The 121,896-nt window shown below is 60.0% G+C and overlaps 1 protein-coding gene, 1 long non-coding RNA gene and 1 other non-coding gene across 3 annotated transcripts; all 3 read right to left on the bottom strand.

Annotated features, from left to right (window-relative positions):
- ABLIM2 (actin binding LIM protein family member 2) lies at positions 4,847-110,873 on the bottom strand. Its single transcript, XM_021100956.1, is given in 23 exon segments — positions 4,847-6,558; positions 16,444-16,524; positions 16,725-16,732; positions 18,023-18,077; positions 23,239-23,300; positions 31,386-31,527; positions 31,969-32,021; positions 38,441-38,494; positions 38,961-39,062; positions 43,488-43,586; positions 45,257-45,377; positions 46,921-46,953; positions 47,306-47,452; positions 54,653-54,730; positions 61,175-61,233; positions 63,779-63,866; positions 72,862-72,955; positions 75,679-75,805; positions 82,418-82,533; positions 89,767-89,950; positions 98,742-98,801; positions 98,804-98,884; positions 110,606-110,873. Coding segments are annotated over 23 exon segments (2,211 nt in total). The 5' UTR covers positions 110,859-110,873; the 3' UTR covers positions 4,847-6,444.
- LOC110262049 lies at positions 19,400-23,232 on the bottom strand. The gene is made up of 2 exons (XR_002346549.1): positions 21,945-23,232; positions 19,400-21,880 (listed from the first exon to the last, which is right to left on the bottom strand). It is a non-coding gene; the product is annotated as an uncharacterized LOC110262049 (long non-coding RNA).
- On the bottom strand, positions 28,807-28,887 carry MIR95 (microRNA 95). The gene has a single exon (NR_038493.1). It is a non-coding gene; the product is annotated as a microRNA 95 (primary transcript).

The following is a 121,896-nucleotide window of genomic DNA, read 5'->3' as shown; positions in this document are numbered from 1 at the left end:
AAAGTAAAGAGCCCTTGCAAAGGGGGCCATGTTTGGGAAGGAGGTGGTAAGATGCTGCTCAAGAAACAAGGGTGCTGGATGGGAGAAGAAAGAAGAGTCTGGAGAGGGTTCAGGGGCCAGATGATGTGTGTAGGGAGTGGGAGGACAGGCCACGGGGGTCCCCACGGTTTGGTTGGCAGGCTGAGGACGGTACGGTCAAGCCTCCACTGCATACCATTCGCTGCAGCTGCTGCACACAGGAAGGAACAACGTGGCACGTGGGTGTCAGGTCAGAGAGACCCTCACGGCGTTGGAGGCAGGACGGCCATTAGGAGCAGGAATGGCTGCACAGGACGCTCAGAAAGCACCTGCCACTGAGGTGTGTTCACAGCCCTCAGATGCAGACAGGAGAGAAGGAAGCCTCTGTTACTCTTGAACCCTAGCCTGGCAGCCTCTGGCGGTCCCCAGGGAGGCTCTGATCTCCCTTGTCGTTTAACTTGTCAGAAGTGCTCTTAGCTTAGGGAGGTGGTTCTCAGCCCGCAGCCCGGGCGGGGCCTGGGTGGGGCCTGGGTGGGGCCTGTGCCACCTCCAGATGGAGCCGTCCAATGGAGTGGCTTATCCACGCCTGGGTTTCCTCCACTCGGGAAGGTGGCCGGTGGGGAGGGGAGACAACCAGCCCGTGTGAACTGACTTCTGGAATGATCCAGGCTTCATCCGTGGGATAGACTCTTGTCCCCTCTGGAGAGGCAGCCTGGGACGGAGAAAGGCAGCAGCCAGGAGGCGGTGCTGTGGGGGAAGGGACTTGAAAGGGCAGAAGGAAAGGTGGGGGCACTGCCTTGAGGGGTTCTCCCCAGAAGGCGCCCCCTCCACCTGGGGAGGCTAAGCAGTGAGGCCCAGTGCCCTTGGGGCCAGCGGGCCCTCCTGGGCTCCCGTGAACTGAGGGTGACGGGAAGGGGCCTCAGTGCCTCATGGCCAGGCCTCCTGGCATGAGATATCACCTCCCCCATTCACGACACCCCCTCATGGGCACAGGGGTGAGTGTGCCCGACTGTCCACATAGACAGAGGCTTGTCTGAATGGTGAGGTAGGGCAGCCGCCAGCGGGCTCCAAGGGCAGGCTTTGCTGGGGCAGGGCCCTGGGGGCAATGCCGCTTATCCAAATCCTTTGATCTGCTGTTCCCTGCTGGTCACCTTCCCTGTTCCTGTGCCTGTTCCCTCGTCTGTACTCATGGCCGCCCTCGTGCTCAGACCGGGTGGGCAGAGGATGAGAGCTGCGACCGGATGCCGCCACCACCCGCTTCTCCGCCCTCTGCTCTCCTGGGAGGCAGGCTCACAGGGTGGCTTCCGCCTGCCACACTGGCCAGGGATGGTGTTTCCCCGCCTCACCGCGTCCCCCGCTTTCACCTGCTGGGACCTCAGGTCTGGATGCGGGTCAGGTAGAAGGTGGACCATCCATGTAGACTTTCTGATCTAACACACACTAAGCAACGCCTTCCTACTCAGTTCTTCCAGAAGCTCTGCATTCCTGTTTTGGGATCTGACACTGTCCCGGTTTCTTCTCCGCCCCCTGCTGCTTCTGGACTGGCTCAGAACCTAGAGCGGGAGCAGGGGGGCTTAAGGACAGCACCAAGCCATTCACAGGGCCACCCAGCATGTCCCTCCTGCTTGTGACCCCCCCCCCAGCCCCCTCTCCGTCCTGCTTCCTCCCGCTGCTCCCCTGCATGATCCCGCTCTGCCACGGGGCCCCTGCTGGCTCACGCTCCTGGCTGGGTGGCCCCTGGTTTAGTCCACCTCCCGGCTGACTCACGCTCTCCCCGACTGAATTCCGGTTGGATGGACCATCTCTACCCAGAGGGAAGCCTCTAGGGCTGGGGTGGAGGGAGGGATGTCGCATGGGGTCCCCAGGAGCCCACTCTGCAGGGGGCTCAGGGGCCATCCTTGGCCTGATCACCTGCGCTGGGGGCAGTGGGCCCTGGGCAGGACACAGTGGCTTGTGGGTAAAGTGCCTTCAGGAGGGACGCTGAACAGGGCAAAGCCTCGGAGGGACTGGGTCCATGTGGTGCCAGTGGGCAGATGGGCGCTGATGAGTGAGAATGTCTCGCCCGCAGAGGATGGTAAACGGGGCAGCTGGGGGCCTCCGGACGGCTTATCTGGAAGGCATGGGATTGGGGGTGGGGGGACAAGAGGGCTGGGGGAGCCTGGGCTGGGCAGCTGGGAGTCCCATTAGCAGGGGTCCTCGCCCCTCTCCACACACAGGTGCCGGGCTTCCCAGACCCCTTGGAAGGTGGCGGGATCATGTGACGAACTCTGACCAATGGGCTCAACTAGAGGTGACACACGTCGCTTCTGAACCAAACCCTTGGATGTGCTGTGTGATTTGCCAAGCTCTCTTCCTCCTCTCTCTCAAAGCCTAGATTATGAAGCTCTGGGATGAAGGCACAGCTACCCCGAGGAGGGTCCAGAAAGGAGGCCTGATGGCCGATACCTTCCTGCCCCATCGGTTCCAGGGCTCCTGACACAGGCCCAGACTGGGGCTGATTTGGGAAGGCTGGTGGCACTGTCAGATACTAAGGCTGGCGTGGGGATTGGGCTCGGTCTTGGCTGGGATCTTGGGGTGGGCAACTCCTTAGCACCCGGGACATATGAGGTTGAGGTGGCAGACGTGAGCTCTGGGGGACAGGGGCTACCCCAGCAAGCCTCCGGCCCCCAGGACAGTGCCAGGCACAGATGGGGACCCAGCAGATGCTCTAAATGACCCTACACACTGGCCATCAAATGGACACGCCGCCAGACAGAATGACTGGTCCCGAGCCTCCTGTGGGAGCCAGTCTGTCCAGTGGGGCAGCAGAGGTTTCTCATCTCCTAGGTCCACACTGTCTAATCAGCAGCTGCCAGTCACATGTGGCTACTCAACTTCAATTAAAACTTAAAACCTAATTCCCTAGTTATACCTGTCTCATTTCAAATGCTAGCGGCTGTCATATTGGACAGTGTGGGCAGAGAACGCTTTGCGGAAAGTTCTATCGGTCGGTCCTCCAGAAGCACCAATGCCTTGAGAAACGTTGGGCTCCTGTCCCACCACCAAATATTCCAAGGACGTTCTGGGTCACAGAGAGTTGTCATAACACCGTCAGCCCTCCTGGAGGGGGGAGAGTCTATAAAGGGATAGAGAAGGATGCGCAGACGCGTGGGCAGGTGTGATGAGCTCGGGGCGTTGATGGGGAATTTGCAAGCGTCAGCAGAGCAGCTGGTTGGACGCGGGAACCTCTGGGCTGAACCAAGAGGGGAGAGAGGGGCCCCCCTTGGGAAGAAGCAATGTGCCCCCCCACACCTGGAAGGGAGGGGAACCCATGTGAAAGCTCGGGGCTGGTGCCTGGCTGTGGGGCAGAGGCCAACCCCATGTAGAGCAGGGAGGGGAGAGTGGGGGCTGCGGCAGGTGCTGTTGGGAGGTGGCATGACCAGGGTGACAGGGGCAAAGCATCACTCTGGCTGTTGAGTGGGAGATGACCTGTCTGCAGGTGAGGGGGCACAAAGGCTGACAGGGAAGCTGCTGTGAGGGCCCAGGTGAGAGGTGAGGTAGATGGAGCATGGTTGGGGCGCCCACGTGTCCAGCGGGCCAGGGCCAGGCCAGGTGCGCCCTGTGCCCCAGGGTCATTGATAACGGTGCCACCTCCCACTCTGAGAACATTTTCTGAACGGGGCATTTCCATGACAGTGTCTGCTCAGACGGGGAGATGAAGAGAGATGCTTCCGGGTGGAAGGTCCTTGCGGCTCAAGGGAGACGTGCTGGCTTCTGCTCCCATAACGGGGCACGCAGTTGTGCCATTTATTAAGATGGGGCAGACTGTGTACATGCGGACAGGTTTTGGGGGGGCGGAATCCAAGATTCAAGAGTCGTTAATGTCACTGGAATAAGATTAGACATAAGTCCGTAAGTGCTGTGGACAGAATTCCGTGTCCCCCACATTCAGAGGTTGCAGCCCTAATCCCCAGTGCGATGGCAGGAAGGGAGGGGCCCTCGGGGGGACTAGGTCATGAGGGTGGGGCCCTCCCAACACCCAATGGATTAGTGTCCTCGTCACAGGCTGAGCTGGAGGAGGGAGGACTTCCCTGGGCTGTGTGAGGACACAGCGAGCACACCTGTAAGGCAGGAAGCAGGTTCTCGCCAGCGCCTGATGGGGCCAGCACCTTGATCTTGGACTTCAGACTCAGAACTAAGAGAAATACATGTCTGGTGTTCAAGCCCCGGTCTACGGTATTTTGTGATCTCAGCCTGAATGGACGAAGAAAGATTATGAAACATTTCATCCTTGGAAGGCAACTGCTGACCGTGAGCAGACCTGTCCTCCCGGGAGGGAGCCTTCCTCCTCTTCCCTTCCTGAGCCAGGGGCCCCGGCCATAACCCAGAAGCTGTCTCCAGCTGTGTGCCTGGTTCTGCTGTTCCCTCAGCCAAAACACCCTTCCCTTCACTGGCCTCCAGGAATAGGTCCTCATCTGTCAACACGGGGCTGGGCAACGGCTTCTCAGAAAGCCTTCCGGGGCTGCTGGGGGCATGTGGGGCTCCTGCAGAGGGTTGGGCTTCCTATCTCTGTCTGCCGGTTCGCCTCCCCAGCCAGAAGGGGACAGGCAGCAGCATCTCATCAGCACCTGGTGCCTGGCCAAGGGCTCCGGAGCAAGCCGAGGGCCACACGCTTCGGGGCTGCCTTTGAGACGGCTGTCCTGGTGCCACCACGGGTCCCCCCACAGCCTGCCCCCACTCTGTGCATGCTTCCGGGGCCACCACTTTCGGCAGACACCCTCCCCAGCATGGCCCACAGACGGGGGCTGTGGCTACAAATGACGCGTGTTTGTAAGAAGTGGCTTTTCACTTTCATGAGTTATCATACAGCATCCTTTATTCTTCCAGGCTCCCCTGGTCCAACACAATGCTCACTAGTGAGAAAACGGGGGTTTCTGGAGGCGCAGGCTCCGGTGGCCGGGTGGAGGCCACGTGCCAGGTGCCCCAGAACCCTCCATGGCCAAGCTGGGCGCACAGCGGGACCGGGAGGGGGATGGGGCCAGAAGAAGCTGAGTGACGCTGACTCACAGATGGAACATCCAGGGCACACGGGAAGATGAGGTGTCACAAAGACGGGGGACAGACTCTGGGGGCACCTTCACCACGTTTCACAGGCCTCTCGGCACACTGCCCACTCTGCGCCAGGCACGGGCTAACCCGCACCTGGTCACACACAGGGCCCTCGGCTTCCTCGGCAGGTCTGGGTAGCATCCCTCACCCCCCGTCTCCGGGTGTGAGTCTCAGGACAAAACACCCCTCCCTAGAAGTGCATTTTACAGGGGTGGGGGACACCATTGGCCACGTCACAGGACACACTAAAAGCTGCGTCGCGTGTTAGGCTGGGCGTGTGGAAATCCTTTGTCCCAGGGCTTTGGCCGTCTGGGGACGAGGTTTTCTCTCCGAGGCTTGGAAAAGCACGGCGAGAACAACAGTGGTGGCTTTACTGCACCCGTCATCACGAATTTACAAACAGCATTGTGTGTGTGCTTGCGGGGGGTCCTTGCCTTTCGGGGTACCCGGGCGACAGGTCAGAGAGCCAAAAAGCACAAAGAATACCGACCAGGGGGCCTGTGCATCAGGAACACACCCCAAAGGGAATCCGCGCAGACACGAACTGGGCGGGGGCGGGGCCGAGTAAGGCTGGAGGCGGTTCCCTTCAGCGGGACCATAAAATTAAACTCTTTATATATGGCATCTCCATGTTTAAGTAGGCTATACTTTTTAATAAAATAAAAACTTTTGTGTGACTTTAAAGATATCATTTAGGCATCTAAGGGGTGATTTGGAAGAAAAACGCAGTGCACAGAGGGCCCTGCCAGAAGGTGCCCTGTTAGACTGAAGTTCCTCCCTAAACACAGGCTGCAGAAATCTAGCGCCCACACTTCTTGCAGCCCTGCATGCCCGCCGCGCTCCCCCTGCCCCGGGGACCTGTGTGCCAGGCGGTGCCTCCCTGGGCTGAGCGGGAGAGGGGGGCCGTGAATGCCGGAAGCCCACCCCACCCCGTGACCCTGTCGTGGACAAGCCCCTTCAAATCTCCAGTGGTGTCACCTCTGTGCCCCCAGCATGGGGTGGGTGCCGCACGGAGGCAGGACGGCGGGCTGTGGCTATCTCAGCGTGCCTTCGTCTCTGGGACAGCACTTAGCAGCATCCCCCTGACGCCAAGCAGCAGCGGGGAAGGGGCAGTGCAAAGCCAGACGTCTGGGCCCTAAACTACAGGCAGGGGCAGGGCTGGCAGAAACGGGGCTGCACCTGCTGTGGGACTCCTCCCGCCCCAGCCCCCCGCCGGGCCCTTCTCAGGCGCCCCTGCCCGCCCTCTGCCCGTCGCAGACACAGAGAAGCCAGAGGCAGGTGCAGCAGGAGGGGTCTGGTGCTTCCCGCAGGGGAGCCCGCGGCCAGGCGCCAGCGGCGTCAAAACAGCAGGGCTTTCTTCTTGAGGTCGTTCCTCTTCCAGAGCGCCAGGCGGTCAAACTCTTCCATGCTCATCCCAAACACTTCCTGGAACTCCTCCGGCGACAAGTGTCTCTTCAGATGACAAGGAAAACCAGAGGGGGGCAGTCAGCAACGTTGCAAAGCGCCCCCAGAGGTGGGGTCTGCAGGGAGGAAGGCGTGCCCCCCGCCCCAGCCGGTGCTCCTGGGCCCTCGGGGTCCCCATCCCTCCCCTTTGCAGCTGACAGAACCGAGCCCAGAGCAGAGGTTTGGTTGGGGCCCCACGGTGACCAGCAGCACAGCTGGGGCCAGAGCCCCGAGTCCCAACCCCCACAGATGCACCCCCCCCCCTCATTGCCGATGGAGCTGAAAACCACGCCCGGGAAATAGAAACGGCCTGGGGATTCGGGAGCTGTGCGTAGAGGGTCACGTGCACAATTTCGTTGTGTTTCCATGGCTAAGAGCAAGGAGAGCAGGGTTTATCAGGCCCCCACTTCACAGATGAGGAAGCCGGCGTGTGGAAGGTGAGCAAAGACCCCGACAGGCCCAGGCCCGAGTTCAAGTCCTGCCTCTGCGGTGTGACCGGAGTGATTTGTCCCTCCTGGCCCAGCCCTGGGGGCACACGCAGAGGCCGAACACACCTACGCCAGCCAGCCTCCCGGAGCCGGCCGAGTCTACTCTCCTGTGAGTGCGGTCACCCTGGCACCCCTGCCGTCGAGGGGGTGAATGGGTCAGTGAAGTCAGCTCTCAGGTCCGAGCCTGGCCACGGGCAGGGCACATTTATTCATTTTTTTCTTTTTCGGCCGCCCCGCAGCACATGGAGTCCCTGGGCCAGGAATCGGATCCAAGCTGCGGCTGTGACCACATAAGCTGCGGCCACACCGGCTCCTTCACCCACTGTGCTGGGCTGGAGGCTCCAGCTCTGATTCGACGCCTAGCCTGGGAACCTCCATATGCTGTGAGTGCGGCCCTAAAAGACAAAAAGACAAAGAAAAGAGACGTGCGTTGGAGTTCCCTGGTGGCTCAGCAGGTGAAGGACGTGGGGTCACTGCTGTGGCTCGGGTGGCTGCCGTGGCTCGGGCGTGAATCTTGGCCCGGGAACTTCCGCAGGCTGTGGCTGCGGCCAAAAAAAAATAATAATAGCCGTGGCTTCCGTGCAGCTGTGTGGAAGTCAGTCCGGCCGCTCAGACGCTTCCCTCCAAAAGCTCAGCAGAGGCACCGCCACGTGGGCCAACCGCTCCTCTCCAGGGGGTCCCAAGGGCTCACGAACAGGAACTCAGGTGCCCGGACCCCGTGCTCACAAGAGCAGCAGCTGCAACGGCCAAGGGCGGCCTCAGCCCACCTGCCCATCGGGGGACAAGTGGACAAACGAGGTCAACTCACACGCGGACTCTGGGCTGAGCGGCTCTGACCGCCACTGCCACAGACACGACGGGGACACGTCAGGCTCTGCAAAAGGCCACCTCGCTGGTGAGCCCACTTACACGAAACCTCCAGGCCGGGCTGAGCCACAGGGACCAAAACGAGATTAGCAGTGGGGGCGGGGAGAGGCCCCGGGAACCGCTGTTTAAGGGGCGTGGGGTTTCCTTCTGGGGGTACAAGGTTCTGGAATCAGAGACACACACACTCACACACAGAGACACACACACTCACACAGACACACAGACACTTCAGATACACACTCACACCCACTCACAGACACTCACACAGACACCCACTCACACACTCAGATACACACACTCAGACACAGACACACTCAGATACACAGACATCCAGAGACACTTGTGTACTCACAGATGTACACAGACACACAGAGACACACAGACATACTAGACACACAGACACACACACGCTCACACACACAGAGACGCACGCACCCCACCAAGCTAGTCTTTGCCGGGCAGAGGCCGTCAGCTGCCTGCTGCCACCTCGGACCCGCACAGAGGAAGCGGAACCCGGCACCTGCCCGAAACGAATCCTTGGCAGGGTGTTCACCCCGGGTTCCTGGCCAGCTGAGGAATCCACAGCCCAGTCCGCGGGGGGGTTGGAACTGTCCTTCCAGACAGCAGCACCCCACTTCCCGCGGCCCAGTCACCACTTCCCAGTTACTGGGACCACCAAGATGCGAAAAAGGAGGCAAACAGGAAAATGGTCTCTATTGTTCTTTGACAAATGCCGACTGCACGCCCGGGACCCGAGGCCCTGGGCGGGGCTGGGCGCCGCCTTCTCAGTGCCCTCCTAGCCTCAGGGCCGGGCCTGAGGAGTCGGGGCCAGGGGAAGGGGCACAGGTGGCCATGGACCGCAGGGAGGGTCCCAGAAGACGAGGAGCCGACAGGCGGGGCGGCACCCATCACCCCTGCCACCTGCAGTCTCCACTTTAGGCCCCTGGTGTCTCTGGGGTTGCGTGTCCCCGGCTGTGACACCGGGAGGGTGAGGTCACTGCGCTTTAGGCTGAGACGAGGAGCCAGGTGTGGTGACCGTGTGCTCCCCGCCTCCCACCAGGGCCAGGTGGACGCGGGCAGGTGTCCTGCCTCCAGGCTCCCCTTTGTGACAGGAAGGGCCTGCGGGGGGCAGTGGGGACCACCTGGCCCAAATCCTGCCGCACACAGGAGCCCATCCCTCTACCCCATCGCTGGGAAGGCCAGCGGGACGTGGCTGAGCACGGCTGACCCCAAAGGCCAGAGCCAGTTTTCCGACTGGCTCTGACCCCGCTGGCTCCTAAAGGCTCCCGGGGGGAGGGCGGCCTTCTGGCAGGTAGCGGCCAAGGCCAGGGCGGCCGAGCTCCCCCCTGAGCTGGCAGGAAGGAAGCCCGGGGCGTGGTGCCTTGGCAGAGGGACATTCCGGGAAGGCCTGGCTCCTCGAGCGCCCCTGGGGAGGAGGCCATTTCTGCAGCATGGCAGGGGTCCCACCTGCTTCGCTGGGGGGTCTGCCTATGTGTCACCCTCCAGGACAGTGTCGTGAAAAGACCTCGGGCTCAGAAGCCAGACACACAGGAATCCCATGTGGCTCCAGCCCTGTCCACCGTGCTGACACGACCTCAGTTGTTATGTCTGTAAAATGGGAATAAGCCTGTCCTCCAGGAAGCCTGTCCTGACTGCCCGGGTCACCCCAGCTCCCAGACCCTCAAGCCTCCTCTCTGTGGTGCAAACGCTCACACCGCAGCCAGTTGCAAGCTTCCAACAGAGGCAGTGCTGCAAAGAGGCCCAGGGGCTCAGGTTACGGCATTCCTCGCACAGAGACGTGGTGCACGGGCGCCGCCTCGACGGCGCAGGGAACTAAAGTGTAAGAGAGGATCGGGGCGGGGGGGGGGGTGTCCAGGATTCATTACCTTTGCTCGAAAGATAACATGAAATCATACGTTTACGTAATTTGTTTTCCAGGAATGACCGGGTTTAACAAGCAGCATGTAAAATTTAAAAAAAATGCAACGGCATGGAGTCCCCGTCGTGGCGCAGCAGAAACGAATCTCACTAGGAACCACGAGGTTGCGGGTTCGATCCCTGACCTCACTTGGCAGGTCAGGGATCTGGTGCTGCCTTGAGCTGTGGTGTAGGTCACAGATGTGGCTTGGATCTGGCGTTGCTGTGGCTGTGGCGTAGGCCAGTGGCTACAGCTCCAATTAGACCCCTAGCCTGGGAACCTCCATATGCTGCAGGTGCAGCCCTAAAAAGAAAAAAAAGACAAAAATCAAAACAAAACCACAAAAAAATGCAATAGCAGAAGCAGCTCCTGCAGCCACTGAGCTCCCAGCATCTGGTGCTGGGACTCAGAAATGAACCAGACCCGGCTGTCCTCACCCCCCCCAGAGAGTATACACTTGTCACGGAGGCGAGTCCAAAAGCTGTCGAGTCTGCTTGAGGGTCGTGGGCCCTGGAGGCCTTGGTGGCTGGTAAAGCATGAACAATGTTCCCACCAGCCACTGGGCAGTTTTCTGGGGGAGCCGATCTGTCCTAACTCTGTAACCTGGTTCCGCCAGCAAGGACTCAGGACTGACTAACCTCCGCTCACAGCAAAGCTCATCAAGGAACCGGGACACAGGGCCCTGTGCTGCCCCCCCGCCCCTGCCGCCCCACTCTCACCCCAGGAGGGTGGCGGAGAGCGTGCCAGGCGCTTGTGCCCAGAGGGCACAGACAGGGCCACACACAGGGACATCCCTGTGTCACACAGCCTGCCAGCGGCACATTCGAACCCCGACTTCTTGCTGGGGGTCCAGGGCTCTTCCTGAGACGCTGTCACCTGCCCCTTGACCACTGTGCCTCAGGTAGGGCTCCCCTCCCCTTGGCAGAATGGCCCGTCGAGGCCCGTCCACCCTCAAGCCGGGCCATTCGTGCTGTCCCTTTGGGGAAGAAATCCCCAGCGCCCTCCGGGTCACGGACCCCTGAAAACGCCGAGGAGGTGACCCATCTTGGCAGAAACAGGCGCACGCAGGCGCACTAGTGTCCAGGGTCCTGAGGTGCCGTGGACGCCCGAGGCTTCCCGGGGGGCCCTGCTTTGGAATCTGAACCCCACAATTCTCCTGCATGGATGGGGCCCCATGGCCAGGCCGGGAAGGGACTTGATGGCGTTGCTGCTCTCGTTGCCCGCCCTGAGGTTCTCGCACTCTGTCTTGGGGCCTCGGGACACCCAGGCTCAGCGAGGGCCTGTGCCCGCCCACCAGCATGCCGCCTCGTCGCCAGGCCGGGGGGCTCCAGAGCCCTCACTTCCCACCTCCCACCTTGGGGCAGCCTGTGTTGCATCTGCTCCAGCCGGGGGCAGGCACCCTGGCCCAGGCCCCACCCTGCTGGGACTGGCTGGCTTCCACACCCCTGCAGGGCACTCCCAGTGCCCCCACCTCATCAAGTTCAGATGCCGCACCCGGCACAGGCGAGGCGAGGGGCCCAGGCTCTGATGTGTGGAGTGACCTGCTGCCAGGGGGCCTGGAGGCCCTGTGTCCCCATGTCCTTGCCCACCACTTCCACCCCCGCTCTGCTTCATGGTGGGCATCTATGGGGTCTGGGACATGCCAGGCTCTTGGCCCCCCAGAGCCTGCAAAGCTCTTCTCCCACTTCACACAGCAGCTCTGCCTTGTTCGACGGGTTCCAGCTCAAATGCCCCTTCCTCCAGGGGGCCCTCCTGGATGGCACTAGCCAAACAGGCCCCGGGCCACGTGTGTCCCTCGGTTCTGGCTCTCAGCTCCACTAAGGCAGGATGGGTGTGTCTGCCATCGTCACCCAGGGGCATCCGTGCTATCTGCATCCTTGAATTTAAGCCCTCACCCTCCCGGTCATACTGCTTCGAAGCTCTCTCCCTCCTCCGCCCCTGAATGGCACAGGCCTGCCCTACTCCCCCCTGGGCCTGGCCTCCTTGCCTCCTGTGTGGCCTCTGCTGGGAGGCCCTAGAGTCCGCAGGCACATCCCTGGGCCATGCCCAGGGGGCTGGGAGCCACAGATCTCCATCAATCAGATTCTCATCAGACCGGGTCGGAGGAGTCTAAACAAAGGAGGTATTCTTTAAGGGCCGCTGAGCCCTTATTTTTCAGCCACATTCCGGAAAGTGGGCTTTTCCTTCTTGACCAAACTCAGGTGTGCATTTAGCCTCAGGGTCTGGCTGAGAAGCCTCTGGAAACCCCCGACTCCACTGCCAGGAGCCCTCCCCTCCTGCGGGCGGCCCTTTGGCCCGCCTAACCCTAACCCCGGGGGGCTTGCCTGGACGGGGCCTCCAGGCCTTGGGTAAAGGGTCCTTTCACGCCTGCCGGCCCCCGCCTCTCCCTCTCTGCACGTGCTGGCCTGGCCAGGCCCTGGTGCCGGGCCGCTGGTCCCTGGGACGGTATTCTGCCCATGCCACGGCTACAGTCAGCCCTTTCGGGAAAAGGACCGACCATACCGCGGGCGGGGGCTCACCCACTCCGACGGAGCAGACACAGAGAAGTCTCAGAGAATGAGACATTCCGCCTCAAGGTGTCGGCTCCTGCCTGTGCATCCAGCCCACTGGCCTGGCCTGTGGGTTTCACACTCGCCAGCCCCACAGGCACAGGAGCCAATTCCTTAAACTTTCTTTTTTCTTTCTTTTCTTTTTTTTGGTCTTTTCTAGGGCCGCACCCGCAGCATATGGAGTTCCCCAGGCTCGGAGTCTAATCTCAGCTGTAGCCGCGGGCCTACACCAGAGCCACAGCAATGCAGGATCCGAGCCGCATCTACGACCTACACCACAGCTCATGGCAACAGTGGATCCTTAACCCATTGAGCAAGGCCAGGGATCGAACCCACAACCTCATGGTTCCTAGTCGGGTTCGTTAGCTGCTGAGCCATGACAGGAACTCCGGCTTCCTTAAACTTCTAAATCCCTGTCTCTGTTTGTCCGTCTGCTGCTTTGTCTCCCACTGGGTCTGTTCGTGCCGAGGCCCCAGGCCCAGGTGCTTCCCTGTCTGAGCAGCAGAGTGTGCGCTGGGAGGTTGGGGCGTGGCAGGGGGCTCGGAAATCCATTTTCAGTCCTGTAACTCATCCAAGAAGCACAGTGCAGTGGCTCTGAGTGACATCTGAGCCAGGACCCCCCAGCGCCCCCCACAAGCCAGGGAATGTCTGGGAATGCCCACCACCCCCACGCCGAGGCCTCCTCTGGAGCTACTGCCCCGAGTTGGGAAACCCAGCAGGCTGATGTCAGCAAGTGCTTGGGAAATAAGCCGATTCTGATGAATTCTCAAATGTCAAACTGAGTTCCAGTATCCAGCAGCAGGGAGGGACCTTCCGCTGGTGGCCAAGCCTGCGGCTCACCCTGCCTCTGTTCACACACGGCCACCTCGCTTTTCCATCAAGCTCTTAGCCATCATTGTTTGGCCACCCCATGGCACCCTGCCCCCGTGGGAACCTCTTCCTAACCCATGCGTGCCTACGCGGTTCTCTCTCAGGATGGTAAAGTGGGGACATTGGGGACAAAATAATTGAAACCATGTGCACATCACAGCTGCCTGAGGCTGGCTCACGGCAGGTGCCATGACTACTTTTGAACAACCGAATAAGCTCACAATCCGCCCAGGGGGAGGGGCCCCACGTAAACTGGCCCCAGATAGGTCTCCAGCAGGGCCTGACCTTTGCTCTGCCCACTGGCATCCCGCGAGTCCCCTGACGGCCCTCCTTCCGGGAGACAGGGCCTCCAGAGTGGTGCCGGACCGTCACACCCCTTCCCAACTCCGCAAGTCACCCACCTTTCCTGAGCACCTACTATGTGCTAGCAGCTGCCTACGTGGTGCCTCTTATTTGCCCGGCTGCACATCCTCTACCCCCTGTCCACGCCTCGTCGGCCAGAGTGTCCATCATCAGTGAAATCTGGGCTTGTCCTGCTGCAACGAGGGACCACCTCTTAGCCACTACCCCGTCCTGATGCCCCAGAGTCACGCCACGCCTGTCCCCGCCCCTCCCTGCGAAGCGCTTCCCATCACCCGCCGGCTGTGACGCGGGGGATCCATGTGACGTGGCGAGGAAAACGCTCACAGGACACGCAGCATAAAAACGCAGCTGTCAAACGCATGAGCGGGGCGAGCCTCTTAACCGAAAGCGGATTCCGCTCTCTCAGGGCATCTGAGCACAGAGAGGTTTCGGGCAGCCTGTCCGCCGCGGAGCTCACAGGAGCTGGGACTCGGTGGGGGAATTCCATGCGATGTTTACGTGCTTCTTGGTATTTTTCTGGACTTTTCCAAGAGTTAGGAATTGTTTTGATATTAAAAATAAAGCTGAAATAAAAACATCGGTGCCCCTTCCTGTGCTCCTGGGACACAGACGGTCCTGCGCCCGTGCTGGCTCACATCCCAGCCCCCCGCCCCGGAGGGTGTGGGACACGCCAATCTGCAGTAACGCGTCCCAGCCGCCTCCTGGCCCGGCGGAGGTCGGGAAGGGACTGACCACACGGGGACGCACCCTCCGTGTGTTCCTGGAGCTCTGAGGGATTCAACCCATTGCCCCGGCGTCTGAGGGTTCTTTAAAAAGCAAACATGTACTGTATTAACCACTTGATATCTTGCACCTTCGCTGGGTAACGTAGCAGAATAAAGGGGGGGAGTCGATTGACGTCACCCCAGTTCCAAGAGGGAAGCAGTAAGTCCCACTGGGCTGGTGTCCCCGAGGTGGGCTGGTGTCCCCGAGGTGGGCTGGTGTCCCCGGGGCCGCCCGGAGCTCAGCCCTGGAGGAGGGGTCTGGAGCCCTCAGAGCGCCCACGCTGAAGAAACAAACTTGCACAACAAGTGGGACCCTCCAGGCAGGGGCTGACGGCCCCCCAGCGGAAAGCGGAAAGAGCCCTGTGTTCGGGGAGGGGACATGACTGCGACTGCAAGTTAACAGCGGCTCCCCTTCAGCAGAAGCCAGAGGGCATCCTCTGCAGAGAGGGCAGGATGGTCTGAGGTCCAGAGACAGGCTGCCCAGGACCTGTCTTCCCGCCCCTGTGGCGGGCACCCCCTAAGCTCAATGCGGGGCCTGCTCTCTTAGTTTCTCCACGTGCGGCCCCCGCGACTTCCAGCCCAGCTTCAGCGGCCCTCACTGCCGACCCCCCCAGCCCCCGGGACCGCAAGCTGTTGTCCTCACGTGTCAGAACATTTTAGTCGCCCTTTCTCTTCTACAGGGTGAGGTCCAAATGTCCCACTAAGCGGCAGCCTCCTGAGCAAAGGCCCTGGGGTCACTCGGTGCTGTGGTCCTTGCCAGCAGGATGCCTCACAACCCCTGCGCATTCCAAGCCTTGGCCGGGTGACGGCGCTGCCTGATCCTGGCACCTGCTGGCTTACTGAGCTCTGCCCTCCCCCCTCCTTGGCGCCCCCTTTCACATTGGCCCCTTGCTGCCAGAGTCGGCACAGCACCCCTCCCTTGTCACTAGGTCCCAGGCCCCAGAGCCCCTCTAGGGGCCCCCCTGGGTCTCCTCGCTCCAAACTTTGATCCTGCAGAGGGAGGTGAAAGTCTGCCCATCACACAGAGGGAGCGGTTGAGGGAGCAGTAAAGACTCTGGATGTGGAGATGTGACGAAGCCCCCTGACCCCCCAAAGGGACCCATCCAGCAACTCCCTTCTGCTTAAACGCCTCAGGGTCAGGCTCCCATCCCTGCAACAGAAAGGCTCGAAACGGACACGCCTCCCCCGGAGCTGGGGCCACACCAGTGTCCTGTGCCCAGGGCAAGGGCTTCTCGGGGGCACGGCCGCCCACCCAGAGACACCAATATCCTCACCTCAGAGGGCGGAGGTCAGGAGAGCATCCGTCTGGCCCCTCCGTGTGATAACTCCTTACAGGTCTGCCTAGTCCCGACTCAGATCCCGCTTCTGCCCGGCAGCCCTCCTGCGCCCTCGGACACGGCTGCTGCCTCTGGGCCACACCCTCGCCCCACCGCTCCCTCCTGGCAGCCACCTGGGCCTCCGCCACACAGGCAGTCTGGCAGGTGGAGCACTGGCTGCACGCACACTCTGCCCCCAGACGCCGCCCCCCCCCAGTGAAGCCTCAGGAGGTGACCCAGCATTGGCTGCTGATGACTGCGTGACAGGGCTTGAGGGCGAAGGGAAATGAGCGTGCCAGGCAGTTGGCACTGACTGAGGCTCACGGCAGCACCCCGTCAGCAGCCGTCGCTCCCACGCCTGCTGGGCCCTCAGCCTGCGGGTGTCTGGAACTACGCTTCCTCCCAGAGCTCAGTCTCAAGGTCCGGGAGATGCAGTCACAAGAGGATGCACGAGCTGTGCCCACGTTCTCAGCATCAGCGCCCAGGAAGTGGGCGAACATGACCCAGCTGAGCACCGGTATGAAGCCTCCCCGCCCCAAGGCGCAAGTGGCTGTGCCCCTCTTTGCAGAGCCGCCTCTGAGGGGCGCCCTTCAAACACCACGTTCTCCAGACTTTGCCACAACTCGGGCCCTTGACTCCCCGCCCGACCTGAGCCCTGCACCATCCCCACGGGGGCATCAGGGGCGACAAGTGTCGACCGTGTGCCTGAGGCATCCCAGAGACCCCGGCAGAAGCGACCCCACCTGGGGGCCCTCTCACCTCCAGTCTGGTCCGGTCCACGTCCTTGGGCAGCTTCACGCGGATCCGGTTTGTCACGATGAGGGCGTCATAAGGATAGATCTGCGGGGAGAAGGCGCGGTTCACCCCGGGAGGCGAGCCTGTGCTGGGACCACAGAGCCCGAGGCCCACGGAGAGGGACCTACTTGCGTCTGCATCGGACACACACATTTCACAGGCAAAGCACAACAAAAGGAACTTTTAACCTGGGCAGGTGCGGCGTGGCGGCGAGAGGTCCGCAGGGGAGCGGGCGATCCTCTTACCTTGTACTCTGTGAGAGACAGTGGAGACCAAGGGGCCTGGTTAGAAGGCGCAGGAACGCGTCCCCACGCCGGACCCCCGCCCCCGCCCCCGCGGTCGGCCGGGCCACACGGCCTCCTGTCCCCGCAGCGACACGCATCCTCGGAGCTGCAGGCGAGCGGGCTCTGAGGGTCTCCTGGCGGGAAGCCAGGAGCGGGAGGCCAGACTGGGAGCCGGGCGTGGCGCGGTGTTCTCGGCGGGGGGGCTGTCCCCCTGCTGGTCCAGGGCGCCCGAGAAAGCGGCCTGCCTCAGGTTCCCCCCGTGAAGAATGACAGCCTCGCTGGGGCCCAGCCCCCGGCCTCCTAGAGTGTTGCCTTCTTAACCCTCAGCTCCTCCTTCGAAACACAGAGATCCGTACGCTAGCTTTTTAAAAGCTTTTCCTCTCCTCGACCGAAAGTAGCTTGTTAAAAAGTAAAATGGTACCCAGCCAGGAGGCCCCTGTGAGCTCGCAGAAGCCACAGCGCGGCATCTCTGGATCCCGGCCGCAAGCCTGCTTTGGGGAGGAGACCCTGGGCTTGGGCCGTGGGGGGGGGGCATGCAGAGCCCTGGCCGCACCAGCTCTGAGCCTGGGGACCTGGAGCCCCCCTGGAGGGAGCAGACTGCGACCTCCCACGTCCCGCGTGAACCCGCCTGGGCTTCTATCACCCTCCAGTGACAACCGAGAGCACTGCAGGACCCCGGTGGCTCAGGGTTGGCAGGACCCTTGATGGGGCGGCTGCCACGTGCCCCAGGTCACTCCAGTAACACCAGCCGCCCTGTGGGCTCTCCTGCCAGTGTGAAGCCCAGGAGGCCATGGGGCCCGCAGGGCTGGGGCAGGATCTGACCAGCTTCAGACCCGGGGGGTGGGGGTGGGGGCTTTCCACAGTGTTTCTGCCTCCCTCGCTGCCATATAACCTAACAGTGGGCGCTGGGCGGGCCTCGGCCCTGGCACAGGCTGGTTGTTCAAACGTGGATCTCTCCCAGGAATCCCGAGGGAGGAGTTAAGCCAGGATGGGTTGGCTGTGCTCAAGGATGGGGGGCACCCAGGGTAGGAAGAGGGGGGCACCTGAGGGAGGGGAGGGGGCCTCCCAAGAGAGGTAGGATGGAGGGGACCGATGCTGCACTGGAAGAGGCGGGGACAGGGGCACCCCAGGACCCCCACACCATGGTGCTTGGCGCCTTCGGCCAGCAGCCCTGGTGGGGGGAGGTCCTTTCAGAAGGCGACTTGTGGAGACGTGCCCTGACCCCAGCCAGAGACCCACGGGGTCCCCGCCTCCTGTACCTCGCGTCCCCCAGCTGGCATCCGAGTCTGCTCCACAAGGGGCCAGATTGGCATTCTGGAAGAGAAAGAGAGAGGGCGGCAGGGGCAGGTTGCAGGGGGCAGGCATTCGCCACGCCACCGGGGTCCTGGCAGCCTGGGGTGGGGGGTGGGAGCCCACAGTGCCTGCGAAGGCCGGGCTCGGGAAGGGGCGTGGGGTCGCCCACACCCGCAGGGCTGAGCCTCTCCTGACTCCTCCGGGCCTTCGCTGCCCCTGCCTGTCCCGGCAGCTCCTGCTGCTGGAAGACAGCCCCCAGGCACCTGCAGGTGGCCTGGGCCTGGCAGGCAGCTCACTAGGTCCGGGCTCTGGCAGAGCGCTGAGGCTGTGCCGAGGGGCCTCTGCTCCCTCCAGGTGCGCTGTCCCCACTGCTCAGGGGGCCGGTGTCCGAAAATTCCACGCAGGCCCCGCGGGCGTGTCACGAGCACTGCGGGCAGCCTGGCTGTGACGGATGATGACACGCGGGGTGCCACCTGTCTGAGAGCCTCCCTCATCTGTCCCTGGCAGCAGCAGCCAGCGTTGCCATTTTAGTGCATCTCGACCGTTCACGTCGGGAATTCTCTCCGCTTCTGCCCACCCGGAAAAGTCATTCTGCCAACCTCGACGGAGGCTCCGGGCCCCGGGAGGCAGGTGCCGAGGGCCAGCAGGCTCCTCTCCTGTCCAGTGTCCAGCTCTGCCCCTGGCGTTTGCACCTCTTCGTTCTCGCCATCACCAGGCCCTTTGGTCAGGGCATCCCGGGTCTCACCCCCATCCCAGCGCTGGGACCCTCAACCCGGAAACTTCCCTCAGTGATTCCCTTTGGGGGTTTTCAAGAGCAGTTTCGGAGACGTTTCCCCAGGCCACTGACAAGCGCCCTCCCACCCCACCCCATGCACCTATCTGATCAGGAAACCTGAATAAAGCAAGCGAGACAAACCTGCCATCCAGCCCCTTCCCGGCTCCCTGCTGGCTGGTCCACGACACGAAAGGGAAATGCCGCCCCCTAGTGCCCACTGCCCTGCATCACAGGGTGTCAAAACTCCAGCTGGAAATCCGCTTCCTAGCAGCAGAACCAGCTCCCTGCGGTGGGCCAGGGTCTGAGAGGAGATGGAGGTGTCCTCACCCCCTCACCCCGGGAGAGAGGGTGGGCGGGGCATCTCCTCGGTGGGGGAGGGGCGCATCAGTCTAGCACAGGGAAAGAGCAGTCTACTCCCGGTCTTCTAAGTCCCAAGTGGGGGGGATCTCCAAGACCTCTTTGGGGCACAGGACCCTCAGGTCACTGCCTCAGTGCCTGGGCTGGCAGGAGAGCCCAGTGGCCAGGGGAACCCCACAAAGGCAGCACCAGCAGGTACATCCCTGGCTGATCCCCCCACAGCTCTCAGCAGAGACCAGAGAATTAAAAAACCCGCGTTATTCATCGGTCCCGTTTGCTTGGTGTTATGTGTCACTGCTCTGCAGGCACATTCACTAATCTTCGCCGCAACCTCAGGAGATGGGCTAACGTTATTATCACAATTTTATGGCTGAGGCTCAGAGAGGTGAAGCAACGTGCCCAAGATCACACAGCTAACATATGGAACCGTAAAACTTTTAACCCACATGTTTTATGTTTCAAAAAAAAAATCACCACTGGCTATTGATCTTTTCTCCCTAAAGCTCCCGCTGCAGTGTGCCGTTTCTCTCAGTAGCTACGGATGTGGGAGTAAGAACAGGCAGAGGCTTGTTTTTATAACTGTTCATTTGGGAAGAACACTGCAGAGCTCACGAGATCTCACAACCATCACAGTGTTGGTCAGGATAACTGCTTTTAAAGACGAGCAAATAGAAACCCAGGGAACTCAGGAAAGCTTGCCCAAGCAAACAACACACACTCAGTAAGTGGCAGGGCTGGGATTTGAACTCAGGGCTGGAATGTCAGATCTTTAAAATTTGTTAAGGTTTTCTCCGCAGTGACAGACATGAACGTTTTCATTAGTGTTTTAAGGACATGTGAAAACCTGATTTAAAAGACACAAATTTTTTCATACACCTATGAGATTCAGCTGGCTGCCTGCGCTATTAAATTGCTCTCTATACTTTTTTTTTTGGGTCTTTTTTAGAGCCGTACCTGTGGCATATGGAAGTTCCTAGGAACTCCCAGTTAGGGGTCTAATCAGAGCTACAGCTGCTGGCCTGCACCACAGCCACAGTCACATTTGATCCAAGCAGCATCTGCGACCTACTCCACAGTTCACGGCAACGCCAGATCCTTACCCACGGAGCACAGCCAAGGACTGAACCGGAAACCTCATGGTTCCCAGTCGGATTCGTTTCTGCTGTGCCACAACGGGAACTCCTATATTTTTTTTTCCTCCACTAGAGCCGTGTGTGATTTCAAGAGTCACATGCAAATATACCACATTGGCATTTTATCAAAGTCGCTGGCGTTGCCACGCTGCTTGGTACATTTAAACTTACGAATGCTGTAAGTGCTTTGTAGCTTGTGTCATCATGAACCAGGGTGATTCTACTAATGCACTTTAGCTTCTACTCTATCTGCTACTAATGTTGCCACTTGCACTTTTCTTCTGCTGGTGACTTTGGTGTCTTTCCTATCCTTCGACTTCTACTAATCTTTGAGTATATCTTACGATGATAAACACAGTGTCCTTTTTAAAAATAATCTGACAGCCTTTGCCATCTAGTAGGACAGCTCAGCCTGTTTTTAAATAGCACCCGGGTTTTTCAAAAGGGGGCTCCTTTCAGGGGCTACCCCATGGGTCTGTCAGTGACCAGCTCAGATGGCAGGTGTCAGGATCAGCGCTGTCTCACCCGCAGGAAAGCTTTTAGCAGGTGGCTCTCTCCATATTTACTCTACAGAGAGGTGTGAATACCTACCAAGTGTCAGGCTCTGGGGCAGCCTCGTTACAAGGACACCTTAACAAGCTTTGGCACATATGGTGCCGGCCCTTGTGACAGATCCTTCCCAAAACAGGAACCAGGCTCATCTCCGCCTCCCCTGATCTGCTAATACCTTTCCATTTGACAGTGAGACCCTCGCAACCGGTCACACTGCCTCTGCGTCCTGGCCACCAGGAGGCTTACAGCTTCCAGGTCTTTCCATGCAGTGTTCTCTGCTGTTTTCTGATATAAGCTCCTCCTTCTTTCTCCGCCTCTCCTTCTCTGGGATTTGGGATACGTGGGCTTTGGGTTACACAGCATCTGGGCTTTCACCTCTTTTACTCTAGGTCACCTAGCATCCTTCTGGAAAGTGAGAACAAGCCACGAAAGAATGCCCTCTGATAGGGCTGAGCTCTAAAAGACGGGTCAGCAATTATCTGGCCTGCCGGCTGAAAAGCAGGCATGTAATTACACGAGAGTCTTTGAAAGAGTGAAGTAAAAATAGGAGCGCACACTAGTGGGGGGACAAGAGTCCCAAAGAAAAGGCAACAATAATTTTCACCAATCTCCCAGAGAGTCTGATGCGGAAAGAGAACAAGAGACCCTTGTGTGATGATGTTTCACAGTTTTCAACACCCCAAGATATGCAGAGGCCTCCTGACCCCCGCTGCCCACCCTGAGGGCTAACAGGAGAAAGCCCCAGAGGGTCTAGCTCCCTACTCCGTAAAGAGAGGGTTCTGCTCCCCGCTCCAGGAGACGATGGAGACGGGGTCCCCGCCTGTGCGTCTGGCCCAGCCGCTCCCAGTGCCTCTGGGGAGGCGGGTCTGGAGGCCATGCCTTTCCTGCAGGTGCTGGGAGCCATCGACCCTCCTCCTTCCCGCGCAGGCACGGAGAAGGGGTCCCCCTGGGGGACGCACAGCCCAGCCGCCCGCAATGTGAGCCGTGGACACGGTCCAGCCTGTGACCTCGGCCGCGGGGACACGGTCCAGCCTGTGACCTCGGCCGCGGGGACACGGTCCAGCCTGTGACCTCGGCGCTCGCGGCCCCCGAGGCAGAGAAGAGCTGTGCCGGCGAGCAGAGCACATTCTGCCGGGTCCCCTCTGCCCCCAGGACCCTCACGCTGAGCCCGAGGATCACGTCCCCGGAGCCCGGTGTGGTGGCGGCTGTGGTCGTGGGTCCAGCTTTCTCCCGGCCCTGCTTTCCGAGGAGAAAGCCTTCGAAGGACGGAGAGGCGCAACTGCGGGCCCGTACCGCCCGGCCCATTCCGAGCCCATGGGGTGGAGGGGTGAGTGGTTAGTGGGGGGCCCCAGGGGTTCAGTGCAAACCGCGCAGGGGTGCCTGGGCCCGGGACAGACAGCAGCAGGTCCCACAGAGCCCGAGGGTGGCCGAGAAAGGCCCGGGGATGCCCTCGGCTTCCAGGATGGTGTCCCTGTTCTCAGATGAGCCCTGGGCCGGGTGGGGGACCCCTGGATTTGAGGTCTGCCTGAGGGGTCACTGACGCCCCCCTTGCCCGCTCATTGCCAAGACCACCTCAAGGCAGCACCCGGGGGCTGACGTTTGTGGGGCTTCTCTTGGGGGAGAGTTTTGCCTCCATCTGGGAACCAACTTCCTCTGCCCACGGTGAGGCTGCCTCAGTGGTGACAAGTCCCCTGGGGCTGAGTGTGTGCCTGGGTGTGTGCATGTGAGTGTGTGTGTGCTGGGGGAGGCAGGTGCCCTCACGCCTGCCACACCCGCAAGGCCCTCCTGGTACCTGGTGAAGCTGTAGGAAGAGGGACAGGCACGGGGGCCCAGCTGCGGGGACAGGTCCCCGGGTTCAGAGAGCTGGTGAGGCCAAAGCAGCCTGGGGCTGGGGGCGGGCCAGGAACGCAGCCCCCGTGTGTGGCTCCGGGCAGGGTCACAGGACAGCAGCAGCGGTGATGCCGGGGTGGGGGGCGTAGTACCCGCGAGGCGAGGAGCGAGGGTGCCCCAGGGACCAAGTGGGTCCTGGGCCCACACTGCTCATGAAACCCTCCAGCCTTCACGGTCCTTGTCAGGCTCTAGGCCACAGGAGAAGCACAGTCGGGGGGGCCTTAAACGGGGTCTGATCCCTCTGGGTGGCACTACCGCCCCTGCTCCCCACACTCAGGTCTCCCTGGGGCTGAGGGCAGGGGTCAGGGAGGAGGGCTGTTGCAGGGTGGTGTTCTGGCCCTGGGGGAGCAGCAGGCAGAGGCGGGTGGGAGGGCGAGCGAGCGAGCGGGGTCCCCTCCTCCCGGCTGCGTGGTCGCTCTCGGTGACAGCAGAGTGCTGGGGCGGGGAGGGCGTGCGGGGCGGGGCAGGTACCTACCCGGTGGTCCAAGCCATTCTTGCCAGGTCCTGGGACAGGGTCAGACCTGGAATAGGGGAGGCCTGAAACAGACACAGCACAGCTCTGTCACGCACGCAGCCCTGCTCGGCCAGGCTGGGCAGGGGACACACGAGAGGGCCCTGGAGGTCACCCCGGCCTCATTGGAGACCGCTGTCCCCAGGGCGCTGCCTGAGGACAAAGCCAGGAAGGGAGTGACGTCCCAGAGCCCGCCCATGACACCAGGAGCCCAGCCCGGTCCGGAAAGCACCTGTATTCTCTGGCAGCCTCGGGCCTCAGCATCGCCTGTCACCAGGCCGAGCTCCTCGCCTGGCCAACCAGGAGGGCTGGGGGCTGGGCCACCCTGTGCCAGAGGCGCCAATGGAGGCCCAGTGCCACCAGAGGTGGTCTGGAGACTCTTTTTTCAAAATGATTGCACTGCCTGCCGTTGGGAGATTTCAAACTAAAATCCTAATTTCTAGCTTCTTCCAAGATAAAAAGGGCCCTGGATTCCCGTGGGAACGCCCCACCCGGTCTCCCTCCAGGGCGCACATGCTTGGCCGCCCTGGGGCACCGGAAGCTCCCGGCTCAGAGGTGGGGGGTGTGTACCCCGGGGGGAAGACAAGTGGCAGAGCCTGGCCCCCTGGAGGGGCAGGGACCCTCCTCGCGGGGAAGCACCGTGCGGAGTCCTGTCCTGGCTGGTGAACTGTCTGTGCTTCCATGGCCTGTGGGTCTGTAAAGAGCAAGCCCCCATCTGCTGCACCTGGAGGCCCCTGTCCCCAGCACCTCAGAGGGGACAGCAGGTCACAGCCCTCTGTGTTCACGGGGCCACGTGTGTCTACCCGACACAGGACTGAGGACTGAGCTTCCAAAGGGGAGGTGGGCGCCGCGCACGGAGACGGCTGCCCCTTCCAGGACGGCTCCCACTCAGCAAAGGACGCTCGCCGGTCCAGGGCCCTTCGTCTTGGGCCGGGGGTCAGAGAGGACCTCTGCAGAGGTCACATTTGGCCTCAGCTGGGGCCCTGCCTCGGGCCTTTTCGCCCCGGGTGTCCCGTGGCAAGTTCCAGACACATGGGTCAGGAAAGGCCTTGACAACGCCGAGTCAGGGACCTCACGCTGGGTGTCGCAGAGGAAATCTGCATGGACTCTGACGCACAGACGCGGCGGAGCTGGAGGGAGAGGCGTGGGAGCGGTGCTTGGGGCCAGGCCTGCAGGGCGTCCGTGACGCCGCCTGGGGCCCTGGGCTCCTCCAGATAAGCGACCAGCCAGCTCTTCCCACTTCACGGAAGGAGAGCTAAGGCCCAGGGACACGGAGGGACCTGCCCAAGGCCCCCTGGCCCTGAGATGCAAGAGGAGGCCTCGTGACTTTTAGTCCTGGGAGCCTCCAGGACACGTCTGCTTCCCGATTTACAGCCAGAGCTGGGCACACATGGGCATGTGAGGTGGCTGAGACCCAGGAGCCCCTGGCTGGCCAAAGATGCTAGAGCTGTGGTTCTCAAAGAGGGGTCTCCGACCAGCGGCCCCAGCCTCACCTGGAGCCTGTTAGGCAAATTCTCAGGCTACCCCAGACCCACTGACTTGGAATTCTGGGGCTAGGGTCCAGAAGTCTGTGTCCTGCCAGCCCCCAGGGGCACAGGGACACACACCAAGGCCTGGAACCACTGCCTCGGGGCCCCAAGAACAGCTGCCTCCCTCCCCCTCTCTAGCCTTACCTGCTCTGAACCAGCGGATCTGCCCTGGGGAGCTTTTCAAGCAGCCTGTGGTCTGGCTGCCGGCCACTGCCGGCCACACTTGCTGGCGGACCGTGCTCCCACTCAGGTCACTTCATCTTCCTGACTCAAGCACTACGGCTGTCTCAGCCCCTTCTTCCACCTGCCCCGAGCTCCCAGATCGGGTGGTGGAAGGTTTTTGGCTTCTATCATCCACTTTAAGAAATTCACGAAAAGAAGGGGCGTCTGTTATCCTGGGCCCTCTTTGGAGCGACTTCGATGTTCTTGCTGATTTCCAAGCCCTGTTCTCCCTGGCTTTCTGTCTGGAGAACTTCCTTTAGCCAAGTGCGTCTGCTGGCAAAGCGCCCTCTTGGATTCCCTTCGTCTGAGAGCATCCCCACTTTCCGTCCGTTCCTGAAGGATGTTCCACCATCACGAGCAAGGGTCTTTCTGCACACGGAAAACACGCCCCCTTCCTCTGGTTTCCGGGGAGAAACGGCCGTCATTTGCATTGGTGACCACCCCCATTCCACGGAATATAGTTTGGGCTGCTTTCGGGACTAATTTTTCTGTCTTTCCTTTTTTTTTTTTTTTTTTTTTTTTTTTTGGTCTCTTTAGGGCCACACCTGCAGCTTATGGAGGTTTCCAGGCTAGGGGTCGAATCAGAGCTGTAGCCGCCAGCCTACACCACAGCCACAGCAATGCAGGATCCGAGCCGTGTCTACGACCCACACCACAGCAACACCGGACTGTTTAACCCACTGAGTGAGGCCAGGAATTGAACCTGTGTCCTCATGGATGCTAGTGGGGTTCATTACCACTGAGCCACGACAGGAACTCCCTGTATTAATTTTTAATCCGTCAGATTATGGTGGTTTTGGTGTGGATTACTTTGGGTTTACCCTACTTGGGGTTCACTCAGTTTCTTGAGCCCAATTTGTCTTTTGCCAAATTTAGCAAGTTTCCAGTCGTTATTCCTTTGAATATTCTGCAGACCCATCCTCCTCCTTCTGGGACGCCAATGATTCACGTGTGGGCCCATGGGGGCTCTGAGGCTCGGCTCATTTCTTTTCCTGGTTTCTCTCTGCTGTCCAGTCTGGATAATTTCTGCTGTTCTGTCTTCAGGCGCACTCTCTCCTCAGACATAGTCTGCTCTCCTGTTACTGATCTCATCCAGTGAATCCGAACGTCGTCCTGGTTGTATGATTTTCCAGTTCCAAGATTTCCGACTGATTCTTTTTTTTTTAAAATAACTTGCATTTCTTTTGTGTGATTTTCTCTTTTTCAATAGCTTCAAGAGTATTTGTAACTGTTGAAGCAATTTTGTGAAGCCGCCCTTAAAAGGTCTTCTCAGATCTTTCCAACATCTGGCTCTTTTCCGGGTGAGGAGGTGTTCTTTTCTCATTCAAATGGTGATTCTCATGGTTCTTGGTGTGAGGAGTGATTTTCTACTGTATCCTGGACAACTGGGTATCGTGCTGGGAGGCGCGGGTCCCGGCTGAGTCTTCCACGTCCGCAGGCTGTCACCCCGGTCCGGCGGCCTCCAGCCTGCCCTCTGCCAAGCTGCCTGCCCATGTCTAAATGTGCAAAACGGCCGCCTCACGTCCTGCTCACAGCCCTGCGGTGCCGACCTGGTCACTGGCGGGCGTCGAAGGAACTCCTAGCATCGCACACAGACCAGCTGGTTTCAGGCCACCCTGTCCTCCCCCCATGGCTTCCTGTCCCCAAACTGCCACCTTGTTCGTGTTTTGAGCCTTTGTCCACACTGTGTGCCACTTAGACCCCCCCCAGACTCCCCCCGACTGGTAATGGCAACTGCCCTCCTGCTGCCCTTCCTGTCCCCAAGAGCGCTGCTGAAACCTCGGTCGGATGATGCCAGGGCTCTGCTGGGAACCCTTAGGGTCCATCCTCCAGGGGAGGCCAGGCCCAGGCCTCCCTAGGCCAACAAAGACCTGGGGGAGCCAACACGTCCCAGTCACCCCCTCCCCCGCCGGCCCAGCTGCCCTGCTTCCACTTGGCAAGGTGGGCCCTCCCCAAACACCTGTCCCGACAAGCCTGCAGCCCTTCACCCTCGCCAGACGGCGTCTTCTTCTCAGAGCCCATGGCGGTGCCGCCTCCCTCGCTGCGCACGCCACATGCCTTCCTTTGGAAGCTGTCCTTCTCCGTGTCCCCACCCCCGGCTGTCGGCTCTGGGGCGGGTGCTGTCTGTCCCGCCCCTGCTCCAGGGCCGAGGTGTGGGGTCACTCCCCGAGCACGGGTTGCGGCTGGGCAGCCAAGCCCATCTCTGGGCTTTCTCTTGTCCTACTGAAAATGAGGGCAGGTTGACGTCCTATCGGTGTGATGCTCGTGGCTTCTAGCCCAGGGTCCTCAGGTCACGACACCCAACCGAGCCCACTCCCCAAATTCTCCTGGAATTGGCAGACACCACATCAAGCCTCTCTCTCAGCCCTGGACTAAGAAATGGAGAAGGGTTTTGCCTCACCTGGAAACCCTGGAGGACCAACAGGACACAACGAGAGAGCCACTATTTTTTTTTTTTTTTTTTTTTTAGGGACACACCTGTGGCATATGGAGGTTCCCAGGCTAGGGGACAAATCAGGGCTGCAGCTGCCAGCCTACACCACAGCCACAGTGACGCGGGATCTGAGCCACATCTGCGACCTACACCACAGCTCACAGCAACGCCGGATCCTTAACCCACTGGTCGAGGCCAGGGATTGAACCCATGTCCTCATGGATACTTAACCTGCTAAGCCACAGTGGGAACTCCAAGAGCCACTTCTGCCCACGCCTCAAACCCACTTTCTGCTGCTGGCAGGGAAAGGAGAATGGAACAGAGGTGCCGTCTCCCCACCTTCCCACGGACGGGCACCAGGGGAAGATGGGGACAGAGCTCCATGGGGACGGACACATAGAAGGTGACACAAAAGGCGAATCCACAGGCAGGGTGGGGGGTGGCCCACACTGGCCTGGCCATCTGTGCTGCCTTGGTTCCTAGTGCAGAGCTTGTCTAACCCCGACCTCTACGCCTTCCTGCTGCTTGTGTGCTGATGTCTGCGGAAAGGCCTCATTCCCCTGGGAAGTGGCGGGTCCTGCCTTGGGGTCACTGAGTCCTCAGGGAAGGGTCTCCGGCCGGCCTGGAGTGTTTCTTATAGCAGCACATCTCTGAGCACCTGCAGAGGGCGGTGGGGAGCCTCAAAGGGGAGGGCAGGACCTGAAGGGTCAGGGAGGTGGGCCCGTCCGCCAGGTCCGGGCCAGGGCGGGGGTGGGGTGGCCGGCATCCCCTCGTGGGGCAGTGAATCCCACCCTAAAAGGCTCAGGACCTTCTTCTCGTAACAGAAAACCAGCGTCATCCCCTACATGTGCAGAAACCAGGCTCATCAATAATACAACCGAGCACACGCGAAGCCCAGGAGATGCCTTTGGCGCAGCGTAGGGGACATAAGAGCAGTGGATTCCAACACACGTGTTTCAGTGAGCCCTCCTTGGAGGAGCTGGCAGTGCTGCCATGAGCCGAGGGACGCCACACTGGGCCCCACTCGCCACCTTCTCTCTGCTGCCCAGCACCGTGTCCAGCACATAGTAGGTGCTCAGTTAATGTCTGGTGAAGGGATGGATGAATGACTGAATGATGAATTCAGCCTCGAGTGAGACGAGCTCAGGGTGTCATGAGTGGGATGAGGTTGTGTGTGGCCCCTGCAGACCCATGCGGGGCCCCAGGTGGGTGACGGCAGCGGGGTGCACATCCCTAGCTCCTGGCATTGCGTCTGCCTGTCCCAGCCCCCTGCACGCTGCTCCGGGGCAGGGGCTGGGCTGCACGTGTCTTCTCCGTCTCCCCCTCGGCGCCCCACTCAGCGTCTGGCACAGAGTGGGTGCTCAATAAATACCCGTTGAATTTAACGCATCTCAATTCAACAAACATTTATTGAGCGCCCACTGTGTTAAGCATCACAGTCCTGCCTTCCTGGGGCGCTGCAGATGGATGCCCAGGGGCTGTAGGCGGGCATTCCTTGCCATGTGCAAACGCGCAGTGCAATCATGCCTGTTTGCAAAGGAAACTGGTGTCCATGGACTCCCCACTGGGGGCTAAGGTGAGAAGGCGTCTGGGAGAAGAGGGGGGATCCCCCTCCCTGCCGCCCGCCCCGCCCACATTTCTCAGGAGGCTGGCAGAGAGCAAGGCACACTGATGGAGGTACGGCCAGCAGCCTGGGTCCTCGCTGCCATTCCCATGCACATTGGGAAGCGAGGTGAGGTCCCCAGGACAGAAGGAAAGGCACTGCTGCAGCGGTTAGACACAGCGGGCTCCTATTCAGAGGAACTGACACCAGAACGTCCAGAGAGAGTGAAGGGACAAGAGAACGTCGCCACAGTCACTGTGAGCCTGCGTCCCCGGAGGACACACACCCAGGTGGCCTGTCCTGGGGAACGGTGGCCCCAGGCCGAGCACAAAGTCCAGCACGGGCACGATAAGCCCTGCAGGCAGGTGCGCCCGGATGGAAGGAGGCCTGTTCCCAGCTGTGGTTGCACCTGTAGCTCGTGATGGGGACACAACAGCAAGGAGTGGACCTGACAAACAGACCCTGCAGGTGTGTGATTGGCCGAAACAGATGCCCATTTCTCCAGGCCCCCGCTGGGTCTGCCTGGGCGTGTGCAAGTGGGGGGCAATGCACGAGGTGGGGGCAACATGCACGGGTCACATGGCAGGTCAGTGCAGCACAGGCAGGCCCCACGGGGCAGCCCATCCCCTGCCCGGGCTTCTCCCCACATGGTGCCCCCCGCCTGAGCTCCAAGCCACAGGCAGGCTGCGGAGTTAAGTGGGCAGCGCCCAGGGAGGAGAGTCTGGGGAGCTGGTGGCCACCAGCCTTGCAGACACGGGCCTGCCCGCCACCCAGGAAGGGAGGGACCGAAGCAGGAAAAGACCCCCGGGACCCCCAGACGGTCCTTCCCTGAGCGCTCTCGGACCCCAGGGCTGATGCCTTGGTGCCTTCCACGCGTGGGGGGCTGCTGGGGGGGTGGCACAGCAGGAGCTCTCACCATCCTAAGATATCTGCCATTAGGAGAAATGAGCAGACAGGCCCAAGGTCAAGGCCAGTGGCCGGACCACATGCCAATCCTGCCCCGCGAGGGCAGAGTGGGGCTAGCGCTGTCTGGTTGGAGTCTGCCCATCGGTCCTCTGGTGACCGGCCCTGCAGCCCTCACCCCTCACCCAGCTGCTGTTGGGATGGGCCTCCTGCCTCAGCCCCGCCGGACCTGCCCCAGGAGGAGCACATGCCGACTGGACAAGTCCCTCTGGGGGACTTGCTGGTGGTGACGTCAGCCCTGGGCTCTGGCTCTGCAACCCCGTTTCCAGGGCGGCAGTCCTGGCGGGCGAGGCACGGGGTGCAGACATCGCTGACAACGATGGCACAAGACAACACAGCCTTTGTCTGTGGGCTCTTCTTCAGGAAGCAGCCGTCGCCACGCTTCCTCCCTCTTTGCCGCATCAGAACGCACGCGCTGTGTTTGTGAGCAGTTTGCAGGTAGAGATGAGGATGAAGGTGACGGCGGGAAAAAGGCCCATCTGCTGAGCGTCTACGATGGGCCAGGGAGAGCGCTGGCTGCACACGGGGCGCCTGCGGCCCCGCCAGGCCCACGGGCGGAATGAGGCCTGGCAACAAGTGTAACCCGCCCACAGCCAGTGGCGAGTCGGGATTTGAACTCGGGTCTGCTCGTGGCAAAGCCTGTGTCTCTGCTCTGCATGCTCTCGCCCACATCCCCCCCTCCTGGCCTTGCTTCTGCGCTAAGCCTCAAGTTTGTCTCAAGCTGAGACCCAAAGACTATTTCTGGGCATCAGAGTGCTGCTTGCCGTTATTTTCATCTCGGATTTAGTCTGGACGTGAAACATGATCAGGCTTTCACTCGACATCTGAAGATACCTGCTTCAGCCCCATGGCACCCCCCCCCCCCAGTCAGGCAGGTGTCAGCTTTGTCTCCTGCACGCCCTGAGGTATGAAGTCCCAAGTCCCAAGTCCCGGGTCTCTCGTCCCTGCCAAGAATGAGGACAAGGCCTGTACCGGCTCCGAGTCTGGACTCGCCCGCCTGGACCATGCTCCCGTCTGTGCTGCAGGGAAACGGGCCCTCAGCATCCAGCCTGGCGGCCCGGAAGCCCTTTGCCCAAAAGAGCCAATTTGGCCTTCCGCCCTCTTGCCAGCTCCGGAGAGTTCTGGGGACACGGGGGCGTGGCCCGCGGGCAGTGCACTGGTGAGGGCCGTCAGCGGGGGAACCGGCAGGCGGCTCCAGGGATGTTTTCCACCTGCGCGCCCTGGACGGCCAGTCAGCTCCCAGGGTTTTGAATGAACAAGCATAGCCTGCGGGGCTCGGCTTGGGACTGTGGGTCCCCGTGTCTGCACGGCCCTTCACGCACACTTGCAGCTCCCGCTGTAAAGCAGAAGAAGCACTCACGTGAGTACAGGTCGTCCGCATGCATCGTTTGGAGGGGGCCTCTGTCGGTCCCGCTGCTGTGGGACAACGCCTGGCTGTCCAGGTCTGGAGAGTTAGTCCTCGTGTCTGCGTCCCCCTTGGAAATCAGCCAGCTAGTCTTCTGCTGGGAAAAAAAAAAAAAAATCATGGGGACATCAAGGTCACCTGCAGTGACATGGCTCCATTTTACAGATGCAGAGACTGAGGCTGGGGGCGGCCAGGGGCCCACGTGGCTCCACCCAGGGAGAGCCGGGGGAGCCAGCCCTGGGCTCTTTCCTTAATGACAGGCCTGGGCTCTTGAGCCAAGGTGAGCAAGGTCAGCCTGGAGGCCAAATCCTACAGTATGCGCCTCAATTTTCCTTTCTTTGCAGACAGCCCCTCAGCTGTACCCCGACCAAGTCCCAGGCATAGATGGAGGACTTGGCAGTACACGTGTAGGTCCTAGGACTAAGGAGGCAGGTGGGAGCCCGCCCCCACATTTGGGCCCTGGTCCAAGTGGCCTCGCCGGACCCCGCAGCTGCAGGACAGAGAAGCCCCCACCCAACCAGCCTTGTTCCGGCATTACCTTCCTGTTGTCCAGCTCCAGGCTCGCATCCTCCCCGTCCAGTCGCCTCGCGGCTGCAAGAGAAAAGGCCATCGCTCACATCATCAGCCGCCGCGTCTGGGTTTCCGCGCCCCACCTCCCAGTCATGCTCAAAAATGGAAGACAATCCGAGACAAGGGCCGGGGGTGGGGGCGGGGGTCCTGGGTCAGGCCGGGCTGGGTCAAGGGCAGGGGGTGAGGTGAAGCCTCGGTAACACCCGGGCGCAGCCCCGCCCCTTCCCGGGGCGATGGCGTCGGGGTCCTGGACGAGGCCACTCCAAGTGCAACGCAACGGGAGGGCACAGCTGGCCGGCCCTGCTGGCTCAGACTCAGCTGGGCGCTTGGTGGACACTACTGCTCGTCCCACAACCCATTTTATGGATCAGGGCCCGGAGGCTCCGAGAGGCAACCTGCCTTTCTCAAGACCCCGGCCGGGTGGGCGGCAGAGGCTGACGGCTGAACCCGGGCCGGCGGACTCCCAAGGGCTCCCTCTGCCGGCCCCACCCCACTCCCCGCAACACACACAACAGGGAGTGAGCGGTGCCCGGAAGGGCTCCGGGAAGAGCCGCGAAGAGGGTGCAACACGCTAGCAGGTGCGCTGGCTGGAACAGAGCCGGCGGACGCCCACTGTTCAGCAGACCGTCTGGACTGAGGAACGGAGCGAGGAGGCGTCTGTGGTCCCCATCCAGCCACTTTTGGGGGGCTGTCGCCCAGCTGGTCCGACATCACCTCCAACCGAACCCCATCAAGGAAATCAGGCCGACCGGTCTCAGCATCCGAGTCAGCACGCAAGGACCCGGCCTGCGCTTCCCGAGATAAAGCCCTGACCCCATGCACGGGACAACGAAAGCAAGCCCCCCGTGTCCTTCGCCACCTGCCACGGAGACCAAGGCTGGCGTAAGGACACGCCAAGGGTGGGCTCCTTACCTGCAGCCTGCGGGGGGCTTGGACCTTCTAGCCTGTTGGAGCACCCAGCCTCGTGCACCACCAAGGACAAGACTGATATCAGGCCCGAGAGCTTGGAAACTGGGGATTGGGCTACGGGACCTTGACAAGATAAGGCCACAGGTGAAGACCGTTCTGGATACACCGACGCTGCGTCACTCCCGACGGCTGCCTGCTCCTCCTTCTCCCAGGAGAGACAGCGGTTTTCAACATGAAGGTAAAAACCCCGTTCTCTCCGCTCACAGAGGCAAACTGGCGACGAGCCGGCGTGAGGGGCCCAGTGATGGAGAGGAGGAGGGCGGGAGCTCGGCGCATGCCCGTCAGCCTGGGCTCTCCCGTTGCCCAGACAACGGCCATCACTGGGCAGCGGAGCCCTGAAAGTCTGGCCGTACGTCAGCCGGGACTCGGCAGCCGCGCGGCAGCCCCAGGGACAATCGGGCCAGTGGCTCCTTGGAGCTTTAAGAGCACTGCCATCGTCTAACACAGAGAAGGCCTCCAGGGCTGGGGGGTGAGGGGGTGCCTCCCCGAGGAGCCCTCAGAGGCCCCCGGCTGGACCGTCACACTTGCGGTCATCTGCGACGGCCACGGTGACTAAGTGGCTCCGCCAGAGAGCTGTGGGATATGAAATCCAGGGGTTCAGAGTGGGGACCAGAGGCCACCCCAGGTCCGAGGACCTCACCCAGCCACGGCGGGGTGCAGGGCTGGGATTGGGCCAGACGAGCTCTGGCTGGAGAGTTACCTTGGGGTTCAAGAAATGGCCCACCTCCCACCAGAGGGCTAGTCCACCAAGATCCAGCAAGTTTTCTCTGCAGATGCCACCAGCTCTACCAGGCATGGAAGGATTCACTAGACCCAAACCAAGGGGCCCATCTGCCAGCTGGCAAAACACAAGGGATTCTTTCGAGGACTAAGAGCACGGCTCGGAAAGAGAGGCACCAGGCACTCTGCGTCGTCCGCGGGCCGCTTCCTTAAAGCTCTGAGCCTCAGTTTCCTGATCTGTAACATGGGCAAAGGATGGCCACGCCTCCATAATGTGAGGGTGGCCTGAGACGACATGTGGCCGCTGTACCGTGATGGAGTTTGAAATACTAGGAACCAACAAGAGGCGAACCTTGCAGCTACTGTGTGACGTGCCGTTGAGGGGTGTCAGGAAAAGACAGATCGGGACAGCCAGAGAAATGGGGCGCTCTCTCTCTCTCTCTCCTTTAACACAAGGCAGCTCCTCCTGAGCCCTGGAGGGCATGTGCCACGAGGCGCCTTTGGGCAGAGGCCCATGTCCTGCCCTGCGTCCTGGGGACCTCTGCGGGGAGCTTGCCTGTGAGAGCGGAGGGCTCTAGATTGCTTCCGGAGATGCAGCCAGGCTGCTTCCCCTTCCGTCCGTCCCAAAGCTGGGGTGAGACTCCACCCCATGACAAAGGAATGCCAGAGACAAGGAAGATGTGATTAATTCCTGTTTTAGACCAGGTACCAGAGCCAACGCGCCAGGTCACGCAGGTCACCTGTCCTGTCCTCTCCGGGCTGGGGGGCTCTGGGCGTCAGGAGGTGGGTGAGCCCCCGGGGTCTGCAAAGGCAGCCGCAGGTCTGGGAGGTGACGAGACGCCGCCCTGGCCTCCCGGGCCACTGCCTCCACGCACACTGCCACCTGAGGGCGCGCACGTGCTGAAAGGTCCCTGCAGCTGGGCAGTCACCTTCCTGGGAAGATTGGGGGAGGGCTTCTCTTTTTTCTCTGGAATTCCCTGTCCACTGTCTAAAAGCTGGGCCAGCTTCACTCCACTGGGAGGAAAGTCCCTGCTCTGGGCCGAGTGTCACATGGCCACCCGTAGAGCCCTGGGAAGCCCGAACCCTGCTCCCCAGAGCGGGGACTGGCCTGCGAGGGCCACAGGCCAGCAGGGAGTGGCTGTGGCCGGCATCCCGCTGCCTGGCAGAGTCCCGGGTTCAACCTTGCGAGTGACTCTGGACCCTTCAAAAGACACTGAAATGTCCCCACTGCAGCTGGGTGTTTAGCTGGGGGCACGGGGGGCAGCAGCACCCGCCCCCCCAGCCAGTCCCATGTCCTCCGCTGGTCCTGCCCTGTCTGCTCCCAACATAGCGGGAAGTGAGTCTCCTTCCCTCACTTTCCCCTTTCTTCTTATTTTCTATTCAGTGACTTCTGCTGCCTTTCTTCTTCTTCTTTTTTTTTTTAAAGCCATTTAATTGTAACCAGATAGGGAGTTCCCGTTGTGGCTCAGAGGTAATGAGCCCAACTAGCATCCATGAGGTTGCGGGTTCGATCCCTGGCCTCGCTCAGTGGGTTAAGGATCAGGCGTTTCCGTGAGCTGTGGTGTAGGTCGCAGACGTGGCTCGGATCCTGCATGGCTGTGGCTGTGGCCAGCAGCAACTGCTCCAATTCGACCCCTAGCCTGGAAACCTCCATGTGCCATGGGTGCAGCCCTAAAAAGACAAAAAGACAAAAAAAAAGTTGTAACCAAGGAGGGCTGGAACTAAGGTAGCCCAAGAAAATCCCTAAATGATGCAAAATGAGAGCAGTGGGTTCAGGGGTCAAGGTTCAGGGGTCAGGCGGACCTGGGTCTGCCTTGGCCAGGGACTGGTCACTTGGCAGCCCTGGCCTTGATTCCCTCGTCTATAATAATCCCAGGCTCGGGGCTGCATCCGCATCAAGAAGCAGCAGCAGCCCACGTGGTGGATCCAGTGGTAGCTGCATGAGTGCTAATCGCCTGGTCCCCAACCCCGGGGCCCCCCCATCCGCAGGCCTGGGCACCCTCATGCTGGAGGCTCATCTCCCAAAACAGGAACGGGCCAGAAAACAGTGTAAATTAAAACGATTTGTTTTTGATGAGCTGGAAATTAAAAGTTGAAAAGTAAACACATTAATGAAAAAGCTTACATTGAAAAAACTCACTGACTCTGTCGTCTTAAACTAATTAAACAGTCCGGTACCTCAACTTACCACCCAGAGTTTGGAGCGTCTGGCGATTAAAATGATGGTGCGCTCCTCTCTCCCTCCTGGATGGTCAGTTTGCCGAGACGGGGGGTGGGCAGGGGCTGCCCATGGGCTTTAAACACGCACACGCACACGCACACGCACACGCACACATGCTCACATGGATGCCTGCACTCAAAACACACTTCTGCTAGGATATGGTCCAGCTAGATGAGGACAAGCTTGTAAAATCAGAGCATCTCAAAGGCACTGGAAACCACACCCATCCCAACACATCCCTTACGCCCTGAGGGTGGTCTAGGGAGGCTGGGTGACAGGCCCACGCGGCACCTCTGGGGGCCTGCTCCCCTCACGGCCTCTTTGAGTTCTGGTAGGCTCAGGTCTGTTCCTGTCTGTCCTCGCTGGGTGGCCGCACGCTTGGCAGAGAGCAGGCACTCCATAGAGTTTACTTCCTAAAATCATCAATAAGCCCACATTCGAGGACGATAAAAGGGTTTTGGTCATTGCTTGGGCTTCAGCCAAACAGGACTTCACTTGTCTTTGAATCTAAGAGGTGTTTATATCCAGATTTATTATTTTTTTTGGCCGAGCCTGCAGCATGAGGAAGTTTCCACACCAGGGATGGAACCTAAGCCACAGCAGTGACCTGAGCCACAACAGCGACGATGCTAGACCCTTAACCACCAGGCCGCCAGGGAACTCCTACCTCCAGATTTAAAAAAACACACACACAAAGATGACCACTGGTCAGAGTAAACTGACCCTCTGCTGCCTGATTTTGTTACAGGACTTACTGTCAAAAGCTCTTTGTCTTAGAGCAGGCTCCGTCAGATGCTCAGGAGCAATTTCTTTCTTTCTTTTTTTTGTCTTTTCGGGCCTGCACCCCTGGCATATGGAGGTTTGCAGGCTAGGGGCCCAATTGGAGCTACAGCTGCCGGCCTATGCCACAGCCACAGCCCCATGGGATCTGAACCCCGTCTGTGACCTACACCACAGCTCACAGCAACGTCGGATCCTTAACCCACAGAGCAACGCCAGGGATCGAACCTGCAACATCATGGGTACCAGTCAGATTTGTTTCTGCTGCGCCATGACGGAACACCTCGTGAGCAATTTCATAATCTGATTTACTGCCTATCTCTCCCCCGGGGGCTGGCCCCCTGCCCTGTGCGTGGAAGTGACGTGCTAGAGGCTAATACAAAGCCAGGTTGGTCAGTCCCTCCCGTGGACGGGGACAGAACGCACAGCCTCCAGCTGGAGCCCGGGTGCTGTGATGGAAAGACGCCACCGAGCACCCGTTCCTTCCCTCACTGGGCCTCAGTTTCCCCACCCGGAACCCCGGCAGCGGGACCTGACGACCTCCGAGGGCCTGGAGTCTGAGGACCACCCCTCCCCAGGTCCCTGGGGAGATTGGGGCTCTTGGCTCCTCCCATCCAGAGGCAGAGCTTAGAGGCCTGGGCTCCCAGGACTTTCTGTGCATCTTTTTCTTTCTCGGCAAGAAGAAGAAATGCACAAAGCACGGGGCCTGTCGCCATCAAGGGGAACGCTTTAAAAAAACAAAGAAGCCCTGTTGTTGGCACAGCTAGACCTCGATTTGTCAGTGACAGAGCACACACTTTGATGAGATCCCCTCCAACGGCGTCCACCTGACAGCGTGGCCAGCAGGGGACGTGGCTGTCTCGGGAGTTGGGGGGGGCTCCGGACAAGAACCTTAAAGGGTGGGAGTGCTTCTTCCTAGCGCTCAAGCGACTTAATAACAACTGCCATCATGTGCATAGCACTTTACAGTGTGGAAGCTGTGCCCGCGTTCATCAGCCCACCCGGTCGTCGCAGCCAGCCTGTGAGCAGGGCAGGGCGGAGGGGCGTCCTATTTTGCAGACGAGGAAACAGAGGCACAGGGTGGTGAAGCAGCATGCCCCAAACCACCAGAAGTTCCCTGACAACCGGGGAAGGCCTTAGCTCGGACACCTGCCCCTGCCCACCTGTCCCTGCAGGCTCAGGTCACCCGTGAGAGGGACACTCTCAGGGGCTGAGAGGCGCCCTCGCCACCAACACCTCGGCCCTGTTTGCCGGGGCAAGAAAACTTTTCAACCAAAGGCTGGGCCATTCTCTCGATCATCAGAAGTTCTCAAGACCCAGGACTTAAATTCTCGCAGAAGACTCAGTGATGGATGCTGGTTTGTTCTCTTTGCCAAAGACCAGGCTGGGTCAGGCTAGGGTCCAAGCGCCTCCATCCCTCACCGTCCAGGCTGAAGTCAGCCTGGCTGCTTCCCTCAGAGCAGCATCACCGAAGCCAAGCACCGAGACCAGCTCTCGGTCACAAATCCCCACCCCCAGCCCGGCCCTTGCACCTCAGCGCCGGGGTCTACACAGAGGCGTCTTGGCGCAGGCATGCCCTCCGCGATCACTAGCGAGGGGCCTCTCGGGAGCCTGCCGGCCAATGTGCACCTAAGATTCAGACCATGAACTTGCACCTAATCATTAGACCGCGGCCCCTCCCACGCGTGAATCGGGGACGACAGGAGCACGCAGCGGAAGGGACAGGCATGCAGAGGAAGCCCGACTGTACCGTGCTGCTTGTAGATGGGGGGCTTCCGATAGATGTTGTCTTTTACGCCAGTGTCTGGGAAAGAAAGAAAAAAAAGGGGGAGAACAGCAGAGTGAGCAAGCAGAGGGCGGTAGCTTTCATTCCACTGCTTTTCTTGTCAGCGGCAAACTGCCACCCAGCTTTAGAATCACCAGGAAGGATCGGGCACCCTGCCAGCGACGGGCGACCAGGCCCACACCGCGGATCAGCCCCACTCAGCCCAGATGCCACCCACCGTGGCAAGGGGGGCAGAGGGAGCGGGCAGCCGGGGACACAGTGGCCCGCTCAGCGCTTCCTCCAGCCTGGTCCCAGGAGGGCAGCATCGTCTCCCTGGGGTTTGTGGGGCTTTGGCCAATTTGGGGATGGGCACACCCCTCAGCTGAGTTTTAAAGAATCTCAGAATTTGGGGTGGGGGAGGGGAGAGGCTCATGCAACCCCCGCCGAGGCAGGCAGGGCAGCCCCCCCGACTGCCAGTCTGCCTGGCAAGCGGCCGGGTGCCTACCTGGGACGTGGAAGTGGCGAGGAGCCTGCTGGTAGGTGGAGGGGGGAGGCTTGCTGTCTGGGGGCACCGAGAGGCTTGGGGTGCTCCGGCCGCTTTCACTGCCTCCAGACCGACGAGCAAGGGCAGCAGGCAGAGGGCGGGGAGGGAGAAGCAGAGGAGAGCATTTCAAGCCTGAAAGCTTGCGAGCCCCCTTCTCTGGCCTGGGGGGCCGCACAGACTCCCTGCCCAGGGGAGGGAGTCTGGGCCCCACCGGCGCCTCCAGATGGGGCCCCATGACTTGCTAATCCAACCTCGAGGAACAGGGGTGCCCAGGGCAGAGCCTTGCTGGTCCCCAGGTCTCAGGAAGGCAGATCTCCTCTCCTTGGGGGGGGGCACAGCCAGGCGGCTGCTCGGCCACAGCTGCCATTTGGTGAATCGCCAATTCACCACAACTAAGCCCTCCCCCTCCCTAAGTATCCTTGTAGAAAAAGATGCCGCTTTCTTGGAGAACTTGCAAATGAGTCTTTCAGGATAGGAATAAAGAGCTAGAATTCACCAACATCCATCCTTAAAAGTCCTTCAAAGCCCCTGAGTGAAAGTGTATCAGTTACAGGAGACTAAGAGACAGCTGCTGCCATGCTTCCCAATAAAGCTATTTTTCTGCCAAATCAAATGGGAAAGTCCTCTGATCCTGGCTTGGACTTTCACCCCATCTGGATTTGTCACTTCAGTTTGCGAACAAGGTTGGATTATCAAGTCACAGATTCAGACGGCTGTGGTGGCCCGGTGACCGTCCCCCCCCGACACCTATTTAAGGGATCACGGATGCGACGGGCGAGGAACACTGCGTGGTGGGCGCACAGCTCATTTCAGCGAGACACGCATTTCAAGGGCCACTCCTCAAAGTCCACCTCATTTCCTGCCCTTCAGCCTCAGGAATCCCTCATCACCTTATGGGGACAGCTTGGCAGAGGCAAAGGGACACTTCCGACTTGAAAATACCCTGTTGGAAGCCGCGGGGCCCCGAGGTCCTGGTGATGACAGAGCACTGGGCCGACCTGGAGGCGGGCTCACGGGGACGGCGCAGGAGACGGATTGGGGCGCCCTCTTGCTGGGGGGGGGGTGCGCTGGGGGCCCAGGGGTGGCCGCAGGGCAGAGCGGGGAGGGCTCAGGTCCAGCAGACCAAAGCCAGCGGCCTGAACCGGGCTAAGGCCGCAAAGGAGGTGCTGACCACGGCTCCGAGGGTCTTCTTGGGGGTGGCACCCTTTCACCTGTCAGCACCGGTGGCATTTCAGGCAGATGACTGTCGCCTGCCTCCTGGAGGGAGCCCCTGCCTTTGCTGCTGCCCTCCAGTGCAGCAAAGAGCCTTCTGGAGCCTCAGGCCCGTGCAGACTCTGCGACACTGGAGGACCACACCCCCAGGCACGGCAGGAAGACAGTGGCTGTGCCCCCTCCATCCCCAAGGGCAGCAGAACATGGTGGAAGTGGGGGCTTTGTCATCTGCTAAGACCCCAGAACAGCCGAGGACCACTCGCTTAGGGTGGTACCACTGTGCCAGGCATGCCTGGGCATAGCCTCAAAAGGCTCGTTTCTCTCTGCTCCCGCCAGGTGGCTGCAGACGCTGACACATCGTGGACTCTGCCCCCTCCAGTCAGACGGTGCAGTATCTGACGTCACGAGCAAGACTGAGTGTGTGTTCGCATGTGTGTCTCAGGAGGACTGCGGCTTTCATCAGATGCTCAGGGGACCTGAGACGCAGGGGCAGTTGGGGGACACAGAAGCAGTGGCCCCACGGGCCTGTCACGCCCACCTCACACCTGCCATCCGGGGGCCCCTATTCTGGTCACCAAACTCTAAGACCATGGACCTGGCCCAGGACGCCTGTGCTTGCCTCCCTCCTCCCCCGACCCCGCCTGGACCCCCTTTCTAGTGTTCCCCACTTGTCTAGGCCCTCCTGGGTCGAGGTTCAGCTGCAGACCTTCCCGCCCCCAAAAATTCCCTGCTCTGGACACACACCCGCCTGCTCATTCGCTGTGTCGCTCAGTCAGCGCAAATGCACCCCAACACGGACCCCACGTGGGGCCACTTGCAGCGCTTTGCCCCCGACAGCCCTGCAGGTGCACCTCTGCAGGCCTTGGCAGCAAAAACCCCAGCCACTGATGTCACCATGGATGTGACAAAGCCAGAAGTAAGTCCAGCTGAGCGGCAGCTCTGAAAAGGTACGAGATCCTGTGCGCCGAGGTGCCCGGCTTCTCCTGGAGCAGGGGCAGGACCGAGGCGACTTCCAACCTCCCGGCCTCTGCTGGGGAGGGGTCTTCGGCATCCTCAGGGAAGCAAGGATGCCTGGAGGGTGCCTGTCAGCACCTGGGACGCTCCGGCCACCGAGCGGCCGCCTCCTGTTGGTCTGAGTCCGCGCTGTGCCGCGGAGCAGCTCCGGGGAGTGTGGGGCCTTCCCGCGGACCCCACACCGTTCCCGCTGTTCCTGCCTTACGTGTCGATGGCGCATCCTGACAGGGGTGTGGTCTAAACCCTTTACTTTTTGAGGGTTTCACCCATTTTCCCCTCACGTTCCTTCTGTCCCAGGACCCTGTCCAGGACACCAGGCGGCCCTGGGCGTCACGTCTCCTCACGCTCCTCGGACCCCTTGAACTTCACGACCTTGGCAGTTTGGAGAAGGGCTGGTCAGGCGCTTCGTAGACCAAGTAGACCGGCCTTCGGCTGGGGTTCGTCAGATGTGTTCTCACGACTGGACGGGGCTGCGGGATCAGGAGGGAGAGCAGGGAGGGGAGGTGTGTCCGTCTCATCACATCAGGGGACACTGCCGGCCACGTGACCTCCCATGGTGACTGATTTGACCTCCGGCCGTGGTCGTGTGGGCCAGGATCCTCCACATCCAGGCCCCCCCCAACCCTGTGCCCTCTGGGAGGAAGCCCTGCACAGCCACACCTGACGTGGGGAGGCAGGTGCCCTCCTGCCCGGCGGAGGAACCGCCTGAATTACTGCGGATTCTTCTGCCTGGAGGTTAGGCTCTTCTCCCCCTGTATCTATTTGTCCAGTCACCTCTTCACATTTGTGTGGACGCTGTCTGGCCTGGTCTCTGGGCCACACCTCTGCCAGGGAGCCCAGGTATGGCAGCCCCATCCGAAGCAGGGCCCCGCCAGGTGGGAGGAAGCTTGGTCTCTGAGCTTTGGGCGAAGGGAGGTGACGCAGCTCAGCAGGTGACCCGCGGGACTCGTCTAAGTCAGTTGCTCCGCTGGGAGGTGAGTCTTCTCTCCGCCTCCGGGGGAGGGCACACCCCGGCCACATGACGCCCCAGTGCCACGCAGATGTGGTGCAGCCCTGCTGCTGCGAGGATGTGCCAGCTCAGGCTTTGCTGCTTTTCAGAAGAGTCAGTGGGTCCAGGAGAGGCCGTGAGCCACGAGGACAGGTCCCCGGAGAAGAGAGGTTGGCGCCCGATGATCGGAGCTCTCTCCTCAGTACACACACGGGGTCGCGCAGCCAAGGGCCGATGACACATCTGAGAACCGTCCAGGTTCCACGGAGTGACGCTGGGCCACCCCTAAATGAGGGCAGCCGGCTGCGCTTGCTTCTCCCCAGAGCCCAGGCCCCTCTGGGGAAGAGGTTCTGAAACAGCCGTAAGGAACGGGGACCTTAACACGCCTCTCGGGGAATCAGCAAGACGTCGCTGCTTCCCCTCCGGTCCTGAGAGCCTCTGCACGGCGTATTGATCAGCGAGGGCTGCGTGACAGGGTACCACGGGCCGGGTGGCTTGTGCGACGGACGTTCGTGTCCCACAGTTGCGGAGACTGGCCATCGAGGATCAAGGTCTGGCAGGGCTGGGTTCCAGGTGGGGGCTCCCTCCTCGGCAGGAGACAGCTGCTCTGTCCTCGTGGGGTCTTTCCACCAAGCGTATGCAGTGTCTGTCCCTTTTCCTAAAAGGCCGGCCCCTCACCCGCTCAGGGCCCCAGCTTCATGACCTCAGGGGGCCCTGACTGTGTCCTAGAGACCCCTCTCCAGCCAGGCATGCTGGGGGTTGGGACTCCTGCTTGAACCCGGGGGGACACAATTTAGTCCACAACGTACAGACTGGAAAGGAACTGGCCCTGTTCCTGGTGTGATGCCCACATGTATGTCTGGCGGGGAGGTGGGCGGTGGGTGGGTCTGCACCCTGGCAGGAGCTGCAGCCACGCAGGACGTGCCTTAGGCCACCATACGCCGAAGCCACGGACAAGTCTTAGCTCTGCCCCCCAGCACCTCGGTGAGCCGTCCCTACACCCGCTGAGCTGCCGTGGGAAGTGAGTGGCGTTGATGCAGGTGAAGGCCCTGGGAACGAGGCCAGGGAGGGCGCTGGGTGGATCCTAGGGTCTTCCCCCTGCCTGGCCGCTCCCCCGCTGACATGACGAGTTACCCCCTGGGAACACTTATACAGCGACAGAGCGGGACGCACAACACACAGCAGGGAGCGGGCGTGAGACACGAGGCTCGGGGAAGCCATGCGACGGACACAGGACAGCGAGGCGCGGCCGCGGCCGGGCCTGCGCACCTTACCTCGGAAGTAGGGGACGTAATGACGTCTGAACACGGATGGAGGGCTTGGGTGTTGGGGCAGGGACAGGCAGCTACTGGTACCAACACTCGCAGTACCAGCTGCGGGCAACAGAGAGCAAGTCAGAGTCTGCCCACGCTCGCTCGCCGGCCACCGCGTCCAAAACGGTCCGGGCCCGGCTCCGCTAGGGACAGCCTTGCTTCCTCTCGGAAGCCGCCACGCACACTCTGGGCCAGGGCCCTGGGTCCGCCGTGAGGAAGCCCTGCCCTCTGGGGTCAGGGCGGCCGCGCCAGGCCTGCTCGGCGGGGGCTGCTGGCCCCTGAGCCCTGCCCACTGCCCCACATGGGGGCTCCTTGGGAGCCAGGACCCAGTGGAGGGCAGCCGGCCGCACCAGGGAGTGGTCTGTCACCTGACAGTCACCCTGGCCTCGCCCAGCAGGGATTCAGGTCTTGACTTGGGGGGAAGCCACCTGGCCAGGCACAGCTGACAAACCCAGGTGACCTGAATGTGGCGGTCCGGGGTCAGGAGAGGGGCCCTCAGAGAGGCCAGTGGCCTTTCTCCCAGACTCTCCTGGCTCACCTGGTCCCTCCCTCACTCACTCATTCCCCACTGATTCACTCATTCCCTCTCTCACTCATTCATTCCCTCATGCGCTCATTCAATCCTCACTCATTCTCATTCCCTCGCTCACTCATTCACTCCCTTATTCATTCACTTACTCATACACACTCATCCCCTCCCTCCCTCACTCATTCACTCTCTCACTCATTCCCTCTCTCACTCATTCATTCCGCACTGATTCACTGATTCCCTCTCTCACTCATTCATTCACTCAATCACTCATTCCCTCGCTCACTCATTCACTCCCTTATTCATTCACTAACTCATACACACTCATTCCCTCCCTCCCTCACTCATTCACTCTCTCATTCATTCATGCCCTCACTCATTCATTCATTCACTGACTCACACACTCACTCACACACCCACTTTCTAAACCTCTGTTGAGCAAGGTGTACCAGGCACATTGCATCAAGTCAATGAAAATAATTTTGCAAATGAATGAGTTTTGATTTTTCCACAAAGGATGCAAAAATCAGAGCTGAGTCCATGGAGGTGAGAATGGAGCCATGCAGCAGCTGGCCAAGGAGGAAGCCACTTGGAAAAATCCCTCGAAAAGCAGTGTGTGAGCGGAGCCCCTGCGGAGTCTCCAGAGGTGAGGAAAGCAGTACACAGCCGGGCGCCAGGCAGGGAACGAGGTGGGATGGGCAGAGAGGGCTCTCCTCGGGCTTCTCCCCACCTGGTCAATTTGGTAAATTTCCCCACGGGGACGGCTGTCTCTGGGGCCAGGCAGATGCCAGTGGGTGTGCGGACTCTAGTTTTCATCCACTGACTTCACCTTCACAGAGGAAACCTCCCCAGAACCATGTGAGCTCGGAGCTCAGTGACTTCCGGTCTCCTGCCCTGGGTGCAGTTTCACCTCCGACACCTCCTGCTACGGACACATCCCATTCCACGTGCTCAGCACTGCCCTGCGTGTGTCACGGGACGGCTCCCCTAACCAACAGGGGCACCAGCTGCCTCTGTCCCCGCCCAGACGCCAGAGGGCCTTTGCTGTGCATCACTCAAGAGAGCAGCTCTCCACCACCCCGGCAACCCCACACCCTGTCCGTCGTTTTCCCAGCTGCGTAAAGTAAGACACAGACTCGCAGAGGAAAAGCAGCCAGAAGCGCAGCTTCACAGGGATAAAAGGAACCCCGGGGACAAGTACCTGGGCGGCTGTAGTGCTGGGGCGACCGTGAGGTCGGGGTGTAACGCCCGAGGCTGACCGAGCCGGTGGAGCTGGGGCTGGAGGTGCGGCACTGCTTGTAGGAGCGGTCATCCCGGTCCCCCTGCGAGGGAGACAGCCTGCTGAGCACGGGCCAAGCGCACCACCGCCCTCCTCCCGGCGTCTGCTCTCCTGACCCAAGAGGCAGACCCAACGCGGCCCCAGGACCAGGTCCCTTACACCTGCCGCGGCCCATCTGCAGAGCCGGCTGGAGAGCTGGCCTTGGTGCTGACCTTCCCCGAGCCGGACAGGGCTGGTGGTCAGGGTCCCGCCCACCCTCCCTCTGCCCCTCCCGGGCGCTGGGGCTCCCCGCAGAGGGGGCAGAGGCACTGGCTCCACCACCGACATCTTCCACTTCCTCTCTGCCCTCACCCCTCCCGGCACCCAAGGCTCCTTGGCACACGGCTGGAGAACCAATAAGATTCTGTGTTCTCCCTGCCTCCGCGAGGGCTCGGGGGAGGACTGCAGGCAGAAGCCCCTCCCAGGGCCACAGCCCTGTTGAGTCAGACCCACAGGCACTGGCAAAGCAGACTCCATGCAGGCAGGATGGGCAACTCTGAGAATGATCACGGTGGCTGGCAGGGGGCATGAGATGGCATGGCACCATGCCGCAGGGGCAGAGCAGGCCTGCCACAGCTTGGCATGCTGGCCTGAGTCAGGACACAGGCCGGCATCCTGCCACGGGGGGGACGGTGCTGCTTTGCCCCCACCCCAGGCCGGCGTGGGGATGAGCAGGACGAGGACCTGGGTCTGGGGCTCTCGGCTCCCACGTCTTTTCAAGCTCACCTCCAGCTCCAACGGCTCGTGTTCTGGCCGAACTCTCAGAGCCACTGTCCCTATAGCTTTGCGCGTCTCACTCAGGAGGCCCTCGTGCTGGGAGCACATCTGCCAGTCCCCCCGGGGCTTCGTCCCGAGCCCTCTGGCCTGGCCACCCCTTCCCCTGGGGTGGCTAAAGCCCTGCCATCCAGTCTCCAGCCCCGGGGGTCCTCTGCATAGCCCCGCCGGCCAGTGTACACCCTACAGGTCAGTCTCCTTGCCTCCCCATCTGTGGGGTTCGTGGCCACACGTGGGCATGGATGCTTAGTGTTAGCTGCCCACAGTGCAGGGTTTGGTTATCACGTTTCTGGAGCCGAGGTCTGAGGCTCATGCCGACTAGAGTCTGATTAGTTGCTACTGACGTCATGAATCAATTTTGAGAAACCAGAAAAGAGTGAGCTGCTGATAATAAATGCTATTTGATGGAGAAATGCTTTCGGCACGTTTATCCTTGAGGACTCAAGGGTCTGCCCCACGAGTCCCACTTGGAGGCGCAAGAGGAGGGCCCGGCCAACCCACCTTGTAGACTCTTTCTCTAAAGGAAGCCACGACCCGGCCCTCAGGACACCTGCGCCCCAGGGAACCACACTGCAGGCCCGCAGACACACTGGGGGAGCATGCAGTGAGACGCGATCATAAAAATCCCCAAGGCCGGGGCGGGCGCCCAGCCTCCGAGGGTCCTGGCCCGAGGCCACGGGCAGAGGCCACGCGCTGCGGGCAGCCCCGGCGGTTATCTTTATCACCCGACGCAGCACCACGAGCAGACGGGGCGGGCTGGGGCAGGCAGTTACCTCAGGCGGCGTCGGCGAGAGCAACTGAGGGGACTGTGGACACAAGACAGAGCAGCCCGTTAGGCCACCAGGCGGTCACTCGGGGCAGAGACGATGGCTCAGGCCCAGGCGCGTCCCCACCACCAGCCCCTCCTCTGATGGGAAGAGCCCAGCACATGGTCTGAGACCTTCTATCGGGTCACAGCAGCCCGAGCGCGGGCCCCGGGACAGGGCTTTATGCCGCAAACCTGGACCACGTCTCGTCCTGCCCTCACCGCCCATTTCCAAAACGAGGACCCTGGTTCAGGGCGTTGGGTGGCAGCACCCTGGGAGCCCATCACCCTCGTTTTGCGCCCAAGGAGAGAAAAGGGGCCCAGAGAAGAAGAGGCCGACTGGGAGGCGGTACCTCGCTGCAGCTCTGCCTGTCGCCCACCGAGTGGCTGACGTAGGGCGCGTAGGAGATCATGTCTGGCCGGTCGATGTCGTAGATGGCCTTGCTCTTGGGCAGGGCGGCCAGGTCTCTGTAGTCAAGGATCTCGTCGCCCAGCTTCGCCTGCCCGAGCAAGGAGAGAGCCGGGGCCGTGAGACCCCCTCCCTGGCGCCCGCGGGGCTCAGTGCCAGGAGCCGAGCCTGAGCGGGACGGGACCGCGGGGCTGAGGGTGGGAGGCACGGGGACCAGGACGCCTCGTGGTCCCGTGGGCCCGTGTCCCGGCAGACAGTGAGAACTAAACACTCGCACGCACACCTGTGCATACAGGAATGCCCACGTGCGGGCACAGAAAACACACATATACGCGTATATGCACAGAAACACGCACTTGGAGGCATGCATACAAACACACAGGTAAGCACACACACAAACACATGCCTGCAGGCACCGAACACACACGTGTAAACAGGCACACAAATGCCCACGTGGATGCACATCAACACATAATACATCTGTATGCATGCAAACATATATACACGTGTGCACAGATAAAACACACATACATAAAAGGCATGCACACACACATTTAGACACACGCACAATGTGTGCAAACACTCAACATGCACATCAGGCCTGCACACACAAATATTTGCACACACACAGTGAATGTGCCTACCTACAATTGTGGAGAGGGACACACCCACTCGCACCTCCACTGACCCATTCACACCCACTGGCACACAATCTCCCGCACCTGCAGAAACACCCACTCGTACTCCTGCACACACCCACATGCTCCCTCTTTTTCACTCACTGCACACTAGCACATGTGCTCACACTCACAACTGCACTGCCACACCCACCCACAGGTGTGCACACTCACGCCCACACACTCTCTTACACATACACCCTCACGCATTGACACAATCCTCACACCCACACGCATGTGCTAGCACACCCCATCCCCACACCCAACCTTTATACACACACTCCCCTGCACACACGCACACAACCACACCCACCCACACTCATACGCAGCACACACATCCATGCCTTCCCCCTCACACACCTACTTAGGGCTTTGGAGCACTCGTAAGAGGTGGCCTGACGTCTGACTGCCAGCTGAGGTGTGACCTTGGGGTGTGGTGCACCCAGAGGCCCTGCCTCTGCTCAGGTACCGTCCACCCGGTGGCTCGGTCCCCCGCGATGGCCTGGCTTCCCTTGTATCGGCTGCCACCAGCAGGCTCTCTTGCCCGCTGGCCCCTCCCGGAGGCTCGGGGGCTGCCTGGGGGCACGTGGTGGACTCAGGTGGGCCCTGGAGCTGGGCAGCCGCCACAGAAGCACACATGCGCTTGGCTGTCACTGCAGGGCAGAGGTTCACCCCCAAATACCAGTCTCAGCCCCGTGTCTCTGCCGCACCGTCCATGCTGACGGTTTACAGTCTGGTCCCACCTCATCACACTCCGAGCACCACCCAGTTCCCAGCGCTGCAGACGCCCACGCTCCCGCCCTCCCGGACCCAACGCACGTGATGGCCCCTTCCCCCGTGTGCCCCTGAGGGTTAATCTCAGCCTGGCCTTGCCAGCCACACGCAAAGCTGGCCCATCGGGCTGCCCCGCTAGGTCGGCGCGACCCCACAGACCCTCATCTCAACCCAGCCTCCTCTCTGCACGGAACCTGCTGTCCCTTCCTGGGGGCTCTGCCCTAGGTCCTCGCTGCCTAGGTGGAGATCAGCCACTGCCTCCGGGGGCCGACCTGCCAGCCACTCGTCTAACAAACACCACCAACAGCAGCCTGGCACGATGTGCTCCACCCCGGGCAGCCCTGGGCACTCGCGGGAGCTCCACTTCATGCAGGAGGAAGCCAGAGCCCAGAGAGGTCAGGAACGCTCGCAGAGTCACACAGCCAGGGAGGAGACGCAGGCTGTCTGACTGCAGAGCCATGTGCCCCCACTGCCCACCTCTCTGCCAGGGCCACATCTCCCAAGTGCCAGCTGCATCCCATTGTCCTCCAGCCCACACCTTTCCGCGGTCCCCTTCAGGGCGGAACCTCACGGCAGTCCCAAAACCGCCCTGATATCACCAGCCTGTTCATCCTCATGCCCCTCCGTGTGCCAAGCTCGGCCCCAGTGCTCCAGCATTCCTGCACCCTCTGAAGTCCCGCAGCTCGAGCCCACCTCCTCCAGGAAGCCTTCCCTGACCACCCAACTCCAAGGCCAGCATGAGACGCTGGGCGTGAGGGGGGTGAACTCTGCCATTTGTGATGTAGGCTGAGAGTGAACACCTGACATGTCAAACTCCTGGCAATTTCCTTTGGGGCCCGGGGGAGTGTTCAGATGATCTGAGTTCAAATCCCAAGGCTGTCACTTGTGCTTCTGATGTCTCCGATGAGCATTTTTGAGACGCTCCTCTTTGCCTTCAGGGAAACTCTGAACCCAGGCCCTGGGGGTCTGGCCCTTGTGTATCTGCTCATCCTGGCCTCTCCCTCCCCGACCCCGTGCCTCCTGCCACACTCATCTTACAGTTTCCCAGAGCCTGAGGATGCTGGCACAGGTGCCTGGCACATGCTGTTTCCTCCCTCCCACATGCCCTTCCCAGGCCTCCGTGCCTGGTTCATCCTCTGGCCCTCCGCCTCCAAGAGGCCAGCCCTGTTTCCCCTCTGCCATCTGGGCTGGATGTTTTCCTCCTTTGTGGGCGCGCCTGTCTCCCCTCTGTCCCCAGGCTGGTGGCTCCAGGACTCTGATCCACCAGGAGTCCCTCTCCCTAACTCCATGCTCGACGTGGCAAGGGTCTTCGGGGCGAGCGTGCAAACCGAACGAAAGCCGATCTGGCATTTGCCAAAGCCAGGCGGGTTCTGCAGGCCTTCGTCTCCTCCTGAAGCGGGAGCGCCACCTGTGCCTGCTCCACCTGCCGCACCTCCTGCATGTCGATACGGTTCTGCGTAAACGGAGATGAGGCAGTGGGGGCTGGGAGAGGCTGGCATCTACAGGTGACAGTGGAGGCTCAGGCCCTGCACCGTCCATCTCTGTCCTGCTACGATCACCACACGCAGCTGCCCACCAGCTCGCTCAGCCTCAGGGACACGGTTAGCAAGGCCCGCCTTGCCCGGGGTCAGCCCTGACCGCAGGAATCAGCAAGGCAGCTTAAGGATGTCAACGGCTGCCAACATGACCCTGCCCAGAAAGAGGCCTGCCCACCTCCCAGCTGGGCAGCTAAGTGGCCCTACGCTTCACTCCTCTGCATCTGTCCTGCCCAGCAGGGCTCCCAGATCCAGTTCCTTGCATCCAAGTCCCGGGGCGGTTGCCATGACAACAGGCTGCGCTCTGTAACTGGCCACCAGCACGTGTAGGTACACGTGTTTCCCTTAGCTTTCTTCTCTCCAGCGCTCTATCCGGCATAGTAAATCATAACAGGAACATGGCCATATTTGATGTGAGAGCTATAATATGATCCTGTCAATAAGAACATTACAATCAAACAACACTGCTTTTACGTGCTGACTCACTGCTGTATTGCCACGGTGAAGGGAGCTTACAAAACCGTATATTCTGTGTGTCCTTATTTTGTTAGAAAAAAAATGCACACAGAGAAAAGGGCGCCCTCCAAAAGGTAGCAGCGGCTACTCCGGCTGCGAGGGTTATAAAAGGCATTCATTTTCACCTCGGCACCAATCACTATTTTCTCCTAATAAGTAGGGGTTACTTTTGTAATAAATCAAAAGGCAGTGAAAAGATTACTTTAAAAAGCCCACAATTTATCAGGCACCTACTGTGTGCCTGTTTTATCCTGGAGACCAAGGTGAAGGAGGGATGCCCCTGCCCACCAGGAGCTCATGGCCCGTGGGGGAGACAGCAGCCACGCTACTGGATGAATTCCCTTCCATTCCTGCACACAGGGACGTCCCGGGCAAACTCTTCCTGACAGAGGCGAGGTGGGGGGAAGCTGCCTTTGGTGACAACCATCCCACAGCAGGCTGGTGCCAGGAGGCTGGCATCCTTTAAAGCATGTGGGGCTGGCGCATGGATCTACTGTCCCGAGGGCCTGGGAATCCCCAGTGCTCAGAGCAGAGACCAGGGGACAGTAGGGTGACAGCAGATACCAAGAGGGAGCTGGAAGGAAAGCAGGGCCAGAGCCTGAAATAAGAAGGGCGTGTGTGACCAGACGCTCATCTCCTTGGTGAAGGAAGTCCATGGACGGGCACTGCCAGCCCTGATCCGGGAGGGACAGTGGGGGCTCCCTGGCCTGTAGCCTGTCATTCCAGGTGGGATGGGGCCAGGCTGGGCGCTGGCCATGGTGCTGAAAGTCCACATGTTGGTCCCTGTATGGTGGCTCCAGGCTCTGAGGCTGTGACACACACTAGCTTCTGCACCTCTCTGAGCTGCATCTAATCAGTGGGATGCTGAGAGGCTGCAGGAGGCAGCAGGCTGTGCTCCTCGGTACCCAGTGCTCAAGGCAGCTCTCTGATTTGCATCCAATCGTGGGATGCTGAGAGACTGCAGGAAGCAGCAGGATGTGCTCCTTGGTACCGAGTGCTCAAGGCAGCTCTCTGATTTGCATCCAATCGGTGGGATGCTGAGAGACTGCAGGAAGCAGCAGGATGTGCTCCTTGGTACCCAGTGCTCAAGGCAGCTCTCTGAGCAGCAACCGATCAGTGGGATGCTGAGAGGCTGCAGGAGGCAGCAGGATGTGCTCCTTGGTACCCAGTACTCAAGGCAGCTCTCTGATTTGCATCCAATCAGTGGGATGCTGAGAGGCTGCAGGAGGCAGCAGGCTGCACTCCTGGGTACCTGGTCCTCAAGGCACCGCTGTCATGTCAAACTAAAGACTGGGTGGTTCATACTGAGGAGACTGGACTAAATGAATTTGCTCGAAGCCTTCTGTTTAAAACTGGAATCCAGCACATGCACATTTGCTAATATTTCCCTCCCCTCGGACACTGTCACCACCTGGAATCTCCCTCGGCGGAAGGCATGCCCAGGGGGTGGGAGACTGCTCCCTGGCAGGCTCGTGTTCCCCAAGGGCAGGGCCACCATCTGACTCAACCACGGGGCAAGGACTTGGCTGTGCTTAGAACTGCCCAGTGCAGAAGGAGGTCCCGGCAGGGCTGATTTTCAGCACTGAGCAGCAGGGTGGCCAGGGAAGAACACAAGCTTTGGGGTGGCAGAGACCTGGCTTCAAAGCCAGCTCCACGGCTCACCGCTGCATGATCTTCAAATTAACAGTGACCACAGAGAACAGTGTCCTTGCCCACTGCATGGTTACCAGGTCACTATGGTGCCGAAGCCCCTTACAAACACCAATTTGTTTTAAAAAAAAAAAAAAAAACAGCTCATGTTTAATGAGCACTACTGTGTGCCATGCAGCTACCTCACCAGCTGCAGCACCTGCTATCGGTAGATGTGACCTTGCCGGCCCTACCTGAGTGCTTCACGGACACTATCTCATTTAAATGGCAAGAGTCATGGGAGCTCCCGCCGTGGCTCAGAGGGAACGAACCCGACTAGTATCCACGAGGATGAGGGTTCGATCCCTGGCCTCGCTCAGTGGGTTGAGGATCCAGCATTGCCGTGAGCTGTGGTGTAGGTCACAGACGAGGCTCAGATCCGAGTTGCTGTGGCTGTGGTGTAGCCAGCAGCTGCAGCTCAGATTCGACCCCTATCCTGGGAACCTCCATATGCCACAGGTGCAGCCCTAAAAAGACAAAAAAAAAAAGAAAAAGAGTCATTGTTTGTACTTGTGATGGTGGCATTGTGGGCTGAACCCTGTCCCCACCCCAAGTCTGTGTGCTGAAGCCTGAGCCCCCAGAACCTCAGATTGGGACTGCATCTGGGGATGGGGGCCTTAAGGAGGTGATTAAGGTACAATGGGGTCACTGGGGTGGCCCTGACCCAGGATACCTGGCTCCACATGGGAAGAGGGGAGCAGGACACAGACACGGACAGAGGGACGGCCATGCAAGGACACGGGGGGAGGCGGCCATCTGCACACCCAGGAGAGAGGCCTCAGAAGGAACCCGGCCCTTGACTCAGACCTCCAGCCCCCCGGACTGGGAGAAGACACGTTTCTGTGGCCTGTGGTACTTGTTACGGTGACCCCGGCGAATAAGCACGGATGTCGCCACAGTGACCCCGGCCGGTGCTCCCCAAGTCCTCCCTCTGCTCAGGCCGTGCCCGGAGCCTCCCCCTTTGTGGCCCTGGGCAGCAAGTGCTGTGAGTCTCCAGGTCCAGGTGAGCCCCCTGAGGCTCAGAGAGACTAACAGCTCGCCCAAGGGCACACAGCTGGCCCTGTGACCTCATGCTGCCTTTCTGAGCCTCCAAGTTTGCATCCGCAAAGGGCCATCCTGCCATCCACCCCCTGCACGAGAGCTTGTCACGCTCACCCACCACACTCAGGCTCGGGAACGGCCCTGCGTCCAACTAGAATGAGAGTTTCAGGGCTGAAAAGGAGTGTTGAGAAGAGCGAAGCTGACCTCCATCATGTGAAAGAAAAATCGGAAGGCGGGGCGGGGAGGTGACCTGTCTCAAGTCAGCAGCCGTCCTTCAGGGTGGAGCCGGGCAAGGCGCCCAGTCCAGGGCTTGTCACCTCCCCCCCCGCCCCACACGCCATGGGCTCATTCCCAGACAGCGAAGTTTGCTCCTCAGATAAGGAAACAGCAGATGATTATAATAATCACCTTCCGTTTCACGTGCCCTCGACATATGCAAGTTCTCGAGCCAGGGATCAAACCCACACCGCCGCCGCCGCCGCTGCCGCAGCAGCAGCAGCAGTGACCCAAGTCAGGCTGCTGCAGTGACAATGCCAGGTCCTTCACCCGCTGCCCCACGAGAACTTCCAAACGTCTGTGTCTAATCCCGTCCCCCAGAGGCAATTCGTTAAAAGGTTCCCCTTTTTGCACTTTGTGTGTGAGCACACAGACATGCATGAAATACCCACGTGCACCCACACACATGCACACACACATACCTGTGCACAGATACACACATACACACTACGACAATGGGCTCACGTAACACATCTTATCCTTCACATCTTTCTTCTAGAAACTTCTAGAAACATGTGAGGAACTTTCCACGGCAACAGGTACAGACATGTGCCATCACTCGCGACATGTGCCCGAGAGTTATTTGTCTAGGTGATCCCGGATGTGGGACACAGATGCATCCCTGACACCCTTGTAAGCCACAGCCGTGAGCACACCTATTTGTGCACCTGTTGCCACATCAGAGGGTGTGAGGGGTGCTGGCCCCACACCCCGTGGGCACGCTCAGCAGCCAGCCCGGGCCCCCGGCCCCTCCCGACTCCCCACAGGAAGAATCCAACTTACATAAATCACGCGGCTCGGAGACCCCGAGGCGCTGGAGGCTGGTACGGAGATGATGCTCTCGGAAGAGGTTCTGGTTTCCTGGGAAAGGACGAGACAGGAGGAGATGGGAGCAGACCCGTCAACGAGAAGAAGCTTCCAGAGGCAATCATCAGGCGTCTTGTTCCAACAGCAACGCTGGCTCCCGCGATACTTTTATTTGCAGAATGAACACATTCTTAAAATAAACACGCAGGCTTGAATGAACGATGGGAAGCCTATCATCAGACGACACAGCAGGTGATACCAGCTGTGAGCCAAGCAGCCAGGCTCCCAGCGCGGCCGGAAACGCTCCTGTGAACACGCGGCTTCCGTGTCACTGAGGGTATCTGGTTTTCTGGGCACGAAAGCAAGCAGTGTGTTTTCAAGGGTTCGCCGTGCTCCGGCGGCAAAGGCCCCTGCTCCCTTTTACCCAGAATTTTGCTGCTCAGAGACATGACTCTCCACCTGGATGACGGCAGCCGTGTCGCAGCTCAGCCCACCTCTGCTGAGCCTCTGCTGTCGCACCCGACGGCTGTCACATCTATGGTGCCCATGCCCGCCCTCCTCCCTCGGCTCCAGCCACGACACCTGCATCCCTGAGGTGGCGCTTCCTCGACGTCCAACTCTTCTGCTCCCCCGCGTCAGGCCCTCGTCTCTGCGAGCATCTGCCTTCCTTCAGCTCCCGAGTTCGCCCCCACCTGCAGGGCTTAGCCTGGCAGCACCGGGACCCTCTCCAGGTCCACCCCTGCCCCGGCCGGGACCACTCACCCGCCTAACTTTCCACGCCTCCCCCTGGCCCATCTAGACAGAACCCGTCTCCGCAAAGGCCTCCCTCTCCCCACCGGCTCGTGGCTCCTTTCTGTTTTCTAAGAACCCCCCCCCCGACCCCCTGGAACTCCCTCGTGCTCCAGACCCTACAGCTGCCGCTGTGGGGCCAGCAGCCTGGGAGGAGCTGGCTTGGAAACTGAATTTGTTCCTCCAACACTCAGATGCTGACTCTTCAGCCCCCAGCAGCCCGGAAGGTGGCCGTATTCAGAGACAGCAAATTTCCACATGGAGTCAAGTGTAAAGGGCATCTTAGGACAGGCCTGGATCCAGTCTGACCGTCTCCCTTGCGAGAAGAGGACAGGACACAGACAGGCACGGAGCGTGGCACACGAGGACACAGCATGATGACGGCCACCAACCCGCCGGGGAGCGAGGCCTCGGGAGTCCCCCCGGCCCCCGTCCTGACCCTGGGCATCCAGTCTCTGGGACTGGGAGGGCATCCGCTTTTGCTGTTGAAGCCCCCCAGCCTGTGGCATTTTGTACGGCAGCCCCAGGCACTAACAGCGACCCTGGAGCCCCCTCCCTTCGGTGGGTGACCCCAGCACAGCCAGCGAGGGTGGGGCGACACCAGGACCAGACATGAGGCCAGCGGTGGCAGGAGGGACACACCTGGGAGGCACAGGGGCTGGTGCCCGGGTACACCTGCTGGGAAAACTGGTTCTGCATCTAGAAGGGAAAGAGAAGGAGACAGGCCATGATGCTGCTTGGCCAGCTCTGCTGGAGCCCCTGTCAGCTGGTCCAGCCCCTCTCCTTGCCCCCAGTTAGGCCCGCTGTCTCCCAGACACACCTGCCCTGCTTCCGCCGGCCGCTCGGCCCAGCTATGCACGCAGGATGGGCATCTACTCAGGGCTGTTCCCATAGCCCACAGGGTTCAAAGGCCGGCAGGGGCTGGGGTCCCTCCAGGAGCGCAGCCTGACCCCATGTGCAGGCCTGAGACTCAGCCACCCCCCAGTAAGACAAAAGGTCACGAGCTGTTGCAAAGAAGCCTGCGCCCACGAAGGCAGGGAGCCTGAGGTCTTTTTTCTTGCTCTCCATACTGCTTATCTTAACTGGCCCCAAACGATGTATGTACACATTGAATACATTTGAAAGAAACCTTTTTTTTGGGGGGGGCACACTGGCAGCACATGGAAGCTCCCAGGCCAGGGATCAAATCGGAGCTACAGCTGCTGCTACACCACAGCCCCAGCAACGCCAGATATGAACCGCGTCTGCAACCTACACCACAGCTCACAGCAACACTGGATCCTTAACCCACTGAGCGAGGCCAGGGATCGAACCTGCGTCCTCATGGATACGAGTCGGGTTCTTAACCAATGAGCCACAACAGGAACTCTCTGAAGGAACCCTTTGAGTCTCAGCTTCCTTCCATACGAGGTGGCAGAGCCTGCCTGAGGGGCAGTCTCGGTTCCCGAGGACGCAGGCGCGCGTGCTGGGTGCTTGACGCTGAACAACCACCCCCTTGTTCCAGTGCGGGTGGTGCCAGCTCGCAGAGGGGAGCCCCTTCGTCACCAAGCAGACTAATGCTGGAGGTTTTCAGAGAAAGGACCCCTAAGCTGAGAGCAGCTGCAGCGGCATAAGAACTGTCCCCAGGCCCCAGGGACATTTCCTGGCACAGGCGGTGTGGCACCTGGTGCCATCCCCATGACCCTGATGGAAGGGTCACGCAGCAGCGGGGCCTGGGTTTGCTCTGGCCGGTTCTGGGTCCCACGTGGGGGCTGAGTGGCTGCTCGGTGCTCCCCTCCCTGTGCCCTGTCTCAGCCCGGGATGGGGACCGGGGAGGAGCAGGCCCGTCCTCGTCCTCCCAGGTCAGGGGGCCCAGACGGGGGGAGCGGAGTCCAGGGGACTCCGGCTGTTTCTCGCTTTCCCCCTCCTCTGCCCCCAGTTCGCCCAAAGAAGAATCAAAGCCAATACCCAGCTGTGTTCTCCAGGGCCTGTTCAACCGCTTGGCCTGGCCCCTGGGAGCACGGTCCTAGGGCAGTGACGCGACCTTCACATTAAGGTCATACACAAGTCGAGTGGACACCAAGTGAGGGGTCGGCCCCCACTCATCTCCGCATTAAAGCTGAGATGCTGAGGCTCAGAGAGGGCTAGTGATTTGCCCAAGGTCACACAGCTGGGCAGAGGCAGAGCTCGCTCTCCCACCCTGGCTGCTGCTGTGAATTCTGCTGGAACATTCTCAGGCTCAGCACAATGTCCTTGGTGCTGGGGCTCCTGGGGGAGCAAGCCTGTTTCCTCCCTGCTCAGCTGCCCCATATAACTGCAGGTGTTCTGGCCTCCCCTGCCCCCTGCGGTAAGCAGCCCGGACCTCTGTGCACCCCAGGGGTGGGCGGAGGGCACCTGGCTGTCCCCGGCCACCTTCTCCATGCACGAGCTCCCATGCTCTGAAACCTGCATCCCAACCCCAGCAGGTCACGGCTCCTCACACTTGTGTCCCCGGAACCAGAACAGGGCTGGGCTCTGTGACCCCCTCTGGCACTCCTGCCAGGTCTCAGCTCCGGGGAGCTGGCATCTTCCTGCCCACCAGGCCCATCCAGCTGGCCCCATCCTTCCCCCGTCCCAGGCAGCCTGTAACCTAGAACCTGCCCATCCCAGTGTCTGTCTCTTCCGCAGGTGACAGGAGGTCCTGTAGGACAGGGACCCCCTGGTCTTATCTCTGTCATCCTGACACCTGGATGGCACATAGCAGGTGCTCGGTCACTGTGCCGAATGACAGCATGACCCAGTGCCCATGGAGGTGCTGAGGTTGGGCAGTGAGGACCGCAGCCTCCTGATAGGTTTTCCCCAGGCACCCTGGGCAGACACATGTCCTTGTCCTGGGGAGCATCTGCGTCCCGGGGGGCACGCAGTCAGGAGGCCTTCCAGGGAGCGAGGAAGGAAAGCGTGGCCTCTCTCTCCTGGCTCAGCCTCGCACGGACCCCACCGCTGGCCTCCGTTGCTAGAGGCAGGGATGGGGCGGGGTCCTGGGAGCCCAGAGCCCCCAGGGCCTGGCACAAGGGGCACTCGTTCGATGGGGGCCGAGCAGTCCCCCAAGACGGGAATGTTAGTGCTTGGCTGGGTTACAGGCAGCAGTGGAGCCACCTCTGCCTGGAGGCTGGACTCAGAGTTAGTGACACCACCTCTGCTGCTCTTCTCGGGGGCTGGTGGCCCATGGAGCCCACCTCGCCCGGCTGACCCAGAGCTGACCGGCCTGGCAGGTTCATGCTCACGAACTGGTGCACGTGTGTGTGGGGAACAATACAGAGAAATTTAAGTCTCTCCCTGCTGCCCGGGCCGGGAGCGGTCGGCTGCCCAGGAGAGCTATCCCCGAGGGGACCCGAGTGCCCAGGGAAAACCATCCATGCCTGCCCCGTCCACCCGCTGCCCCGTCCACCCGCGGACCTGTCCACTCATTGACCCGTCCATCCGCTGCCCCGTCCACCCACTGCTCCATCCACTCACTGACCCGTCTACCCGCTGCCCCATCCACCCACCGCCCTGTCCACCCGCTGCCTCATCCACACTCTGTCCGGCCCCGCCCAGGCCCAGGGTTTACTCTCATCTCAGGCGAGACAGAAGAGGCTCTGAGGGGCTGCGGCAGGACCGGGGGGGTGGGGGGTGGGCAGTGAAACAAGGGATAATCGGGGCATGACCTGGGCCTGGATCCCGTCCCAGGACACGGAGGGGCAGCCGTTGTCCGGCCGCTGGCCTCTGCCCCAAATGTTCCCAAAACATCTGTGGAAACAAGCCTGAAAAGCCAACCCCAGCTGCCCAGCTCCTGGGACAAGGACCCTCCCTCCTCCCTGTCCTGCCAGCATCCGGCACTGCGGAGCCCCCTTCTGCTGGGCCAGCGGCCCGAGGGCATCACGGGCTGGCCTCTGGCTGAGGTGAGGTGGCTGCTGCCGCCAGGCCTGGCCAGCACTGGGCTCCCTGCAGGCCCCGAGGCCAGCTCAACTGCGGGTCCAGAGTCCAGGAGCCGGCACTGGACACTCCGACCTGGTCGGGGAGGCTCTGGGGGCAGAGGGGACCCTGGGCAAGTGCCCTCCTCTATGGAGCCCCCCTGCCCGGCCCAGGGATGCCATTCCCCCGGGGCCGTGCCATGTAGGTGTAGTGGGATGGTCCCCGCGGTCCTCACACTTGTGACTCTGTCACGTCGGCGCCCCAGGCCAAGGCGCCCCCAGACCCTCGGAAGGTCTGCGAGCGAATGATGCAGGGATGAGTGACCGGTGCATGAACATAAGCGACCGTGGGGGACACAAGGGCTTCCGAACCCCCTGACATCACTGCTACGGAAGGTGGGAGGACGTCCCTGCTTTTGGTTCTTCCAGAACGGGCTCGGCAGGAGCCTGCTGAACTGAATTCGGCCCCCTCCATTCAGTGCCCCCTGTCCGTGCCCCCATCACGTCCTCCAGGCGAAAGTTCGCACATCAGCCTCACCAGGAATCCCCCACACCCTGGAGCCCCGAGGCGCCTGCTGCTCTGGCTCCACCCACCGCACACAGCGGCGACACTGCCGCCCTGACTGCCGGCTCCCACAGGGCCCCCAACGGCATCAGCGATAAAGAACAAAGCCCCCTTCCTCCCGGAGCAGGATTTTTCTGGGCACCAGGCCCTCCTGCAAACCCGGGGCAGCCAGCCTCCCACGCTCTTCCTGGGGGTCCTGCCTGATCCTCCAGCCTCCGCCCCTCTCAGCAGCCCCCCATCCGGGGGACTCAGTTCACCTTGACCAGGTCAAGTCTGTCCCTCCCAGTCCCCGCGCTGTGCTGCCAGTCACTGTCGCATTATTTGCTGGTTGGGGCATTGATTTCTGTCTGTTACCCCACCCAGGGGGGCAGGTAACACCTGCCTCCTTCCTTGCACTGCACCCCTTGCCTGGCACCCAGCAGGGCCCCTGAGCGGTGAAGAATTTGGTCTGGCTGCTGCCCGTGTTTCTGAAAGGTGATCCTGTCACAGCCCATAGGATGTCTTTGTTTGGGGAGGGGGCCAACCCCACCCCAGCGTCTTAGCATGGGGCTGCCACGCCAGGAAGACCAACCCTGTGATTCGAGTGGTCTTGGGTCAAGGCCACCTGCCGAGTGAAAACGAACAACCGACCAACCAACCAACCACTGGAGCCCCCGTGAGTCTCTCCCCTGATGGGCCACGCCCGTGCAGGCTGTCACCCGTGGGCGCTGGAGGTGCCGAGTCCTGACCCCACGGGTAGAGGACAAGGACGGCAGCCTGTGTCTGGACACCTCCTGGGCCCTGGGGCTCCCTCTGTATCCTCCTGTCATAAACCATAAGCATGGCTCTACGTTTGCAGTGAGTTCTATGAGTCCTTCTAACTCATCAGTGACCCCGAGGGCAGTTGTGGGGACCCTAGAACTAGCAGTTGGGCGTCAGAATGTGGAGAGCCTTGGGGACGGCTGGGAGACACGCTAACCTGGCAGTGGTCCCCAAGCTTTCCCAGCCTTCAGCGTCCACGGAATGACGGCGCCTCCGCAGGGCCAGTGTAGGGAGGCCCTAGGGGGCCCCGGCCCCGGCCAGCAGCACCCCCCCCCGAGCTACCCATTTACACCTCAACACTCTCAGGCCTCAGGTCCCCTGACCCCGGCCAGGGGCGCTGGCTGGCAGCCTGTGGGCGCTGTCAGCATCCTCTTCGTCTGCCTCTGTGAAGGTGGCACAGAGGCCAGGAAAGGAGCAGACTGTTCCACCAACCTTGTTTTTGTCCTCAGTTCTGGCTGCTTGTCGACACGCCGGGTGCCAGATGGAGGAGCCTGCGGACAGATTCCCAAGGGGGAGGTAAGTGTTACTTCCTGAGATGCAGCCTGGCGCGGGGGTCAGGAGGGCGGGAGGGGGCCGGGGTCCACTCGGCCTCCTCTGTGCCGCACTCCTGGGTGGGGTCGAAGCTGCGCCTGGGGTGCACGGCCCCCTTGGGCAAGAAATAAACGGGCGTGTGTCCCTCTGAACCCGGGCCCCAGGGAGCCAGGCTTCTCAGAGGAGGGCTGTGTGGCGGCTTCTTGTTCAAAGCCAGGGGAGGGGCCCGACCTGCTCCTCTCTGTGGGGTGGGCAGTGGCCAGGCCCAGCCAGGGCACAGAGGGGCGGGCTGGGTGGGAACCTTGGGTGGGGCGGGTGAGGGCTTTGGGGAGTGGCGCTGGGTGTGGCTCTCTGCTGGGAGGCGCAGGGGGGCCCTTAGGTGGGACCTTAGTGTGAAGAGCAGGGGCTTTCGCTGGGGGCCAGACGGTCCCTAACTCACTGGGTGTCCCAGCTGTCTCACCCATGCCAGCCCCACCTGGCTTCCCACAGGCCCCCAAGGGAACAGGTCCCCTGGGTAAGAGGCCACCCCCCCCGGTCCCCACAACATGGGGACCTGTCTTTCCTTCCAACATCTGTCAACCCAGTGGGGAAAATAGTGCTTACTTCATATTTTAATCGGGTCTCCCTGGTAACTAGAGAGAGGTGACCTCCCCCCCTTATGTTTGGGCAGGAAGGGACGTCCAGGGCCTGGTGGTGACACTGGTATGGTGGGGGGTTGGGGGCTGCCTCATCTCCCTCGGGCCGGAGGGCTCGCTGGGAGCCCTGCCCTTCAGAGCTGTTATCGCACAGGATCCCCCGTCCAAAAGCGCCCCGCGGAGCCCCGGTGGACCAGGCAGAGGGCCTCAGGGCATCCACGTGGGGCGGGGCCGGACCCCAAAGAGGCCCCTCGCCCTGGCACTCCCGTGCTCCGCGGAGCAGAGCTGGAAGAGCACCGACTGGGGCTGGACCCTCTCGGTCCAGGCTGGGAAACGTGCCGCCAGGAGAGGACAGCACCTACCTCAATAGCCCACAGAAAGCGGGGCAGCCCTGCTTTAAAACGGGGTGCCAGCCCCCCTCAAAGTCAGGCAGAGCACCTCTGTTCCTGACACTGGGTCCCCCTTGGTGAGCCGCTGTCCCCGAGCTGCCGTCCCAGCGCCGCTGTGCCTGGCGTCAGTGCGTCCTAAAAGCACCATTGATGGTGCGGGTGGGCGGCTGGGGCAGGGGGACCCCTCCCACGCAGACACCCCAGCAAGGCTGGGAGGGGCGCAAAGGACCCTTTCACCAGCTCTCAAGACTCAAGAACAGAGGGGACACTGGGGACCAGGCCGTCCTGGCTGACGTCACCCCATGAGCTTCAGGCTCAGAAAGGAGGCCTGTGTGAGGTCACCAAGCTGCCTGACTATGGGACAGTGTCCGGCCCTGCCCAGCTTGCCTCCAGGGACCCTGGAGACAGAGACGTCATTGAAAAGATGCTGCGGCTACAGCGAGGGGGTCTCAGCATCTCAGCTCGGGCCCCTCGACCGAAGCTCATCAACCTGCAGAGCCCGGTCACAGCAAGAATCCTGCAGAGCTGGCTTCGGCGGGAATCCCACGACCCTTGACACTGACCAAGCTCCTGGCTCCCCACCCTTGACATCGCTGTCAAGGCCCTTGTCTGCCTCGGGGATCCTGGGAGGCCAGCTCGCCTCCGTGACTCCCCCCACCCCACTCCTTGGCCATGGATCCCCACCTGCTCCCGTCAAAGTCGGAGCCGGCTGCATCCCCTGTCCCTCCAGCCGCGTGCTGAGTAACGTCTTCCTACCATTTTGACAAGTGTCAGAATAATTGTTCTGTATCAAAGCTTGGGAACGAATAGGCCACGGCGGGGGGGAGGGGGGGCCTCAAAGTGAAACTAGTGTAGCTCAGAGGAGGACGCCAACCCCCCAACACCCCAATTCATACACCTGTTGTAAAGACAGATGGGAGCTGCGTGCTCCGGTCTGCGTGCTGGTGTCACTGAGACACGGCGGAGAGCAAAAGGGTCACTGCAGAGGAGGGAGGGGCCGCTGGCCATCACCTGCTGTTCCTCCAGGTCTGGTGGCCACAGGACACCCGGCCTTTATTCTATTGTTATTGCTACTATTATTTTTAACCGGGAATGGGTTGGCATTTCCCATTAAATGCTACAAAATGGGTTAGAAGCTCGACTTTTTCTCCCAAACTCTCTTTCCAGGAAGAAACCTCAGGAGCAGCCAGCGGTCTCCACGCCCTTGCATCCACCTGCAGGGCGGGGGAGGAAGCTCTGAGACTTGGCCCCAGCTGAGGGGCTTTTGGGATCGGCTTGAAGCGACCACAGATACCCCAGGCTACACACTCATTACGTTTTGCTCCTGGGACCAGAGCCGTCACTCTGCCAAGGCTGGCAGGTGCTTGTGGGGAAAGTGGGTCCCCCGTCCCGCTGTGAGGCGGGGCTCCCTAGTTCAAGGGGCACACCAGCGCATGCACAGCGCAGGGCGGGGCCCCAGGGGCCAGAGCAGCGCTTCTTACCTTGCAGATACATCTCCTCGCCTTCCGAAAACATCCGGCCGCACCTGACGCATAATGCACACAGAGGGTGGTAGTGCTTCTCGCCCGCCTGGAAAAGGCACAAAGCACAGGTGTTTCCACTCGGGTAAAGGGGGGTCGGGGGAGAGGTCCCTGAGCTGGCAGCGCTCAGCTCAGGGCACAGTGCGCCCACACGCAGGTGCTCAGGGGAGGCTGGGAGGGGGCTGTGCGGCAGAGAGAGCCCACCCCCGCGGGAACAGGATGGGACCTTGGTGACCCAGGCTGTCCGGAATGCCGTGTGGTGCGGCCCCTGCCCGTGGGGGCACAGCAGCTGTATCACCTGCTCCTCCTGGTGGCTGCCTGCCACGGGGTGGGGGGGCGGGGGGGCGGTACGGTGGGCAGGGCAGGTCTCATTCCTCTGTGAATCTTGGGGGGAGGCAAGGACAAAGCTAACGGTATTTCCCAAGTGGAGGGATGGGAGAGGTGGGGTGAAAATGATTAATCATTTTCATTTTGTGTCTCTGGATCGCTCCATTTTCTCAGTTAGCACTGACTGTTTTTATAATGCTTAAAATCCATTAAATTAGATAAAAATATTAATACTGAAACAGCCAAAACAAATTCCCCTGGCGAGTTTGGCTTTCACACGTGCTGCAAGAGAGCTCACCCCGAATACTGCATTGGGCCTGACTGTGCAATAACTATTCCCTGCCCGAGGGTGGGCGGGGCTGCAGCCTGCAGCTAAATGCGGATCCAACCCCCTCCTCTGGATGGGAAGGTTAATCACCCCTCTCTGAACTTGACTTAGTAAGACTCACTCTCCTGAGTCAGTAAGTAACGGGGTGAAAATTCCCGACAAGCATCTCATTTTCCTTTCCTGTACCCACGGGTGTCTTCAGCACAAACCGGGCCCAAGGTGACCCCTGTGTGTTGGAGGAAGAATCCAGAACAGGCTCCTCTTCCGCGTGAGGCCGGATGTGGCTTCAGTGTGGCCCGCCCCCGTCCCCAGGCACAGGGATGCTTCTGGGAAGCGGGAGGACCCTGGGTCCCTAGGCCAGCCCTGCAGCCTCCGGGCCTTTGCACCTGCTGTCCTTGGCCCCTGGAATGCTCCGCCCTCTCCCACCTTCGGCCACCTGGAGCCTTCCTGATCTCATCTCCAGCGCCACCTCCTCTTAGAAGCTTCCCTGGGTTAGGGTTCGGGTTAGGGTTAGCTGCAAGCAGCCCTTTCCCGCACTAACTCCCAGGGCCCCGCTTTCACAGGGTTCGACAAGTCTTTCGGGTGATTCTTCTGCACGTGACGGGGAGCCTCCAGGGCAGGGCCTGGCACGGGGCCATTTTAGGAACCCCTAGGTTCGGGGATCCATCTGGGTACCAGCCCGGCCGGCAGCGTGGGCCGCCCCCGCACATAAGGGTAGAGCGGTCACTTCAGTGACGCCCAGCCTGAAAACACCGAGTGGTCGGGGCAGCTCCCTCCTGAGGGCAAGTGGGGTTGGAACAGCTCAGCAGCTTTAAGCAGAAAGCCCCTGTTTTCAAGGTCCTAGCTGTCAACGATGACTCGCGCTTTCCGAACTGTGGCCTCTGACCTGACCTCAGGCCTCTCTCAAGCAGGCGGCCCCCTTCACTCTCAGCCAGAGGCGGGGACAGCCCACCCTCAGGACGTCAAGTGGCAGAAGTTCTGCGACAGACACTGGGGGGGGGCAACTGATCCTGGTGTCTACACAGCACATCTACACAGTGTGCCTACGGGTGCGTCGGGGGAGAGAGAAAACCGTGGGGACGGTTTTTAAGATGACAGGCTCCAAACCCCGACCTGGCCCATGAGAACTAAGGCTGAGCAGAGACATAGCCCCGCGGCCGCCCTGTATCCACCTGCTTCCCTCCACCTGCAAAGCACGTCCCACCTCCGGCACCCGGCCAATGCCCTCAGGCTCCAAAAATAACAGCAGCAGGGATGGGGCTTGTTCCTTCAGGGAGCAGCAAGAAGCCCTTTCCTGCACTAACTTGTCCTCATCCTTGTGACAGCACTGGGAGGGCCTTACTATCCTCACTCCTAGAGCGATAAGGGCGCAGAGAGGAGGAGGAAGCTGAGCAGGGTCACACAGCGGTGAGGGCGTGGAGCCAGGCTGGGGACCCAGGGATCTGGCCCTCGTGGCCCCGGCCCCCCACCAGGCGGTGTGCACCTGAGCCTCACTCCCCCACCCCTACCTGTGCCCCGAACAACCGACGTGGAGCCCTCTGACAACCCGAGTCTGAGAGAAGGGAATCGGACTTCCCAGAGCAGACCCCAGTTTGACCAAGTTCAAAAGGAGACGAATGGCTCCGTATCATCAGAGTCAGGGCAGAGGCTGCCTGGGGCCGGGGGCATCTGGGCTGGGCCTGTTCCTTCTTGGCCCGGGCATGGATCGTTGGGTGTGCCCCGGGTGTGAGAGCTCATCAGGCTGCACATGAAGGATTCACGGACTCGTCTGTGTGTCACAGGCCAATAAAAGAGTTCTCCCAGAAAAACACAAAAGCACAGAAGAAAACACAAGGTGCCCATCCGATGACCCCGAATTTGGCAATGGATTCTTGCATAGAGGCATGCACGGCAACAACACAACTGATGGGCTGGACTTTGTGAAATTAGACGTTTGTGCATTAGAGAATGTTATCGAGAAAGTGGAAAGACAAGCTACAGAAGGGGAGGAAACATTTGCAAACCGCAGGCCTGAGAAGGGTTCCGTATCTGGAAATACACAAAGGTCTCTTACAGCTCAACCACAAAGGACAATCAGTCCAAGTAAAGATGAGCACACGGGAGCTCCCGCTGTGGTCCAGTGGGTTAAGGACCCAACCCTGTCTCCATGAGGATGTGGGTTCCATCCCCGGCCTTTCTCAGTGGGTGAAGAATTCGGTGTTGCCATGGCTGTGGCAGAGGCCGCAGCGGCAGCTCCGATTCCACTCCTGGCCTGGGAACTTCCCTGTGCCGCAGGTGCGGCTGTAAAAAGAAGAAAAACAAATGAGCAAACGACTTGAGCAGAACTTTTTTCCCAAAGAAGGGACAGGCATGGCCGCGAGGCCCATAAAAGATGCTCAGTGTCAAGGCTGTTACAGAAATGCAGGTCCAAGCGCAGCGAGAGTCCCCGTCGCACCACCAGGGTGACGATATTTAAAGGACGATGAGGGGAGGAGGACCGACGCTGGTGAGGACGGGGAGGAGCTGGAACCTGTGCCCTGGGGGCCGCTGCTGTGGAAAAGCTTTCAATGTCCCCAAAAGGGAAACACAGAATGACCATATGACCCAGCAACACCACGCCTCGGTGTACACGCGAAACATGAAGAGAACAAGAGACATAAAAACATAGGTCCACACAGGAGTTCCCGTCGTGGCTCAGGGGTTACGCACCCAATGAGCATCCATGAGGACGCAGGTTCGATTCCCGGCCTCGCTCAGTGGGTTAAGGATCCCATGTGGCAGTGAGCTGTGGCATAGAACTTTCATATGACATGGGTGTGGCCCTAAAAAGCAAAAAAAAAAACCTCCCAAAAACAAAAATATAGGTCCACACACAAAATGTGCACATGAATGTGTGTGGCAGCATCAGTCCCAATCGCCAGAGCGCGGAAACAACCCAGACGTCCATCCGCGGGTGAGGGCTTTGCACACAGTGGAAGGTTTGCAGCCTTAAGGAGGAATGCAGTCTGGACACGTGGCCCCTCTTGATGCCTCATGGATGTCTTATGAGGACACTAAGTGTCCTTCTCAGTGTCCTTATCATATGAGACACCAGAGCTGTCTCTCTGCCATGTGAGGACACAGAGAGAAGGCGACCGGCTCCGGCCAGGATCCCGATGGGCTGGCTCCTGACCCTGGACGTCCAGCCTCCAGAACCGCCTGTTGTTCAAGCCTAGATGTCCACGGCACAGCATTCTAGGCCGACGAAAGCGCACGGAGTCACGGATCTACGTGTCCCCGCCCTCGCGTCAATCCCCGCTGTCACGCCTGTCCTCTCTTGCAGGGGTCACGGTGGCCGGGGTGTTCCGCGTCATCGGAACACAGCTGCACCCCTGCTCCTTCAGGAACCTCTCCTCCCAAACACCGTCCAAGAAGGGCCTCAGAATCAGCCCCCCGGAGGTCATCTGTGCCCACCCTCCTGTGCCCAGCCCGGCAGGCAGCCCAGCCCCTTACCCAAGTGGGACTCAAGATGGCTCAGGTTTTGGAGTTCCTGTCGTGGCTCAGCGGTTAATGAACCCGACTAGCATCCACAAAGACGCGGGTTCGATCCCTGTCCTTGCTCAGTGGGTTAAGGATCCTGCGTTGCCTTGAGCTGTGGTGTAGATCACAGACTTGGCTCGGATCTGGTGTTGCGGTGGCTGTGGTGTAGGCTGGCAGCTGCAGCTCTGATTCGACCCCTAGCCCGGGAACCTCCATGTGCTGCGGGTGTTGGCCTTAAAAAGACAAAAAAAAAGATGGCTCAGTTTTAAAAGTGTATTAAAAGCCCATGAGATTGTTCAGTGCGTGGTATAAAAAGGTGCCATGTGCCTCTGACAAGTGGCTGTCATCTTTCATCAGACTGAACAGGCTCGTTAGGAAAGCAGTCTCCAGGGGCACGGAGCGAGCGCTGCTCCGTAGCAGTAGCCAAGCAGAGTGGACACGCGGGGCTGGGCTGGCACCGCGGTGATGTGGCAACATCTCTGGGCTCCAGAAACTGCCCACTCCCTGCAGAGAGGAACAGCAATCCCGACCCCTCCTCAGCCAGGCTGCAGGAAGCACAGAGGGACGGGTCTGGACAGCGAAGTGCCTCCCACACCCCACACGAGACAGGCGCCCCCTTTTCCTCTCTAAACCCATCACCGCCTCCTCTGTCCCCTGGAGAGCCACGGCCTCCGCCTGCTTCCCGAGCTCTCCCCTGGGCCCCCGCTGCAGAGCCCAGCCTGCAGGTCACACGGCCCCCGGCCAGGCTGGCCAGCTCCCAGCGGCTGCTCCTGGCACCCTGATTCGTCTCCTTTTTGAATGACCAGAACCAAATTCAGGCTTTAAGAGACCTAATCACCAAAAGCATAAAATGAAAACGACACAATGAAATTTTAAGGAGAAGCTAATCAGAACCCTCAGCAGAAGGGGTGCGGCCCGCACAGAGGGGTGTGCACCCCAGACCCTCCCGGGGCGGCCTTACCCTGAAAAGAAGGGCCTGGCTCTGCACCCCGTTAGCAAAGACCCTCCCAGAGCCCCCGACTCAGCACCGCCCCCTCCCCATGGTGGACGCCCCCAGCCTGGGAAGGTTCACGGGGGCCCGGGGTCTCGGCGGGAACACGTCCAGGCTGGTGGGGTTCACTGGCTCCCATCCTCTCTCACCCTCAGCTCCATCTGGGGCGACCATTCTAGGACTGAGCCTTGTCCCTCCTCTGCTGTCCCCAGGCCCTCGGGCTGAGCTACATGCAGGCGGGGGTGGGGTGGGCATGGTGGCGGGGACAGGGGGTTCCCGACCAGTGAGTGTGGGGCAGAGAGAACGTACTCCGCCTCCGGGCACTCCCTTGCCTGTCAGCTGTCAAGGCTCTGAGAAGTCCTGCAGTAAGGACACTGGCCTGGGGCCCCTGCCTGGCGTCCTCCACCCCAGATGCCTGGAACGCGGTGACAGTTCGATGGTTAAAGACAAGGCGGATCCTTGCTGGGTGCCGAGCGGGGATGGGACGTCAGGCAGAAGGCAAGGCAGCAGACGCCTGTGTGTTTGCGTCTAGGTGCGTGTATCTGTGTGTCTTGCGTGTCTGTGTGCGCCTCTCTGTGTCTCTGTGTATGTCTAGGTGTGTGCATAATGTGTCTCTGTGTGTCGGTGTGTCTCGGTGGGGCTCTATGTGTATGTCTGTACAGACACGTCCTTGTGTGTCTCTGTGTGTGTGTGCTGTGTGTCTGTGTGTGTGCACACACTCTAAAAGGATGACATCTAAATGCTAACAGCAGTTTTTCTGGGTGATGACATTCATTCTTCTGGAGGATTTTTTGGTTTATTTTATGATAAATAGGTATTCCTTCTGAGTGTGCTTTTAAAATAAACACAGTCATTAATTTGTTAAAAAGGCAGAGAGGCTGGGGCCTTGGGAAGCTGACTTCACCTCCGACCTCAGGAAACATGTTTATTTGTCTGGAACACAGGCTATATTCTCCCCCCGTGATGAAAGTCCTGCCCACTAATGAGGGTGAAGAGGAAAGTGCCAAGGAGACGAGAGGAGGAAACAGACACACCAGCATCTGGAGCCGCAGGAGACGGTCTATTTGAAATGTTCAGCTGGCCTCCCCGCTCTGGGGCTCCTCCAGGGCAGGCAGGGGGACCCCGCTGCCACCACCGTCGTCAGCGGAAGGCCAGCCCCCAGGCCCAGGTCGGGTGGGAAGTGTCCGGAAGGTGAGTGGTGGATTGAGGAAGGACGAGCGGAAGGAGGGAAGAAGGAAGGCTGGCGGATGGAGGGAGGGAGGAAGGGATTAATCAGTGGTCCCAGAGGGACGCTGGGCCTCTCGTTGCCATGGCGATAGCCGGGCTGCGGGAGGCAGGTGGGGCTCAGACAGCAGCACCGCCAGGGTTAAGGAGGGTGGGGCTGAGCGAGAAGCCTCCATCCCCCGCCCCCGCCCCCGCCCACTCCCACCTGTGCAGAAGCATCCTGCTAATTCCGGTGAGAACAAGCAGAGAACAGGGTGAGGGTGGGACTGAGCCAGGGATGCCCTCACTCAACACCCCCCCTGCCCTTACCAGACTCTGAGCTGGCCTGCTTAGACCACTGTCCTCTGGCAATTCCCCAGCCACCTGCCCACGCTCGCTGTGGAGCGACTCCATCCCCAGAAGCTGGCACTGCAGCAGGGCTGCTCTCAGCCTCCCACCTCTGCTCCTCACCCCAGCCCTCCCCACAGCCCCAGGCGGCCACCTTGGCGATGGGGGTGTGTGGCGATGTCAGCGCCCCCCCCGACCAGGACGCAGGAGGCTCCTCCGCCCACACGCAGCATGGAGCAGGCTCATAAGGACACACAGCCCAGATACACAGGGTGCAGGTGCGGGAAGCCACGCAATAGCGGATGCTGACTATTTAGGAGTGACCAAGGGAGCGGATGGGGGCGCCACACCGCCACCACCACTAAATGCACATTTCACAGGCCGGTGGGCAGGCGCTGCTGGCACCCAGTGTGGGATGGCGCTGGGCCCGGTATGCAGATGCGACACACAGTGGGGGCTCCTGCAGGGGGTGGGGAAGGGGCCCCAGGGCCGCTCTCCTACTCAGCCCCAGAGAGGAAAGCACTTGGGGACAGACCGGGCTGGGTGACAGGGGCCTCGGGGTCTAGCACCTGGCTGACCTGCTCCGCTCCCGCGAGCCCCGACCCCCCACGTCTCCGTCAGCCTCCCCACCAGCCCAGGGAGCTGCCTACCTGCCTGCTCGAGGTCCTGGCACCAGGGCCCAGTCCCAGCAGTCGCCCCTGTGGCCCCTGTCCAGTGCCCCGTCCTGGGCACGGAACTGGCTGTTGACCGTGAGGGCAGACACCCCCACCCTGCAGCCAGCAGTCTGGATCCTTCTCTTCCTCTTTCGGGGCCTGTCCCCGGCCACCGGTCGCCCCCCACGAGCCCACTGCCCGCCCAGCTGGGTGCCAGCACGCTCTGGGCCGAGCTCAGGTGGTGCCAAGGCAGCGGCTGCTCCCGTCTGTGAGCCGGCTCGTCTCCGCCCGCCCGCGGCTGCCGCCGCGCTGGGGAGGGTGCTGGCCGCCGACACCACACACCGCGAGCTCCAGCAGAGGCGAAAACAAAAGCATTAATCTCCCCCGGAGGCTGCTTCTCCTCCACGCAAACCTGTTTTCCGCCCGCTCCGCGCAGCGGACGCGGTAGACCAGCGTGCACGGCCCCAAGCCCCCAAGTCTGCATCCGGGCCAGCACGCAACATCAGGGATGCTTACACGGTGACGGTGACGGGTCAGCCCTGGCCCCAGTCCCACCCACCCAGGGCAGGTCCGCTCTTTGCCCGATGACAATAAGGCATCCCCCACCCCCTCCACTACCCCGGCTGAGTGAGGGGACACTTCACGAACATGTCCCAGAGGAGGTCATTAGTGCGTTCTGTGGGCTCCTCGGCAGGTGCAATTCGGGCTCAGGGCTGGGAGAGGGAGGCCGGGCAGCGGGTTGGGGGCAGGGGTGTGCTGCCCACCCTCAAGGTGCCAGGTTCTTGCTGTGGGGCAGGCAGAGTCCTTAGAGCCGCAGGTGTGTCCAGCCCTTCCTGGCTGCCCTCCCAGCCTCTGGCCTCCAGTCCAGCCTCAGGGGCAGCCTGAGAAACTGCTTCAAAATGCACATCTGACCCAGGCTTTCCCAGTTCAGAAGACCTGCTGGGGGACAGCCAGGGCCCTGTGGCCTCGCCCTTCATCCGGCCTGTCTTCCCACCCCCGGAGCTGAATCTCTGCCCTCCTTGGAAAAGGCCCTCTCCCAACCCAGGCCCTCTGGCCCCTGTGCCCCCACAGACACGGGCTGCAGAGCCGGGTGCAGAGGTGGGCAGGGTCTGAGCATCTGCGGGTGGGGTTTGGTCCTACAGTCATGACACCAGATTGATCCTACTGAACAAACGAAGAAAAGTGCGTAACACACGCCATTTTCACAAAGGCACGCGCCCGTGTAACTACCACCCAGATCAAGAAACACTTGAGTCGGGACCCCATTCTGTAACTGCTGTTTGACCTGGCCTGCCCACCCGGACTCCGTCCCGCCTCCCAGGCTCACACTTGAAGCCTCCAAGCCTCAGATTTCCGTCTAGACACCAAGGGCTGAACCAGGATCTCAAGTCCTTCCCACCTGCCTGTCACCTTGTAGAAGGCACAGGCCAGAGAGCATCACAGCAAGGCTTCCTGGAGGAGGCGGCCCTCACTGGGCAGGCCTTGGAGGGCCGCGGCAGGCGAACTCTCGCAGGGCTGGGGGAAGGGGGGCGGGAGCTCAGGGGTGTGGATTCCTGCACAAACACCCAGTCAGACACCCCGAGAACCCCCTCCTTATTCTCAGGGCTAACTCCCGGGGGGGGGGCAGGCCCCCACAGACAGACCAGAGGGGGCGAGAGCCATGTGCCCACAGCCGAGGGACCAGCCAGCCACTTACCTCCAGCACGTGTCCAGTGATGTACTTCTCGCAGCCATCGCAGCGGATCCCGAACTTGGCGTGATAGTCGGCCTCACAGTAGGGCAGCCCGTCCCTGCAACACAGTGGGGCGTCAGGACGGGCGGGGCACCGAAGGACCGCCCCCGAGCCCCTGCCCATGAGAGGGGCCACGTCCAAGGGGCAAGCACCACGCCCTCCTACTCCAGAGATCCTCCCTGGCCCTCAGGGGGCACAGCCGCCCCGTCATCACAGCAGCCCTATGAGAAACACCCCTGAGATCGTCCCATTTCACAGGTGCAGAAACTGAGGTGCAGGAGGTGAGTGAGGGGCCGGCAGAGGGCTCTAGAGGCTGAGCCCAAGGAATAAAAGCCGTTTCCACAGATGCGGCTCCTCCTTCCAGCTCATTCTGGCCAGTGCTCCACATCTGGGGTGGGAAATGGCCTATTTACTCTTAGGGCGGCTCCTGCTCCTTCTGAAAGGAGCCTGGGGCGCCCGAGAAAAACGGGAGCCCATGGGGGAGTGTGACTATAATTGCCCAGGTGGAAGGCCTGTGCTGACAGTGACAGGAGGTCAGGTGGCAGATGTGCCTTGGGACAGCCCCCCCCCCCTGGGAGGGGCAGGAGCTCCCCGCCCCCAGAAGACGAGGGGTGGGGGTGTCAGGCTGCACGCAGGAAGGAGCAGGAGGGCTACGTGGTGACAGGTCCACCCTCCCCACACACGTCGACAGCGAGCCTGCTACGCGCCAGGCGCGGTTGGTGGCGCTGGGGAATCAGGCAAGTTTGGGGCACGGCTCCTGAGTATCTGAACCCCCCAACGGAAGTGTCAGATGACAGCTAGTCTGTAGGTGGCTGAAGGAGGCCAATGCAGGCACGAGGCTGTGCGGTATCTAGGATATCCTAGGAGCTCCCCACAAGCCCACTGTAATTGTCACTACGGGCTCAACGCAACGGGACCAGCGGTCATGAGGATGGGGTGGGAGGGCTCAGAGGCGGTGCCAGTGCTGTGGTGAGGGTGGGGCTGGTGGGCTAGGGACGTGAACAGGCTTGCACTCAAACACCCCGTGCCAGCTGTCACTCGAGCTGTCTGGGCCTCCACTTCCCATCTGTAAAATGGGAGAGATAAGAGTATGGTCTAAAAAGACGAGTGCCAGCATCTGGCATTCGGCAGCCACCCGCCAACCAGTGGCTGAGGCCATTGTCATTATCGCTGCATTGCCAACCAGGGCTGTCCCCTAGGCCCCTGGCCCCCACAGGGGTTGGGTGTGGAGGTGACTGGCCTGTCAGGCAGGGCTGCGGGGGGGAAGGGGCACTGGGGGGGGGCACCCATTACTCCCATATCTCCCCTCCCAGCGCTGCTGAGGTCGCCATGGTCATCCCAGTTTGGTTTTGGTTTTTGCTCAGCTGCCAACAGAAGGTCAGTTTTCTCAAGCTGTCGGGAGGCCAGAGCGAAAAGCGCCCTCTTTTCCTCAAAGCTCTGGACCTTGCCTGGGTCACACAGATGCCCGCAGGAGGGGGGGGGTCTGGGGTGGGGTCCCCGCCTGTCTGACTGCAGCCTCAGAAAGGAAGCAGCCCCCTCTTCTACAGAAGGAACATGTAAACTGGGCCCTTAGGAGCCACTTTCAAAAACCCTGATCTCAGGGTCCTACAGATGGTTGTACCTGCAGAAAGCCCAGGAGGTTAAAGACAACGTCTCCATGGCAACAGCAACGGGCCCTCCCCAGGAACTCTGGGGCGGTTCTGGAGGATGCTAGGTACCACACAGGCAGTCTGGGCAAGCGGGGCTATGGCATTATTCGATTTTATTTTAAGGGCTCTGCCCCCAAGGCTGCCTTCTTCTCTCACTCACCCCTCCCCCTGCCTGTGACACAGGCAGGTCCAAGCCGATGTGGCCAGAACCTCACCCAGCCTGGAGAGAGGCTCGTCTTGCTTTGGGGCTTTCACTGGCGATGCTTGATTTTAAGGTAACTGTGCACCCAGATGCAGATGTAAAAACGATGCAGAGAGGCCCAGGCCAGCCTTCCTCGGGTGTCCCCAGGGGTCACACCGCGGAGAATTAAAGCACAAGATCCACCAGGAAACTGACACGCATGCACGCAGCCAGATTCGCATTTCCCCAGTGTGCACGCACCCTCAGGCACACATCTGTGCACATCGGTGTGTGCCCGCATACGGACGTGTGTGTTTCCGGCAGGTATTTTCCGTGCAGTTTTATTGCAGGTATTTTTTAACCAGTCAATTCCTGTGATGGCTCTGTTCCCTCAAAGTATCAAGAACTAGCATGTCTTTGATCGAATTTGCCAGAAAAACCTCCTAACTCGCAGGAGGCAGAGCAGCTGCTCCTGCTCAGGCCCCGATATGCATAAGCTCCCTCCTGACCACACACCAGGGCCCTGTGTCCGCCAACAGGAGCTGCCTGATGGCCCGGCTGCAGAAGACAGGGCTCTGCTGTTGCACTCGTGACACCTTAGCTAGCTCAGCCCTTTCCTCCCTCCGCTGCTGGCATCCGCTGAGGTCCACTTTGCGTTCTGCAGGGGATCAGGCAGCAAGGGGTGGGGGGTGATTCTGCAGGGGGGGGACCCCTGGGGGGTGTCTGTCTCCATGAACAGAATCACATGGGAGTCACTGCGAAACCCACCAAGGGAGCAGGGCTTGTGGGAGAGGGCACAGCTGTGGGACAAGCATGCCAGGTCCGGCCGGTTCCCCGCCTGGCACAGATGGAGCAGCAGGAGGGCAGGAGAAGGGCAGAAGGTGCGGGGCAGACGTGGAGGAGCCCCGCCCCCCGCCCCCAGGTGAGGGTCGCCCGGCCCCGCCCACTCACTTGCTGATGTACTCGGCGTTCAGTTGTTTCCCGCAAGTCTTGCACTTGAAACAGCCCAGATGCCAGTGCTTGTCCAAGGCCACCAGAGACTGGCCGTTTTTGATCTCTGCGCCGCAGCCCCCGCAACCTGGAAGAGGGAACAGAGCACAGACGTCATCCTCGGGGGCGGGACCCCTGGGACTTGAGACCCCACCGGGCAGTTAGAACCGGCTGGGGATCCGACGGAAGGGACCGTCCCGCCGAGGGTGTTGCAGGACCCTGTTCTACGAGGGCCAGCGTGAGCATTCAGAAAACAGCTCGGGACGTCCACTCCTGCACGCACTGAGCGCGGGCCGCATGCAGCCTGGCCCATGAGCAGGTGGCGAGGGCGCGCAGGGGGCGGGGATACAGGAGGAACCAGACAGAGGCCCCGTCCAGCGGATGTGGGCGGGAAGGGGCAGCGGATGTGGGCGGGAAGAGGTGGACCCTGGGGCGGGGCTGCCCCAGGGGGCGGGGCCCCGGCAGCAGGGGGCCTTTACGGCTGCAGGCCTGTGCTCCTCTGCTGGCAGGTGGACTCTGAACCTAACCGTACCCCCCAAGAAAGGTGCTGAGTTAGAGAGGTTGGAGCCAGGCCCCAGGCAGCACCTTTGTCCCCAAGTGGCCTGTGCCTCCCTCCTGTGGCCTCCAGCCTGGTCCCTGCCCCTGACCAGCCTCCCCTGGCCCTGCCCAGCCACTCCGGACCCTCACTCATGCCGCCCCCCAGGAGCTCAGTACAGGCCTCTGGGCTCTGGCACAGGCCTGCTGCCTCGGGGTCCCTCCAGCCCCCCCTGGGGGCTCCCACAGCCAATGCCTTGCATGCGGAAGGACTGGCGGGGGGAGCAGGCCAGGCAACGTCAAGGGCAGAGACCGGCAGCACGACCTGCCCAGGGTGGATGTGTGTGTGTGTGAACATGTCTGCATGTGAGTGTGTCTATGTGTGTCTTGTGTGCACGTGTTGTCCGATTACCTGCCCTTGTATTGGTGACTATAGTATCTGTGTGCAGACAAGCATGTCTGTATGTGGCTGTGGGCATGGATGTGTGTGCATGAGTGTATCTGCGTGTGTGTGTGTCTAGGATGTATCCTGTGTGAGTGTGTGTCCCGGCAGGACTGTATTTGTGTGTGGGTATGTAAATCCATGTGTGAATGTGTGTATATGTGCATTGCGTCTGTCCATCTTCATGTATGTTTGTCTGTGCATGGTTGTGTGTACTTCTATGTGTCTTGAATGTCTGCATGTGTGTGTGTGTGGTATGTCCCTGTGTATCCGTGTGTGTCGGGGCCACCACAAGGGTGGGGCCTTGGGGCCCCCTGCAGGGCCCTTGTGAACAGAGATGAAGAAGGGGTGTCTGGTAAGTGCCCCCCCCCAAGGCCCTGAGGGACTCAACAGCCCCTGGCTCAGCCCGGGGCTCACAGGCCGGGCAGGACCCCCGCTACCCAAGATGAAAGAATGAGGCCCAGGTCCAGCCGGCCTGGCTCCGAGTCCCACCCGACTCCTCCGGGTCCCACTGGGCAAGCTGCTCCCCTCTCCGCGTGGAGCCCTATTTCCTGCTGGCGGGGCGGGGGGGTCATATTTGGTGATAGATCTTGCATAAAGTCAGCAAAGCCCGCATGTCTAGGTGCTGGCGCTGCCAGGACCCATCCGGGGCCCAGCATGCTCCCCAGAGGCTCTTCTGACCGGGTCTGCTGTCCTTCTGGGCAGAGGCCCAGGGGCGCGATGTTTTTAAGAATAAAAAATATTTAGTGTCCACAAAACTGTTGGTCAAACGCTCCGTGTCTTCACTTATCACACAGTTAAACCCCCATACGACTTCAGAAAAGACTCAAAGCCCAAGGTCCAGGCTGAGGGAGGAGGTGACCTCCCCGCATCTCAGGGCCCCGGGCCCAGCCAGGTGGGGGGCAGCAGGAGAGGCCCGGCGAGTGAATGGCCGTGAGCAGGAAAGAACGCAGGGAGCCCAGAGAAAGCCCGCATCTCAAGTCCGGGGGGCATCTGGACCCGCTCCCCCCGCCCCCTCTGTCGGTTCCCAGCAGAGCAGAGCCCACAGCGCTGGATCCATGTGGCTGCAACTCCATGCTGTCACCTAGCAGGTGACCGTGGGCGCATGTGGTAAGCTCTGCGCCAGCGCCTCCCGCCCAGGGCCATTTTGCCCCCAGGGGAGATCTGGCAACTTCTGGAGACACTTCTGATGGTCCCAACTGGGGGCAGGGCATGCTCCAGGCTGCCCACCAACCCCCAGGGCACGGGCCGGCCTCCACAGCAAACAGCTGTCCAGCCCCAAGTGTCCACAGTGCCGAAATCAAGAAAGCCCACTCAGGACCTCCGTTCAAGTCCCTGTAAACGGGCAAAGCAAAGACCCAGGCCACACTGGACTGTGCCAGGCCTGGGGAGGCAGGGCGCAGCAGTGGCTGGAAGCACAGACTTGGAGTCAGGCTGCCCTCACTGCTGTGTGACAGTGATCAAGTTCCTTCCCCTCTCCTCGCCACTAAAACAGGGACACGCTTTATGAGGATAAGGACAGTACCAGCCTACCCGGCCAGGGAGAGCCCGCAGATAAGGCCCGTGGCGTGAAGGAGGAGATGGATCGATGAGTAAGTCACGTGAAGCCCAACACTGATTGTTACTGATGTTGTGGAGAGAAGACCTCCGGAGAGATGGCCGAGTCTGCCGCCTCCTCTCTCAGCAGTGCCTCCCGGGGGGTCCGAGGCTCCCGGCACCTGCAGCTGCGGGGGGCCCCGGCACCCCCATTCATGCCCATCAACTCCGGCAGCGTCTCTAACAGAGAGCAGTGATGCCGAGGCCAGAGCGAGGTGCAGGGACCGTTGTCACGGAAACGGCAATCCTCATTTTCTAAGCACATCTGGAGCTCAGCACAGCCTCCTGCGGCTTTGCAAATGGCAGTGGAATCGTCTGTGACGAATCCGGCCCAAATCGTTGTCAGTGAGTGGGACGCCCTTGAGGGAGTGTCCCACTGCCTGGGCAGAGGTCACCAGGAAGGGCCAAAGCCTGTCGTCCACATGCCCTCGCACCCTGAGCCTGGCTCTGCCCCAGCATGAGCCTTCCAGAATCTTCCCAGGGGTGTCCTTGGGCGGCCACCTCTAGCAGATGTGGTCACAGGTTCAAGGCCCAGCTCTGCCACTAACTTTTGTGGAATCCAGGATGTGCCAGGCAGTCTCTGTGAGCCCCAGCTATGAACTCAGACCCCTCTCACCCCGACCCCAGATTTAACCAGACTGGGGAGCCGAGGGGGGCTCCAGGCTTGATCTGAGGTTACCTCGGACAGGGAGGAACCGACCGGCTCCGACTCTTGAAAGTGCCTGAGACATTCCGGGCCTGGCTTGCGATCCCTCTAAGGAGCCTGGACTGAGCAGGAGGAGCTGCGAGCAGCCACTGGGAAAGACAGAACGTGCTCCGCGCTGGCAGCTCAACCCCTGACTGCAGTCAGTGGGGCGGGGTGTGCTAGGGCCCCCACGAGGCAGCCCCTGCACCCCACTAAACAGCCCGCATGTCTGCTCCTCCCACAGGGCCCGGCCCCCACCCATTCTTCCACCTCACCCTCTCCTTTAACCTCGCAGCCTGGCTGCAGGAGACGCTCACCCCATTTCCAGAAGGGGGGCTGGGGCTCTGGTCCCGTCACCCACCCCCGGGCACCTGAACAGTGCAGCCTCACGCGGGCAGAAGACACAGAGGTCACCAGGCCACCGCCCAGGTGTGAGGACCCATCTCAGAAGGCATTAGGGACTCCGCCCCGGCCCCCACCCCAGCATCAGGACTCCCCAGCCTCAGGACCCACCCCCCAGGCCTCAGGACTCCCCCAGAATCAGGACCCCACCCTGGCCTCAGGACCCCCACCCCACACCCAGGCGCCCTAGAATCCCACCATGGCCCCAGGACCCTGCCTGGAACTCAGGACCCTGCCCAGGCCTCGGCACCCTGCCCCGGCCTTAGGACAGCCCCTCAAGGGCACACACAGGTCTCTGGTTGGTGTGACTCTGGTCCTGACGCTGGTGGGACCCAGGTCCCAGCTCCAAGTGTGGCCCCAGGTCCCAGGTGTGACCCCGTCCTGGTCCCAGCTCCGAGTGTGACCCCAGGTTCCGGGTGTAACCCCGTCCTGGTCCCAGCTCCGAGTGTGACCCCAGGTTCCGGGTTTGACCCTGTCCTGCTCCAAGGCCCCATGATCCCAGCTCCCAGCTGCCCCTCCAGGCCGCCACTCACACCCACCGCCGACCCCACATCCATTCCCAGGGCCCAGAGAGGTGACACAGCTTGCCCAGGCAAGGCCCCATGCAGCCAGGCCCAGAGCTGCCCCCGGCTGGCGTGGCGCTGGGCCTCCCCGAGGGCTGCCCTGGGACCAGCTCCAACCGGCAGAGCTGGGGAGTTGGGAGGAGCCCGGATGGGAGCAAAGGGGTTCTGTGGGAGGAGAGCCACCCCTTGGGGCCGTGGGGAGGCAGCCCAGGGCAGAAGCAGCACGGAAGTCTCAGGCACCAAGGGAGATGCTGGCCACCCAGGAGGAGGGGCATCCCTCCCTGGGGAAGGCGTGGGCGTCCAGCAAATAGTGCTTATCCTGTTACTAAGCAACGGGCTCGGGCCAGAGACTGGAGGAGGGATGCTCAGGGCCCTGGGACCAAGCTTAACTCCCTCCAGAGCAGTCAGCCACTTCCCGCTCCCCCTGCGGCCACTTGCAGCTTTCTGCTCTGGAAGGAGGGCTGTGCCCTTTCCATAGCCACCGCGGCGGCCAGGCAGACCGCACCGCTCAGGCTCACGTTCCTGGCGCTCCCAACCCACGGTGGCACGACCTCCCTCCATGCTCATCTATGGCTCCTCATTGCCTCCAGGATGCGGTTGGAACTCCCTGGCATGGCTCTGCCACCTGCTCTCATATTGCAGTCCCCTGTCTACTCACACAGGGGTGGCGGCTGCCCCCTAGCAGGAGGCACATGTGCCCAATCTTTGCTCCCCATTCTTGTCACAGTGCCCTCCCTGCAATGCACTTACTGAAACCTGTGTTCCAAGTCTCAGAACAAAGTCCACCCTCTCGGAAAGCCTCTCGGTCACAGCAGGGTGGGCTCTCCTGCTTTGGAGGTTAAAGGCCTTGGCTCGAACCTCTCCCCAGCTGCACACTGGGCAGCCAGAACATACCCTGCTCCTGCCAGGCTCAGGGCACCACTCCTGTAGAAGAAAGAAGGGAGGGACTCCTGCCTGGCAAGGCTGCTCTGTGGACAAAAGGAAGCAGGAGTTGGGAAGACTCTGCAGACATCCACACGGAGTCCAAGAGCAGGTGATGAACGCTGAATGCTTTCTAGGCACAAAAAAGGTCCAAAGCTGGGGATTACCACCATGAACTGGGGGAAGGGGTATACTGTTAGACTATCTGGGGGTCAGGGGAGCATTGGCTCTTTGAAAACACAAATTTGATATTTTAAAATTTTTAAAATATTTTACATTTGGAAAGGGCAGCCATTCTGCCCATGACATTAAAAAAAAAAAAATCTCAAAAAAAAAAAGTCTCAGATAATGAGTCTGTGGTTGGGCATATTTACCCTTTTCACTATGGCTGCCAGGAAGCTCTGGACAAACTGTTCAAACTAATCCCCACCTTTTCAAATTTTGCTGTGGTTTTTTATTTCTCTTTCAGATTTAATTATTGTAGTACTGTCTGTTGAAGCAAATTCTCAACAATTTAGTCAATCCAGACCTCAGCTGGAAGAAATTTTTTGAATGGAGAACACTCCCAGCAGCCGAAAAGCCACAGCCTCACTAGTGGGGGCTGCTGTGGGCTTGCCTCCCCAAGGGATGAAGACTTGGCTTCATTTCTCAGATAAAATTATTGCCAGTCCCTGAAGCCAACCCTCAGCTCCTGGGAGGTGGGACGTGCAAAGTCCTCTGTACAGACTTTCAGCGCAGCCGGAGGTGGGCGGGAAAAAGGTGTTAACACAGGAGAGAGGGTGGAGTGTGAGCACGGAGTAGCTCTGGAAACCAGTAGAAACCCCTCTGCTGTCCCAGGATATGTGGCCCTGGCACTGGGGACGCCACAGTGACCTTGCATGCAGGGTGGGCTCTGAACACCCCACTTCTGCAGGGGGAGCGTGGTGGGAGCAGGTCCTGGAGCGCTGGGCTCCCTTCCCTGTGCACTGTCTCTGGCTCTGGAAGAGCCACCCACTCGGGGAAAGGCCAGCGCCGTTCTGTTCCCGCCTCACTTTCCCGCCACCCCACGTCCACGACCTGCAGACACACCCCTGGTACTTGTTCTTCTACATTAACCACCCCCTTTGGCCTCATCCAAGAAGCATGTATTGAGCATCCACTGCACACACACGCTGGCCCAGCTCCTGGGGGACAGAGCAGTTAACCCGAGAGTCCCTGGCCACAGGAGCCCAGAGCTCAGTGCGCTCCGGAGGGTTCTCCCAAAGGGCCCCGATGGTCTGCGATGAACTGTGGGCAGGTGAGCGCGGGTGCTGGAGGGAGAGGACCAGAAGGAGGCCGGGAGGCTTCCTGGAGGTGGTGGGCTAGAGCCAGGCTGGAAGCAGGAGTGGCATATGGGGTGGGGGGCGGAGCCCAGGCAAGGCTGGGGGGCAGGACGCCCCCGAAGTGCCTGGTCCCGGTCCCATTCCTTACTTGACCCACAGTTATTGTCCCCACTGCTGAGGCCTCAGGTCTCAGTGCTGCCACCAGGCCCCCTGCACGGCCGAGGCCACCCCGCCATGCCACGCAGCACCTACTTACTCCAGAGGCCCTGGGACAGGTGCACGCTGCCGCCCGCTGACTTGGGCAGGGAGCACTTCTGGCACATGCACTCCTTGCCGTTGAAGGTCACTCGGTCCCCGGGAGGGAAGGGCGACCTGAAACAAGACAGCACGTTACCAGCCAGGACCAGCGGGGAGCCCCATCCAAGCCACCAGGCCCCCACCTCCTCGGGGCCCACAGGCTCAGGTCCCTCCATCCAGGCGCTGCTGTGGCCCCGCTGGGCGACCTCAGGCTGGTCACTGACAGCTTAGCCCGGGTGGCGTCCTCAGTACCGGCAGGCAGAGTCACGATGCATGGTGAGGAGCAGAGGGAGCCAGCCCAGCGCCTGCCCATGGTGGCCAGCCGGGCAGTCTTGATCGCCAGCCTCCTTCCTCCAACCCTGTCTCCTCTGAGCCCCTAGGATGCTCTGTCCCTGTCAGCTCCACAACAAGGGCGCCCTTACTGGACCCCTAGCCTGGGAGCCTCCAAAAGATGCCTGTCCGAGTTGGTTGTTGCTTCACTTTTCTCTACGGGTGTGAAAATGGAAGATCAGAGAGGGCAGGTAACTTTTCCGAGGACACACAGCTGCTGCATGTTAGAACCGGAGGCAAACCGAGTCCCGTCTGGCTCCAAAGTGCCATGATTTGCCTGCCCAGGGTTCTCAGAAGGCTGTGGCACAGGGTGTATGAGACTATACACTGAAGTCCTTTTTTATTTGAAAGTCTGGCCTTCTGTTCATCACGGTTTTTTGGGCACTAATTTCAGTTTTTAAAATACCACATTAAAATATCGTTTACATTAATAACTGAGTTTTTGGTGTCCCCTTCAATTCAGCATCCAAAGCAGGTGCCCACTTGTTGCATCCTAGGCCCAGCCCAGTGCAAGGTGAGGTTATGGCCCTGGCTGCCCGAGGTGGGAGCAGCAAAGCCGGCCCACCCGCTGGTGACAGAGGTGGGTTAGCACCTGCATCTGGTGAACTAGGGCCAGGCCACTGACTGCCACTAAACTCCCAGCAGCCACTGGGCCACTTCCTCCCCAGCTCAGCCTGGGCAGGAGCCTGAGGTCTGGGTAGAGTCTCTGAATGATCTGATGCCCAGCCGATGCCCGTGCTCTGGCTTAAGCCTTTGCTCTTTCCTCCCTGCCTCCTGCAGCGCTGGACAAGACCAGGTCACTGTCAGTGAATGAATGAGCCAGTGAGTCAGTGACAGACAGAAGCCCCCAGGAGGCCTAGCTCAGCTGCGTCGGCCTGCCCAGCCTCCTCGCAGGGCCTGCCCGGGTCATACCAACTCCAGTCCAGCCCTGACTCTGCAAGCAGAGATTTCCAACACAATAGCCTGCTGTGCCTTCCCTTCCAGAAGCCCTGCCAGAGCTCTCGCTTTGTGGGGCTGGCACTCAGGGCCCTGGGTCCATTCAGCAAGTGTGTTCTTGGGCCCCTCCAGCCGGTCCTCCTGGCTCTAGGAGGCCAAGGACAAATAGAGGCGGAGCTGGCCCCCTCCTCAGACGTTTGAGACTGTCCCTCGCTCCCCAGTCCTTCAGCTGTGCCTCCGGAGCCTTGGCAGCTGTCTGACACCTTGTCCTGTGGGGTTAGTGCTGTGGTCTGCCTCCCTCCTGTTGAGTGTCTGGCAGTCGCCTTGGTCATGGGGGTTCTGGGACAGTGGGGGTCCCTTGCCTTTCCTGGTTGTGATCTGAGTGGAACCCAGAGCAAGTAACTTAACCGAGCTCCTGCTTCTCACCTGCAAAATGAGGCCAAGAACCCCTGTGTCTCAAGGCTGTTCTTCATCTATCCGCCCACCTTCCCTCCATCCGACCTGCAGCTTGGAAGGCTCTAGCACACTGCCTGGAATCCAGGCGGGGCTGAATGAATGGTAGCTCTTATTTCATTAATCCAGCTTTCCCGAAGAATAGTTTCACCAACGTACCCACTCATGTAACCAACACCACAGTCGTGATACGGGACCTTTTGTCCACTGCAAAAAGTCTGCTGTGACTGTCCACAGTCGCCCCCCTGATTCGGGCCCCAGGAAGCCACGATGAGCCTTCCGGCCCATGGATCAGGTGATTTTTCTGGAACCACATAGAAGAGAAATCGCACATTTGAGGTCTTGTTTGCTGCTTGTTTTACGATCCATCCAGGTGGGAGCACACACCACGGTTCGCTCTTTTTGATGGCTGAGTGCTGATCCTTCGCCCAGATGAGCCCCGGGATGTGTTCCTCTCACACGGCAGGACATTCGGGTTCTTTCTAGTTTGGGGCTGTTGTGAATAAAACTGCTAAGAGCGTTTGTTGACAAGTCTGTGTGGACGTGTGCTTTCGTTTCTCCTGGGTGAATACCTCGGAGGGAGTCGCGGGCCCGCAGGCTCACCACGTGTCTAACTGGACAAGAAACTGCCAGACTGCCTTCCGTACAGGTGGCGCCAGGCTGCCGTCCCACCAGTGACCTCGTGTCCTCACGTCCCTTGACATCATCCATTGCCTTGCTGTCAGCTGTTCCAGAGAATGTCTGACGGCGTTTTAGTGAGTTTTAATTTGCATCCCCCCTGACGACTAGTGATGTTGATTCCATCACCGTTTCATGTGCGTGTTGGTCATTTGGACATATTTTTGTGGAGTATCGGTTCAACTCTTTTGCCCATTTTTTTTTTCCTCTTTGAAGGTCTTTAATGAAAAGTTTAATTATCATGGTACTGCACCTGAGTATATTATTTTAGAGTTTATGTTAGCCAGGGAGTTTCGGTATCAAAAAAAAAGCATGAGCGACAAGAGGTTACTTTTCCGTAAAGACACATTATTTTTAAAAAGTCATGTGGCTCCTGCACGCAGTTTCCAAGTGCAGAGCTGGAATTTTTCTAGTCACATTTGTCAATGTATTTGGTTTTTTTTTAAATCGTATTAAATCTTTTTTTTCTTTTTTTAATTTTTATTTCCCCAATACAATTTTTTTCTACTGTCCAGCAAAGTGACCCAGTCACACACACACGTACACATTCTTTTTTCTCGCGTGATCAGGCTCCATTATCAGTGACTAGACATAGTTCCCAGCGCTACGCAGCAGGATCTCATTGCTCATCCATTCCAAAGGCAACAGTTTGCATCTACGAACCCCAAGCCCCCAGTCCATCCCACTCCCTCCCCCTCGCCCTTGGCAACCACAAGTCTATTCTCCAGGTCCATGAGTTTCTTTTCTGTGGAAAGGTTCATTTGCGTTGTATATTAGATTCCAGATATAACTGATATCATATGGTATTTGTCTTTCTCTTTCTGACTTACTTCACTCAGTGTGAGAGTCTCTAGTTCCATCCATGTTGCTGCAAATTCTTTTGCCCATTTTTAATAGGGTTTTTTTTTTTTGTCTTTTTAGGGCCACACCTGCAGCATATGGAAATTCCCAGGTTAGGGGTTGAATCGGAGCTGTGCTTTCAGCCTACGCCACAGCCACAGCAACACAAGATCTGAGCCATGTCCGTGACCTACACCACAGCTCACGGCAATGCTGGATCCTTAACCCACTGAGTGAGGCCAGGGATGGAACCTGCATCCTCATGGAGACTAGTCAGATTCGTTACCACTGAGCCATGATGGGAACTTCCTTAATTGGTTTTTTTGATCTCCTTGTTATTGAATTGTAGAAGTTCTTTATATGTTGTAGATAACAGTCTTTTGCCAGATATACATTAGCTACCAGTTGATGGCTTGCTTTTGCATTCTCTTCATCTCTTTTGATGCTGTTTTTCTTCAGCTTGCAAAACTTCCTTTAACTTGACTGCAGTGTGGGTCTTGCTGGCGACAAATCCTCTTAGCATTTGCGTGTCTACGAAAGTCTTTATCTTGCCGTCATCTTTCTGTGTGACAGCTTTGCTGACATCACTTTGTTCACATTCTCTGGAACATGCCCTTAGCATTCACTGTGTGCACGGCAATGATTTTTAGTGTATTCAGAGTTGTGACTACACAATCAAAACCCCCACAGTTTGAGGACATTTTTCATCACCCACAAAAGAAATGTCATACCCTTTATAACGGTCTAGTCTTCATTTCTGAGAGCCTTTTTGGAAGCAGGGGTGGTGGGGCCTTGACACAGAATTGTCTGATAAATTTTTTCCTCTAAGCTCTCTATTGTCGTCTGGTGCACATTATTTCAGATGAGAAGTCTGCAGTCATTCTTCTGTTCCATTGTACAGAATGGTTTTTCTTTTCCCTTTTGCTGCTTTTAAGATTTTTTCTTCTTCTTCTTCTTCTTTTTTTTTTTTTTTGTCTTTTTGTCTTTTTTAGGGCCACACCCACAGCATATGGAGGTTCCCAGGCTAGGGGTCTAATTGGAGCTGTAGCCACTGGCCTACACCACAGCCACAGCAACGTGGGATCTGAGCTGTGTCTGCAACCTACACCACACCTCACGGCAATACTGGATCCTTAACCCACTGAGTGAGGCCAGGGATCAGACCCGAAACCTCATGGATCCTAGTTGGATTTGTTAACCACTGAGCCATGATGGGCATGCCAAGATTTTCTTCTTAATACTGTTTCTCAGAAGTTTTATTATGAGGGACTTGGTAGGTTTTTGTTATATTTATTCTGCTTAGGGTTTACTGAGATTCTTGGATCTGTGAGTTTAGAGTTTTTATCAACTTTGGACGTTTTCCAGCCATTATTTCTTCAATTTTTTTTCAGTCTTTCCCCATTGCCTTGGTCTTCTCCTTCCAACTTAGAAAGATCTATATCTAAAGAGAGAGTCTCCTTTCATAGTTTTCAGTCTTTTCTTCCGTCTTTGCTTTAGTTTGACTAGTTTCTATTGTTACATGTTTCCTGTTCATCCGTCTTTTCCTCTGTAATACATAATCTACCACTAATTCCTTTCAGGGAATTTTTCATTTCAGAAATTTCAATGTTCATTGCTAGAATTACCCTGTGGTTTCTTTTCATATTTTCTACAATGGTCCTATATTATGTTCATGTTTTCCTTTAAATACTTAAATATATTTACTCCAGCTGCTTTAAAGTCATTGTCTGCTAGTTTCCCCATGGATCTCACTTCTGGGTCTGTTGCTATTGACTGATTTTCCTTCTGGCCCCAGGTCCCATTTTGCAGCTTCTTCTCATGACCGGTCACAATTGATGGGTGTTGGACAGTGTTAATTTTACGTTGTTGGTCCTCGGGCTCTCTTCTCTTTGACAAAGAGTGTTAGACTTTGCTTTGGCAGCAGTCAGCTCATTTGTAGACCAGCACGATCTTGCTGAGCTTTGTTCTGGGAACCGGTTCACATCAGCTTCCACTTGGGGGCTTTCTCAGTCTCGCTAATAGGGCATGACCATTCTGGTGTCCCTGGCAGGCCTGGATGCTCAGCAAGGAGCTTCCGCCTGGCCAGAGCGTGAATGTCCCCATTGTGGGAGTGATTAGCTTGCAGCAACCTGGTTATTCTTTGCCCCACCCTGTGAAATTTCCTCTCTGTCTACGTGGTTTGCATTCAGTCCAAGACTCAAAGGAACCTGTATGTGGCTCTCCTGAGCTCTCATTCTGCATCACTCTCTCCCCTCTGCTACACTGCTCCTGTCTCTTACATCACTGTCCCCTAACTCAGGGAGGATGCCAGGCTGTACTTGGCCCTTCCCTGTCCTGGGGTTCAAGAAACAGCCTCCAGGCAGAAAGCCGGGTAGTCACGGGGGTCCCTTCCTGCACCTCCCTCTGTTAGTCCTGGGCTGCCCGGGCCCCAGCATCCCCAAATGGTTGTTTTGTATATTTTGCCCAGTTTTCTAGTTGTTTACAGTGGGGGATAAGACCCGTTCTCGTTACTCCAGCGTGACAGACCTGTCTGCTATTATTTCTTAAATAACGGTTGACCTAGAGGTGACTTTTCAAACCCACTGTGATTACATCATGCCTCGTCTCCGAGCCACATGCCCCGAAATCAAACACTGAAGTCTTCCTGAGTGGAACTTGGACCCATGCACACTGCAGGGACACACAAGGACTCTTTGGTTAGAAACGGCCCTTGTCATTGTTCCTTTCTCCATCAACAGTCCTCCCCGCCACCGACAAAAGCTCCCGTTTTGTGTCTACAGCACACACTGTAACTGCTGAAGCCTGCTTCAAGAACAACACTCAAAGAGTCCTCTTTCAACTGGGTGTGGTGAGCCAGAGAACAGAGCAGAAGATACTCTGGGGTTTCCATCTCCCTGGGGAGCGATGGGACTAGGGGGCTGGGAGGGAGGGAGGAAGGGGAGGAGGATGCCCACTCAGGGGAGGCTGCCTGCTGGCCTCTCCCCAAGCCCCAGAGGTGCAGGGCACAGAGGGGAGCTGGGCGTAGCCTTGCTGCCGAGGGCTAGGGGCTCAGTCTGTCTCCAGCCATCATTTACCGCACACCCAGAGTCGGATCCAGCCCCAGCCCTCACGGCACGCGTATCAAGCAGCTCTGGGACATGCTGCCAGAGAAGGGTTTGGGGCCTGGGATGCAGCAGGGCCATGGGGAGCAGAGCGGGGGAGGTGGGAGAGGCAGCTCTTGCCACCCTGCAGTGTCTTCAGATGCTGTGCCCTGAGGGTCTGGGTTTCAAGTCATCAGTGCCAGCCCAGGCCTGGCCAGTGTAGGTGCTTAAAAAACCTGGATGAATGAATGAATCTGTGAATGAATGAAGGGCCTGGAACAGACGTGCAGCCCCTCTCAGCCAGGCTGGGAGGCTCTGACTTTCTTAGGGAGGCCATGGGGGCAGCATGGAGGAGTGACAGGCAGAGGGAGGCGGAGACCCCCAGCATGGAGGCCTTGGCAAGGCTCCAGTAGGCAAATTCTGGGCCTGAGTGGGGGCAACGGCTGGCAGATTTGGGAGAGGAATGGACCTGGGAAGATGCCTGCGCTTGGGGCTCACATGGCTGGTGGGTTGGGTGTTGGAGCCACCTACAATCAGAGATGCAGGAGCAAGAGGCAGGATGTGCAGGTGCCTGGTACCAGGACAGCAGAGGAGGGAGAAGTGGCCGTGGGTGGCACGGAGGGGCTGGGGCATGGACATGGCAGGCACCAACGTCAGAGAAGGAACAGGCGGAAGCTGCGGGCAGGAGGGCTGCCCAAGGGGGCCCAAGAGGCCTGCGGAGAGAGCACCTCCCCAGAAGCCAGAGCAGGCCACATGCCCGAAGGGTTTCTGCTTCCTGGGGTAAGAGGGCGGGGGCTGCGCTGCGGGCGAGGCCAAGGCTGTGCCTCTGAGCAGAGCCACTGTCCATCTGCCACCCCTTGGCTGGGCCCCGCCTCCCCCCCCAGCCACGAGCCAATGGGAGTAAGGAAAAAAGGAGGGAGGTGGCGTGAAGAGGGGGAGGGGGAGACGAGGGGCAGCGGCACGAGGAAGGCGCGTGCCAGCCCTCGCTCACCGGCAGACGGCGCACACGAAGCAGTCGGGGTGGTAGGTCTTGCCCAGGGCGGACACCACCTCGCCCTCGATGAACTGATCGCAGCTGAAGCAGCGGGTCCCGTACAGCCGCTGGTAGTCCTGCGTGCAGATGTACTCGCCCTGCCGCACGAAGAAGCCGCCCTCGGCCAGGTCACAGCCACACGCTGGAGAGACAGGTGGGGGCCGTGTTAGCAGGTGGGAACCAGCTCCCCGGTCCAGATGGGCCCCACGCACAGGCCGCAGGGCAGACTCGAGGGGCTTGCTGGACCCTTAGGGGGGCCAGGCTCCAGGCTCCTGCCCCTCAGCCTGGAGTTGAGTGGACTTCCTCGTGGAAGCTTCTAGAAAGGGGCAGCGATCGGGGAGGAGAAGGAGCCTGTGCCCAGCGCCCCTCGCCTCCTTGACCCCACCAGGCATGGTCCATGAGCCTCCCCCAGCACCTGCTCCTCCAGGTGGGCATCCTCAGAACTGAATACAACAGGTGGGGAAGGCACTTCACACCTGGGCACCTACCAGGCACTCAGCCGTTCAGAGTGGGTAGACCCATAGGGTACAGGGCAGATGAGTCACTGTGGTCCGTCCCCAGACCACAGTGAGGCTTCCTAACCCCCACGCCTCCTCGACAGCACGGGTGAGACCAGACTCCCTGCAAGGGGCAGAGGCCGGACACACTGGCACTGCCCCACCCCACCCCACAGGACACTGCCCGGTGGACAACGGGGTGCCTTCCCTCAGGACAGCAGCCAGTTCACCCCACACGCCCCATCCAGCCCCAGGGCACATGGGAGCCAGGCTTGGTTGCAGAAGAAGCAGCCTGTGTGCCCTGGTTGGCCCCAGCTCCACCAGCCGGCTAGTCCAGGGTCCTTGGTGGGTGCAGCGCCCAAGCCAGAGTCTCGAAAATCCAGGTAGCCCATCTTTGAATTGACATCTAAAAATTTTCATCAAAAATTAACCAGTTATGGAGGATGTCATTTCCAGCCAACGCTAAGTAGCAGCATCTTTAAACTCAACTGTCACCTTGTCCTTTTGAGAACACGCAGGAGGTTGCAGACACTGAAGTGAGTCCACCGACCTCTGTTTGTAAACAGCCAGGCTCTGAGAGCAGCAGGCATTTCACCTCATCCCTTTTGCTGCCTGGAAAGCCCAGTTCTGTCCCACTCCCCACGGGACTGTGTGCGGATGTGCGGTGTTTCAGAGACAGAATGTGCATATCGCGTTCTCTGCCACAAAAGCCCCACAGGAATTTCTCTGTGGTCACGAGGCTCTAAAGAGTCCATAACTTATGTGGCTGTTATTACAAGCGCCGGGACAAAGCGCTAGTACAACCCACGTGTTGTCAACTTTGGCAAATAGCATCGTGTGGCTAGAGTAGGAGCCTGGATGACGCGGTGGTGGCGGCAGAAGGGAGTTCCTGGCGTCTGGTCAAGGGAGCCCTGCCCTGTGAACTTCACCGGGTTTGGTGGCCTGGGAGGTCGGTAGGTGGGGCAGGTGGGCAGCCCTCTTCCCCGAGCAGGCGTCTTTTCCGGCTGGACCGTTTGGGAGGGAGTCTGGAAGCTGAATCTCCATGGGGTCTTGGGGTCCCTGGGGGTCCGGTCTGGTCAGCGGTGCCGTTACAGCTCAGGTCCTGGCCAGTGAACACGACACCCCCCGAGACCTGGGGGCTCCAGGGGCCCTGCTTGGGTGGGGTGGGGGGGCACTCGGCTCTGCTCCCGTTCCTGCCTGCGCGTGTGTGTGTGTGTGTGTGTGTCGCTGCTCCTGGTCTCCCTGTCCCTGGTCACGGGGCTACACATGTCATTGCCACCAGAGTGGCCGGAAATCCCTCATTCCCCACCTCCCAGGAGCTGTTAGCTCTCCTGACGAGGCATAAAGCTGAGCAGCTGGGAAACCCAGACGCCACGGCCGCCTGGCTTTGGATGCAGGTCCACCGGTGCTGTGCTGTGTGTCCCTGGGCAAATTCCTGGCCTCTCTGGGCCCCCAAGTCCTCATCCGGGCCTCCTTCAGGGGTGAGAACCGCAGCGCAGAGGCCCACCCGGGAGCTAACGTGACGTAAGCCCCACGTCGTGCGGGGCCACAACCCAGGCCATGGTTGTCACTCACCCCGGGAGGCCAGGGCGGTGCCGGCTCTGAACCCTCACACCAGCCCAAGAGTGAAAACCCTTCGTTAAACACAGGCCAAGCAGATGGACCGGACGGTGTGTCCCGGGCCTCTGGAGGAGAATTTCTGCCTTTTTCTGTTCTCGCGCCTATACCGGTTCAGCCCCTGTGGGACGGCGTGGCTCTGGCATTTGCCTCATTTTCTAATCTTCTTAAAGGTACGATGGCGTTGACTGTTTCTCGAAGGAGAAACACTGGGAGATGGATCTCGTGCCCCATTAAAACCCGAGTCTATATTGCGGAGGCTCCAGGAGACTGACTAAGACAGTTTTTCTGCCCCAAAAGCCAGGGCCACGGCCGCCCGGTCATCTCTGCTGCTCATCAGACTGTGGCTGCTCGAGTGGGTCAAGGTCAGAGCCAGGCGGTAAGCCCAGCCCTCGGCCTGCTGAAAACAGAGTCTAAATTCAGAGTCCTAACGTACAGGACGCGTCCTCACGTTCTGTTTGCCTGTCCGAGTAGCCGAGACCGTGAGGGCACCAAGCCACCGTGGGTGGCCTGGAGCGGCCCCGGCTTTGGCATCCACGTGGTCATTTCTGAGAAACCGTCGGGAGGGGGCGGGCCGTGGTGGGAAGACAGGACCACTTTCTGGAAGACCGCTTGGCACCGCCTCAAAGGACTGTGGGAGCGGCTCCAAGCCTTTGACCCAGCCGGCCCTCTCCGGGCCTCTGTCCCGAGGACGTGCCCGTGACTGTCGGCAGAGGCGGAGCTGCACGGTGGTGGCTGCAGCGTCACTAGGGCACCCCGAGCAAACAAACGCCGGGTTTAGAGACAGGCCGTCTGGGAGCGAATCCTCGCTCCTGCTGCTCCCCAGCTGTGTGACCCGGAGCAAGTGACTTCGCTTCTCTGAACCTCGGAGTGCTCATCTGTAACATGGGGTAACCACACTCATCTCATGGGGTCGTCACGAGACATCAGCGAGATGAGGCGTAGGAAGCTGATGCGGGGCTGGAACTGGCGTCCAGTTTAACAGCCCAGGGGGGGCCGGGCTCCTGAAGGAATCAGGGCAGATGCTGACATTGATGTTGAGAAACGAATGACAGGGAAGGGCTGACACAGTCGCCTAAAGTGGAAAGATCAGGACACAGAGGTGTGTGCATGACACCACTTCAAATTAGAGACTCCTGCAAAGAAGCCTGGGGGGCTCCCTCCCCAGCGCGGCCGGCCATCCCCTGGGGAGGTTGGCGGAGGGACGCTCTCCGCCTGCCGGTTCCCTGGGCTTTGTACTGGTGTCTGTGAAGACAGAGCCACTGACACTAAAACACAAGGCAGCCTGAGAACTCCAGGGCGCTCGCAAGAGTCGGGCGAGCGGGGTCAGGAGCGTGGGGACCCTGCCAGCCGGGGGCCTAGGCCCCGCTCTGCCTCGGACCCTCCGTCTCATGGGCAGTACCAGGCCCACGTCATCGGGGATTCCTTCCTGCTGTGACTCTTTGCAACTCTGCCGTGCCATCCGGGCTCCGGAGCGCCCTGCAGGGGTCGGGCTGTGCAGAGCAGGTGCCCTCGGCCGGCGGTCGGGACACACCTGTCCGGAGCTTTGCCTCGTGTTCTGAGAGCCTTTGGTCGGCTTCTCATAAACGGCCCTGGGATGAAGCTGTTTTGCCCCATATTTCCTCGTCACCCCCCCTCCCCCCCCCCCCGCCGCCGGCCCAGACCAGTTGCAGGTGTGGCTGTTCGTGGTCCCCAGATGGCTGTGTCCTTGTGGACCAGATCTGTTTTCCTGGACAAGTTTCGAGTCGTTTGTAGCAAAGGGAACAGTGTCCATCTTCTCTTGAGGTCCTACTACGTGCTGGACGTTTGCCCCATTCTGTCTCACACGGATGCCCATTTTGCAGTGTGAAGACAGAGCTGGCTGGACTCCCAGACAATCCGAACCGGACGGCCGCTCACACTGATCTCATGGGGTTGTCACGAGAAATTGGTGAGATGGGGCGTCCTGTCCAAGCTGCCGTGGTCTCTGGCTGGGGGTCTGGCCCCCTCCCCAGCCTGCCCTGGCCTCCCCGCCTCCGCATAGCAGCGAGTGGGTCCAAGAAACCAAGTCGGACAGGACCCTCCGTGTTCTTTCTCCCTCGGCGTCACAGCCCAGGTCCCCACCAGGACCCCCTCCCCCCAGGCCTCTCCCCCACCCTCCTCACTCTGCTCCAGGTACACTGGTCTCCTGCTGACCCGGAACTTGCAGGGCACCCTGTTTTAGTGCCATTGCACTGGCTGTTCACCGTCAGGTCTTCATGCAAAGGTCACTCCTCCGTGGAGCCTGCCCTGATTATCCAATTTAAAATAGTGGCATTCGGACTTCCCGTCGTGGTTAACGGATCCAACTAGGAACTACGAGGTTGCAGGTTCGATCTCTGGCCTTGCTCAGTGGGTTAAGGACCCGGCGTTGCCGTGAGCTGTGGTATAGGTTACAGACGTGGCTCGGATCCTGCATAGCTGTGGCTGTGGCTGGCAGCTGCGGCTCTGATTTGACCCCCAGCCTGGGAACTTCCATATGCTACAGGTGCTATTTTATTTTATTTTGTCTTTTTCTCCTGCTCATCAGAACTCGCCAGGCCATCGCGGGATCTGCCTGGTTTAATTTCCTCTACTCTCCCTACAGACACGCTTGCTCCGTTAATGGTTGCAAAGCCATCAGATCGCTGCTTTTAAAAGCTGACTTTAAAAGACAAAGGGGAGGGGACCACTGTATTTAAAAGGATTGTCTGGGAGCGCAGACCTTGGGAGCTCCATAAAAGGCATCGACGTCCAGAGACAAAAAAAAAAAAAAAAAAAAAAAGACAAAACGAAATAAAATAGAGACACCCCAGCACTCCCAACCCTGTCTACCTCGCTCCTTCTCTCCCCTTCCCCGCAGCTCGCTTGCAGCATATCATCGGAGCGAAGTATTTATTCTGCGTTTAGTGGTTGTGTCTCCCTGCACTAGCACGTGATCTCCATGAGGCCAAGGACGTCTGTTTGTTCACGGATGCTTCCCAAGCACCCAGAACACTATCTGGCACAGAGTCGATGGCCCACATGGGTGTGGAGTGGAAACCAAGGCTAAGCCCCACACGAGCTGGTGGGGGCAGAGGTGGGGTTCGAACTCAGAACTTCTGGCACCAAAGCCCAAGCTTGAGGCAGCTGGGGAGGTCTGGATAATTATGTGCTTTCTCTCACAGACCTTCAGGTTTAGGTAAACCAAGGCGTGTCAAACAAGTGCCTGGTGGCAGGAACCCAACAGGCTGGCGTGTATGTCGTCTCTTGGATCAGAATCAGACACAACTGTCTTTTGGGCCAACAGACCCTGCTTTGGTGGGACTGGCAGCACACCCACCCAGGGACAAACACGCCTGGTAGTGGTCAGTCGCCCTCCCTCCATTCCTCTTTGCCAGTGAGAGTGGATGTGGGACCCAGTTCTGGCCAACGAGTCACAGGGGAAGTCCTTGGGTCTTTCAGGGAAACATTCTCTTTTCTGATCGAAGGGAGATTATCCTGCTTACCCAGTCATGCAAGGGGAGGGCAGGCTGTGTACATCTCTGCCCAGCCTCTTCCCCAGGCTGAGCATCAACCTGTGAGGATGTGATGTTTGGTGCTTCAGCAGCCATCTTGAGGCCATGAGGAGAGGCATTGCTTATATGTCCAAGATTAGAGGAGAGAACCTGAGTCTCTGATGATCTTGTCGAGCAGTTAAATTAACCAGCTCTGAGGTGAGGACGCTACTTCCAGATTTCATGTTAAGATGATAAGTATTCATGTAATTTAAGACACCGTAAGTTGGGTCATTTTTCTGTTCCCCCAAAAGCACACTCAGTGATTTACAAACTTTGCATTTTCATGAGAGCCTAGATAAAAGATAAATCTAAGACTGTGCCATCCTCATGCTTAAAGAAACACGGTTTTTTTAAAGCTTGCAGAAAATCTTAGCTACTCTCTGTCATTCTCCTGCAGGTGAAGTGGAGATGTCACCTTGAGGACAGGGGCCCACTGTGTCTGCTTGCTGATGTGATACCTGGCACAGAGGGAGCCTATGGGTGGGGAGATGCATGAAGCGTCCTGGAGCCCATGGACTCCTGCCATCACCCCACTACCATGGCAGCCCGCCTCGGGCAGCCGCTGGGATGGAGGGTGAGGCCCAGGTGCCCGCTCAGCCCTGCCCGCCCAGCTGCCGAGGAAGAGGTCGCAGCCATTCCATGTCCCCTCAAGAGGCTGGAGCTCGAGGAGGATACTGGGGGGAGGGCCACCTGGGGCAGTCCCCGCCTCTGACCAAACCCCCGGGTCACACCAGGCAACAGACTGGGCTTTGGACGTCGATGCCTTTTATGGAGCTCCCAAGGTCTGCCCTCCCAGACAATCCTTTTAAATACAGTGGTCCCCTCCCCTTTGTCTTTTAAAGTCAGCTTTTAAAAGCAGCGATCTGATGGCTTTGCAACCATTAACGGAGCAAGCGTGTCTGTAGGGAGAGTAGAGGAAATTAAACCAGGCAGATCCCGCAATGGCCTGGCAAGGTCTGATGAGCAGGAGAAAAGCATCAGGCAGGCCCAGCCAGGGCCTCAGGTCATGCCCTCCCTGGGAAAGGTCCCCTGGCATGATGTAGTCCTGTGGCCTCAAGGCCCATGGCAGGGGCACAGCATCATGGGCAAGGCTGGGCCATGCTCCTGTTTCTGGAAATGCTGGGATGCACCACTTCAGAAAATGAGGGCCTAGACCCTTCCACCGCAGGGTCGCGGGGCCAGGCAGGGGGCTGGCTGGGCTCATCGCCTTCGCCTGATGACCAGTCCCCGAGGGCCTCCAGGTCTCCAGGCTGGACTCTGACGTCCTCAGGGCCCGGGGACATCAGGGCCATTTCTGGGGTGTCCCCTTCTGCAGCTGAAACATCCAGGCCAGTGGCCCTCAATGCAGAGCCTGTGACCTAACGTGGCCACAGCCCCAGCTGCTACAGGGGGCAGGGGGGCGCTTTACTGCTTTCCCCCCAGTCCCCCCGCCCAGGGGGTGCCTCCACGGAACCAGGGATGGAAGACCCTCGCTCAGGGACCCTGGGATCAAGCCGTGGACACGCTCCGGCATCTCCAGGCCTCGCTGCCCCTGGAGTGGACATGCCCACGTCCCTCGCAGGGCTGTTGGGTCAGGGGGCAGAGCTGAGGCTCATGGCAAGGGCTCCCCAGGTCACATCAGCAGCTCCCACAGGTGACACCAGGTGAGTCCCACATCACCTAGTTCCTCGATGTTGAGTGGGGACAAGGCCACGGCCCCCCAGGACGGAGGACCTTGGAAGACACACTCGGAGAGCACCGGCCACACGGCAAGTGCGCAGCAGAGGAGAGAAGGCGGGGGGCTGCCCCAGCTGTGGCCCCGGGCAGGACCAGTGGGTTCCCTGGTGGCCCCGAGGCTCGGCCTCCATCCCTGGCCCGGGCTGCGCTCACACCCTGTGACCGCCCCACCCTGAGCGCAGCCCGGCTGCCCCTCTTTCTGCGGCTGAAGTTGGAGCTGAAACACCACCTCCCTGGCGCAGCCTCTTCTGGAAGCTCCCAGATCCCTCCCAGGGCCTCCTCCCCAGCTCTCAGCTCTGTTTCCACCAGCAGCAGCCAACCTTTCCAGCCCAGCCGGGAGTCTGCCCTCCTCATCAAAGCTGAGTTTCCTGCCTCCCTACTGAGCGCATCCGAACGCCAGCCTGGCACACAGTAGGGCCTCCTTAGACCCTCTGTGGGCTGAGGGGACGCGGGAAGTTTAACACACGAAGTGCTGATAAAGATCGAGTTGCTCAAGTCAATACACGCGGCACAATCGTCCCACCTTCACCCTCCACGCTGGGCATCAGGGCTCATACGCGAATATCCCCGAAGCTCTGGGTGTCGGTCCAAACCCACGGGAAAGCGGGCTGTGAAGACACTGCTCGCTGCCCAGAGAAAGGCCAGGCGTAAGGCAGGGCGGCGAACAGAATTCCTTAAGACAGCAACGCTCCGGGTTTGTCAAACTTTGACTCACTCATCCTTCCCCCCAGGCGCCACTTTTCGTATATTTTCAGGAAACTACATGCAAATACACGAAACCCCACTTCGCACAATAGAACACGTGTGCTGAGTTTAGGGGCGGGGGCAGGCTGGCGGCTCCCATCAAAGGCCGGCTCAGTAGAGGGATTTCACGGGATTTAGCTGTTTCACTTCTAACCTTTTCGGTATGAGTTAAGCGTATTACTTATGGTGTTTTTTTTTTTTTTTTTTAATAATCAGAGAAAAAGCCATTGTCATTTGGAGTGAATGGCAATGGTTCTCAGTCCTTCCCGGAGGTGGGAGGTGCCCGGGTTAGTGGCCCAGCTCAGGTCCAACTACCCCGTGTGCCGAGGCCATACCACCTGCAATGGCCGGGAGCTCCCTGGTGGTCTAGTGGTTAGGATTTGGAGCTTTCGCTGCTGCGGCCCAGGTTTGCTCCCCCGTCTGGGAACTAAGATCTCACATCAAGCGACGGCACACCGTGCCCCGCACCCCCAAAAAGACTGAGACCAGCAATGGCCATTTCCTGCCTGGCTACGGGGCCCAGGTGGCCACTTGGCTCTGGCCAGTGGACCTGAACACGCCCGGGCACTGCTGCAGCTCATCAGGGACATTCGCTGGGACTTCATCCTATGACTCGCCCTCTTGGCAGGTGCCCTGGTCACCCGCCTAAGGGACACGGGCCACACTGAAACGATCCCGCTGTGGTAGGAAGGTTCGGGATCAGTTTTTCCAATGCCCCAGATCTAAGGGGCTGCCGGAGACACTGGAGGGCCCAGAAGCGCAGCCCCGAGGCAGGCCTGCCCTCCCCCGCCCCCCCACCCCCCCCGTGGGCTGGGGTGCTCACCTTTGCAGACGAAGCACTGGATGTGGAAGTACTTGCTCTGCACCCGCAGCACCTCCCCCTGCACACGCCCCCGCAGGTGTTACACAGGATCGCCGAGCTGGGCGGCTTCTCCAGGGCGCCGGGAGCGGCCTGCGGCTCCGACACTGTGGGGAGGAAGGAGCCACGTTAAAGGGGGGATGCGCCAGGCACAGCTGAGCACAGCAGCGGCGGCGGTGCCAGGACTCGGGGCCACCCCCCACACCGGGCACAACCCAGAGGGCATGGGGGGGCCCCATGGTGGTTGGGTGATGTGAGACCCCGACAGCAGTCCTGTCGCCCCGACCGCGTGCACACCTCCCAAAGGACAGCCGGCCCCCTGCTGCCTTGACCTGGCACGACCTTGGCCCTCGAAGGCCTCAGAGGCCAGGCACCCCTGGTGAGCTGCAGCTGAACCCAGGGCCTCTCTTCTGCAAGTACAATAACCGCATCCACTGTGAGCTCGCTCTGGTCCCCTCTGTACCCTGGGGACATGGACCTGAATATTTATCACTGTCCCCCTTAAAGCCGCCATGACCTAGGAGGGCTCAGGAGGTGCCATCTGCAGGGATGGCTCAGGGTGAGTCAAAGGGCCCGACTGTGGGGCTCCTGGGGTCTGGCCAGGGCCAGGCGCTCGTCACCCGCCTCCTCCAAGAGCCCTACAGAGGGCGCTGCAGGACGCTGGAGGGCACCGCTGGTCTGCCCTGGGGGGGCTCCAGCCCAATGGTGGTGACAGCCAGGTGACAGAGCTGTGGTCGGGGGACGCCCGGGGCTGGGGACCAGCTCCCCCCAGTCGAGTCACTTGAAGCACGAGGAGGAAGCAGAGCTGCCCAAGAAGGTCACCCGGGCCGCCCCCTTCTGGCCACTCCCCAGCCCCCGTCAGGCACCCTGAGCCCCCCTTTCTCCCCTGGGACGCTTGCCCCTCCTCTGCCCGCCTCTGGGTCCCTGCCGAGCGCAATGACAGAGGCCGACCCCCTGCTCAGCCAGCTCGGAGCCGACAGCCTTGCTTTCGGAGGGAGGGTCTCTGCCTGGATCCACTTCATCTAATGCCACCTCCTGACGTGGTCTGGGGCCCCCGCCCTGCGGCAGGGGCAAGGACAGGGCGCAGGGGGCGTACTCGGGCGACCCAGGCGGCAGGAGGGAGCGGGGCCGGAGGGCGAGGCGGCAGAAGACAGCAATGAGCTGGTCCCCCCCAGAGACCCTCCAGGGCGTCACGCAGAAGGAAGGGCCGGGGCACTGATCCCGCCCCTACCCCCCGGGCGAGGGTCGCCCCAGAGCAGAACTCGGGCCTCCTCTTCAGGGCTGCCCGGGTCTGGGCTGAATGGGTTCCAGGTTTCACAGAGGCCCGGGGCTCGGAAGCCAGGCAGCTGCAGGCGCCCGAGGCAGGGGCTCTGCAGGCTGGGCAGCTGCCCACCTGGCTGCCGCTGGAGCCCCGGGGGCCCCAGGGAGGCTCTGCGAGCCCAGGAGACCCCCGCCTGGGTGCCCCGGGTACACCAGGCTGCATTGAAGTGTTAAGTGTGTTCACACACACAGACACGCACAGAGACACACACAAAGACACACATGGACACACACACAGAGACACATAAACACATCCACACCATACACAGAGACACACAGACACACACATACACAGAGATACACAAATAGAGATACACATACATACAGATAGTCATACACAGACACAGATACATAGACACACAAACACACATACAGACAGACACAGAGACAGACACATAGATATAAATACAGACACAGACACAAATACGCACACACACACGTTGACACAGTGGCTTTAACACCAGCATTGATGGAGTGTCAGGCCTGGAAGGTCTCCTCATTCTTATAAAAATAGCAGAGGTGGATTCAGACAGCACCTTTCTCCATCCAGGCTCTAGCCTGCCCCCCAGGCCCCCAGGCTCCAGGCCCCCGGCCGGGCAGCCCCCAGTCTGGCAGCCTCTGGTCTGCAGAGCAGGGTGCCCCTTGGCAGACATGCCCACGGTGGGAGTTGGACTGTGGGCGGCACAAAGGAGGCCTGGGCCACGCTGGGGAGGTGAGGGCTGTGGAGAGGAGGCGCCGAAGATCCCAAGGGTAGCAGGTGCCAGCTGTTGGGGACAAGAGGCACACTGCCTGGAGAAGGAGGGGCAGGAAAGGAGACAACTGGCATAAAAGGTAATTCTGCATCGCCCTGGGCACCCCAGGCCCCGTGCCAAGGCCTGCCTTGCGTTTCCAGAGGCATCAAGAAACCAAAGAGCCACCTGGACAGTGCTGAGCCCAGCGAGGGCAGCAGGGCAAGGGATGCCATCCTGGGAGCTTTGGTGACAGGTGACATTTCCCCTCTGGCTTCAGTGTCAACAGTAGGCTTGACCTGATCTCTTTTTTCCCTTCAATAGTCGCAGAAACCACCTCCTCTGGTACCTAATAAAGTTGGTGGGAGGGGCAACGAGTGAGGATGTGTCCTGGGCTGGAACCGAAGAACCCCCGCCCCCATGCGAAGAAAAGAGCCACGGCCTCGAGGTTGGAAACCGCAGCCAGAGCCAGCCCACGGCTGTGCGCGCCTGGGGCCACCCAGGGTTCACGGGGCTGGCAGGCTCCTGAGCCACCCTGTCCACATCTGAGGCTCCATCGAGATTTCCGGGGGTGGGGGGTGGGGTACAGAGATTTCCAGCACTGTTATCTTCTCAGCCATCGGGCACGCCAAGGACATTGCGCCTCACGTCCCCACGACTTGACAGGCAAGGTCCTACACCACTGGGATCTGGCTCAAACCTAGGAAGAGGGAAACAGCAAACCACCCACGCCGGGGATCAGCGTCAGAGCCCTGGGGGCAGAGGGCCAGGTGCAGCCCAGCTGCGCCTCCTACATGCACTGATCTGGAACCCACAGCTGTCCGGCCGTCTGTCCATCCGCCACCCACCCTCGGCTCACATCACCTGGCCCAGGGGATGCGAGGACAGGGGCAGAAATGTTTGCCTCGCAAGCAGCCCAGGGGCCAGCAAACCATAAGTGGTCAACAGACAAGAGCCACTGTCATTTTCAGGAACACGCAGCCTGATAGGACCACTCTCCTGGTGATTGGAAATCTATTTGGTTTGGGGGAAAGCTGCTTGTAAGAGGAAGGGTTTCTGTGGGAGCATCACCTCCGGCCCCCTGGGGCATCCTCTCAAACCTGCGCCACCTCCAGGAGGCAGGGTGAGAGCGGCTGCTGCCCTCTGGTGGTGGGAGGCAGACACTGCACAGTGAGGACGGTTGCCGGTCCGCGTAGGTACCACCTGCACAGGTGTTCCCTCCAGCCCACATCTGCCCGCTTGGACCTGGGATCACGGCGAGAGATCTGAGCCTATGGATTTGAGGTGCGGGCCTTTTACCCCTCAAGAGGGACTCATTCCTCACACCTCCCGCAGCTGCCCGATTAGGAGGAGAAGCCTTCCCCTGCAGGCTGACTGCACGTGCACGCGTGAGCGCGCGCGCACACACACACACACACACACACACACACATGCTTTGGAAAGGGAACTGGTCCTCATAGCAGCTGGCAGAGTAAGTGCCATGGTCGCTGCTGCCGCCTCTGTTCAGCGAGTGGACAGAGGCCGGGAGACACAGCCCAGCTGGTAGGGCAGCCACAGCAAGAGGGACCCTGGCACTGGCAGGACAAGAGGGGAAGGGGCCCCAAACAGGGCTGGGGCGGCTCTGGCCAGAGCTCACGCCACAGGAGAGAACTATCAAGAGACGAGCTCTGGAGCCAGGAAAATACCCGGAGCGACCTCAGCTGCATGTTCCTAAGTGAGAGAAGCCAGTCTGAAAAGGCTACCCGTTGTGTGATTGCACGTCTGTGGCATTAGAGGAAAGGCAACACCACGGGGACAGTAAAAGATGAGAAGTCGGTGCGGGTCGGAAGAGGGATGAAGAGCTGGAGTCGGGGGCGTCTTAGGGCAGTTAAACAAGTCCGTGTGACACCGTGATGGCGAATAATGGTGAATACGCATCTGTCCACACCCAGAAAACACACCGCACCAAGACGTCCCCCTGTGTCTGCTGCGGACTTTGCTTCATCATAATATATCAAAACAGGTTCCTCAATCGCAACTAATGTGACAGACACACCCCTACACCGTTGGAACACGCACAGTGACGACGGAGCTGGGGGTTGGGGTGGGGTGTTTCGGGGAGCTCCCTGCGCATGCTCAATTTTTCTATGAACTGAAAACTGCTCTAAGAAATAAAGTCTATTACAAAACGTAAAAGAGAGGAACAGAGCAAACTACTCCAACCCAACCCTGAACACAGCAGGCTCATTTCTCTTCAGTTTCAGGAACGGCTCTAACATTTGGTTTAACAAGTCCCTGACGGCGATAATAACAGAACACAAAGTCAAGGCGAAAGGATCAACCACGCGGGGCCGTGACCGTGAAGTCGCAGCAGGGGGAGCCGTGCTGGGAATAAAAGAACATTCCTGGTACTATCAACACAGATCCGGAGGTCCCGGCGTGGCGCAGTGGTTAATGAATCCGACTGGGAACCATGAGGTTGCAGGTTTGATCCCTGGCCTCGCTCAGTGGGTTAAGGATCCGGCGTTGCCGTGAGCTGTGATGTAGGTTGCAGACGCGGCTCAGATCCTGGGTGGCCTGTGGCTGTGGTGTAGATCAGCGGCGATGGCTCCGATTAGACCCCTAGCCTGGGAACCTCCATATGCCACGGGAGCAGCCCTAGAAAAGGCAAAAAGACGAAAAAAAAAAAAACCCCACAGATCCCAGGTGTACCGTGGCATCCTCGGATCTGACTTGGCAGTGGCTGTGACTCCTCCCCTCTCACCCCTCTGGGAACAATCCTTGTCTGCCACCAGGAACAGGGCCTGGAGGAGCCAGGACAACAGTCAGCGAGGCTGGGTTGGACCCACCGAGCCGGGACAGCTGCGTGACCTTGGGAGCTGACTCAGCCCCCAGAAGCCTCTGGCTCATGCCTATACTGTGCAGCCCGGTCCCTGGGGCCTCGTTTAGAATCCAGAGAAGAGGAGGAAGCCTGGCGTGTAATGCTGACAGGTGTCGGTGACCAGCGGCTGCCAACTTGGTCCTCCTGGGTCTCCAGGCGAACCGGGACGGTGGCGGGGGAGGGGACTGTGAGCTCCTGGGGCCACACCTCCGCTCACGCTCCAGCTTCATCAGTTTGGCCTTCTGGCTTTGGCCCAACGTGGTAGGGTGGCTGGGTGGGCGAGCAGGAAGGGGACAGCCTGCACTGACCCCAGCTGTGTGCCCCCCTGGCTAGGCCACCTCACGGGGCCTCAGTTTCCCCTTCTATAAAGTCGGGACAACGATTCCCAAACACGAGACCCTTGTGCGAATCCGATGAAAACACGTGTGAAGCCAGCGACCAGCCGGGCACCTGAAGGGCACTGGTGACAAAGGCACGCCCTCCACAGAACGGCTGATGGCCACCCTGGGGCTGGCGGGGGCTTCTGCCCACCAGTCCTATGCTCACAGCGGGACCCACCCAGACCCAGCACGGGGCCTTGCTGGCCCTCAGCTGGGGAGCAGGCATGGCGGCTGAACCCCACAAGGGCCACTGCCAATGTCGAGGTCAAACTCTCAGCTCCCGTCCATCCAGGTCGACCCCCAGGACATGGGGCGAGAGCGTCAGGTGGCTCATGGGTTTCTTTACTCTGATAATTGGGCCCAAGACCCCCCAGGGAGCTGGGGGAGCCCCCTTCCAGCCGGTTCACCCACCAAACCGTCTGCTCTCCCCTTCGCTCCGCTGGCACAGACCAGCCCAGGGCAATTCCCCACTTTGCTCATAGAAATTCACCAACCCGACATCATCAAGACGCACAACCAAAGGCGCCTGTTTTCCCGTCATGGGGCCTGGGAGCCACCTGCGATGCCGCTTGAGCACATGGCGCTGTCGCCCTCTGTGCAATCCTCCTTATCCAGGGAGCCCCTTCTCCTGCCCCGGAGCAACCGCCCTGACCTTCACGGCGCCTGAAAGGTGGGAAGCCACTGCAAGTCACCTCCGCTTCACCCTGAAAGCCAAAGCACGCCAACTCCAAACACCGATCAACAAAGGTCTTCTTTGTGGTTCATTCATCCATTTACCCAAGTGCCTGAGGACCTACTGTGTGCCCGGATTCTGCAGGACCAAAACAGACGCAGTCCTGGCCCCAGCCCTTGTTGGGTCCACACCGCGCCCCAAGGGAACAGCCTGTCACCCCATTTAACGGATGAGGATACAGAGGCTTGAGACCTGCGGGACTTTCCCGAAGCCACACGGCTGCATCAGGGACACGGCTGCGGACCCCACTCAGGTGTCTGGCACCACCATCCCCTTGGCCACCTGCTGGTCTGCAAGTCCCAAAGCAGGGGCTCGCTCACTCACCAAACAGGAGCAGAGGAGCTGGTGGGCATCTGGGGGGTGGGGGGCACGAGTGTGCACACTGGCCAGGCGCCGGAGTGCCAGGTGGCAGGAGAGGGACACGAGGGGCCCAGGGAGCGGGGGCAGGTGGCAGGTGCCTCTTTTGTCCCAGTGGCTCCTCTCACCCCCCAGGCATCAAAGCGCACATCCTTCTCCAATCCTGGGGGACGTTTTCGACTGTTTATCTCCCTCTCTCCAAGGCTCACAATGATTCCTGTCCCTGGTTTAACACTGGCCTCGAGCAGGCACGCCTGGCCTGGCCAAAGACCAACAGCCCTCGTTCGGCTCGTTTTCCAGGGTTTGCTCTAGAGGTAAATCCACCTTGATACCGGGACGGGGAAGCCCCCTGCGTCCCTGGGGTTCTAATTGGAACCCGAGCCCCATCCACCGTGACGAGTCTGTACAGCCCTCCACTCTGCAAACAGCTGTTTGTCTTTTGCAAACAGCCGGCTTGGAGCGTCCACATTTTATGACTCTGTTCTGATACTGAACACGCTTTATAAGTTCATGCCTCACCCCTCTCCTGGGGCTCCAATCTGCCCAGAGCAGGCCCGGGGCGCACAGGTCTCACCTTCCCTCTCAGGCTCTTCTTTCTAACTGTGCCAATGAACCGAGGACCATGGGAAGAGGCACAGGGCTGTGGGCAGCAGGGAGGTGAACTCTGCAGTCAGGGAGGGCTTCCGGGAGGAGGTGGCACAAGATGGGCAGGTACCTTCCAGGAGGGCGGAAGCACACATCACTGTGCGCGTCTCCATCTCAGCACCGACCGTGTTGGGTGGTCCTTGGCCCTCTGCATCCCTGGCTTGAAGCCCCCTGGGGCCAAGGGCCAGATCTGAAGAGTCTGTCTCTCTGGGGCCGGGTACCTCTGGAGACCGTGAGATGCACTCAGCCGGGCTTGGCTGGGAGAGGACGGCTCTCATGCACCACAAGCATCCTTGCCACCAGCGTGCCCTCTAGCACAGGCATTTCTCTAGACTGGTTCTCTAAATATGGAGCTACTGGCACCAAAGCCTTAGGAGGACCCGTCTCCACTGCCCACAGGACACTCTACAGGCCGTGCCTGGTTCGGGAATGGGCCCGGCCTCTCCAGCTGCCTCCCAAGCCTTGTGTGTTGGACACTCAAGTCAAATCGCAGGGGCGCACTCCCACCTAACCTACCTAAGGGCTGACTGCTGATTATCACAGGAGCCAGAAGGGGCTCTCTGAGCTGGCCCCCTCTCGCCAAGGCCATCGGTGGCCTGGCCCAGCAAGCCAGCCGCGAGGGCCGAGGGCTGTTCCCGCACAGCCAGGCCTGTCTGTCTCCTCAAGCACATCATTCATCGCTCTCCGTCCAGTGAAGATGCCGTGGCACCCGCTCCTGGCCAAGGTCGGGCTGGCATGAGGCCAAGGGCGAGGCAGACATAGCTGCCACCCCGATGAGCTCACGCTCAAGGGTGCAGAGATGGGGGTGGACATAGAAGCCCCATGCAGGAAGCCCCTCACACCGACACCTGGACCCCAGGCACGGGGCCGTTCATCCTGGGACCCACCCACATGCCTGTTACAGTAATTAGAGCAAACAGCGGGGACCCCACCAGGATGTTATCTACGCATGAAGCTGTTCGCCCTCTTCCAATTCCCAGCAAGTGTGGTCTCTGGTTCTTCAAAGGAGCCAAGCGTCTCATCTGAGTCCTGGACCTGCCCCGTGGCCAGACTGCAGCTCACCGGGGCCAGCGATCAGCTCTGCTCTGCCTGGGGTCTAAGAAGTGGGCTCAGGGCTTCAGCACCAGTGTCTGCAGAGGGAGCTGATTATGGGGCCAACTGTACTTTCAAAGACGGCCGAAGCCCAGCCCCCACAGGCTCCGCTCCAATACGGCTTTGACATTGCTCTCCCTAAGCGGGGGGGTCTGAGTCCTTCCCCCGAACCTGCGTGCACCTCTGCCACTGCCCAACCCCCAGAATATGGTGGAAACAGCACCACACGGCTTCTGATTCAAATCCCAACGCCACAGACTCTGCCCGGCCCTCGCAGGGCACTAATGCGGGGAACCCAGCCGCCAATTCTGCGAGGAAGCCCTGATACATCCTCCAGCCAGGGCTCCTCCAGAGATTCCAGTCCCCGGGCCTTGAGTCACCCCAGCCTTTCAGTCCTCCCAGCTGAAACCACAGACGCTGTGGAAAAGAGAGAAAAGGTCCCCGCTGTGCCCGTTCTGAGTCTCTGACCCTCCGAACCAGTGAGGGGACGGAACGATTGTTCGAGGCCGTGAAGATCGGGGGTGGGGGTTACACGGGCAGAGGAAATCCGAATGCCACCCCAACCCCACCCAGGCGGTCCCTCCCACGTCTGTACGGGGCCTCCCTCCCACCTCTGCACCCGCCCTGCCTGAGGTTTGCTCCACGGACTGTAAACTCACTGTCCCCACAGCCAAAGTCCCACGAGGAGGCGCCTACCACTTTGATCCAGTACAGGAAGAGCCTGAAACTTGGGGGTGACCTTGCTTGGAGTTCTCACAGCCACCCCGGGAGGTGATGTTTTCATGCCCATTTGGCAGAGTTAGAAACTGAGCTCAGCGGGGTCAACTAACCAGCCCAAAGCCACACAGCCAGGAGGGGCAGAGCTACTATTCAACCCCACGTCTGTCTCCCTCCTGCTACTCTGCACTCCCCGCAAGGCAGCCGAAGCTCCCCGCCCCCCGCAGCAGGTGCGCCCACCAAAGCTGTCCCCACTGAAGCCCCACCCACCCAAGCCCCACCCACCGAAGCCCCACCCACCGAGGCTCCACCAAATGAAGCCCACCCACAGCTGGCTCCCCCATGAAGGCTCCACCCACCAGCAGCCGCAACTGGGCTCCACCCACCTCCCCTAGCTCTTCAAGCCAGTTTCTCTGGTGCTGGGATCTCTTTGCTCCCTGCAGGCATGACCCAGCAGCTCTGAGATCTCTTCGCACTGGGAGGAGTTTTATTTTTCTGGGTCTGGTTCCAGAAACTGGCCCTGCCTGCTCCAAATTCAACCAGGGTCATTCTAGCCAGTTCCCACGCGGATATCTCACCTAAATCCCCCAGGCGCCTGGGGCCCAGCAGCTCGCTCTGGGGAGAGATGCCAGGTTAGACCGCAGGGCAGCTGTCCCTGGCCCCCGTGACCAAGGGCAGAGCTCAGGTGAAATCCAGCTTCATGCAGGGACCCCTACAGCCAGACATGATAACCCCACAGTGACCAGGAAGAAGAGCCACTGTGGATTCCCTGGAGGCTTGCTCAGTCCACAGTGAGGGCAACAGGAGGCCAGCTCAGGCAGCTCTGGGCCAAGGGCTCTGGGTGGCCATTCACCCTGGGCCACGCCTGTAATCTGTACAGGGTGGGCATAGCTGCACCATGCTCTGTGATGAGTGGGGCTCAGACAGTGCAGGCAGGGAGCAGACACCAAGCCAGGCACAGAGCAGAAGCCACCCAGGGTTCCCAGGGTCCAAGGACACTGACCTGATGGCCAGTAAGTCTTGGGAAACATGGGTACACACAGCTACACTTAGGTCCAAGGCCTCCTGAAACCCTGAGCAGGAGAGGCCGCTGGGCATCGTTCGTGTGCCACAGTCCTAGGGAGGCCCCGTCCTACTGGACAGGAGGGCGCAGCCCCCTCCCCCACAGAGCCCAGCGTCTAAGCTGAGTCATCCGCTACTGCCTCAAGTGGCAGGGAAGTTCTCCATTTTGACCCAGTGGGACAGTGTCCTTTTGAGCGCCATGGCGTTCACACAAGGGGACAGTCAGGGCAATGGAGCCCCCAAACAGCTTTCCAAGTGGCAGATCAGGGACCATAAGCACACGCAGGCCCCTGCCCTGCTCAATAACCTTCCGTGGTTCCCTTGGGCCCGCAGAACACATCTCAGCCCCCAGAGCCACCACCAAGCCTCCACCCCAGCGCCCACGCGGCTCCCGACTTATCTCCCACTGCCCAGGATCCCAGGCTCTCCTGAAGCCATCCTCAGGGGTCCCAGCACCAGCCTTGGCTCCCACTGTCCCCCCGGGTATCTGCCACCTCCACCTGAGAAAACCCAGTTCATCCCTCAAGGCCCCACCCCGCGCCTCCTCTGTCTCCATCCCCGTGTGCTGAGCGCCTCCCACCCCACGGTGGCCTGGTAGGAACATGCACCTGTTTTACAGGTGTGGAAACCAAGGCACGGCAGTCCGATGGAAACTGCCCATCGTCCCCCTGGGCCACTGGCTGTGTGACCTTGAACAAGTCAGGTCACTCTCTGAGATGGTGACAGGTGGTGCTCGGGGCTGGAGGTTCCTGCCTGCTGGCCGGGTCTCCTAAAGATCCGTGCTGGACAGGGAGCAAATGACCCCACCCACCTGGGAGCCTCAGTTTGGGGTTTGTTTTCTTTTTGTCTTTTCTAGGGCTGCTCCCGAGGCATATGGAGGTTCCCAGGCTAGGGGTCCAATCGGAGCTGCAGCTGCCGGCCTACACCAGATCCACAGCAACGTGGGAGCCTACACCACAGTTCAGGCAACGCTGGATCCTTAACCCACTGAGCAGGCCAGGGATCAACCCACAATCTCATGGTTCCTAGTCGGATTCGTTAACCACGATGGGATCTCCTGTTTGGGTGTTAAATCCAGGTCCCCCTGCCCACAGGACCCCAAGATGCCCCATGAGCAGAGATGGCGAGACTTGCATGAGGTTAAACTCTCCCCACTGAGAGAGGCCGATGCATCAGAGGGATTTCTAGCTGCGTGAGACTCCAGCCAGCTCAGCTCAGACCCCTGGGTGCCCTGCGGAGTGGGGCCAAGTCCCTGAAGTCCCAAGATGCTCCCTGTCCTGAGGCGGGGGGGCCACAGAATGGGCTCTGCCCACAGAGTGACAGCCACAGTGTCACCCGCAGTCCCATCGAGCCTGAAATGAGCCTCTTACTCGGGGCCGGAGGCTTAGGGGCTGGGGGCTTGGGAGCTTGGGGGGCGCAGGAAAAGGAAAACACCGAGCCAGCCATGTCTCCCTCCGTCTTAGGGTATGTGAGCCGGAAAAGGGGGCCCTACGAGGCCACAGAAAGAACCCATCTGTGATGGACTGAGATGTCCCCCCACATTCGTATGATGGAGCACCTCCAAGTGTGACCTGACCTGGAGAGAGGTGATGGAGCGAGGCTGTGAGGCTGCGTCTGCGTCCCTGTGACTGTCCTTGCAACGGGGACATTAGGGCACAGGGTGCACAGAGGGAAGGACACACAGGGGAGAGTGCCGTCCCCACAGCCCCGGCAAGGAACCCAGCCTGGCGGCACCTCGACTTCAGACCTTTGGCCTCCGGAGAGAGTCCATGTCTGCGGCACCTGTCACGGCGGCCCCCAGAGACCAACACCCCCCCCCATCGCTGTGGGAAGAAAGAGCTGGAGGCTCCCCGCGGCCCCCACCTCAGCCTGTCTTCCATCGACAGAGTGACAGGGATGCCACCCCGGGCGGGGCTTTTGAGGCTGGCACTTACAGGGGCTTGGCAGGCATGGTGAGTGCTGGAGCGGGACGGGGGCTCCTTCAGAGGCACAAGCTGGGCGAGCAGCCCCCGGGAGCTCAGGCTGGCCTCGGCGGCATCCAGCTACCTTTAGCCTGAGCATCTGGCAATCTGCAGAGCAGCTGGTGCAGGCGCCCTGGCCACCCGCGTCCCTGGAGGCTGTTATTTCATCGCCGGAAGAGCAGCACTTCCTGACCAGAGCGGCATCTGAGGCTCTCCTGGGCCGCATTCCGGAAGGTCAAGGCTTAGTGGGCATCTGGGCCAGCTGCTCCCCCTGCACAGGGGGACCCGCAAATGGCCAGCGAGTCCAAGGCCAGGCCAGGACCAGGACTTGGTCTCTGGCTCCCAGGCCAGTGCTGGCCCCCCTGGTCACCTTGCCACGGGCCAAGGGCCACCACTGGACCAACCGGTGACCTGGTCTGGGTCTTCCATGGATGCCTCAGGCCCAGCACCCAGCAGAGGCCGAGTAAATGCTCCCTGCACCTAGTGGGACATGGGGACTGCATCTGGGGACAAAGCATCGTTGGGTGCCCTGCGGGGGGTAATGAACAGTCTGAGTGACAGCATCAGCTTTCAGATCCTGCCAGGCACTGCCCTGGGCGATTTCTGCCAATGACCCGGGTCACGGAGCCTGAATCGGGCACACAGCACAGCTGGGACCAGAACTCAGGCCAGCAGGGTCCCAAGCCCCAGCGGCCCACTGCCCTGAGAGGCTCTGTGAGAGCTGAGAGGGCTCCAGGCCGTCTGCCATGGGACACCGGGGCGGGGAGCAGCCGGCCGGGGGACCTGGCACTGCGCCCCGCTGTGTACACTGGCCAGCTCAGAATCACCAGATGCCCCCTCCTGCCCAGGCCTCTGGAGATGGGCTGCAGCCTTGACCTGGGGACACCACCCGCCTGGCTGGGGGGCCCAGTGGCCCCTCCGTGTGCCATCAGCAAGTCCCTTCTTTGGCTTTGAATCCAGCAAGGATGGCACGGGCATCCAGAGGTCACCCCCCCCCCGGACCTCCCCTTCCATCCCGTTTCCCAGGAGGTCACTGTCCACTGTCTAGAGCCCGCTGTGGCCTGTCACTTGCAGTGCTATTACCCTGTTCACCCTGCACAACAAGGAACCGTGCCCTCTCGACATTTTCAGGGGGGCAGACAGGGGTGCCAAGGATCACAGCAAGTCCCCGGCGGGGACTGTATCCCTGGTCTCTCTGGCCCCTAATCATCCAGCCCTGGACACTGCAGGGGGCGGGGAGCGGGCAGGGGGCGGGGAGGGGAGGGAACCAGCTCCGGGCAGGCAGGTCCACCCTGGACCAGACTCTGTGGCATCTTCCCAAAGGTGGCCCTGTGGGGTAAAAACCTCCCCACCTGCAGCTGCTCTCACGACTCTGAGTAGCCCGGGGGCTGCGGGCACACAGCGCTTGGCACAGACGCCCATTTCATCTGCCCTCAGGACCCAGGGCCCAGGGCTGGCAGGGCCCTCCTGTGCCTGACCCGGAGTTCAGGCTCTGCATCTTCCCTGTCACCTGGCGGCCCTTCCTTGGGCTCGCCCTCCCCCAGCGCCTGGCCTCGTGGCCCCCACACTCCCAGCCTCCCAGACGCACCGAGACGCTGACCCCCAAGTCAAAGCGGCGACCGTGCCCGAGCCTGGAGAACCCACAGGGAAACGTCAGCTCTGCTCCACAGTCCAGGCGAAAATGCCTTGGGGCTCCTCAGTCCACAGATGTGCGTATGGGATTCAAAGCCACAGGCAGGCCCTAAACCGTCACGTCTTCTCCCCAAAACGTGGAATGAAGAGCCTGCTTCGTGATCTGCATGGCTAATGAGGGGGCCTGAGTTTGGGTCCGAAAATCCCTGCCAGGAAATTCTCCACCGTGTCAGACACCCCTGCCCTGGGGCTGGGAGGCCAGCGCCCCGGCGGAGCCTGTGGAGGGGGTGGGACCGCCAGCACCGAGGGAGGGTGACAGGTACCTCGGCCGGCCTGGGGCTTCGGAGGAAGGCCTTGGGCAGGCGTCCACCCGCAGCGCCCGCCCAGAAACACTCCTGCTCCCCCTCGTCGCCTGGCCGCGGGCTCCGCACACCAACTGGCCCAAGAGGCAGGAGCACCCGGCGCTGCAGGTGGGGAACCTGGGGCTCAGAGACGCTCCGCAACTTGTCAAGATCACACAGCCTGGAAGTGCCAGGGCGGGGACTCAGCCCAGTCTCTGTGCGACAGGACTGGTTTGCTATGTCTTCTGGCCTTTTTTTCCCTTTGAATGTCTGTCCCTCTGCACGTTCTCCTCCGAACCTGCTGGTCCAAGGAAGGCGTGAGAGGGACAGCGTGGCCTGAGCGGCTAATCAGAACTGGGCGTCCAGGCTGGGGCCCGGAGCCCAGGGAGGGCGGGACGTGCAGGCGGGATGCGGTCCCACGGCCTCAGGCCAGCACTGGCCCTCCAGGCAAACCCCAGGCTTGGAGTGTTTGACCTGTACCTACGGGGCCCAGCGCACAGACCAGCGTCAAAGGTCACCGCTGGCCACTCCACTCGGGCAGGCCAGGGTTCACTTATACCTGGTCACACAGCCTGTCCCCAGGGACAGGTCCTGGCCCAACTGGACAGGCTGAGGGGTGGCCACAGATGGGGAAACACGTGTGGGGGCCCAGCCTGAAGCCACCACCAGCCTCCTGAGATGGGGGGGGGGTCCTTTGGTGCCAATGACAAAAATAACTTCTGATTATGCAGGGAATCCCACTCCTCGCTAGAAACCCAAATGGCGCCTGCAAGTTAAAGGAAATTAAAATCCCATGCTCCGGAGCTCCCTGGCGGTCTAGTGGTTAGGACTGGCCCTTTCACCGCTGTGGCCCGGGTTCCATCCCTGTCTGGGGACTGAGATCCCACATCAAGCTGCGGCCTGCCAAGGCCAAGAAATAAGTAACGACATATAAATAAATAAATATATAAAATAACATCCCCTGCTAACCTCTACTCTGAGATAACCATCCTAGCATTTCTGTGGCTCTTCTCCAAGCAATTTTTTTTTTTTAATTTTTACGGCTGCACCCACGGCCTATGGAAGTTCCAGGGCAGGGATGAATCCAAGCCGCGGGGTGGCCCACAGCACTGCTATGGCAACGCCAGATCCTTGAACCCCCTGCGCCAGGCTGGGGATCGAACCCGCCTATGCACACAGATGCATGCCTACTCGTACATACATGTCTGCGACAGAGTTTATAATGTGACACATTCTTTGACGCGGCAGAGCCTCCGTGTGTCCACATGCGCGCTCTTCAAAACCAAAGTCCCGGCCACCCCACAGAACCCACCCAGCTCTGCAGAGGGGCTCAGTGGAAACTTTAAAAAAACAGCTTGGAGTTCCCATCGTGGCTCAGTGGTTAACGAACCCGACTAGCATCCATGAGGACAAAGGTTCAATCCCTGGCCTCGCTCAGTGGGTTAAGGACCTGGCATTGCCGTGAGCTGTGGTGTAGGTCGCAGATGCGGCTCGGATCCCGCATTGCTGTGGCTGTGGTGCAGGCCGGCAGCTGTAGCTCCGATTCAACCCCTAGCCTGGGAACCTCCATGTGCCACGGGTGTGGTCCTAAAAAGACAAAACAAAAAACAAAAAACAACAATCCTGCACGATTTGGTAGTTTGGGGTATATTTGTGGAGCTGTGCTGACCACCACAATCCATTTGAGGATATTCTGATCGCCCCAAAAAGAAACCCCTCACCCATCCCTTCGCCCCTGGCAACCAATAACCTCCTTTCTGTCTCCAGGATCGATTTGCGGGGTCTAGACCTTCCAGGTAAACGGGAACGAACCGTCGGTGGCCTTTGGCGCCTGGCTTCTCTCACTCGGCCTAATGCGTTCAAGGTTCATCCACCTGCAGCAGGCGTCAGTGCCTCACTCCTGTTTTTCTAGGTGCAAATGACACTCTAGTCTGCGACACGCCCCTCTGACCCTGGGGGTGTTCCCCGGGGTGGGGGGGTGACCAGTCCCACACGCTCCCTTTTGTGGGGATGTGTCCATTTCTTGCTAGGTCACACGGTAACGCTGGGTTTAACCATGTGAGGAAACGCCAGCTGTCTTCCTAAGTGGCCGCAGCATCTTCCCCTCCCTCCGCCGCCACGTCCGCACGTCCTCGGCTCGTCCCCGGTGGGTGCGACGCGTGACTCGCTGCGGTTTGGATTGGCTTTCCTGCTGGCCAATGACGTCGAGCATCTTTTCATGGGCCTTGGTCTCTGTTCGTGTGTCTCCTTCGGGAAATGTCTATTCAGCACCTTTATCCGTCGCATTTGGTGGTCTTTTCTGAGTGTGAATTATTTACACACTCTAGACACAAGCCCCTTATCCGATATATGATTGGCAAATATTGTCTCCCATTCGCTTTCTTTATAATGCTCTTTGCAGCCTAAGATTGCTTAATTTTGGTGAAATCCAATGTATCTACGGCTTCTTTGGTTGCTTGTGTACTTAGTGTCATTTCTAAGAAACCAGTGCCGAATCCAAGATCACAAAGACATGCCCCTCTATATTCTCTGAAAGTGTTGCCGCTTTTTATTTTTTATTTATTTATTTATTTGTCTTTTTGCCTTTTCCAGAGCTGTACCCGCGGCATATGGAGGTTCCCAGGCTAGGGGTCGAATCGGAGCTGTAGCCGCCAGTCTACACCACAGCCACAGCAACGCGGGATCCGAGCCGCGTCTGCACCTACACCACAGTCACGGCAATGATGGATCCCTAACCCACTGAGCAAGGCCAGGGATCGAACCCACAACCTCATGGTTCCCAGTCGGATTTGTTAACTACTGCGCCACGCCGAGAACTTCTTATCGTTTTTTATATTTTACCTCTTACTATGATTTATAAGAGGATCACATTGCCCTTACTGCTCTTTTTATCACAAAATGCCATTTCTTCATCCGTGAATCAGGAGCAAGAGCGCTCATCTCGCCGGGTTTGTGCCTTTTTCATATGACGATTGTCCGGCCATCGGCACCTGGGCCCGTCATCTGGCGGCAGCACAGAGGGCGGAAGGACACGGTGACCTCAGCTGCGCAGAGACCCGCCCAGGCGCCGGCGCGGAAATGCCATTTGAGAAATGGACATCGTCCCGTCTTCGCTCTTGGAATCGCCGGTATTTCCAGAACAATCCAGGACGCTGGGCAGGTCCGGGGATGTTAGCTCCTGCCCTCTGCCGCCAGGAGGGAGAACTCTGCGCGGGGCTGGGGCCGGGTCTGCCGGCCTGGGGCAGCCCAGCTACCTGCTTGCAGGGTCTCTGGGCGGGCTCACAGCCCCCGGGAGGAGGAGCCACAGTCACCCTCATTTTCCTGAGGGGTCCTCGAGCCCCTCGGATTGGTGGAGTGCACTGCCCAGGCTCACTGTGCGGTCGGGCCAGAGGCAGGCCTGGAAGCCGGGCTTCTCAGCCATTGCTGCTGCCACACGCTGGAGCCGCTTCCTCTCCTAAAAACCCCCAGCCTCCCCGCACATGGGGCGCTGACGGGGACATGGGGACGGGGGTCCCGGATCCTCTGCCTCTGGACAGACACTGAAGCCAGAAAGGAGGACACCATCGAAGGGAAGGCTCTGTCCTGCCCTGCGTCCTGCGCCCTGCGCCCTGCGCCCTGTGCCCTGCGTCCGTAGGATGCTGAGCAGCACCCCGGGCCCGCACCCCCAGGCCTGGAGCGCCCCCACCTCCCCAAGTTGTGACAATCCGGAATGTCTCCTGACGTTGCCAACTGTCCCCAGGAAGCAAAATCACCCTTTGGTTGAGACCAAGAACCATTTAAAGGAAAGAGGCAGCAGAGGGAGGGGACAGGCACAGAGGCTGAGGGCCCGATGACTCGGCCCAGACAACGGGGTCAGACAGCAACACTCACCACAGTGGAACAGCCCAGACCCTCCCCTTCCCCACATCTCAGCTTACTCATCTGTAAAACGGGTCACTACCAGCACTGACATCACAAGTCCGCAAGAGAGTCCCCCAGGCGGGGCGCCTGGTCGGTATGCGTAAGTGCTGGCCTTCACTGCCTCCATAAACGGCAGGGCTCAGACTGCCTGCTTCGAATCGGACCCCAAACTTATTTGGGGGACTTAGGACTTCCAGTCGGGAAATAAGCCTTCCTCCCTGGCCAGTGGCCTTGGCAGACAGGGCAGTTTGGGCCTTACCTGTCCCTCCTCCTGGCATCCCCATGGAGTGCGAGGCCCGCAAGGCCGGTACCCTGAAGGCTCCGGGCGGCAGCTGGGCAAGGGCGCAAGCCTCTGTGGCTGGCAGGACTGGGAAGGACATGCCAGAGGGTCACGTGGCAGCTGCCCTCATGCCCGAGGAGGGACGGGCCAACCCCATCCCAGCACCCCAAAATAGATTCCCACCCCGCTCCCGAGACACACCTGTTCCCAGGCTTCCGGGAAAGGGACTTGGAACAGGCAGTGGGGGAGGGGCCTGGGCAGAGCCGGACCATCTACTGCCCTGTGTGCCAGGCACAGCCCACGACCCCCCTGTACCTCGTAAGGGGGTTACAGCCAGTACCCATGTCCTGGGGCAGCCTAACAACACCCCACAAGTCTCAGGCTTCGCCAGCAGACTTTTCTCCTCTCCCAGTCCGGAGCCCAGAAGCCGGACACCAGGGCACGGGGGAGGGCGGGGCACACTCTCTCAAAGGCTCTGTGGGGCCTTCCCTACATCTGCCAGCGTCCAGGGCTCCGGGTGTCCCTGGGCTTGTGTCCTGACACGCCATCTCTGTCTCTGTCCTCACACAGTTGTCTTTCTCTGTGCGCTTCTGCTCTTACAAGGGCTGGGGTCCACCCTAATCCGGGATGACCCCTCTCCATCCTTAATTACTTCTGCAAGGACCCCATCCCCGAAACGCCACATGCTGAGGTTCCGGCTGGAACCCACGACCCAGCCCCCCTGTGCGGGGGACCGAGGCTTGGGGTGCTCAGGTGACAGTGGGAGGCGCCGTGAATTAAAGGCAGTGTCGAGGTCCTGTCCCGGTCTGGCTGACTGCGTGCTCCCTTACGTATGCCCTGTCCTCCTCCGTGCCTCTCTGTTGGCCTCGACTCTAAGGTCCCCAGAGGGAGAAATGCCATGTGACGCATCAGCCACAGGGGCCGCAGAGAAGCCATGGGCGTTATCCTGGTTTATCGTGCGCGTGATGCGTGCAAATCCGGCCAGTTAACCGGGGCCAGGATCCCACAGCTGGGTGGCTCTGGGGTCACGCCCTCAAGCACAGGTCACATTTGCCACCCTCGGGCTGCAGCGGCTCTGGGTGGGCCACGTAACCCAAACCCAGCAGAAAACACCTAGTCCCGCCAGCTCTGAAAAGTCGGAGCAGGTGCTGGCAGCCTGGCGGGGACTTTCCTGGCCAAGCGGGTCGTCACTAATCACACTGGTTGGAACCTCTCTGCCCAGGGAACGGGGGATGGTAACCACCGACCCCTGCGGCAAACTCCCAGGGCCCTCCACTGCATTATTGCCCGGCCCACGGGGTTCCACGAGTGGGTAGAGATGGTGCATCCAAGGCAGAGAATAATATCCCCTCTTGTTTATAAATGGGAAGAGTTTTTTTTAAAAAAGGGGCGTTCCCATTGTGGCTCAGCGGTAACAAACCCGACTAGTATCCTTCAGGTTGTGGGTTTGATCCCTGGCCTCGCTCAGTGGGTTAAGGATCCGGCATTGCCGTGAGCTGTGGTGTAGGTCAAAGACGTGGCTCAGATCCCTTGTTGCCATGGCTGTGGTGTAGGCCGACAGGTGCAGCTCCGATTCGACCCCTAGCCTGGGAACTGCCATATGCTGCAAGTGCAGCCCTAAAAAAATCAATCAATAAATAATAAAAATCAAAATTTTTAAAAATGAGAAGAGCTTCTCCACTTGTTTATTCTGCAGCTGTCCATGCCGTGGAAGAGAAACAACAGTGACGGTGACAGCGACAGCACCCTCCTGCTGAGCACTCAGCAAGCCCCACCCTGCACTGCACCCGAGGCCAGAACTGTCACATCCCTGCTTTCCTGACGAGGACACCGAGGCAGAGACAGGTGGGGTCGGCGGGCTCTGGCGAACAAGACGGGGCACAGGCTTTGGCCCTGAGTGTCAGCAACACCGTGGTGACCGGTGCCCGACCGAGGGGACGCAGAGGGAGGCGGGAGCTCCCGAGGGCTCGAGGGGGTGCCCTGAAGGAGATGCAGAGGCCGAGGAGCAGCTCGCTGCTCAATGCCGGGAAGGGCATGCCAGGCAGAGGGAACAGCCTGTGCGAGGTTGGAGAGGGGACATGCAAGTCGATGTTCCTGGGAGGGCAGATGCCTTCAGCGCACCAGGTTGGGGTGCTTGGTTGGGTGGGAAGGGGGGCAGGGGCCAGGCTACAGACCCTCCACCAAAAATCGTGGGTCTCACCCTGAGAATGAGGAAGGCTGAGGGTTTGCCCAGGCATTTGAAAGAACAGGCATTTGACTGTAGCAAGAACAGCTGCGGGTGCTGCTCCGACCCCGGATGTGGCACTGGACGCTCACGAGGGCCTCAGAAGGACCTCCTTCCTCTCCCGGGAGCCCCGCCTGGAGACAGCATGGGAGGGACGCCCCCTCCTTCGGGACACACTTCCCCACCAAGGCCCCCTGCGGGCCTGACCCCTCCTGTCCACCTCGGATGGAGGCCGCATCGCTGCACAGGACACGCATGTGAAGCCAGGGTTGCTGCCGCTGGCCCGTGGCTTCTGAACTGTTCCCACATCAGCGCAGAGGGGGCGGGCACCAGACAGTGGCCCTGCACGCCCAGGTGTGCACACCCATGGGATGGGCGGAGTCAGCTCCCCCTGCCTCCTCACCCTCACCAGGGTCTCCGGGTGGGGGGCTCTTCCTGATCCATACCCGTCTTTGCACACGCGGCTGGCCTGGCCCACGGCCCTCGGGCGGACGTGGGAATGTGCCAGCTCCGAGTCCAGGCCTCACGCCTCTCTGTCTGCCCTGCTGTGCTTCTGCCTTCCTACAAGGAGGGGCTCCCCAGGCCAGGCTGCCGGTCCCCAGGGAGGACTAAGATGGGGCACGGCCACCCCACGGAGCCCAGCCTGGTCTCCGTGGGCCCCGAGCCAAGATGACGGATGGTTGATTTATGCCTCTCAGCTTTGGGGCTGCTTGTTCCAAAGTGTATTAGTTTCCTACGGCTGCAATAACCACCAGCAACTGGTAACACAAAGTTCTGGAGGCTGGCAGTCCAGCGTGGGTACCACTGGGCTGACATCCAAGGGTGTGCAGGGCGGGGCTCCCTCTGGGCTCCGGGGGAGGGTCCTTCCCGCCCTCCTCCAGCTGCCAGCATCCTTGGCTTGTGGCTCCATCACTCATCTCTGCCCCCACGGCCCCATCACCTTCCCCCTGTGTGTGGGTCCAGTGACCTCCCTCTGCCCCTCTAAGCATCCATGTGATGCCTTTAGGGCTCAGGCGGACAATCCAGGATAACCTCCCATCTCAGCACCCTTACCTTAATCCCACCAGCAAACACCCGCTTTTCAAATAAAGAGACACTCCCCAGCCCCAGGCAGAGGACACCACAGATCCTGAAGGTCTGTTTCCCAGCCTACCACACACAGCAGCCCTTTATCTGTGAGACAGATTTTTTTCACCAGACAGCACTTAGCCTTATTACTCATGATGAGCGCTGCTATTTTTCTTTATCTTTTTTTTTTTTTCTTTTTTTTCCCCCCAGGCTGGGTCTGCTATTTTTCTATTCAATTCGACCTGTTACATAACAAAGGCGGCTGTGACCCACTAAACTGATTTCATGGCCACAAATGGGTCGCCACCTGCAGTGCAGAAAGTTCTATCCTAACCTCTACTCTACCTCCGCCAGGGGGAGGGGGGACCCAAGCGAGAAGGATGATGATTTATGAGCTCTTTCTGCACACGGAGGGTGGGCAGCAGTGACAGATGTCTGAAAGGACTCCCGAACTCAAGGACACCGTCAGGGCACTCTGCCCCCTGGACAGTCCTCCACCTGCAGCCCCTGAGCAGACTGGCGTCTCCCGTGACTTGGGAAGGGGCTCAGACCAGAAAGGAAAGAGGGAGGGTGGTCTGAGGTGGCTTCGGTGGCTCCACCTGCTTCCCCAAGTCCCTAACCCCCCTCCTTCCAGCACAGCCCCTGGGCCACATTCCAGAATAATCCCTCACTCTGATAGCCCCACACCTCTGCCACTATTACTGTGCCCCACCCCACTGCCCCCCCCACCCCTGTGGCCACCTCTGCCCCCCGCCTCTGTGCCACCCCAGTTCCACTCACTTACATCTTCATTTCTGAACACTCCTTAAAAGATGAGAAACAAAGGAAATTGAGGGCTTGAAAACATTATGACAGGCGGTGTAGACTTTTCAGGTGTGTTCAGGCAAGGAGCACACCAGCACTTTCTCAGAGGCCTAAAAGTAGGTCCGAAGGCTCTGAGACACTGTCCAGTCCCCTGGGCGAAGATTTCTAACCCCCAGCCGGCCCTTCCTGAGCCCTCAACCCCCAGAGCCAGCTGCATGCTGCCTGCCTCCTCCTGGAGCGCCCAGGCACCACGCATTCAGGCGCCTGTCACAGTCCCCTCTCTCCCATCTCTCCCCACCCTCCCACGGCCACGCGTCACACACCAACACCCTCGCCCAGCTGGCTCCCCTTCTGCGACTCAGGCAGACTTGTGTTTGCAACCGGCACCATGTCTCGGCGCTGGGTGACCTCGGCCCCGTGGCTTTACCTCTCTGGGCCTCAGCCTCCTCGTCTGTACAACGAGGGTGTCTGCCTGCTGGGCCGCAGCAGGACTAAGCGAGAGGATACGCGAGAAAGCCCAGGCTCCTCGCCTGGTACAGGACGCGCACTCGGGAAGCGGCTTCTTTCCTTCCCAGTTCCCAACTGGATGAGTTTCCCGTGGCTGCTGGGACAAAGGACCACCCCCCGAGTGGCTTCAGGAACAGAAATGTCTTCTCTCCCAGCTCTGGAGGCAGGACGTCCAACCCCAAGGCGTCAGGGGGGCTGGGCTCCCTCTGGGGGGCGAGCCTTCCTGACTGTTCCCAGCTCCCAGCGGCAGCCGGTGACCCTTGGCTGTGACTGCAGCCCCTCCCCGCCCCCGCCGTGTCGTCAGGTGGCCTCTCCTCTGCGTCTGCGTCTCTTTTCCTGTCCTAGCAGGACCCCCCTGCCCTCCGGCCCCAACTCCATGCGACCTCATCTTAACGCATTACATCTGCAACAACCCTCTTTGCAAACAAGGCCAGCCTCACAGGGACCACAGTTGGGACTTCAACATCTCTCTTTGGGGACACAGTTCAACCCAGAACATGGCCTTGCC

This window comes from Sus scrofa, chromosome 8, assembly GCF_000003025.6.
Source record: "Sus scrofa isolate TJ Tabasco breed Duroc chromosome 8, Sscrofa11.1, whole genome shotgun sequence".
Lineage (NCBI taxonomy): Eukaryota > Metazoa > Chordata > Mammalia > Artiodactyla > Suidae > Sus > Sus scrofa.
The sequence above is the reverse complement of the archived record's forward strand: the minus strand, read 5'-3'. Positions and strand labels throughout refer to the sequence as shown.